Source organism: Esox lucius, chromosome 8 (assembly GCF_011004845.1).
Source record: "Esox lucius isolate fEsoLuc1 chromosome 8, fEsoLuc1.pri, whole genome shotgun sequence".
NCBI lineage: Eukaryota > Metazoa > Chordata > Actinopteri > Esociformes > Esocidae > Esox > Esox lucius.
Window position 1 is genome coordinate 21,705,606 of NC_047576.1, and position 126,428 is coordinate 21,832,033.

The window sequence follows — 126,428 nt, forward strand, 5'->3', positions numbered from 1 at the left end:
GACTCTGATACACATATGGGATGTCATTAGGTTTGTCTGAATGACATTCAGTAGCCGTGCTATGACCTTCTAGTCTAGTCAACATTGGGAAATGTGTAACTGTCATTTGCTATCAACTGATTTAGTCTTTTTCTTTGGAAGACAATGTCTACAAAATGTCTAATGTCAAGTGTCAAAATGTCTAAAAATTATACAGTATACAGTAATTAAAGGATTTTACATCTATTTTAAGACACATTTTCAAAGAGCTATCCATTTATTACCTGTCACATAATTTACATGTACCTTGTAAAGAATATATATACATATACACTGAACAAAATTATAAACATAACCCATTTATCATGAGCTGAACTCAAAGATCTAAGACTTTCTCTATGTACACAAAAGGCAACACATCTCCTTCGCAAAGAGTTGATCAAGAGTGGATCGGCGTATACGACAGCGTGTTCCAGAACCGGCCAATATCCAGCAACTTCGCACAGCCATTAATGAGGAGTGGACCAACATTCCAACAACTTGATCAACTCTTTGCGAAGGAGATGTGTTGCACTGCGTGAGGCAAATGGTGGTCACACCAGATACTGACTGGTTTTCGGACCCCCCCGGACCCCCCAATACAGTGAAACTGCACATTTTAGAGTGGCCTTTTATTGTGGCCAGCCTAATGCACACCTGTGCAATAATCATGCTGTCTAATCAGCATCTTGATATGCCACACCTGTGAGGTGGATGGATTATCTCGGCAAACGAGAAGTGCTCACTGACACATATTTAGACAGATTTGTGAACAATATTTGAGAGAAATAGGCCTTTTGTGTACATAGAGAAAGTCTTAGATCTTTGAGTTCAGCTCATGATAAATGGGGGCAAAAACAAAAGTGTTGCATTTATAATTTTGTTCAGTATATATATATATATATATATATATATATATATATATATATATATATATATATATATATAATCATTACTGATATTCTAGCCAAAATCTGGTTGCCTAAGACAGAAGGCAGAAACTTGCCACTTTCATCATTTGAAAATAGTAGGCTAATGGATGTGATGAATGACTGGTCTATGCTGCATGACATTTCATTAAAACACATCTGCACTGAATCAGATAGGCCAAGGTTTTTACACTTAGAATAATGTTGAACCAATTAGTTATTGCGACAAGTTGTTTTCTTGGTATACAACATGGTGAATATGGATTGATATACTTGCCCAGTCTTTCAGTGCATACTCACAGTAAATCTCACTAAATCTCAATGTTATTCTCTATTGAATGGCAAGAAACACCAATGATCGTATATGATAACCCAGACGTCATGGGCTAAACTGTATCCTTTGCCTGAATAAACAGAGCCTTTTTAAAAGGTTATTGCTCACTATTTGGGTTGGTCATGATGTTCTGAAAAACTGGGTAAATAGTCTGTGATGTCATCTGACTGGCACAGTAGCATACTAACGCATGTGTGTGTTGGAGCAGATTCAACTTTAAAAAGAGGTGTCAGGGGAAGTGCATTCTAGGGTTCCCACCCTCCAACATGTGTCTGAATCAGTGAATCATTCTGGATTCTAATTGTACCGGATTCTTAAAATTAACATCAGCCGCCCTCTTAGTCCTTATAAAAGGAGGTTCAGTAAGTTACGGGACTCCACAACATCTGGACGGACAGTAACTTCTTTCAGGTACAGTATGAACTTCCGTCATTGTATAGGTAAACATTTTTATGGAAATTAATTGAATTAGAACTTTATTTTATTAGACATTCTGTATGATACAGGTCATTTGGTTTGAATCAGAAGAAATCTGTGAAGATGACTCCATTAGTTTTTTCAGCTCTATTTCTGCTGGCTTCTGCTCTACAAATCAGTTTGGCTCAGAGTAAGTATTTTTACATCTCTGCATATATCTAATCCGTTGATTCCCTTGCTTGTTTCTGTTATGTTCTAAAACATTCTTACCTCAGACATCATAAGGATGTTTCACAATTTTCTATGTAAATGACCATGAGTGTACTGAACTGTTTTCCTTGAAGAGACTGACAAACTGTCAACTCATTCACAAATGATTTACTAGAAGGGGACCTTGTTTTTCCTAGTGTGATAATGTATGATTCAGCCCTTATCTTGTCGGAGTGACAAGTGACAAGTCCATGTGACAAATGTGACAAGGATTTAATGTTGAAGTTTTGTTGACTCTGTTGTCATAGCTGTTGACTTGTGACTGTTTATTTGTGGAAATACTTGAATCTCCATGGCAGTGTACTAGGCTTTTGACTGACGCTAAATATCTGTTATGCTGTTTTCCTTTCTCGGTAGCAAGCTGTACGGGCCGATGTGGTGGAGAGTATTACAGGGGTTACGAATGCCAGTGCGATTATGACTGTCTCACTCACAATGAGTGCTGCAAGGACTACGAATCCCAGTGCACCACCAGTAGGAGCTTTCCTAATTTGTCAATGCCATTTGAATTGCATTACATTAAACGAGATGTGCATTAGAGTGACCCACGGGTCCATTACAGGCATGGATGGGTAATAGAACAACCATGAGAGGACTTTGTCTGACTCTCTGCTTTCCAGGTGGCTCCTGTAAAGGACGCTGTGGGGAATCCTTTAAAAGAGGCAGGGAGTGTGACTGTGATCCAGAGTGCTCTCGCTACAACAAGTGCTGCCCAGACCACAGCAGCCAATGTGGCACGGACGGTTAGTCAAATGTCAGACACACCTCCTGGCATTGTCTTCTGAATCCCAATGCGCATTGAGTCTGCATGTCACTTATGTAAATATAACATTATGGTGTATGTATAGATCAAATTTATTCTGTGATATAATCTAGGAAATAGCCCTGTAAAATGATAATGAGATGCAGTAAAATAAAGAAGTGGTTGGACTTGCATGCATGCTTGAACTATGCATGTACAAATGCATGTGAATGTGAATCATGCAGTTATTTCTCTTGGATTTTTTCAATAATAACAACAGACACAAAGAAACAACAGAAACATAGTACAGCACAACAACACCAACTCATTCAGTAAGCTAAACAATGATAAACTAAGGTATAGTTAGGGTTTATGGAGAGGCATGCCATTTTGTATGCATGTTAAAATGCAGAAGGCCGTCAGTTCATCTTGACTATTTTCTGTTTTAGTCATGACCTCTACAACCACAAGACCAGCCAGTAAACCAAAACCGAAGACTAGTTCATGCAATAACGTAATCAATAACAACCCAAAAGGTATATTTCAAAAAGGAATAGTTATGATAAACAATAGATTTTAGGATTACAGTAGGGAAATGTAGTTTCTTTTGGATACTCTGACTCATTTAGTACTTGATTGACACCAGAACCACAGCCACCCAAGATCCAACCCACAGAAAAACCAGAGATGACTACTGATCCACCGGAAGAACTAAGTCAAGGTTAGTCCCTTTAGAACAGCTTTACTCAGAATATGGACAACAAACACTATATCCTAAAATGATAATGAACATGGAATATGAACCATTAATCACTCGTCTCTTTACAACATCAACATACAAAACATTCTCTCCAATTACAGTTAAATATTGTCTTAAGAAAAAAAGATGCAGATCTTTAAAGCTGTTCTTGACTGTACAAGCACATGGTAGAGAGTGTGACTCCCAGATTGCTAGTCACACTGCTGCAGCCTGCAACATGTGACTTGAGCCAGAGCCCGGAGACAGTCTCCACAGAGGGAGCCAGGATCTCTGTGTCCTTTACAGTCACATCAGCCAAGAGAAACATGAAGAAATATTGTCATTATGAGTGGGCTGTGTGGAGGAGGACACAGCTTCAATCAAAGAGAGTAGGGATGAAGGGATGAGGCCAGGATGAATGAGGTGATGGAGGATATTTTTTGGGTCACAATTCAAAGGTGGATTTAAGATAAAACAATGTTTTTTAGAATGTCCTTTAGACTCCAATAGGCTGACTTCTTCCAACCTAAACACAGAAGAAATCCTAGTTATTGAACTATTCCGTTCAGTTCCAGATTTGACTGATGAAATGCTCATTCCATCAATCAACCCAGAACTCCAGGATGTTGGTGAGATAATTTTTTCAAATGTTTGATATTTTCTCAAAAGAGTTGCTTGTGTATTTTACAAGAATATTGCTCCAATTTCATTCCACAGATGTTAGAAGTCAGATCTGGCCTGACCTCCTTGTTCCCTCTCCTGCGACTGGGTCTGAGGACCCTGAGGCCTCCTTTAATTCAGAGAGCACCAGTGGGTCAGAGCTCTCTCTAACCGAGTCAGTGCCGTCAGACCTTTCAGACCCCTCTCTGGACACCACCACACCACCCACAGAATTAGACAGAGACAACGCGGCCTTTCCTCAGAAATCAGACCAAGAGGCAACACCAGGCCCAGAGGGGACTCCATCAGCAGAGACCAAAGCTCAAACAGGTGGGCAATTCTACCAGTTTCAATTAAAAATGTACTGTCCAAACAAGAAAAATAGATAAGATAAGAATTTACAGCTTACAGTCGTGCTCCATTATACATTTTCTAGGCAGTGTGGGAAATGCTAGCCGATATGTCCTTCACATACCAAAGTCAATGAGATATTCACTGTTCCTGGCAACTGTATTTCATAAGATGTTTCACAATCTACTTTGTATACTTTGGGTTCAAATCAAATTTGACACGGACATCAAATCTCATGTTGTTTTTCCAACTCCCAGACTCCAGTAATCCCGAAGGAGAGCTTGATTCCAGCACCAGCCCATCTGCATCAAATGCAACTCTTTCTGGATCCTCCTCCGAGCCCACACCTACCTCCCCAGCTGTCCCCCAGCCCTCACCCCGGTATTCCCCAAGTTCAGAGGCCCAGTCTGGGACTCCTGGAGAAGACCTCCCTGAACTTCTACCTGAAGGACAGAGAGAATTGGACCCTGAAGGTCAGGAGGCAGCATCTGACAAAACACTGCCTGAGGGCAGCAAACCCACAGCCACAAACCCAGATAATGCCCAAGCCATTGATGCTGCCTCACCTTCAGCCCCCACTACAGCTTCCACTGGCCCCACACAGGTAACACCCTCAGTCCCAGAAGAGTCGGAGGTTACCGCTGCCTCTGAAGACAGTACCACCGTCTCTATCAAACCTGACCAGACACCCAGTGCCACTGGAGCAAGCCCAAGCTCAGACAGCCCCGAAGAGGATGCCCCAACAACCACCCTTTCTGTCCCGCGTGATCCCAGTGTTAGTTCATCAGTGCCTGAGAATGGTCCTATGCCTAGTGGAGGGGACACCAGACAGGACAACAGTGTCCCCCAGACAGGAGATCTGACGACACGTCCCACCACAGATCGTACACCTACGTACCCAGTGGAACAGGAAAAGGAAGGAGACAAGACCACAGCAGAGAATGCCACCACCAAACTCCTACCTAGCAAATCCACAGAAAAGCCCAAACCCACTAAGCCCAGCACTTTTCCTGACATCAACCAAGCTTTGGGCACAGTCAACCCCAGGGACTACCAATCAGGTAAACAGAACCATCTTGGAACATGCTGTACCCTACTTTAATAACCCCCCCCCCCTTCAAATTAATTGTTTGGTTATAGTCATACCAAGTAAGGCTGTTACTTTAATGTGTATCACTGGATAATATAGTGGCCTTTTATAATATATTTTACTGGATAACTTATTTTTGTTGCTGCACAATATTACCTGTTAAGTCCTGATGAAGTCTTCTTAATTACGTTTTTAACTTTGTCTAATATCTTTTATATAATTCTAAAATAAATATGTAATACCGTATTGATCTAAACTTGCTACGGCCTTTGAAATGCTCAGACGGATTGTACAAGTGTTAGGAAATCAATTAGAAGAGTTTTAAGGGCACAGGATGTTCTAGAGGCCACCTCTGTATAAAGCAGATGGAAGAAGTGTAACCATTCTCTAATTAATAGACAGTGTTATGGATGCAAGGGCTAACCACCTATGATATCAAAATGATAGTTAAAACTATACCCCATTTTGTTTTGAGTCTGATACACACTTGTTGGGTTCTGATCAGTACAATAGTTGAACTGAGCTTCAAGAAGTCTGTCTAGCATTTTCAGCGATTAGGGAAAAAAATACTCTGCTCCTTCAAGGCAAAACCAAAAAAGATGTGATATTAGGAGTGTGTCGATGAAAGGTGGCTGTAACCGTTCTTGGGGGGAAAACATTAGCTAAATAACAATGACACTTGAAATGGTTCTTTCTTTTGTAACATTCTCCATAGCTGTGTTTACAAAGAAAAAAAAAAATCTGACCCCCATCGCCCATAATTGGGTAAAAGATCCAAATTGGGCAGCCTGCACCGCTAATGCAATTCATCTCAGATGTGGCTTCTGTAAAACACTCCTTTTTTTTTAATTGTATCTAGATGAACATAATAACACCAACATCTGCAGCGGACATCCTGTCGGCGCGGTCACCACCCTGAAGAACGGGACTGTGGTGGCTTTCAGAGGTCAGTGCCAGACGTTAAGGTCTACATGATGACATGAGACTATGTGACGGTCCAGACACTCCAGATGTTGGGTTTGCCTTGCCAGACTAAACCCTGTCTGACTGTACAGTCCTCCAGCTCTTATTCACATTCTACAGACGTGACACTCGGTTTTGCGAGAGAGTAAAACACACCATGTAAAACAACACCCTGTATAATGTAGACGCTGTGTTTCCAGACGGGAGTTCGCAGCCAGAACTCCAAGCTTTTTCTTAGATTTATAATTAGTTCTAACAACGGATTAAACATTTATTATGAGGAATGTGTGGAATAAGTTTAGAGGGTGACTTTTATAAGACTTACTGTGATCACCTTAATATATCTAGGCGGGACAACCACACAACCCAGTATAAGTATATTTTTACAGAGTAAAATAGCTTTTATATAAGACAGTTTAAGAACAGTAAAATGTAAATTGCTAGACAAGCCTTTTTATCGTCTTAACCTTGGAGGACATAGGCTTGAGAGGCTTCCAGGGATATCAGTAGCCTTAGTGCCCCAATTATCCCATTTTCAACTCAGTGCTTATTGTATTCCCTCAAACTAACATGAGGCTGGTAAGGGGATGATGGCTCATGATAATGGCTTGAATGAAGTAAATGGAATGGAATTAGAGTCCATTATTTCCAGCCTCCTGTAAACTTTTCCCTCTGTCTATGGAAACATTTTAATTGTAGAAAAATGACTTGAACTGTAAAATGATCTCTCAGAGTTGGACCTATTGAATGTTCTTCCTCCGATCTTTGTTTGTCCACCCATGCACTTGAGTTTTGCTAGATGGGGCCCCTGATGAATTTGTTATCACAAAAGGAGTCCACAGCCACAGACATTCTGGGAACTGCAGATACTACTGTAGCGGTAACTAGATGCAAATGTAAATACTATCGTAGTAGTGCTAATTCCACCTTCCTCCTCATTAAGGGCACTATTTTTGGATGCTGGACAGTAACAGGGTGCCAGGACCTGCCCGTGGGATTACAGATGTGTGGGGCGTCCCCTCTCCAGTTGATACTGTCTTCACCCGCTGCAACTGCCAGGGCAAGACCTACTTTTTTAAGGTACAGTATACCACCTATGTAACCTATTAAACAAGCTATTTCAGAGCCATCTATTCAATAGAACTAAAATGCAACTATACTAAGCAAACTGCTGTAAACTTGCCCTCCAAAAGAATGTAAGCTGTTTCCCCCAAACATCCACCTCTCTGTCAAGCTATGTACCAATAGACTTGGTCCCAGTTGGTGGACCTGTTACGATATATTGCTTGATTGCTTTTTAGTTTTTTGTTACTTTTAAAGAGCTTTAAGATTTCTGGAAAAGCCCAAGAGAAGTTGAATAAAAGCCTGGAAATAGTTGAATACCGGTAAATCATTATTATTGCTTTATTGTGTGCTTCAGAGAGAATACAATTTGTCCTTGATCTTTTGCAGGGTGCTAAGTATTGGAGGTTTGAGAATGGTATGATAGACTCTGGATACCCCAAGCTGATCAGGGTGGGCTTTGATGGGCTTCAAGGACAGATCACAGCGGCCCTATCTGTGCCTGTGTATCGCAAAAGGAGAGAGTCGGTCTACTTTTTCAAGAGAGGTGATCAACCGCTGTAAACTACTATTCTATAATGTGACAATATTTAAGCTATTCTCTGATATATAATGAATTCATTAGATGGGACTTTGTTGCTAAAGCCAGTGTGCGTAACATAAATATTCCTACCCATCTGTACTAGCCGCGAGCTGCCCAGCAATACAAGCCCACGAGATAAACGAATTGCCTTTCTTTGCTTTGAGCTAAGTAACAGTATGACTATGTGCGTTTGCTCATGCCAATATCAGGATCGAACAGGTTAGCATTTTCAAGGCCGGGGACCCAGACTCAAAACATGCACGGACCACTTGGCTGGTGCTTTTACAGATTTTTCAACTTCCTTCGGTCCCATTCCGTAACAACGGGTTTCAAGCGGACCACCATCCCAGTGCCCAAAAACGCAACACGCCTGAATGATTATCATCCATAAGCACTTTAAATGCTATGAAAGGCTTGTCATATGGCTCACATTCTCCATTTGTGTATTCTAAGTTAATATCTGATGCAGTATAATTATGCTTGACTGTTTCAGGAGGCTTGGTGCAGAAGTATTCGTACCAGTCTGTAACCAGTCCTACATGTGGCAGGAAGATCCAATACTCTGTATATTCTGTACAAAACCGCGTTGCTAGGCAAGCAGGTAACGCCCCCATGTTTGGACCTTTCCGTCCTTTCACCATTTCATCAGTATTGGGAACCTAAAAAAACTACATACATTTAGATTTTGGAGATTTGAAAATGACAGAATGGATGAATATGAATTCAAGAATTGCTAGAACCAGACTCACGGTCTACTGGTGGTTCAAACACAAAAAGTACAGATTGTGAGTACAGTGGGTGATTTGATGTAAAAATTATAATATATAATCGCACACAGCAGCCAATGTTATTGTGATTAGAAAACGTCAAAGGACTGACAACCTTCACAGAATTCCATCAGCATGACACATTTAAAAATGTCCTAACCTTTGAAAATACCAGACCATCACAAACATTGTATGTCCACTTATAAGCTGAACCGTTTCCTGCAGTCTCTCTGCTGGGACCCGTGATCAACATGCGTCTGACCTGGAGAGGCTTTCCCTCAACTGTGACTTCCGCTGTGTCTATCCCCGCGCCCATGAAACCGGAGGGATACAACTACTACCTCTTCTCGCGCTGTGAGTTTTTAACCCCTTTTTTGTTGCTTACAAAGACAGAGCCATTTAATTCCATGTTTGTCAGCTACGTCAGTTTATATTCTTATAAAGATTGTTTCAGAAAGACCCTGTACCTGTCAAAACCTACACCGCCACCTGACATGTATAATCATTTCTGAGCGTCATGCGTCCAGACGTGGTGCATCATTGGAGAGGTTAAAGTAGAGTTAATGGGTCTGCTGGGAAAAGGCAGTTAGGTTGGGATCCGGTCCTAGGAGGTTGACAACAGCAGACCTTTCCTAGTCCATAAAGAGTGAGTAGTTTCGGTCTAGTCATTCTGTCACTGAAGAAACACCAACTTGAAACTCAGTGCCTGCTGTGGCCAATTAAGAGGACAGCCAAAGGACAAGTCACGGTTCATGGATGGTGATTTTCGGTGGATATGTTATTGACAACAACCAGAAAGTGCTTGGACAGATATGAAGTGACTCATTTTCCATTGCTAGTTATATTTTTCACGGTTCATTCAAAACAAGGAAACTCTTCAATGAATTCCAGTCAATAGAGCCCATATCTTCCTGACATTATCTCTGCCTCTTCATTCTTGTTTTTCAGCCAAATATTACAACGTCAACATGGTAGATGAGCAACCTGTTATAGCTACTCCCCCTCCAAGCACTGCTCCCCAGAACTCAGCCAAACACTTTTTCAACTGTCCAAAGGAAGTCTGAGGAAGTCCAGTATATTTAAAGACAGATTCAAATGCACACAAACGCTTCTCACAGATTGCAAACTTTATTACGGTTATCATTACAACACTTTAGCAAGGACACTGCTAACAAACTTCAGGCAAAAAAGAAACCACAAGATAATAAAACATCAGTGATCATCATGACAAGAGCTGATTCGCGATATATGATTAAGGTTTATGGTAGCCTTAAGTGTTCTCTGGAACCATGGTGACCGGTCTTGTAGCGCCTTAGACACAGGAATAATGTGGGAGCATGTCCTCTGATTGGCTGTTCATCTGGCAAATCTCCTCCCAGTCCCAGTTACACCACGGGATGGCAACGTGCCTGGTTCCAATCAAACGACACATACTGATATGAGACAAAGGTCTGTTTTACCAATGTTAACCATCACATCCTTCTGTACAATGCCTTTGGAACGGAAGGACAATTCTAATGGAACAAATAATTTTACATACAAGATTGTATCTTCTGTATTTTGAATATGTATGTATCAACAATGGACCTGGAATCGGTTTTCTGTGTGAAATAAAGAGCTTTGTACATTACAACACGTGTGTGTGTGTGTGTGTGTGTTCTGACCTCTCCTCATGCGGTTCTCTGTCCAGCGTTGGAGCTGTCGACTGGGTCCAGTTCTAGAGGGTTTGGGCTGAGTGCTACTAGTGTCTATGTGGAGAGACAAGAGGCTCTGTAAAACTAGGCTCATTCAAAACAGGTTGCTTCTACGTGTCAAAGCATGTTGGCCCACTAGTCCAAGACAATGGACCCAATAATTGAACAAGTTAAGGCCGTCAAAGCTCCTTTGAAAGCAGTAATAAGGCTATGAACAGCTCCCAAAGGCTGACAGACTCCAACCCTCAGTATGACTGGAGGGTATGGTTAAGAGAAGGGCTCCTTTGGGGCAATTTTTAGGGTCAGCTAGTGAATGAAGAGATCTTAATACTATGGAGAGTGGGGGTCAGTACCTGCAGAGCTGGAAGAGGGTTCCTGGCTGGTTGAAGGCAAACTTGCATCATCTGAAGGCTGGGCAGGGTCTTCCATCTCCCCTGCCTGAGATGCCAGAGACTCCAGGGACACCTCGGGACTACACGCACACACAGACAAACGCAGACACACGCATTACAGTCACTCCCTGTGGAGGATCACTCAGCCTGGTGTAGGGGTATGCAACTCCAGTAGTGAGTCTCACCAGTCTCCTTCGGGTTCCAGGAAGGCGTCGTCTCCCTCGTCCCCAGGGCTGGGCCCTCCTGCTGCCAGACCAGGGGTAGATGTGGTTACCATGGGAACAGACTGGGAGGCGTGGTCTGTGCCATCAGAGGGTACAACGTCCGTAAAGACCGACCCTGGAGGGAGAGAGACACGGCGTCAGAAAACTCATCTGGTCAGTTCTAAAATCAGCAGACTGAGCGTGCTCGGTACCTGGGGCAGCCATCTGCAGGGGTATGGTGGGAACACTGCGGCTCCCAGACTCATCATCATGGCCAGACAAAAACAGAGGACTCTCATACATCCCCAGACCTACAAAACACATACAGTTTAGATGGCAAGAAAAGAAGTCTTCAAATGAAATGAGGGAGTCTGGTTGAAACTGAGTCTGGTACCTCCTTGTGAGGCCAGCTGTCCCAGGTCAGAGTGGGAGGAGGTGGCCTGGGACATCAGGTCCTCGGGGGCACCAAACCTGAATCTAGGAACACCAGCCACCTGGGGAGAACTGGACCGGACCACTTTATTAGCGGGATGTTAATAACTATACAGAATTCAGGACAGGTTGTTTGTATATACTGAAAATACCATTCAGGCATTGATTATCACAGAGTGATTTGAAATAGTGGTATGTTTCAGTAGACTGCCGTGGTCAGCTGGTGGTGTGTGTGTGTCTTACTGAATGGCCTCTGCAAAGCCGTCAGAACGGTGTGGGGCCACCAGAGTAGGAGTACTGGGAACCATCCTGTCGTCATCGTCAAAGAAGTGCTGCTGTAGAAAGAACATCATCATACACACAGTTTAAACAGTTATGAGGACAAAAGAAAAAGTTTCCCTAACCCCAGAAAACTAATAAATGTTAACAAAACTCCTAAAACCTCATCTCAACCAAGGCTAAAATAGCTATTGTAAGGAAACTGTCCTGACTTCACCAGAGGCCCGGCCCAGTGCCCTCTGTTACCTTCAGTCCTCTCTAAGACAGTAAAACAAGAACACAGGTGAAGACCCACACTCACTCCACTGCTGGCCATCCCGGGGGTGAGTTGAGGCACTCGGCTAGAAGACTGACGACGCACGGGGCGCTGTGGGACAGATACACAGCCGGTTACAACAACCCAACAGGCTATCACACACGCTAACGACGACGCATAACAACTGGTAGGAACACAGAGAGCGCGGAGTTGCGTTTCCCAGTATGCACCTGGACATGAGCAGGGGGGCCCAGTTCCTGGGGGATGTTGAGGCGGGGCGGCAGGGGGTGCGGGGTTCTCCGTGGCGACGGAGGCATTCGGGAAGCAGAGCTGGTTGGTTCGGTGGAGAAGGCTTCCATACTGCTACTGCCAGCCTCGACTGACGAGAACAGGAGAAGACGGTGTCGTTTCAGATCCCCCCCACATTAACAACCCTTCAGAAGACTGACACCCTCCTCGCAAACACAATGTCCCACTGCCATCAGCCACCAACACGGTGAATCTACAGCCTTCGCTAGTCTGTTTAAAGACTGTTCCTGACTAAATAAAGAATCCAGGTCGACAGTTCAATCACAACTGATTCAAGGAGCCATATTATAATTACATAGGAGACAGAAATAAAGACCCTTTATAGATTATACTGTTACACTCCAGAAGTTGACATTTATTACACCCAAACACAATAACTTCTTAAACGTAGACTGTAATTAGGCTGTCATGAAAATCAAATGATATATGAAAATAACTTGAGAGTGTGGAGACACATTTTCAGCATTAAGTCAATCATGTTTGTATTATCTAGGTATAACAAGCATCCACAATGGGTCAACTGACACAGGCACAAATGGGATAGGTGTTTCTGGAGGAATTATCATTCAACCAAAGCCTACTGACCAGCAGACCAAACATCAGGCCGAGTTCAACTGTACACAGGTTATCTAAACACAGACAGATGAACACCGTCTCTCTCAGTCAGTCATGGTAAAGTGTCAGGGGTCTGTCTAGACCAGCGGTTCTCAGATAACTCATTTCAGTGCTGCCCTGAACTAGCTGAATCCAGGCAGTAAGGGCTCGATAACTAGAAAAGTTGATTCTGGTGTGCTAGCTTTGAAATACATCTAATAAATGGAAAAGCTGGTCCCCATAAGAGGTTTTTATCCCCCCCGGTCTAGACCACTGTGGGACACTTTCCATGGTCTTACAGCTGTGCGTCTGGGAATCAGCCGGGCGCTGGGTAGAGTCAGAAGCTCCAAGACTCTCCTCTGTCTCTGTGCCAGGGTCTGTCACATCAGCACCCTGAGAGGAACCGACAGGGACAGACAGAGAGGCAGGGTCACACAGAGGGAGACAGACAGGGACAGAGAGTGGGAGGGAGACAGAGAAGCGGTAGTTACAGATTTGGGCCCACACCCTGTCTACCGCCTGGCAGAGTAGTTTGGTGAGTGTTGACCATGATTCATTTCCCCTGTACAGTTCTGTTAGAGGTCTAGTCACTTTACAGCCAGCTAGACACGGAGGGTGTGTCCTGACCCCTCGCCCCAACCAACCCTCAAACTCTCCCCCCATTCCCCATCAAAAAACAGACATGTCATGACAACTCAGCTTTTACTGGCTCTACCATCCCAGGGAGAGTGGAACGAATGAGTGTGCAGACGTACAAAGCCCTGGAAATGCTGGCTGGGTTTCTAACGGCCAATGTTGATCTAACCTCCGTGTCGTCCCCTTCATATGCCTCGTTGCCGTCTCCGCTCCCTTCGTTGCTCTCCTCCCCTTCTTCCATCCCTCCGTCATCATCTTCCTCATCCTCCTCCTCTTCATCCTCGTCCTCCTCATCCTCCTCCTCTTCATCATAGTCCTACAGAGAGGCAGGTGTTAAAGGTGTCATAACCAAACATTCATATGTAATGGATAATCTTTGAGACTACATGGCCGCATATCAAGGATTTCATCCCATCTAAACCATTTACACAGAGGGCCAAAACAGCCCTACCTGCTCCTCCTCTTCGTCTTCCTCTTCCTCGTCCTCACTCTCAGAGTCCGTTTCTATGACGATGACGTCATGCTGGGGTTCTTCGGGGGCATCCTGCGTGACCTCTGTGGACTGGGACAGTAGGATCTCGCCAGGGACGGACTGAGAGGCTGTTTCTTCCTCTTCAGCATCCTCTAGCACTGGGTACTCCACCACCTGTTGATTAAGACACACAGTTCACGACTACCACCCACATTCACCACCCAGCCATCACACCCACACAGTTCTCAAGACCAGTGGTTCCCAAACAGACCCTGGGGGCCCACACAGAGGGAACGTAAGACTGACGGGAGGTACAGGAACCAGCAGTTTGGAAACCATTGATCTGGACATAATGTGGGTAAGCATCTAACCTGGCTGTTGTCTGGGGCCTCCTGGCTCTCTCCAGTCCCTAGTCCACCTGCCTCTATACTGCCATCAGCCAGCATCACCTCCTCCTCCTGCTGTTGCTGATCCAGGGTCTCCGGCTCCTCCGGGTCCACCCTCTGGATTATGCGGAGCTTCTTGGGGATGGGGGGCTCGGAGGTGTCCTCCTGGGGGGTGTCCGTGTCGGTCACCATAGAGCTGTCCTGCTCCTCCTCACGCGGTCTCTTGGACATGGAGGATGTTCCCGGGGTGGCTGAAACTGAAGGGGCATTCAAACCTTGGTCCACAGGCATATTTCATTCAATGTTAAAAACGCTTGAGCTCAGTTAGACAAAGCCAACCCAAACCAATTGAAACCCTCAGGCAGTGCTCCAGACTATGACCAATTAGACACATTTTGTGACCTCTTTTCATTGGCTACACCAGCGGAAACGTCAAGATCTGTTTTGTAATTACTTCCAAGTCTGTTGATTAGGTCAAAAAGTAACGTGAATCATTCTAGTCCTGATATCAAACTCTCCTGGTGTCCATTTCGGGAATTGGGTTTGTGGCTGCGGATGGGCCACTTTCTCCCTCCCACTCACCCCTCCATGCAACGACAGCCTGGAATATGCCATTTAAACTTAAGAATATAGCTAAACTCATCTCCCTCTCATCTCTCTCATAGCTAAACTCAACCCAAGTAAAATCGAACATCCTCTACAAGGTCTTTGCTGTAAATGAGAATGTGTTCTTGTAAAGCCACAGTGTGAGAGCGCCCTATTACGTGTAGGCATAATTGCATTCTCAACAGAATCATAGAGGCCGAAGTCCCATTGCCAGTACCGTAATCACACACCTAAGGGACTGCAGTCTAAACAACCAAGTCACACGCTGTTGCCACCAACTGAGCCAGACTGGCCCCCGGCGCCACCAGAGGAAGCCCGGAGCCCAGAACCCGAGGCCAGATTCAACCGCCTCTTACCGGTGCCGAACACAGACGTGGAGGTGGACGGCCTCTCCACTTGTGAACTCGGTGCCGCCTCCATTACAACGGGGGCCGGTGGCTGCTCCTGATTGGTGGGTTCCGTGTGGCTCTGCTGCTGAGTTGGCTGGACGAAAGCCGTGGCCTGGGTCTGGGTCTGCTGGAGCGCCAGCATGGGGCTGGCGTTCTGAACGTTGGGGTTGGTGTTCTGAACGTTGGGGCTGGTTGAGCGCACGGAACCACTGGCACTGCCGTACACGGTCACGTGTTCCAGCGGGGCCTCGGACGACTGCATGGCTGGGGGGTTCAGAGGGTCAATAGTTCAGAGATTGAAATACCGTGGCTGCGTTATGTTCTTCCCCTCGTCTGATTCCAGTCATCAGTTGCACTCCAGCTACTAAAACATTTCAGTTTAAATAAGAACAACACTCAAATAAGTTAAGCATCACAGGGTATGATATTAGGTCCTGAAGTCCCCACCTTCCTGGTTCTCCACCTGGGTGGTGGGCATGACGGTGGCAGTAGGGGTGGGGGTGGGCACCGTCGCGGGGGTGATCATGGGCCGAATGCTGGCCCGGGGGGTGGACTTGTTTCCAGGTGTGGCAGGGGGCTTGTTGGGGCCCTGGGCACCCAGAGGGGTGGGCTTGATGTTGGCAGTGGGGGGCTCAGAGATGCTGGCACTATGGAGAAAAGACATGTTAGAACGTCCCTGAACTAAGTGAAGTGTCCCCCGTGTACAGGAGAAAGTGTGCGCGCGCGCACTTACCTGCCACGGTCTCGGTCTGCAGCTGGGGTGGTCTTCAGTGGTCCTCTCTGTTCACTTGTCCTCTGCTGCTCCTGGGCCTACAGTTAAGAGAGACATGGTTATTAAGGAAGAATGTGGAGGTGCTCCATTGATACAGTGTCTTCATTAACAAGTAGCAAACATCGGAGCTGTGCATGAAATCCTGTATAGATGGATTTAAGGAGCTTAGTCAGTGACATGCGATCAGGACGGACAGGGTTATCCTGTTATAAGAACAAAGGCTTTAAACATCTTGAAACTGAATCAAAAGCTCTGTCAATTCAAACCATTGCTGGACTCGGTCGTTGCCAAGCTTTAAAGTTTGTAGCCAAGTATGTGTCCATATAAATCTTTTGGTGCCATCTACTGGTTATAACTGGATGACACATCGAGCGGTGCCATTTTAAGTCACATAAAATATCTATTTGGCCATCTGAGGCTATAGTCCGGTGTCTTTGCTACATTGACAAGGGATTTGACAAGGGGGGGGGGGGGGGGGGGGGGGGTCTGGCTTTTGGTGAACTTTGGCTTGGTCAAGGTTTGTTCAGTGCACCAGGCACCACTCCATCTCTCACCTTGCTGGGGCCCGGTTCAGGGGGCTCATCCCTCTGCTCGCTGTGTCTCTCCTGCTGTTCTCTCAGGTCTCTCAACTCCCTCTCCTGCCGGTTCAGACGGCCCTCGTACTGAGACTTAAGGGCACTGACCCTGACCTCCAGCTCCTCCCTCTGCTGCTTTAGCTCCTCATTCTCCTTCTGCAGCTGGTCCTTGGAAGCTAGATGAAGAGGATGTGGTCAAGGGTTAAAAGGGTGTGGTCTAGGGTGGCTAAGCGGTTGGCAAATCACATCTTTCAGAGAGCAGACTGGAGAAAAGACCAATTTTTCTAAATAATACAATGTGGACTGTCTCTGTAAATGTGGCAGCAGAGATCTGCATTCACGTCGAACTACGCAAACCTCCACCCGCTTCAAAGCAACACACCAGTTTGCGCCAGTCGAGGTGCCTGGACTGGCCTCTTACCCATGAGCTGATTGATCTTCTGCTTGGCCCCTACAAAGGCCTTCTTGGTCTTCTCCTCCTTATCAGTAATCTGCTGTCTGAGGTTGTCCTCCTGAGAGGCCTTATCCTGTAGCTCCTGCCGCAGCCTGGTCAGCTCTGTTTGCAGCCTGGAGGCCTGCTCCTGGGCCCCACGAGCCTCCGCCTCACGCTCTCCCACCACCTGAGATGGACACGCTGTGGTTTAGTTCAGGAATACAACCAGTTGAGTAATCACAAACGAACCTCTAAAACACTTCAGAATTCATCCACTTGAAATAGTCAGCCATTCACTGGTTGTAACTGAACAATTCCGTGAAAGTTGCCTGTAAAATTGTTTAGGGGAAACACTGCTCCTTCGGACCTTGTTGAGGTTTTCCAGCTGTCCCTCCAGATCTCTGGTCCGGGTTTCAGCCTGTCCCAACGAGTCTCGGAGACCCTGGAGTTCCTGGGCTGATGCTTGCTGGGCTTCAGTCTCCTGGGCTGGGGTGGATGCTGCCTCTGACACCATCTGGAGGGGAGTTCAGTTTATCAACACAGCATGGCAGAACACTCACATGCAGTGGTTCTCAAACTTTTTTGGGCCAGCGCCCCCCATCCATTATCCAGGTCCCTTACCCTCCTCAAATAAGATGTAGGCTAATTGCCCTGAAAACCCCTTATTTTTTTTGCTGTTACTAATGTTGAATGACAAACAACTGATTTATTAGATTCCCAGGGAAACAAACAGTAGCCAATCAAAAACATCTAGCAATTTAACATTCAACTCGTAAACAGCCAATCAGAAACGCCAAACAATAATCATTCTTATGAACTGTTCCAACGGAAAACAAGCTGGCACTTAATCAAGGGGTAAAAGCAGAAAGGTTAACTGAAGAAGGAAATAAGTTATAAAAACAAAAAATTCAAATTGAAAGATAGTGAGAGCCCTGCACCTGGTTGTATTGCTGTCATGTCAACAAAGCCACATGTATTCAATAGTGTTTTAATGTGCGTCAGGATGCGGGACGCTAAGGTGCCGCCCCCCTTGAGAAACACTACTAGAATGTCTACTTTCTCAAGGATATCATGTTACACTAAATTGTCCAACTTGGTCCTATCCAGACCAACACAATGATTTAGTGATAACATAAGTCGGTATATCAGTTGTTTCATGAGTAAAAGATAGAGAAATCTATGAGTAGATCCTAACCAGTCACCACAGCTTTAGCTAACTGACCTTTTCATGTTCCACCTTGAGCTCTTCATACTGGGTCTTGTAGCGGCGGCCAATCTTTTTGACCTGGGTGATGGTGCGAAACTTCTCCTGGATTTCCAGGGTCTTGGCCTCCACCTCCTTCCTCAGAGCATCCCTCTCAGAGCTCACCTTCCTCAGACCCTCACGCAGCATCTGGACCTGGCTCTGCAGGGAGGTCACTGAGCCGCCACTCCTGAAGGGAAACCATTAATTATCACAGAAATACAACCTACGCAGACTACACGTTTCTTTGTGTTGAACTGCATGTCCTTGTGTAGAGAAGTGCTTTTCAATGAGCAAACTATCTTGTTCATAACTGCGGTCCATAACTGTCATAGGTACCACATAAATGGATCTGGAAGATATTCAGTTTTGGGTTTCAGACTAAAATCCAGTTAGGATTAGCGATTAGGCAAACTCACCTAGCCACCTCAGCCTTGAGCTTGCCCACCTCCTCTGTGAGCTGCTGGATGCGTTTGAGGTGAGCCTCCTTCTCTGAGTGGAGACGCTTGTACTCCTCTGGGTCAGTGTCCTTTTGCTGGCTCACCAGGTGCTACGGGGACACAAAGGGGACGAACAAGACGTCACGTTTCAAATCCACAGACAAGAGAAAGGAAACGCAAAAATGACAAGTGTCAAGGGCTTTAATCTGAGGTTGTCATCATATGTTAAATGAAAGGACAGATTGTGTGAAGACAAAACACCAACCTGTGTTCTAGCCTTCCAGCGTTTGATATCTTCTTCCAAGATCTTCTTCTCTGCCTGCAGAAGGCCGCTTTTCTCACTCAGCTCGGCGTTGGACTCCTGCATTGGCAGGATGTCTGCCTCCAATTTACATACCTGAGACACACACAAGAATAAGATGGCTAACAGGTATTAAACAAGAAGAGGAACCTACCCTGGACCTGTAGGGATATTTTCATAAAATGTTATTTCACATTAACCTGATGAAGAGTAGATAGAACATCTCATGTGATCACCTGTATATTAAGTGAGTGTTAATTGATAAAACATTTAACCAGGGCTCATATTATTTTCCCAAACAGTTTAATTGTTAAGAGAGAGTGATGAACTATTGTTCCCATGGTCAGTGCAATGAGTGGTTGTTGTTCTCATATTGAGGACAGAAGGACCTGTAGCTTGTCCTTGACTGTCTTGGCAAAATCTTGGGAGGATGAGTGAGCCCATAGGTAAGGAAATCTTTCCATTTCAGAGAATATGCCGAGTCATGATGAGTAGTGGCTGGGGGAGCGAATCCCAGAGGGTTGTGAAAAACATTGATGGAAGATTCGAGAAGGATCCATCCAGAAATTAGCATACCGGGAGGACCTAATATCATTGTATAACCATACTGTATAAAAATGTGTGTTTAATGTTTGGAAGTCGGTTGTTCTGCAGACCAACATGGCTTGGTTGCTCTGCAGATCAGCACGGCTTTATGACGTCAATAAAGTCTACTTTTGGATTCGAAGGCTCCTGAGTCTTTGCATCTTTTTTGAAAAATTACTTAAAATGGGTTATGATATGACATGCGGTCTCACTTTAGCCTGCATCTGTTGAAGCTCCTGCTCCATCCTCTCCTTTTCCTCCCTCAGCATCTTGTTGGTCTCCATAAGGACACTCATGGTCTCAGTCTTCTTCATCAGCTCATCATGCTGAGCCAGGGTCTTAGCAGTCACCTTGGGTCAGGGGTTAAGTTACAAGCAAAACCAAAGTCATACACAATTCCTCTTGGCGCCATTACCGCTTAATTCATGACCAGATCTGGTTCTGTTCCGAAATGACGAGTAGTTTAGGACCATCAAATCAGCCCCATCAGAGGTCAGTCTCACCTGCAACCGCTCTCTCTCTGCACTAAGGCTGTCCTTCAGGTCTCTCAGCTCCCTTTCTAGGTGCTCAACTCTCAGCCTGTGCCGAAGACTCTCCCCCTGGGCCACCTCGAATCGAGACTCTGCAATCTCCTTCTCCTGACGTACAAACCTGCAGCACCACAGGGAAGGGACAGAGGATAATAAAGAAAAAAGTGTTGGAGAAATGTAGTGGCGTGAAATCACCTATAACAGCAGGCTTGTTTTTTGATGGGTTTTTTCGGTGGATGAAAGTCCATCACCTCAGTATCTCAAGGATCTGCTCCTGAGACTTGCCCTCCTCAGTGAATGAGATGTCCAGGGGGATTTCGTTGACCTGGCTCTGCAGGGTGGAGGCCATCTTGCTGCTCAAGGTCTGAAGCTGTTCATGTAGGAGGACGTTCTGCTTCTGCAGCTCCTCACAGCGAGACTCCACCTTAGACATCTCCTCCTGACAAAAGGTTAATGCACATAATAAGACTTGGGGGCGTATAACAACTATGCAAGCAGCAAGACCCTTGAAAATGTACAGTATCAAATGCACAGTCTCAACTCGTGCAATCCATCGCCAACTCAGAGAAAGGGGGTTGAATGGAAGGAGACCCTGTAGGACCCCACTGCTGAGAGAGAGAGCAGAACTGCAATTTTCCAAATGAGACCAGAAAATGCCACAATCTCCTGTGGACAAATGAGACCATATAAGATATATACCATCTCTATACTCAGAGAAATTAAAATGAGGTCCCCACAGTCAAACATGGAGCAGGCTGTGATGTTTTGGGGTGTCTTTTCTGCCTCTAGCACTGGATGCCCTGAACATGGGCATGGATTGCAGGAGAATAGCAAGGCATTTTGGAGCACAATGTCCCAAGTGTCAGAAACGAGATGTCCTATCAATGGTACAGCATGACAGTGAGCCCAAATACCACCCAGAAATGGTTCAAGACAAAATGTTGGCCTGTTCTGAAAGGGGCAGGAAATCCTATTTAAAACCTTTGGAGAGATCTGAAAGTAGCAATTGGGGAGCATCTTTCAAATATGGGAGAACTGTTTGAACAAAAGTGGCCAAACTACCAGTTCAGAGACGGGAAGCTCATGCATGGTTATAGGAAGCAGTTGACGGCAGTTATTTTGGCCAAAACCTTTGCTATATTGAATCTTCTGTATGGTGTCAATTAAATCAATGGCATTTATTTTGTATTTTCTGATTCAAAAGGATTAATTAGGTTCTGAAACAAAAAGTTTTTTTTAAATCAAATAATATACACAAGCAGTTCCCAGTCTATGTACTGTAGCATCCATGTTGTAAGATTTGGAGATTTTTTTTGTTTTGCTCTTATCACCATTGCTTTAAGTCTACTGTGCCCAAATAACTGGGCGTTAATAAACACTTCTGTTGCACAGTGACATAAACAAGAAGCATTGTGGAAGACAAAAAAAAAAAAAACCTTTCCATAAACACACAGTTCTTATAAGAACAAAAGAAACAAAGAAAATTGATTTCAAAGCTTTAGGAACAGCTCACTTGAGAAATAGTAGATAGATACCGAAGCAAATTCGATTGACATTGACTAGTGCTTTGGGAATATGCTCAGCAGAGTTGCTTGAGGCTACTTCAGTGGAGAAGTGAGACCTCCTGGAGAGAGGCTAATGAAACAGTCGGTCCTTTGGAAGTGCAATTGACACTAAAGGAAAAATTGCAGCAACAGACTAGTACAAGAATGTTAAGCCAGAGGAGCTAAATTAGAACGTGCTGAAAAACAAGACAGGGAGCATAACATTAAATTGAGACAAAACTGAGGACCTTTGAAAACACTAATCCTACATGTGAGCACAAAGATCTCCAACTCAAACAAGCTGCCGTCTTTGCAATTAAGTTTGTGTTGACAAACTATTTCACAAGAAGGATACCAAGTCCAAAATCATACACAAAAAACAATCCCAAGGTCATCTCCACCAACAAGGTCACAGACCTTTTCCCTAGTCCCCAAAGACAGGAATAGACTAAGAGGAGTTCCTTATATTAGCCCATTAGTCATTGCTGTCATGAGAAAGGCCACAAAGAACAGGAAATTGAGAAAAAGCAATTACTTTTTGTGGAATCACATTGATCCGACAGCACCCTACCGCTACACATACCTTGAGGATTTTCTCCTGCTCCTCCCAGGAGACCGTGGCCTCCAGCAGTTGAGCGGAGGCTCTCTGGGCCTTTTCCTCCAGCTGCTGCCTGAAGGAGGCTGCCTGCAGGGCCTGGGCCTTGGCTGTCTGGAGGGCCTCTACATCCGCAGCGTGGAGCATCATCTCCCGCTCGTACTTATCCTGAGCCTCTGATGCCAGCTTGGCCTGGGAGGAAAGGAGAGTTTAACTGACCTAGCTGGAAGGCAACATTTCACTAACAATAATCAATACTTTGGTCAGCACATATCAAGTTAGCTAAAGCACTGTTGCGTGTAAGTGGAAAAACATGGGGGCCCAGTTCGCCATACCATGTGAAAAATAGGCGAGCCGCTACAACAACAAATACGCCATTTCCTTTCACCTGCTCCTGGCTGTCCAGTATAGCCTGCTGTTCCTGGGCTGCTGCTAACGCCAACTTCTGTAGCGCCTCCTGGTGGTCCGCCTGCAGACTGCTAAGAGTCATCCTCAGCTCAGCCATCTGAGGGAACGGTAGGAACAACCCAGAGTGAAGCCAGAGGCTCCGGTGTCATGTGTAATACAGAACGTCAGCTTCCAGTCAAACAGTGCAGAGAAGTGCATTAGGCTTTGTACCTGCTCCTCCACCGAGGCCAGGGCTTTCCTGTTGTCCTCCTGCAAGGCCTGCTTTTCTTTCTCTGCTTCCAGGAGCTTCATCTCGAGCTGACGGTGCTGCTCCTGCGCCTCCTTCACACGGTCCTCAATTGAGGAGCGAGTCTGTTCCGTCACCTAGCAAGACAGAGTGTATGAGGAATGTGAGGCTGTACCATTTACGATAGTGGCTAATTAAGTGCATGAAAGAGTGACTGAAGTCGGGAGTTCAAGGTTTGTCATCATCCATCTTAAAAAGGTTAGGAAGGTTTCCCACTAAGGGGTCAAGCTAGTGCCCCACTAAGGTGGAGTCCTGACCTGCTTCTCCTGGTCCAGTGACTCCTCTAGGCTCTGGGCCATAGTTCTGTACTGCTCCATGCTAGAGGTGACAGTCCTCAGATGCTCTGCCAGCTCCTCTGCCTGTGTCTCAGCCTGCCTCAGGCGGCCACGCAGATCTTCAGAGTCCCCTTCTGAAACCTGGACACCTAGACCCGTGAGGAGCATGTAGAAGCCAGGTGAAGGATATTGAGATGGTCACTGTTGGCATGGACAATGAAGAGGAAACCCAGAGTATCCTCCATAACACAACCATGCATGAACCACACCCCCTCCAGGACTGGTAAAAGGGAACATTGGGCCTCATTCACTACACATCATATAAAATAAAGCGAAGAAACGGCATGGCTGAAGACGCTGGTCCTCTATGTACACATGGAAAAGGAGGACCAATGCGTTCTTACCTCGGAGGCCCACGGGAGTGGACGGGGCACTCATGGTGCCCAGGGACGGGCGGCCACCATCTCCACTGACCAGCTGCAGCCTGAGGGAGCTCAACTCCACCTGGGCAGCAGTCAACTGATCGTTGGTCTTTTGGAGCAGGACCGCCTGGGTCTCCAGCTGCCTCTTGGCATCCATCAGCTGCAGCTGAACCAAGAGAGAAGAGAAAGGGGCTCAGTAAACATTTTTAATAAAGCTAATAATGGGGAAAACAAAAGTGTTTTATTAGCAGTCACAGTGAGAAGAATAGAGGAAAATTAAATCAGAGTAGAGCTAAACAAAGTATTGGGCGGTGTCAGGGTCTTACGTCTTGGTTTCTGACCAGCAGGTGGCGTTGCTCCACCTCATGCTCCAGTCTCTTCTGCAGCTGGCTGATCTCTCTCTCCAGCTTCTCTACCTGGGCATTCAGGCGCTGCCTGGTGTCGGTCTCTGAGCGCTCCAAGGTTGCCTGAATGGGGGCACAGGCAGGGGAGCAGTTAGTTCAGATACATGAACGCAGAAGGACTGGTTAGTGTGATGGGTTTCTGGTGTCTTCTGGGGTGTCTACCTGGATGGTCTTGAGGTTCATGAGCAGAGAGCTCTGCCCTCGTTGCTGTGTCTGCATGGTCTCTTTCTCCTGGATCAGTCTGGACTCCACAAGCTTCAGCATATCCCTCTCCTTCCGGAGGCTCTCAACGAGACCCTGGGGAGGAGAGCATGGTCAAGTCAACTCACTGTTGACTAGGGTGATGCTTGTATAGATTGAGCAGAATGACTGGAGAGACTGATTACTGATTAACACAACACACCTCTGCCATGCTGAGTTTTTCCTGCGCAGCCCTCAGGTCCTGGGTCATGGTGTGAACGGTCTGCTCACTCTTCTGGGCTGCAGCAGCCATCTTCTGTCCCTTTTCCCTCAGAGAGGCAATCTCCTTCCTGTAGCCCTCCACGTTATCCTGCAACATCTCATACCTGACCAGCCCCAGAATGTTCCATTATCAACTAGACATCTTATTCCTGACCTCCTCCACATTATCCTGCAGCATCTAATTTTAATCTAAACCTTGGGAGGGGAACGTCCCCAAAACAGGCTCAGCCATTTATTTCAGTAAATGTTTTCAAATAACTAAGTAGGACAATTGCTGCTCAGAAGCCCTACATCCTAATGCTCCATGTCTGAGTAGTGTCCTGACAGAGCCGTGCAGAGCTCTTACCTCTTGGAGGCAAACTCCAGCTGGGTAGATATCTTGGCATTCTGGGATCTTAGGTCAGACACCTGCTCCTGTAGCTTCTCACTCTGCTCCGCCAGGGCCTTGTCACTCTCAGCCCGCTCCTTTTTATAGGAGGAAAACACCTCCTGCAACTAAACACACCAGACGCACCTTTAGACAAACACAGCAACTATAGTTTGAACATGATTATAGGGGAATTGTTTTTATTGTGCTCAAGTCAATCAACTGGTGTTTAGGTGACACAAAAAGGACAGGTGTCTCATATTGACAGCAGCACTTTACACATAGACATCAACGTTAAATGGTGCACAGCCACATTCCCTGTAGTTACTAGGTAGATGTGTACCCCTTCTACTGACTGTTTAAGGAAATGGGTGTCAAAGAGCAGTTGAGGGTGGGGGTTCACCTGGCGGAGAGCTGCCTTGGCCTCCACCACCTCGGTGGACTCAGTGGCCATGCTAATGATGCCAGAGGGGGTGCCTGCTGTGGGGGTAGTGGCCGGGGAGCGGCGGGGGGTGGAGGTCAGGGAGAAGTCCTCGGGTGCTGCGCCTACGGAACGACGTCAGCCATCATTACCAGGGTTACATAAACACCTGAGAGTTCTTCACCAGGCCCAGGCATCAAGAGTCATGAAAAACCAGGTCTGCACATAATATACAACAGGCCATGTTTCAACTACATAACACCAAAAGAACTCTGGCAATTCAGGTGGGAAAATTCATTTTGAGCACTTCTACAAAGGACAACATTTATAAAAGGTTTCTGTTCGTATCAGAAGGGGTACTAACAAAAAGCCCATTTGAGTGAATGGGAAGCACACCTTGCTGAGGGAAGCTGACTCCAGTGGCCTGAGCCAGCAGAACGCGGTACATGTCTCTCTGCCTGACGATGGACTCGGCCAGCTGCATCTGGTGGCCCCGCTGCTCCCTCAGAGCCTCCAGCTCAGCCTGGGCCTTCTCCAGACTCAGCTCCAACTCACTACGCCTGGGGGCAGAACACAGGGATAGAACATTTTCTCAACCCAGTAAAACTACAGGGACCGGTGTATGAGGGAAAAAACGACCACATCGCGTATACCCATTCATAAATGTCAGATCTGCAAAATAATCTAGGGCGTAGGTACTAGGGAGCAGTCATCTCACTTGGTGCCAACAGCCTCAGTCTCCTCCCGCTCCTGCGCCTCGCTGAGCTCTCGTAGAGCCAGCAGGATGCGCTGGTTCTGCTGCTGGAGCTCCCCCACGCCGCGGAACGTTACCAGGTGCTGCGTGATGACCTCGGACGTGCTGCTGATGTCGGCGGAGCTCACGCCCTCGTCGTGGGCCACGTGGTTACCGCGGGCCTCCTCCAGCTCAATGAGGAGCACACGGACCTGGTGGAAAAGTAACCTTGCCATAACTGCCCCACACCAACGTAAACCATGCCATCAACACCAGGGATCTGTCACCCAAATCCAGACAACAGCAAGGTTCAGGAGTTGGGACATACACCAACCCCCCCCCCCCCCCCCCCCCCCCCTCGCCCCCCGGAGCCTACCTGCTGGGCCATGTCTGCCAGCTGCACCTCAGACCTCTGGTTGTCTCTCTCCAGGACAGAGGAGCGCTTGTTGGCCTCATCAGCTTCCTTTTGAAGGCGGTGCACCTCCTGAAACACAAAAGAACTGTTATAATGTCAAAAATAACTATATACCTGAACCCCAAATGACTTGAAGAGGGTGAGTGAATTGAAGCCACCATGTAGCGAGCCTCAGATGTTTCAGCGAGGGCTTTAAAAGAACCTCATCGCAAACCCGAAATTTTAGGAAACAGAAAATAATGTGTTTATTGATTGAGATAGCCTACATCAGAGCTGTCCAAAATGAGGCCCACATTTGCTAATATATTATTTATTTTATTTTTTATCTAATAGGGCCAGCCTGAAAAAATACATTTAAAAAGGTATAATGATAATATAACGTTTATTTTGTTTTGTTTGAAGATACATATTTTCTGTTATCAACATAAGTAGGTCTAGCTCATTCTCAGGTTTATCTGTGCCACTTGTTCAGTAATCTAACAAAAGAACAATGAAAAACTAAACATGGAAAACTCACCTCAGTGCACCATGCAATCATTTTCTCTCACGCAGGGCACTTTCAACACTTCACTAGACTAGAGCAGTCAACCATTCATTTGCCTCATAACGCAACATTTTGTCGGGCAAAATAAAATGTGGCTCCTTCATGACCATCGGTAGAAACTTCAATTAATGTTCACTCCACCTCATAGTAAAATAGGTAGAATTGCTTAAAAACTTTAACAAAGGCTAGAGGTGCTTCTGCCGTATCAGCCTCCCAGACATGTTTCTCTTGCATACACATCTAACATATTCAAATCATTTCAAACATATTCAAGGCTCTGTGAATATATAAACTTGGTAACTGTTTTATTACAGAAAATACATTAATATATTCTGTTAAGCAGAACGTATACATGGATGTTTGGCCCAAATGTCTGACTAAAGTTTGGGCCACCCTGGCCTACAAGAATTCAAGTTACTTTGGAAGTTTATGTTGTGCACTAAAAACAAATATGTATCATTTTAAAGATGTGGGCTTATTATAAATGCTCATGTATACTAATACCAGTCACTGACATTACGAGGAAAATGAATAAAACATTGGGTAAAAGGTCCATTTCCCTAGAAAGAACCATTACATGAATTGTACACACAATTTATTTTTGAGAGCATCCAAACTGCAATGAGACCATTAGATCTTTCACTGATTAAATGCTATAATTATTGCCCTTCAGACGATTCCCTAGTAGTGGAGCAACAACACGGCTAACAAATCTGCTTGGCTATTTCCTCTGAAACCCTTAAAAACAACTCTACAGACAAACCAATATAATGAAAACAATTATCTGACAGACTCCAAGGTACACTGCGCTCCAAAAACAAAAACTGGGCACTCAAATACTCCATTTTAGAGTCCATTAGGGCAGTAAGAAACAGACGCACTGACCTTAATCGCCTGTTCCAGCTTGGCAGAGAGGCTGGCCACAGACTTTTGCATGCGCTCATGCTCGTCTCGCTGGCGCTTCAGCAGGGGACCCTTGGCCTCCACCTCCCGCACTATGTCATCTAGATACTTATTCACCCGCTTGTTCTCCACCCGCTCCAGTTGAAGTGACTCCTGGCTATCCACATATGCAGTGTACAACTGGGGAGAGAGAGCTCAAACTCACACACGTACACAATCACCACCAACATTCTGTCCTGTTCTTAAAATCAACCGTTGGCCGAGCAAAGTGAGACATGTGTTTTCTGTCACAGATTTGCTGAACGTGACCTTAGGCGTTCTGACAGCTGTGTAATCCGACAGTGTAACAGCAGTCACCTCCGTCAGCTTCATTCCTGGTTTAATCTTGGCCACGGCGGCTGCAGTGGGGGACATGGTAGTCATGGTTTCGTTTGACAACAGGGAGGCGGCACCGACAGGGCCTGGAAATGAACCACCATGCACAGGGTCAAAGTTAATCTTTCAAGAAGCCACAAAAACTGTTTGTAAACAAGCTAATTAGCATTCAAATAGTATGAGAGCCACAGGTAATGGTGCTAACAGTGCCCCGATGAAAGAATGACAAAGTCTTGTCAGCTGTCCGACAAAAACAGGCACAATCCTGTCTGAGGCCTGACCTCGGAGCTTGGCGTCAGACAGCAGCTCGTTAGCGTTCTCCAGTTCTTTCTCCAGGCTGGAGATCCTCTCCTTCCACTCGGCAACCTCCTTCTCTCTGCAGCCATCCATCTCCTGTAGCCGCACTTCCAGAGCCTTATTAGCTGTATATAGGGAAGGACAGGGGAGAATTCTGACTAAATAAAGATATGAATAAAGGTTACTTACGAGTAATGCATTAAAAAAATAATCTGTGATATTGTTTTGATACAAAACTACAGATTTGAAAATATTGGACTTGTATTTCCATGGCAACTGGCTGTGCCTGTAGCAAAATGAAACCACAGTAACAAATCACAATACTAATTTAATTGCGGGAATCACAGTGCTTATCGTCTATGAACGCATTGCGATAATATCTCAATCGAAGAACGCATGTTTCTCACCTTCCCCGGCGTCCTTCAGCAGCTTTTGAAGCTCCTCCACGGCACCATTCAGCTCCTCACTCTTGGCCTCTGCGTCTTCAACAGCTCCCTGGGGAGACCAGGTAAAGAGGTGGGGACAGGAACAACAGTTTAATACATTGTCCACCACTAAAATGCAAAACCCACCTGTTAACTAAAAATTAAATCCAAAAGAAATCCACCGGTCGTGTATGAAGCCATACCTTGTACAAGTTGGAGAGCTTTATGTTGGCATTCAGCTCGTTCCTGAACGTCTCCTCCATGCTGGCCTGCTGGTCCTTAGCCTCTTTAAGTTTGTTGATCAAGTCTTCAGCCTGCTTCTGAAGGCTTTCACCTGAAGTCTTCAAACTGGTCAGCTGGTCCTGGACTCTGTTCAACTTCAACGAACAACAGAAAACAAAGTTGTCGGCGGGTGGGGGGGGGCATATAAAATAGGAAAAATATAAAATACCATTTAACATTCACGGCATTACCTCATCCTCTTTATTTTCTAGGCTGCACTTGAGCTCCAGGATCTCGTTACCCTTCTGGCGCGACAGAGCCAGCAGCTCATCGCTCTTCGCCTTGAGCTCTGCGTTCAGCCAGGTGGTCTGGCCCTGCAGCAGCTCCTTCTCCTGCTCCATTCGTTTCTCACGGTACTGGAGAAAACAGGCACAACAGTACCGTTTACCTGGCATACTGTATATGCATCTGATCGCCCCCCCCCCCCCCCCCCCCCCCCCAACCTGGGTCCTATTAACAGGCTTACCTTGATGTTGACCTCTGAGGATTCAAGCTCGTCCAGCTTAAGCTGAAGTTCCATCTTCGAGGCACTGACCTCTGCCACTTTGTCATTGAGGCGCTGTACGTCCTCTGATGAGTAAATCAATTCCATAAACATTAGATGAAGTGTGTAAGTGGGGGGGGGGGGGTGCATTTCTTTCTACAGGGATTTATCCATACCACTCAGATATTCCACCTCCTGGGATCTCTTCTCCAGTGTACGCACAAGTTCCCGCTTCTCAGCCTCCAGTTCATCTTTGGCTTTGGAAAGCAGGGCCTAAAATAAAGATTCTTATGTCACTGATACGCCGAGAAAGGTTTCAACATGAACAGTTAGTGAGTCGACAAGATAATTTGAACTCTCACCTGTTCAGATGTAAACTTTTCTAGGTTGAGTTCATATTCTTTATTCTTCTTCTGTACACCCTTGAGCTCTTCATCTATAGAAATAAAATGGAGACATTATAAATGGTATGTTGTCACACCATTAGTCATGATCTCAGGCTGAATTCACTATGAACATAAAGCAACAAATCAGAATCTATGTTAACGTGTCCAAAGACATTGGAAAATGGTTGTCATCATTTCAAAAAGACAATCCACCTCAGACACTGAGGTTTACAAGTATCAAGCTGTCAAATACATAAATACCTTGAGGTGAATCAGTTAGGTAGTTCCACTTACCCAGTTTGGAAAACTCCTCTTTAAGGTTGTGGTGTTGCTCAGTCAGAGCCAAAAACTGTTCCTGACTCTGCTCAAGACATTGCACTTTCTCAAAGAACTGTTGTTCTGCAGAACAGACAAGAAATACACAAGAGTTTGTTACTTTAACAGAAAAACGGTTTAACAAGGATAAGGCTAGTTAGTTTATCAAAACCAAAATCAATAGACTGAAGCAGCTAGTCATTTATAGCACACTATTTAATGTCAGATAACCTACAGTATAAACCAATCTTGTCACTAACTCAGCCATTGATTAACTACAATACTACACAGCACAGTTAGTAACATACTCAACATAATTTTAACATGGTTAACAATGTTGGCCAACTGTTTTTTGATCCATAACAATCCATCATTGCTAGCGTCGACACTCGACATATCACAGTCAAGGCAGTCCACGTTTCTTAGCTAGCAAGTGCAGAATATAGTACCTACCGTATATCTTAACTAAGTACAGTTGCTTGAGATCAACTGTACATGTATCATGGCTAACAGTACTACTGTAGCTAGCAGGGGCTAACTGGATTGCACACAACATTAGTGACATATTTGCTCATATCTTACCGTTATCGACCCTACATTGTTCCTGGTGTGCCTTTAGGGAATCTATTTCATATTGCTGGTCAGAAAGGAATTTTTCAAGCTTATTTTGAACGGCTTTGGGAAGTTTCGTAACCTCAGCGCGCTCCAGCGCTTGTAACAACACTGCCGCCATTTCTCTCACCGTCACCAGACTCCACACAGGCGCAGTACAGTGGGTGACCAGTGACTGCCTTTTCTCAGTGCCCGGATGTGTACACAACGCAGTGTATGGTGGGTAAAGTTTAAAAACATCTGAAATACACTCACCAGCCACATCATTAGGTACACCTTTTCACCTGTTTGTGATCGCAAATATTTAGTAGGTCAATCACGTGACAGCAACTTCATGCATTTAGGAAGTTTTAGCTAATTTTGAAATGAACATTTTTGAAAAAAGTAAAGCTGTGTGTTGTAGTCCATCCTCCCCTGATTCAGAATAAGCACTTTATATAGTCATGGCACACCATTTGTAGGAGCTATTGTATTTGTATAGTTTTAACACATTTTGGAATGAAAAACTTTGAAAAGCTAAAGGCTGTGGATTATAGTCCTTCCTTCCCTGATGATGGCCCGAAAAATAAAAGGTGTGGATTGTAGTCGATCCGATCCCAATTCAAAATCTGTAATTTTCTTGGTCATGGAACGCTTGACTTCATAGCTATTGACAAAAGAATGAATTTCCGAATGTCCACTATAAAACTAACTTTACCTCACTAACTGAGGCTCCAGTTTTGCATTGGCCCACCAATGGATATAGAAGCAGTGGCGTTTTTATATGTAAAAAATTGGGGGGGCACAAAACATTTCAAAATATAGGATACATACCAGTAAAGCTACAAAACTGCCTCTGGCTACTGATGTGTTTATTTAACAAAAACACTTAATGACAGAGCGGCTTGCTTCAGGTGTTATTGTATACATACTGTAGAGAAAGAGAGAGAGACCTTGTGTAATTGCTCTCCTTCTCTCTCTCACACACACACATGTAATTACCACTGTCACATTTACAAACCTAAATTAGGAATGCAACCAAGCTCAGAACCAACGTGCCTAGGGCATTGAGCTCAACACCACTGAAGGCCACAAAGAAGCGGAAAGACAACTTTTTAGGGATATAGATCCATTCTACGACAACAACCTTAATAGATAAGCATGGACACACTGACACATGTCGCCATCTATATCAATCGATCCAGCACAAAAATATGACCAATGCACGGACCAGCACCACAAAGGCAGGATGATAAAATATGCTTTCCCTCACCAAGGCTGAGGGCTCACTTGAAGAGAATGGTGGCATGGCGGTTCTTCCTCTGGGCAAACTTTTCGATGATTTTGGGAATTAAGTCATGTAGCTGCTGAATCAGCTGGATTTCGATGGACAACATGGCCAAAGCTTTGAGTCGCGGCTGTCCCATGGTGTTGCGAGTGAAAGTTTTTACCCTCTTCAAGGTGGAAAAGTTCCTCTCTGACACAGGTTTCGTCATAGGTGTTGTTATTATAATTTACAGCAGAGTGACGGTCTCAGCAAAAGCTATTCAAAAACCACTCCAGCAGTTTGAGTGATAACAATATCCCATGGCTGATGGGCACCAAGTCGCTTTACTTCAAGTTTCTCCTCCAAATTAAGGGTTTGAAACCGGTGCTCGAGTATGAAATCCACTTTACTCTTTTTCTCAAGTTATCTGGCGTTATCTTGCTGACTAATGTTGGCGCCAGACAGACAGACAGCCAATCAGGTCTGAAATACAAAATGACGCTGTAGTGGGGCTACCATTTGTCAGCCCCAATTGGCATTCAATTTGTGTGATGTACATTGATCACACTAACATTCTGAGCATGCGCATTAATATTTTCACACATACAATGTACATTGCATTGTGAGAGAGGGGCTAGTCCCACATTCACGCTTAGCCTATGGCCTACTACTGCGAACTCGAATCGGCAGAACGCAGTCTGAAGCAGCAAGGCAGGGACCAATTAACATTAAATAAAATCCTAACACAAATGATATGTACTTTAGGAAGATGATTTATTCATAGATAATAAATTATAGGAAATAAACTTTGAGAAATAAAAATAATTTTGTTGCGGTTCATTCTGTTGACAACAGGTGGGGCTGTGCAGATGGTAGGGTCAGAATTTGGCATGAATCACATGAAGCATGGATCCATCCTGGCTGACGGTTCAGGCTGGTGGTGGTGGTGTAATGGTATGGTATTTTCTTGGCACACTTTGGGCCCCTTAGTACCAATTGAACACTGTTTAAACGCCACAGCCTACTTGAGTATTGTTGCTGCCCACGTCCATACTTTTATGACCACAGTGTATCCAATGGCTACTTCCAGTAGGATAATGGTAATTTTACAAAGCTCACCACATCTCAAACTGGTTTCTTCAACATGACAGTGATTTCACTGTACTCAAATGGCCTCCAGTGTCACCAGATCTCAAGCCAATAGAGCACCATTGGGATGTGGTGGAACAGGAGATTCACATCATGGATGTGGTGGAACGGGAAATTCATATCATGGATGTGGAGGAACGGGAGATTCATATCATGGATGTGCAGCTGACAAATCTGCAGCAACTGTATGATGCTATAATGTCAATATGGACCAAAATGAGGAATGTTTCCTACTCCTTGTTGAATCCATGTCACGAAGAATTAAGACAGTTCTAAAGGCAAAAGGGGGTCCATCCCGGCACTAGCAGGGTGTACTGAAGTCACCAGTGAGTGTACATCGAAATGTCCTTCTGTCTAAATATTTATCTTGGATTATATGATTACATACTTCTGGACTACATAGAATGTGACTGGAACCATTAAAAAACAATTCCTGAACTACATCATATATCATAACCAGGGTTGGGTAGGATACTTTTTAAATGTAATCCGTTACAGTTACAAGTTACCTGTCCACATTTGTAATCAGTAACATAACTTTTTGATTACTCAAACTCAGTAACGTAATTCGATTACTTTGAATTACTTTTAGATTACTTTAATATTAAGAGGCATTAAAAAACCAATAGGAATAGCCTATAACCAATTGAACACATTTTGGGGGATCAAACAATGTTAGGAGTTTACATAGCTGGCCAAAAACAGAATTTGCATAAACTTGGGTACACTAAATCTGCAGTAGTCTGATGTTTTGCTACACAACCACAAAAGTTGTCAAAACAAAAAAGGTCAATACAACTTTTGTTACATGTCCCTTAGTTTGAACTATATTAGCTAATTGTCTTGACATTAGATTAATATTATAGATAGTACCTTTTTAGAGTTCTGGTGAGCCTTAAAATAATGCTGTTTCCATTAAGCGAAGAGCATACATGTCCTTTATAGTGAAAATATACAGGCCAATACGATGTTGTATTTGATTTTTGTTTTCTCTGTGGGGTATTTGAATCAGTTGTAATTTGTTTTGAACAAAAAACTCAGAGCGACCTTTTATTGTGGCCAGCCTAAGGCACACCTGTGCAATAATCATGCTGTCTAATCAGCATCTTGATATGCCACACCTGTGATGTGGATGGATTATCTCGGCAAAGGAGAAGTGCTCACTAACACAGATTTAGACAGATTTGTGAACAATATTTGAGAGAAATAGGCCTTTTGTGTACATAGAGAAAGTCTTAGATCTTTGAGGTCAGCTCATGATGAATGGGGGCAAAAACAAGTGTTGCGTTTATAATTTTGTTCAGTGTATGTACCATTTGTAAAGAAAACATGAGTGAGCAGGCAAAACGTCTTTAATTTCTTATGGGATTCACATTCAACTGTAAGTCTTAACAGAATGGCACAGTCATAAAACATAACAGGGCAACAAAGAAAAAAATTAACTGACCCCTGTTCAAAAGTCTGCATATCGTTAGTTGTTAATACTGTGTGTTGCCCCTTTTAGCATCAATGACTGCGTGCAACCTTTTTGTAATAGTTGTCTATGAGGTCCAGAGTTTTTGCAGGTGGTATAGCTGCCCATTTGTCTTGGCAAAATGCCAAGTCTTTGGTTGTCTTGCATGAACTGCACATTTAAGATCTCCCCAGAGTGGCTTGATGATATTAAGGTCAGGAGACTTTGATGGCCACTCCAGAATCTTCACCATTTTCTGTTGTAACCACTGGAGGGTCAACTTGGCCTTGTGCTTAGGGTTATTGTCATTCTAGAAAGTCCAAGAGTGTCCCATGCGCAGCTTTCGTGCAGAAGAATACAAATTAACTGCCAGTATTTTCTGATAAGAGGCTGTGTTCATCTTGTCATCAATTTTCACAAGATTCCCCGTGCCTTTAGAGCACACACCTCCAAAAAATCAGTGAGCCACCACCATGCTTCACTGTGGGGATGGCAGTCTGTTCACTAAAGGTCTTGTCGACCCCTCTCCAAACATAATGCTTATGACAAAAAAAGCTCTATTTTGGTCTAATCACTCCAAATTACAGTGTGCCAGAAGCTGTGAGTCGTGTCAAGGTGTTGTCAGGCATACAGTGGATATAAAAAGTCTACACACCCCTGTTAAAATGCCAGGTTTCTGTGATGTAAAAGAATGAGACAAAGATAAATCATGTCAGAACGTTTTCCACTTTTAATGTGACCTATAATATGAACAATTCAATTGAAAAACAAACCTTTGTGGGGGATTATTTTTATTTTTTTTTTACAATAAACTGGTTGCATAAGTGTGCACACCCTCTTATAACTGGGGATGTGACTGTTCAGAATTAACCAGTCACATTCAAACTAATGTTAAATACAAGTCATTACACAACTGCCATCATTTAAAGTGACTCTGATTAATCACAAATAAAGTTCAGCCGTTCTTGTAGGATTTTCCTGACATTTTCTTTGTTGCATCTCAGAGCAAAGCATCAGACGGATTTCATTGTTGAAAGATATCAGTCAGGAGAAGGGTCCAAAATAATTTCCAAAGCAGTAGATATACCATGGAACACAGTGAAGACAGTCATCATCAAGTGGAGAACATATGGCACAACAGTGACATTACCAAGAACTGGACGTCCCTCCAAAATGTATGAAAAGACGAGAAGAAAACTGGTCAGGGAGGCTTCCAAGAGGCCTACAGCAACATTAAAGGAACTGCAGGAATTTCTGGCAAGTACTGTCTCCGTGCTACATGTGACATCAATCTCCCATATTCTTCATATGAATGGGCTATGGGGTAGGGTGGAAAGACGGAAGCCTTTTCTTACAAAGAAAAACATACAAGCCCGGCTGAACTTTGCAAAAACAAAAATCAAGTCTCCCAAAAGCACGTAGGAAAATGTGTTATGGTCTGATGAAACCAAGGTTAAACATTTTAGCCATAATTCCAAAAGCTATTTTTGGTGCAAAAACAACACTGCACATCACCCAAAGAACACCATACCCTCAGTGAAGCATGGTGGTGGCAGCATCATGTTTGGGGCTGTTTTTCATCAGCTGGAACCGGGGCCTTAGTCAAGGTGGAGGGAATTATGAACAGTTCCAAATATCAGGCAATTTTGGCACAAAGCCTTCAGGTGTCCGTTAGAAAGCTGAAGATGAAGTTTACCTTTCAGCACGACAACGACCCAAAGCACACATCCAAATCCACAAAAGCATAGCTTCACCAGAAGAAGATTAACGTTTTGGAATGGCCCAGCCAGAGCCAAGACCTGAATCCAATTGAACATCTGTGGGGTGATCTGAAGAGGGCTGTGCACAGGAGATGTTCTCACAATCTAACAGATTTGGAGCGCTTTTGCAAAGATGAGTGGGCAAATTTTGCCACGTCAAATTGTGCTATAATAATAGACTCCTACCCAAAAAGACTGAGTGCTGTAATAAAATCAAAAGGTGCTTCAACAAAGCATTGGTTTAAGGGTGTGCACATTAATGCAACCAGGTTATTGTGAGTTTCTTTTATTTCTCCCCTCAATATTTGTTTGTTTTTCAATTGAATTGTTCACATTATAGGTCACATTGAAAGTGGAAAAAGTTCTGACATTTCTCTTACTGCTCTTTTACATCACAATAATCTGGCATTTTAACAGGGGTGTGTAGACATTTTTATCCACTATATTGTAACTGGGCTTTTTTGTGGCATTGGTGCAGTAAATGCTTCTTTCTGGCAACTAGACCATGCAACACATTTTTGTTAAAGTATCTTCGTATTGGTCTCCTTGAAACAACCACACTGTCTTTTTCCAGCCTGTATTTCTCCTGAGGTTACTTGTGGTTTTTCTTTGTATCCAGAACAATTCTTCTGGAAGTTTTGGTTGAAAACTTTTTTGGTCTACCTGACCTTGGCTTGTTAACAAGAGATCACAGAATTTGCCACTTCTTAATAAGTGATTGAACAGTACTGACTCGCATTTGCAAGGCTTTGAATATCTTTTTATATCCTTTTCCATCTTTATAAAGTTCCTTTACCTTGTTATGGTCTTTTGACAGTTCTTTTCTGCTCCCATGGCTCAGTGCATCCACAAGAGCTAACGGTCATTGACTATTCAGACACTAATTGCAATTTAATAAGCCATAGGTGTGGGAAATTAACCTTTAATGTCCATTTTCAAATGTGTGCCATCTTAAGTCTGTAACAAGTCCAAACATTGAAGGGTATGTAAACTTTTGATCATGGCCATTTGGGTGATTTTTATCATTATGATTTAAAAAGGAGGCCAAAAACTGTGATAGTAAATGTCCTATTTTCTAAATCAATAATAAAATGTTGCAATTCCTTCCAGGGTATGAAAACTGAGCACAACTATAGTTGTGAGCTGTTCCTCCAGGTTAGTTTTTTTCCATTACACTTTACAACTTTTCCAGTTTTTGTTGCCCAGCTAAACGTATTTTAAACAAGTTGCTGGCATCAAAATCAAAGGGGGCTTTCTGTCATTTTTTGTCAAGAAACTCTGTCTTAGTTCCAACATTTGATATGTTGTCTTTGTACCATTTTCTATTGAATATGGAGTTTAAATGATTGGCACATCATTGTATTCCATTTTTCTTCATATTTAACACAGCATCCCAACCTTTTTGGGTTGTATGTGGCATAGAACAAAACAATGCAAGAATGAATCGACCATCTTTATTTACTGACGGAGGTCTATAATAGCAGGTTAGAATTCACACATCTGTAGCGCACTTGGCTGATCCACACACACACACACACATCTATATTTCTTTCAGAGCAATTATGCAGTAGTGCTGCAATAGAGAACCAGAGGGAAAATCTAAATGGAGGATCTTTAACCACCACAGGAAATACTGCAGTAGCGAGTTCACATTGTTAGCAGTATACTGGATCCTGTGGGCCCTGGAGTGGAGTGTGTAAACAGTGTGAGATCGGAGGTCATCCGACAACAGCCTCAGCTGGCTTCCTGTTCTTGCCTCCTTACTTCTAACAAATCAAGAGTTTTCAGGTTAGCGCAGACCAGTGAGGAAACAAGGAGAGGAAGCCACATTACACCACTGAGATGCAGCCCAACATCGGGGCAATTAACCTGCATAGGGGAAACATTCACCTAGAGCCACACAAGCCAGATGTCAGAGTGAAACACTAAATCATTGAAGTGTTCCATCCCCCTGCAAGTGATGTACTGAGTCCTTTGCAAAGTTGATTCTATATCAAAGACCTCAATACAGAACTAAATTGGGCTCCATTTTAACCATTTGTTGTGTAGGTACAATCACTAGATCATCGATCTGAGGCATGTCCCTATCTGCACCATCAGAAATAATACAATCCTCACCTTAACATATCTTATCATGAAAATAGTTTACTTTTACAGGCCTATATCATAGAGGTCTAAGCCTTACTTTAAAAAAAATATAATTACAGAAAACCCTAGAACTAAAGCAAAGTGATTGATGATGCAGTAACCCATTCAGAAATCCCCAGTATGGTAAGAGCTAGTTGACTTGGGTTCCATTCCTGCTTGAAGGGAAGTGATCATGTAGAACAACAAAGCAAGCTATGGGACACCACAAGCTCAAATCAACTCTTCTTATACCATATATTTGGAAATGCATATTTTCAAGCAGCAATACAAAAAAGTATTCATGAAGAACGCATAATCTCTGAAAAAAATACTGTATGAAAACATCCCTGCTACTTTTGTTTCTAAGTACAAAACCTCTACCAATAATTTGCTCCAGAAGTAGCAAGAAGTCCTTTTCTTTTTTCGTTGTTTTTTTTATTTCTGTTTTTTTCTCTTCTTTTATGTTTTTTTTTTTTAAAACAGTAAAATTCAGTCCTCAGATGTGAGCGTCATGGTCAATGACAGTCTTCGCCATCATTTCTTTTTGCTGAAGGATCCAGAAACATGCAAGCCTCGTAGAGGAGGGGCCTAGGGGTCTGCCTGGGGGGTCTGCTATGGGCTCCGTCGCTCCATCTTAGGCCAGGGCCGGGAAGGCCTCGGGGTCGTCCACATTGGGCACGATCACCCCGCCACTTGGCTGGATCAGAAAAAGGACATTCATCAAGACACAAACAGTAAAACCATCACCACCATTGTTGTACATCAAAATAAATCCCATATGCCTCAGCGGGCGTCTACCTTGTCAGTACGGCCTCCACGAGCCGGCCTGGTGGGGGCTCCACTGTCACGCTCACGGGGCTCTCTGGGCTCGCGCTCACGGAACTCTCCCCTGCCCTCTCCGCGCCCACGCCCCCCCCTGCCACCGCGGGGTCCACCACGACCACGGCTGGGGCGTCCAAGGTCCCCAAAGTTTATCTCCAGCTGGGCTGTGATGTCATTGGCTGGCTTCCGGAAGTGGTGATCGTCCTCTACCTGAGGACAAGTGGATAGAAATTGTCAGCTATTGCTAGTTGTCAAACCACAATTGACTCAATGGGTTTTATCCAACATGTCTCAGGTCCAACACACTGCCACAATCATACCTTAGATTTTGTCCTGACACGAGAAATAGATATTGTAGATCTAACAATTCCTTTCCAAAATCCTTGATTATCAGATCACTGTCTTATTACATTTACCATTAAAACAGACAATCCACTTGCTCCGCAAACAATGAGTTTCAAAAGCCGTACTGTAAATTCTCAAACTACAAATCGATTTCTTGATATTCTTACAAGTTCGCTCATCAACGACAGAGTAAATAAATCTGCAAACGATAAAATCGAGGATCTAAACTCAACACTGCTAAAAACTTGCTCCCTGGTACACAGACAATACTAGAGCACTCCAGGAAATTGGAGTGAAAGTGGTGCTCCACCAAGTTGGAAGTATTCAGACTAGCCTGGATAGACAGTACACTACAATACCGAAAAGCACACATGCTATGCTTATTTCTCCAACCTGATTGAGGTGAACAAAAACAACCCAAAATGTATCTTCGATACACTTGCAAAGTAAACAAAAAAGCAAAGCTCAACAAGTGAAGTGGATCTTCACTTTAGCTTTAATGAATACTAGGGGTGTAACGATCCATCTACTACATCGATGTATCGATTTATATTCCTATGATCCAACTACATCAATCTGTGCTCAGCAAGTTGGCCTTCCGGACGATATATATCGATCTAACATCTTTTTAAAATGTAATCAATCGATTGTATCGATACTAGGAAATAACCCATTGGATTTACGTCAGACTTTATAGGAATGTTTTTTCTTAGCACTTTTAATGATAAAGGCGATAAACGTTACTCGATTCAGTCTGCCTATCCGTGACGTCATCGCCCCAGGCCAGCAGCAGCGCAAAGACAACAAAACAGCATGGCAGATGGCAGAGGAGAAGCCGACGAGCGAGAAATTATCAAGCCACCATTGCGGTCCAGTGTGTGGAAAGTGTTGGTTGCACTTCATTTTTTATATTAATACTGTATTTGTATTATTTCTATGTTGAAAAACAACAGCAAAAGTAGCAGGTAAACCTACTGTTAATTCAACCTGAAGAGATGTTGGTTGCACTTTATTTTTGATAGTAATATAGTAGTATTTTTATGTTGAAAAACAAAAGCACAAGTAGCAGGTAAACCTACTGTTGAAATGTTGGTTGCACTTACTGTACTTTTATTGAAAATGAGAGCAGAACATTTTAACTTCCTGTTAATTCAACCTAAAGTGTTGGTTGCACTTTATTCAAATAAAATGTGAATGCATTTGCCATTAATTGTTGTTTACTTGTTTGTTTATATCCATTATTCATTGATACCTGATTCCCTTACAAGAAACAACAGGAATCTAGGAAACTTCACCTGCACTGTCCAGTATCCAGGTATTTATTTCAGTCGAACGGGTTGAATTTTTGTCTGAAAAGATACTGAATCGTTTCGGATCGTATCGTTCCAAATGAACCATTATCGGCCTTGAATCATATCGACAACCAAAAATCGTGATACAAATCGAATCGTGGTTAAAATGAATCGTTACACCCCTAATGAATACATTAACTACTTTGATGAAAAGATCATCACCATCAGAAAACAAATAACTGACTCCTCAAATAGTTATAGTGCCCAAAATCTCAGTTGTCCTGAGAATGTCCTGAACCTCCCCGACTAGGTGTCAATGGGGACACTTGAATTTTCTTTATCCCACATCACTCGACGCATTCACTAAATTTGTAATGAGTTCTAAACCCACAAATTGTCAGCTAGAGCCGATTCCAACAACATTACTTAAGGAGCTATTTCCTGTGCTAGGTCAGCCAATGTTGAACATAATAAATTGCTCCCTTTCTTCCAGATGTGCACCAAACTCACAAAAAATAGCAGCAATTAAGCCTCTTCCAAAAAATAAATAAAAGGGATTCTGGATCCCGACATATTAAACGATTATAGGCCAATATCGAACCGCCCGTTCGTCTCAAAAGTCTTAGAAAAATGTGTTTCCCAACGACTGAATGCCTTCCTGAAGACAAATAAAATGTATTATATGCTCCAGTCTGATTTCGTACCCCATCATAGTACTGAGACCGCACTCGTGTGTTACCCTTGATCCTGACTTCTCCTTTGATGAACATATAAAATATGTCTCAAGAGTTGCTTATTTTCATCTTCGAAACATAACAAAAAGCTGAAACTTTATCAAAAACGGATGCAGAAAAATGTATCCATGCTTTTGTTACTTCTAGATTAGATTACTGCAATGTTTTTCTTTTAGGTTACCCTGAAAAATCAATAAACTTCAATTAGTACTGCACATGGCTGCTAGAATCCTAACTAGAACAAGAAAATGTGAACACATTACTCCAGTAACCCTCTTTACACTGGCTGCCTGTTAGGGTTGATATTAAGGTTTTATTGTTAACCTATAAATCAATAATGGACTTGCTCCTATTTACCTTGCTGAAATGATCCAGCAATACATACCTACATGTAACCTTAGATACAGGCTTTTTAATTGTACCTAGAATTTCTAAACAAACAGCCGGAGGCAGGGCCTTCTCTCACAGAGCTCCACTACTGTGGAATGATTTGCCAATTAAGGTAAGAAATGCGAACTCACTGCAAACTTTCAAGTGTCTACCAAAGACTCATCTCTACAGCACGGTCTACAGTATGGTCTATAAATCCTTGTAGATATAAGGAATGCATTTTCTAAATGTTCCCCGTCTCCTGCCGTTTTAAACTTAGGAGGACATGAGGTCCTGGCCCACACCTGAGGAGTACCTGGCTTGAAAGACCCGTTGCTGTCCCTGTCACAAGTCCTCCTGGTTGTGTTGCAGATCAAGACGATACCTGACGATTTCAGCTGCCACTGTGCTGACACCTCCCCCTCCCGTGTGTTGTCCCTGTCCTTGTCCATCTGGTCATGCTTCTGACCTGGACTAAGTTTAAGTAGACTCTGGACTCAGCCCACATGCATTTATTAATTATCACAATTTGTACTCTTAACATGTTCACCCAGCACAGCCAGAAGAGGACTGGTCACCCCTCTGAGCATTGGTCCTCTCTAGGTTTCTTCCTAAATTAAGGAGTTTTTCCTAGCCACTGAAATTCAACACTACTGTTTTTTGCTCCTTGGGGTTTAAGGCCAGGTGTTTTGTAAAAGCACTTTGTGACAACTGCTGATGTAAAAAGGGCTTTATAAATAAATTTGATTGATAGCTGGCTACAGGTTTTTATGTATTCTAATGTAGGAGACAAGAGTGGTCCCAACACTGAACAACTGCTGTGTGATGACGTAAAACACCTTAAAGGAGAGACAGGCTTATAAGTATTTTGCTACTTGTCATGTTTTGTTTATTTTATCAAAACAAAACTAATCTCCTCTGTAATGGAACAACAGATGCAATTTGTCAGACACTGAGGCTGGGCGATATGGCCAAACAATTATATTAAAATATACTATTTTTTCAAATGATATGGATCCAAATATTTTGATAGTTAGGTTGTGAGGAAATTAAGTTCAAGCCTCTAAAATAATTGTTGTTCCTGGTGTGAATACTTAGCTGACAAAATAAAATTATTCTACAAGGCTGCTCTGAGTCCCATAAAATCACCTTGTAAGGAGCAGCACTGGAAAGTTATGGAACAGTTTCTATGGAACAGAGTCTGTGTGTAAAAGTTAAGCAAACTAACACAAAAACACTATTAGACACTTAAGATAAACATTGATTATAGATCCAGGTAGGAAACAACCACTGGGAAGTCCTGTCATTTTATTTCTGAGGATGAATTTAGTAACAGTAGTTACTAGTCACCTGTATTTCTATTGACAAAATATTTCAGTTTATGAATATGATGGGACAGATCACAAACTAAACGCACCCTCACCTACTTGCACAATGCTGGAACAGAACACTTCTAAACATGGCCATTAATGAAAACCGTCTGCCAAACAGCAGGTGGGGAACCAAACCTTCACACGCATCAATCACTTGGACATGAATCACATGTGACTGTAGAAGAGTTCCATAATCTTAGAACCACCACGTGGACAAGTATGTATAGTACAATCATATTCCATAATCCTGAGCCAAAGACTGTCCAGTATGTCGGACGTTCCCTTCTTTTTCCTCTGCCTCTAAATGCAGTGGAACACATGGGAACAAAACAAGCTGTTACTGAAATTGGTCTGATTCTTTATTGAAATGTTGGAAAAAAAAATAAACCCCACCAAGCATGCACATTTTCTTTAGCAAGACATCAAATGATGTGCAGGTGCCTCCAATTCAAGAAACTGGGTACCTTGAACCTACCGCCTGACAGAGAAACATCCCATATCCAAATCTATAGTCCTGAAACTACACATCCAAGAGTAAAATATTACCAGTTATTTTTAAACAGAATTTATTTGAATCTGTAATAGATTCTATTAAATACACAACTGACCCACTGTCCTTAAGTTTGACTATTAAACGTGTGTATTGTGTGCACATCCATCTGTCAGATGTGGTACTCACCTTCGGGGCCACAGCCTCTGCTTCCACGGCGGCTTCAATCAGACTGTCAGCCTTCTTCTCCTTCATTGGAGAGACAGTGGGAAGGGAACAACATTAGTTCAGATAAAATGAAGAACAGTCCAAATGAATATTTCTGTCAGGACGCTGGTTAATCCACTCACATCCTTGGACTTGTGCAGCACGTATCCCCTCTTCCACTGGCTGTCAGCTCCCTCGTTGGGCTTGCGGATGTTGAACTCCACCTTGGTTTTCTCCTTGTCCTGCTGGGCCTTCCATTCATCCAGGGTCATCTCCTTGGGTTCCACTTCCTTAGGTTCACCAACCTCATTCTCCCTACAACACAGAAGACTGGAGAGTCAGGACACACCACCCCCAGGACACGGGACAGTCAGAAGATTGTAGGAAATAGCTTATGAATTCCAGGAGGGGGTAGGGTGTAAGAGGGACAGCTGTAACTCACTTATTCTCAGAGTCGGCAGTAGGGTGCTCTTCTCCCTCAGGGGTCTCCTCGGTCACGTTTGATTGGTCGAGCTCGCTGTAAGAAAATAAAATGTTTTTTCTACAGTGATGACATCCACTTTAGCTCCACAGATTATGCTACCTGGACAGATCACTAACTAGGGGTCCATCTAATGACCTCCTTGTGGTCTGCAGACATCAGTCTATGTGGAAGCGCGTTGTGCCGGGTTGGCAGTGCTACTCACCCCATCTCATCCTTGACGGTGCCCCAGTTGTGAGATCCACTTCCTCCACGCTTCTCCTCACCTTTCTGGCTGCTGAAACAACACGGGCTTTAGCTCACCATTTCACTACAATGACCTCTCCATAAAAATTATTCTGAAATACTTTCTTAAAGACACTAACCAGGACAGGGAAAAGGTTATTTAGTAGTTCTTTCATTTCTAAGGCCAGTTTTCCAGACATAGATAAATCCTCATCCTGGACTACACTGCAAAATCAGATCAGTGGTGAATCTCTATAGAAAATGACTTTAACGTTAGGGATCAGTCATTAAAACATTTATAGAATTAGAATAGAATTATCTTAAATCTTAATTTCTGTACATGAAGGGTAAAATAATCACGATGAATTCTTATCAAACATGCACTGCAATTTCGATAAGTGTTGCTCTATGCATTTCCCACTTTTACATTTTGAAAGTGTTCTAGCTAGGACCAAAACAGAAACCAATTAACACAGACCAGTTCTGCACATTAATTCAAATGTTAGGCAAGAGTGGATTCAGTGATGTTGCTAACGTGCGGATTTTTTTTTTCTTCAGTTGGCCCGATTTTGATTGTTTGAAGAGTTATACATATTAATGAAAATGAAAATGAAAAAGTGCAAGCCCATGTCATTGGTTGAACTGTTTGAAGTGATAGTAACACTAAAGAATCTGCATTTTCCTAGTAATTGGCTGTTATTGGGATACATTCCCTGACAGGTGATTAAGCTGATACTCAACAATGTGAACATTACTAAGATATGTTGCTGAATGTCCAGGCACTTTAACCTTGTTTCTAAGCACAACAGACAATTACATTTAGAATACTATCCAGTAAAGGAAATTTGCCAATGCCACAATACATCAAAGTTGGATACACTTTCTAAAAAAAGACACAGAAGACGTACGATCGGTCGCTGCCACTGTGTCTGTCAAATTCACGCTTTCCTCTGGCATCGAAGCCATCGTTTCTGCCTGTGCCACGGCCCCTGCCGCCGCCACGGCCACCACCTCGGGCACCGCCACGTCCTCTCATCGGCCTATCACCAACGGGCCTGCAGAAATAGACAAAAATACCAACCAATCAACAGGATGCATCACAAGAAGGAAAGGCGCATGTTTATTCAGTGAAGTGAAACAATGTGAACGGTTCTTGATGGAATGTAACCAAGATCTGACAGAGACACCACACTGAAGTCTTTAAAAAAACCTGCATAACTTAAGATGTTAGATGGAAAAGCTACAAGGACACCAGATGTGTGATATATCACTAATACTGTGAATTAAACCTAACCCCGCGTTATCCCGCAGCCAACTGTCTACTGTTTTCCTTAGGCACAGATTTTGTATTTTTTATTCCACCAACTGTTTCCATAAGATAGTTGGAAACATTTTAATTGCATTCAAAGTGTTCACACGTGCCCAACACAGTGACGTGAGATTTGATGGAACCCATAATAAAGGGGCATGTAAGTTACCTCTGACAGCCCCAGAAGAAATAGACCTGTCAAATGGAGAAGGAGGTCGTTTCTGTTTACACAATAAAGGCCTGGATAGATGCCGTTTCAAACCACAGGGACAGTACTGTTTAACATTAGAGCAGAGTTGTGGGCTATTCTGAGAGATCAGATACTGAGGGGCTGGAACAAAAAGTGGTACCCTTTAATATTTATAGAACTATTAATTGTGTTAAAACCTTGTTTCTCCCCTTTTCAATAAATATTTTCTGGTCTGGTGCCAACTGAACAACCCTGTACTCACTTGTCCACAGAGAACTCGCCTCCCTCAATGGGCTTGTCCTCTCCGCCGGGGGGCCTTTCAAAACGGCGCGGTGGCCGCCTGTCAGTCCGGGGGGGTCTGTCTGTGGGGGGGCGGCCCTCACCTTGGCCCTCACGGGGAGGTCCACCGGCTTGACCCTGACCCTCAGGCCTGCGACCCATCCTTCGGGGACCAGGTCCTAGAGCACCAGGATAGGACAGAGTGTAGGAATTAGTCATATCATATAAGACAAATTGAGACTACCGGCCTTATAGCTTTTTTCATGACCATTCTTCATAAGAGAGTAAAGATTAAGTCTCGAGAGAACGGCAAAATTACATCTTAAAAGGTTTTTTTTTTTTTAATTAGCTGCTGAACTGAGGCTGAACATTGTATTATTCACTATGTCATTAGACATTAAAACATGCACTGAGACTTGTCTGACAAGTCCCTCCCACTGTTGACCAAAATAGACTCCCACCCCAGCAGCTGAATACACTTGGTGCATGCACCTGTCTCATCTTTTCTCAGGTTTCCTTATTTGACGTTGCTTCTTAGTGACTTCGTATGATAAAACATGCTAACACAATGCAGGCGCTTAAAAAATATATACAGACAGTAGTGATAGTCATTATTTCTCGTTTTGACGGCTATGTATAGATAGGCAAGTAGTGTTTATTTGGGTATATAAAAACGATTACGTCCGTAATTAGAATAGTAATAGTTTGGTCAATGGATGTCTATTTGTCGAATTAATTGGACAACATGCTGGAAGCAGTGCGCTCGTGAAACGTATCTGACAACAACATCTAACGCCTAAACGCACGTTCGCAATCGCGCTACGCAAAATGACATCATTCCCTTCCTGATCGAGAACATGTTGTGCGCCATTATTACCGAGTGACAGTTCAACGACTATCGCTGTACTTGCACACTTCAAAACCAGACCACGAGGTTAGTCACGACGCGGGTAGTGTATGAGAAGCAACCTATATTATTCCCTGTCTTGTGGTAGTGAATAACCCTCATAAAAAAATATAACCATTTAATTCCAACTTCTGGACGTTAGTTTCCACAGTATAAACGGACGACTTCAGCTAGATAGCTAGGCATTATACAGCCAGCTAGATAAACGATGCCAGTTGCACGAAACTGACCATTTGCAAAGCGTGCATTTAACAAGTACACTAATTCAAGGCTGATCGACGGGTAGCTTATAACCAGGTACTACATTTTTAGGTAATGATACTGGATAGTGTTCACATGCTAACGTTAGTTAGCGAATTAACTAGCGGCTAAACGAGGCCTTAAAACAACAGAGGTGTTTTATTGGCACCAAAACAATCCTGCTTGCAAGCTAATTAGCACCAGGGGCAGGGGGACAATGTTGTACCACATATAAGGGTGTGCTATACTCTCATGACACACAGTTCTGTAGCAACGAATACGATAACAAGCTTTTCAGCTGACAACTTAACTGACGCACAAAAGGAATCATGTCGACCTCATGGAGTCTTTGAAACCTTGGCTAAGTAGCTAATGCTGAACTATCCAGGTCAAACAACAATTTAGCAAAGTCGGACATGTACTGCAAAAACAGTCGTACCATCTTTCTTCAGAGGCACGGGTGCCGGTGGCTCATCTTTCTTCTCCGCAGGTACGACCTTTCTGTCTTTCTGTGATTCCTTTTTCTGGAGCCTGGCTGCTTGGGCTGCGGTCTTGGCGGCACCAGGAACAGGAGCCTCCTTCTTCTTGTTCTGCGCTTCCTTCAACAGCTCGAACGGGTCCGACTCGTCGTCAAATAGTTGGTCGAATCGGTTGGCTATGGCACAACCAAAACCTTCTTGCATATGTCCGGGCATGATGGCGCCCCTTCAGCAGGATTTTCCTCCGATTCTACGAGGCTTGGTGCGAACACTTCGCTAGATGATGCCACAAGATGGCTGGGAAAAGGACCTCCTTCTCTTCCGGCGTGATAGACATCCGGGACCTCAACTTTGGCGCCGGATGGGGCGTGTAGTTCTTGAATAAAGGAGAATAGGGCGAAACATCGGAAACAACCAACTAAAAAACGACATTACCCAGAACGCTGTAGTTAACGCTTTTGCTTTTCTCTAGTTGACAAGCATGAGAATGCTCATGCTGTCTTTTGTAGTTGCAATTTGCATTCAAGCATGTACTTTGTATAAGGCTTGTATGGGTGATCTTTCCTATCTTTTCTACACTAATCCAAACCAAATGTACACATACAAACCTAGTAGCCATTACCGCACACGCTACACATTTCTACTACATTGTTAGATCCATAGAGAGCATCCATAATTCGTTGCCATCTCACATATGCCTCCAAAACACCATTCTGAGACATATGTGCCTTATTTCATAGCAGGTACGTTTTGTGTGTAATTTAATATTATAGGCTCCACTTTAAAATGGAACGTATTGATTTCACTGAATGCTAATAAGCAACAGTGAAACAGAAAGTGAGGGCCTGGCAGCTGTAGTGTGCAAACCACTTTAGATGGATTCTAATAGCTACAAGAGAATCACAGGTCAACATCAGGCAGAGGAAAGGTCATTTCAGGGCAGCAGCTGCAGCAGCCATATAAAAGCCAAACTCCCCAACAAAACCACTCCCTAACAAATCCCTATTATATTAATCTGTGTTATAGTTTAAATGATTTTAACATATCCAACACTTTGTGTGAAGAAACCACTGAAGCTCAGAGATCAATGCCTGTTATTCACGTCTCAGAGTGCTAATATACTATCAGGTCATCTGGTCCACAATAATCAGTTTCATGTTAAAAGGCACCAAGATTCTTAAATCATCATTCCTACTAATCGCTTGATTCAGACAAACCCAGATCTAAATAACTGTATTTTTTCCTGCTATGAGTACAGTCCATAGGAGACTGACTACATGTACCCTTTCAGGATGTTGTGCTCACTAAAATAAATCTGGGAAAATTGCCAGACATTTCAATTTTGGAGATAGAATCGAATTTGCGATTCTATCTGACACAGCATGCCTATTAACGTAATAATAGCCCAGACTATTAGAGATTGAATCGCAAATTCGAACAACACAGAATGTCGATCATTGTATTAAACCCTTTATTGGGCATATCCTGTAAATAAAATGAATCGTGCCTTTTGAGCTCTTGTAGCCCATTGCTCATCATTATCCTCTGCGCTACGGGCGGGACAGTGTCTGCCATACAGCTGGTAGGACACCACATACGACTGCGCAGAGGGAACGCTTCAGGCAAGATTTAAGGCATTTACAATATTTCAATTTAATCTGTGGAGGCATTTCAATCCTTGTCTGTGTTTCTAGAGATTTCCACCTAATTGTTGTGGCGACTTATCGTCTTGCTAACCCCGTTGATGTTGATGTTTAGCCCGGGTACCCTGCTACCTGTTCTTGGATAAGATAGGTACGTGTTTTGGTGTACGTGTGTATCCACATTAGGCTAATTATCTGCTATCCAAGTCAACTACCTTTGTTGAAGGATTCACATGAACGATGACATCTGCGGTTACGAAGGCGATGATCGAATCTTACGCTCTCATGGTCTTCGTAATGGGGTCGTTTTTCGTTTATTTCTGCGGCATGGTTTGGGCATTTTGCAACCCGAAACTCAGTGGTGTGGAGGAAGAGACTCTGACAGAAGCTTCGGCAGAGGACGACAGCTGCAGGGTGTGCGCCCGCCACCCCCTGGAGCAGATACACTGCACAAGTGCGCACCCCGACGGGACACCACAGAGGACAGGAGACTGGATCACACAGACCACCTATGTCAGCGTTTTGGGGGACAGTACCACGGTTGACAGCCTTCTAACGATGGACCACACCAGATTTGAATTTGGAGACAGTCGTATTAGCCAGTCTTGCCATAACTTGGATTAGAGGGGACTATGACTCCACATTTATTCATCCAGTAACAGCACATTGTGTAAATATTTTTTTTCTTCCTTTATCTCAACCTCTGTGTCAAGTGAATTTATGCATTTAGTAGAGTAGGCACTAAAACCAGGCCTACCACTTTGAATGCAGAAAGTGATTGTATTATTACAGGTTTTGATATGCCTACATAAAAACAACACCCATAATTGTTTGTGGAATTCCTTGTGAAGACCAACAACAAATGCAATAAAAACACAAAACATTAGTAGCATAATCAATGAGTGACATGGGGGCAATCAAGTAAGCAATTGTTGTTTGTGAGGCTGACCAATATTGACAAAAAAGGCAGTATGAATCTGATGACTATCAGTTTAAATTTTCTTGTCCTGGTATTCTGAATAGTGGAGTGTCTCAGTCCATTAGATAGGGGTATTCCTTCATTCAGACTATTGTGGGCTAATTAATACCCTTCTCACCCTCCTTCAGTTTCTTGTATACTTTGTCTGCCAGGTCCAGTAGTTTTTCATCTCTGACATGTCCTCACCAATATCCATCTCAGAAGGGAACAAAGAGGGTAGTCAATAATGGAAATACAAGTCATGACACCATTCAAAAGGAATTTGACTTTGTCATTAGATAGATATAATATAAACCATAGTTTCCACTTGAAAATGATCTAAGAGCAGTATGTGATGTACAAGTTCAAGATAATAATAATGATATTTAAACAGTAATAGATTAAATTGACTTTTTCTGTGGTTCCTATATACATTGCAAAGTTGTGTGTAATTTTCCAGGACTGTGGACTGTGGTGTTATTTAGCCTGAGGATTCAGTGACTGAGGTTTTTGTTTAAATAGCCAGAACTGCACAAATGAAAAGAAGCATATATTAATTAAAGCATTCAAGTGCTATAATTAAGTCACAGCATTAAAATACAAACAGATCTAATGCATTTTTAAAAACCTGGCAACAATATATTATGCAGCTCCCAAACTAATCTCAGTTACTACAGTTCACCAGTGATGTCATGTTATCTGTGGTAAATTCCAGAGCCCCAGTCCCTGGTCTATTGTTTGTGTGTGTGAGTGCACATGCGTACCAGAGCCTCTGCTTCATTGTAAGGGGTCAGCTTGACCGTTTTGGTAATCATTCTTATCTGTCAAAGAGGGATCAGGCGTATCATCGTGTTTAAAGCAATATATATTGGACATTTAGAGCAATATATCTTGAAAACAATGACATACACATTGTTGTGAAACTACAGATTTTGGTGGCCATTTAATAAATACACACACACACACACACACACACCAGAAGAGAGCAGGTAAGGATGGCAGGAGACCATAGGTCAAGTTGGGGATCATAAAGCCTGGACAGATTCCTGACAAATACAGGCCCTGTAGGAAGTAACAGAAAACAGTACAGGAAGTTCCCAAAAATATAGCCAGCTTGGTGCTTACTGAAAATCAGTTTCTTCCATATATGTGTGTGTGTGTGTTGAAATGGGTTTTGAGAGCCAGACTCAGTATGTCTAAGGCATATTTGGACGAGCTGTAGGTCTTGTCACCTGTCACTAGTCTGGTCCAGATCACCTGGGAGGTGTGGTTGGCCTGGCACAGCCCTGGCTGTAACCCCCTCACCTGGCCACACAGGAAACAACAGATGATGTCACAGGCAATAGGGATAGACAGTTGCCCAGAGCCAAATGGGTCCGTTCTACTTCAGCCAACTGGTCGTTGCTATGATGTACAGGGTGAGAAGTAGCGAACAGAGAAGCATTCTGGTGCCCGACCTAGCAGACATCATTACAGTCAAATGGCCTCTCCAATACACTTGAGTCCTCGGAGCACTGAAGTAAGCAGAACCCTGATGTAACCAGAGTGGTAGAGGTGATTCCGGAATGAGCGGTCAGCTAAAACCCATCCTCCAGGGAATGAGAAGAACAAACCTATTGTCATAGAAACTGTGGTGTTCATTTCTAATGAAGGGCGTTGGTATGGGACAGGCAGCTGGTGAAGGTGAAATGGATTCAGTGTGGTATTGATGAGGGCAAACTAACTTCATCGGGTGGCCCTGCATTTCTTTATTCATTAATGATCTCAGGGGATGGACACAAAGTAAATATGATGACATGGTTCAACAGATCTTCATAATATAGATGTTATAATGATAAGAAGCATATTTAATTAATATAATTAATGCTATACAATGGATGAGCCATTAGGCGTAATTAGGCTTACCAGTCAGAAGTGAGGAGACTGGTTAGCGGGAAAAACGTCCTGCTGTCTGTCTGCCATTATGCTATCCTTCTGGGTCAGAATACCTGCCACTGTGGCAAATATGTCGATCACATTGCTGCAACAAACACAGGTTGAACACGATCATATCTGGTGTAGAGTCCTAAACACATTGTAAAATGTTTTCCTAGGAATTAGATATGCGGGAACTGCTTGGCGGATAAGCAAATTCACTGAAGTGTCTTTTTGAGCCTTGCTGGATCTTAGACCTGACAAAGCCCTATGGGACTGTGTGGCAGAGTACCTGGAGAAGAAGCCTTTACAGAAGGCCTGTACATCCTGCCAGGGGTTGGAGATGATACCAGCACTCAGTTACAGGCAGTCCAGTCAATTATACCTATAAGACACACATGCCGGAATATTGTGTTTGCCCACAGAACTAAAGTCTTAGATAGGATAATGTCTTAGATAGGATAATGCTCCCAAACGGCTTCTAGTAAAACAAAACAAGTCAGCCATTTATTGTGCTGCAGTAACAGTTCAAACTGCATTAATAGTTTGAAATACGTTCATCACACTTATCCCTCGTGACAGCCTAGTAGATGTTTTGGTCGTGGGGGTCGAGACAGACATAATACTTTCAGTTTGAAATAGTTGGTGGTGGAGAGGACCATGGAGATGCTGCTGGTGTGTAACTATAGCTCATACGGTGCCAGACCTACACCACTGCATGGAGGAGAGCATACACATACACAGATACATTTCACATCAGCTTCTACAGGTTCAGTGAAATACAGCGCTACCACTAGCCTAGTGGATAGAGAGGACACACACTTACACATTTGTTTCCTTCACTGATACATTTTCAGAAAAATAAGATGTGTACATTTACCTGTTCACTCTGGTAACTAACACAATCTTGGTCATTGTTCATTCTTAATATCAATACAGCAACAAGTTGTCAGGGTCAATATCTTAAACAAAAATAAATAAATTGACTACGACTGCTTCCACCCATATCATCCTAGCCTTAGCTAATATTTTATTCTACTGCTAGCATATTCCGAATACATGATTAAAATATACCACTGTGCATATGTAATATTTCCAATTCAGTTATTATTGTAAAGCAATACTATGAACAAAGCATTTTGGTGGTTTCTGTTTTATTTTGTCTGTAACAAATTATCATCATGACAAATCAGTCCAAATGTGATGCTTTCTCTGAATTCAACTATTTGTTCAGGGACAAACATTTGAGTTCAAATATCTAATACAATTAAACCATTATCGAATTTCCTTGCGCAGAAACACAGTTACAACCTCTATACAACTTCAGTAATATACATTAGTATGCTATCATTGTCTTTATAGCCGGCTTATCACAATAATACAATAATAAAGCATTAATACACAACAAAGCACTGAGATGCAGTGAAAGGGTCCGTTCTTGGACTTTAGGATATCAATGCATCATCCACACTACTGACAGCTATACCATCAAGCATGTTTATCTTTGGCCTACTATATATTTACAAATATACTTCCCACAGGGCAATATATGGTTAGCTCATGGTCAAGAAAGTGTCTGGAAAAAAATGAGAAAATGATACATGATACACAGAATGAAAAACATTATCAGAGGATTTGTTTTGGATCTCAGCCTATATCTGAACATAACCTAGAAAGATAATCATTCTAACTGACAATACAATGTGAGAAGTAAGGTACAGGGGCAAAGACTGCTGATAAGAGGATGGCCCCTGAGTGAAGTTGAATTTGTGTGTGACTGTAGCAAGCTTGCCATCAACACTAAGCCCTGGGCCATGAAGACTGGAGATGGTAGACAGGTAAATAACACATGCAAGGTTTCAGGGTTTACACCTAAGGCCTTCCAAGGTAATGGCGTTTCAGTTGCATAATCGCAACAGCTACTATAGCAACAGTCTTGTTGTACGGCAACTGTCCTTGTGTGCGGTAGATATCTTTCTGACCTGTTTTTCATCAACTCAGAAACCCTCCAACCAGCTCTCGCTCTCTTTCAACAGAGAAAAATCATAAACAGATGTTTAGTTTTTTGTACAGAACAGCTGTTAATTTCAACACTTTCAATACAACACAAAGATAGCTTAGAACAACTTGTAAAAAAAATTATAATCTTGAACCATTATTTCCTACATTTCACTTTCCAAAGACCCGTCTGAACTTACAGCTCACCCATAGTCATCCATCCATTCTGGTACCTGATTGGCCATAATCTGAACGTTATGGACCAAACACGGAGCAGCAGTAATGCAGCTTATCTCTGATCTGATTTGGACAGTGATTTAGTCAGAAATATTAATGACAGAGGATTACATGTGTCTCTAGGACAAACATTTGTAGTGTTATTGATTATATCCTCACACAAGGCTAACTGCCATTTTCTGAAATGACTACCGACTGAGACATTGAACACAATTCAAAACTACACAAATGAAGTTAAAAAATTGTATACAACTCTGTACAACTTTTCCCATGCAAAACAAAAAGCTGACCAATAACTCAATATATAAACTAGAAGCAGACCCAACTAACAAATATAAACAATACATAAACATTTCAATTGACAATATTAATATTAGAGACCTGTTGATGTACACACTGATGTCTCGGAGCGGTCTGACATACCTGGCATGCTCTGGAGTTGAGAGTACTGCCCTAGTTCTACAGTTGAAACAGGATTGAGTTATGGATGTTGTCTGGTTATGATTTATTTTCATCAATTGTACTCAAAGCCAAAAGATATGATTCTAAATATCCTTCTATATGGCACAACGTCAACAGATTCATAATAGCTGATAGTTAATGTAGACAAGATCATGTAAAAGTGAAACGTGTTGACCACCTAATAATTTCCCCTGGTGCCTGTAGTTAAAGTGTTGAGACTGAGATGAATAACCTTGCAAAAGACACAAACGTAAAATATAAAAATTCTAACAAATCCCCGAACTAAACACGGATGGTTGACCTAATGAAGACATCGATGAAACTGCATTCTTATTTACATTCAAGCAGTCTTCCCAAAGACAACTGAATTCATAGACATTACATGACGCCACATTTAATAAGGTGGGAACATCAAACTTTCTACTACAATTGGAAAATATTGAAAAGTGCCAAACTTGAATTGCTACATTTCACTTTGGCCTCTATCTGAATGGGATAGCCATTCATCATTTCTCCATCACTTGTTCTATGTACTGACGGATGCTTAATGCCACGTTGATGCAATTCATCCACCCATGTGTATATCTGTCAGTCTGTATGCTTGCAGGCCCTAAGCTTGGCTCTCCAGCAGCGCTCGGTAGATCTCCTGGAAGGATGGCCTCTCCTTGGTGTTCCTCCTCCAGCAGCTCAGCATGATCTTATAGACAGGGTCGGGACACAGCGCCGGCTGGGGCAGGTAAATCTACAACGTGGACCAGACCGTGAGCTATAATACAGGTGAAATGTCTACGGCTAATGACGGTGAATGTGAGCGAGCGGACTCACCTGTCGCTTCTGGTCCCTGAAGAACTCCCCAGTGTTCTCTATGACCTGCTCATCGGTCAGCTGGGAGTAAGGCTGCTCCTTGCAGAAGGTCAGGGTCTCCCACAGCGTCACCCCGAATGCCCACACGTCACTGGCTGTGGTGAATTTACCCTGGGAGGAGACAGAATAATGTTGGCTGCACCTTTTTGGCCTGGTAATGTACAGAAGAAATATGAAGCAAAAACGATCTTGAACAATAATAACAGTTCTGTGTTTCGACCACCGGGTGGGAGGACAGAGTCAAACCCCGCCCCTTCTGTCTAGCCGCCCTCCTGCCCTCCCGACCTCCCGCCCTCCCGCCCTCCCGCCCAGCCTCACCAGCAGTATGCTTTCCCAGGACATCCATCGTATTGGAAGGACAGCCCGGCCCTGGATGCGGTAGTAGTCCCCGCTGTACAGGTTCCTGCTCATTCCAAAGTCAGCGATCTTGATGGTGTAGTTCTTCCCCACCAGGCAGTTTCGTGTGGCCAGGTCCCTGTGGACGAAGTTCAGCGAGGATAGGTACCTCATCCCTGAAGCTATCTGAGTGGCCATGTAGCACAGATTACTGTAACTGGGGGGAGAGAGAGAGAGAGAGAAGGAGAGAGAGAAGGATGACTTATCATTGATAGCGGTTAAAACACATGGAGAAATGACAAAAAACACCCACACCTACACGCCAGCTCCCACCACGCTCCATCCCTCTTTCCTCACCTGACAGTGGGCGCGTTGCTGATGAGCGCTAGCTGGCCCTCAGGTTCGTGGCGACACAGGAACTGGTTGAGGTCTCCGTTCTCCATGTACTCTGTGATCATGCAGAGGGGGTCACTGCAGATGCACACGGCCAAAAGGCGGATAATGTTGGGGTCCTTCAGACGGGACATGATCTTAATCTCCTTCAGGAAGTCGTTCCTGATGATGCCACAGAGGGGGTCAGTGGTTAGCTGTCTGAGGGGTTACTGGGTGAAAGCGCCAGTTGATGGACAGGAATTTATCGTAAAACAGGCACATTTATCTTAAAACAGGCAAATGTGAACTGTTACTGAACAGTCATGCAGAACATGTCTGTGTGGGCGATACACTTCAGAAGAGCGTGTGCATTAATGACTCCACTCTCCATACCTGGCGTTTTTGTTAGCGTCTGCTCTGAGCATCTTGACAGCCACTAATTCTGGCTGGTTTTCAGTGATGTCAAAGGGGAAATCCTTGTTCATAAACTCCTGCATGCCCTCTGCCTCGCACAAATGAACCTGCAGGGTGATAAAACATGGAGACTGATCAACACTCTAGATCTAGTGGTCACCAGTGATGGTTCAGATGAACCACAAAGGACACAAAAGCTTTTTGTCCAGGCTAAATCACCAGATTCCTCTAATCAATGAACCTGATCAATGGGCATCAGGCATGAGTTTATTTCACGTGAATTAATAATTAATTGACTAATAAATCAAAACTTTCTGTCTGAAGTTCAGAGAGCACCGACCTCTCCAAACTGCCCCTCCCCTAGTTTCTCTTTGAAAGTGAGCAGTTTCCTGGGAAACTCTTCCACTGCCACGTCCTTCCCTGACAGGAGGTCCATGGTCAGAGCAGGGACCGCGTATGTGTTGCCACCGGTAACGCCCTGCAGGTTAACAATGTCTGCCTCTGCATAGTGAGGGACTCCGTCCTGGCCAACTGTTGCCGCGGGAGCTTTTGAAGCTGTTGCTGCCACTGCTGCGTTGGTCAAACCTGTAACCACAGAAAAGAGCTTAAAGGCAGATTTGGCGAAGCGGTGACCTTATCGGTTCACCTTATGCGGACAATCTTTCATTGTAACTCGACTCGCTCCTGTGTGATCTCAGCTTATGTGAAAACTCGGACCCGTGTGTCCGCTCTACTCACCGGCCTCCTCTGTGAACTCGGGCAGCTTGCGTATGAGTCGTGAAGGCTCTTGGTAGTCAGGCCCCAGGGGGAAGATACGCTCGTAGGTGGAGCTCGACTCCTGCTCGCTGGGCCCCGACGAGGAGGACGGGTTGTTGTGGGTGTAGGAGAACACCTCGCTCTGTGTTGACAGACTGGCCGTTAGTTCATCATCCAGCATCCGTCGCGAAGCCTAGAATCAAGGACGCTGGAGTGAGGAGATACACCTGACCGCGGAGTGACTCGGTCAAAACTGCAAGTGTGTGTGTGTGTGTGTGTGTGTGTGCAAGCGCGCGAATAGACGAGTTCACCCACCTTCTCCAGCATCTTCTGCCAGACCTGCCTCCACAGGATGATGACGATGATGGCGACGAGGATGAAGATGATAGCCACCAGGCATCCAATCAGAATTCTGGTGTTGCTGTCATCTACTTTGTGGGTGGGGTCATCCCCTGGCGGGGGGGATAAGGGAAGGCACCATGTCATTGACCCATTGAATCAAATCAGGAAGTGGGACCGTGCCGCAGCCATAGCTCACGGTTGACAAAAAAAGACAAACTATTTATTAAGAGAGGTAAAAAAAAACGTTTAGCAGCATGTTTTTGTGCACTGACCTGGTTGAGTGCTAGTGGGTGGGCCACCACCGGTTTTGGGAGGAGCCAGAGTCGTGTTATACATTGCTGTGTCTGGAAGAGCAGAGGCAGACAGAAATCAGACCGGATAAGACTCCACAGGTGTATATTCAAAGGGACTGAGCGGTGTTCTCTCTATAAACACAACATGAAAGTGACCAGGGCACGTGGTCACCTGACTGGAAGGTTATTTCGCTAAACATCATCCAGGTGTCGGCAAAGTAGAACTGGCACTTGATGGCGCTGGCCATGTGATTGGCCAGAGAGACCGTGACAAAGCGGGCGCTGGGATTGACGTCGTCCGGCGAGGGGCTGAAGGATAGGGGCTTGGCCTCCCAGTCAGCTTCAGAGCGGAAGTAACACATAACCTGGCGAAATGCCTTGACGTGCCTGGTGAACATGTTGTTACAGTGCACCTAAAGACACGCGAGAGAGAGACAAAGAAAAAGAGAAGTGAAAGAGAGCTAAGAAGGGGAAGTATGCTAGAACAGGTCATTAAAATCCTCCTGAGGAGAAAGCCTTCTGTTGAAATGTGTCAAAGGAGCTGGAAGACTTACTGCTGCACTGCCTCGCATTTGGAAGGAGCTGAACACCTGAAAAACCAGCTTCACTAACACACACTGTCAATTACGGCTCAGACAACGGCCCCTTACACGCGCACACGCACCTTCATTGTGGTGAAATTGCGCGCTCGGTCGAACTCAAACATGATCTCCACGTATCCACTGGAAAAGCTTTCATTGGTCCATCCCACGTAGTCGTAACCGGGCCACACGTTGTAGACGTGGCTTTGGGTGAAGTCATCCAGCCCACACATCCCGTCAGTCAGCTGGCCCAGGCCCTCGGTCATACTGGGAATGGACGGAGGACGGAGAGGTGAAGACACGAAGGCAGAGCTCGGCTCTTTACTCTTTAGCGTTGTCTTAGGGTGAACCAGAAATCTAGGGTGAACCAGGAGATCTGGCAACTTGTTAAAGGTTATCTGATTAACTTTGCCCGCCACACATGAATGAGTATTTTAATTTGATGTTTGATCGTTTTACAATGCACCACTCAAAGTCAATTGGGAAGGGTGAGGATAAGAAGGGCTACCCAACATCCACCACTAGGTGGTAGCGTCATCTCATCCACCCTCATTTACTTGGGAGTGCTAACACAACATGAGCCATTTTCTCTTCTCTGACTGTTTTAAACTTGTGAGCTGACAGGAATGCTAGATCCTCACATTTGTTACTAGCTTGTATAAACCAAAACATTTTAATTGCCTTAGAGAAGGTAATGTGATCTCAACAGCAATATCCGCAGTTTCGTGGTAACTACAACATACTGTAAGACACCATTTCATAGAAAGTTGTTGGAACTGGGGCATCAGTATATGACATACTACAGTATATATGACGTATATTGCAAATGTTTTTGGTTTTCTTTACAACTACTCATACAGTTACTTATAACAAGACATATCATGAAACTTGTATGTACAATTATTATTAAAGGATTCCAAAGGTAAAAAGCTGTATTCATTCAAATTCATAATTTACATCATTACTTATTTTATACTATCATTACTTATTTTATATACTATTATTAAAGAAAAAAAAAGATTTTTAGAAGACATTTGAGGCCATGCAGTGCCAATTTAGTAAGACTCACATAAAAATACATAAACTTGTATTCAACCGCTTCGAAGCTTCGTGTGTATGTAAGGGTTTTACTAGTCTATTTTTCATGGCTCTCTCCATTACTTTCTTTCATAAAGAAGAAGAACATTGCTCCAAGGCTGTCAGCTCAAGGGTAGACTAAAACCAATGAGCAGGCAAACTGGGAGGGAAAACTACCACAAGAATCTGTCCATATTAAGCAGTTAGTGAGGAGTTAAACCGGATTTGTTTCTTACACATTAAGTTGTTGACAGCATACTGAAATGTGTGACACAAGTAACATCCTGTCTTGGGGAACATCTTTAGGGAAATTTTTTTTATATTGGAGTTGTTGTGATGCTGTATAAACATTCATACTGGAGAAATAATACACAATACAACAGTATAGATGTACATCTGTGTGACTAAAATCAAAAACAGCAGAACTGACCACAGACATTTTTCATTTGGTCGGGCAAACGTCAATAAAAGCCACGTGGATTCTCAACGGCTTAATGAGCAACCAAAAAACACCTCGGGAAACAGTTGATTTCAGTTGCTTTTTAATAATGACTACTACAGGGACACGTTTTGGGCCAGTGTCATGGAGGATGTTATTCAGCACACAGTGACTCAAACACTAACACAAAACGGAAAGGAATTATACCCACATACGTGTTTACACGCTCAACTAGTGGAGTTTCAGTCCAAAGACACTGACTCAAACACTCCCACTCGTTCATGCTACTGAAGCCATATGTGGGTGTAATCGTTTGTCCGTGTTTGTGTGCGTGTTCCATAAACTCCCGCATATAACTGCACATAGAAGTTGTGTGTGCGTGTGTTTATATGTGTGTGTGTGTGTGGCAAAACCACAATGAGCCATGCTGTGTCTCCGTGCTGTTGTCTCTACGGCAACCGGGCAACCAAAAGGGCCAGCTCCGAACCACAGCTCAGAGTTTGGTGAAGAAGGACCAAAGAAGGAGGGGGACGTTGAATAAACAGAGAGGGAAGGAGATCAAGAGAAACGAGGAGAAGCGAGAGGCCTTGGGAGGACGAGGGGCGGCACCCACCTGAAGATGACGGCGCCGTCGTACACCGAGTCGTTGAGGTGAACAGACTCTCCCTCCAAACTCATCTGCTCTCCCACCGGGGCGTTGTAGGACACCAGACCGTCTGACGGAGAGAGACAGAGACCGCATTAGCCCGCCGAGCTAAAGCTCAGTCCACCTATGTTTCAGAGTGAAGCAATGCGCCTCTCGACCCTGTCCCGTCCCTGTCCCGTCCCTGTCCGTCCCTGTCCAGTCCCTGTCCCGTCCCTGTCCGTCCCTGTCCGTCCCTGTCCGTCCCTGTCCCGTCCCTGTCCGTCCCTGTCCCGTCCCTGTCCCGTCCCTGTCCCGTCCCTGTCTTACCGAGCCATTCACAGCCGTAGAGCTCCACCCTCATGCACACGTTCATAGAGTGGTCCGAGACGGGCATGAACCTGACGAAGCGGGCGATGATTGGAGGCTCCAGGTCCTTCAGCACAATGTCGTAGGCATTTCTGTTCCCCTCGATCACCTACAGCCATGTCACACACACACACAGATAATTCATCAAACCCTCTATCACCTACAGCCATGTCACACACACACACAGATAATTCATCAAACCCTCTATCACCTACAGCCATGTCTCACGCACACACAGATAATTCATCAAACCCTCTATCACCTACAGCCATGTCACACACACACACAGATAATTCATCAAACCCTCTATCACCTACAGCCATGTCACACACACACACAGATAATTCATCAAACCCTCTATCACCTACAGCCATGTCTCACGCACACACAGATAATTCATCAAACCCTCTATCACCTACAGCCATGTCACACACACACACACACACACACACACACAGATAATTCATCAAACCCTCTATCACCTACAGCCATGTCACACACACACACACACAGATAATTCATCAAACCTTTAAGCTTCCCTCTATCACCTGAAGCAATGTCCCAAATGCCTAATATCCCCATAATCAGTCAATTTCGCTCAGCACTTTCACATTCCTGTCCATCAATAGTCCACATTGCCCAGACTGGTTGGCTACCTGTTTGCCCTGCCTGTTCCTCCAGGAGATCCATCGGCTGCCGTCTCGGCTGTATTTGATCTTGTACATCTGGGCGAACTCGTTGCCGATGCCCCCAGCGTGTCGGCCCTGGGTACCCACCAGGGTGATGAAGTGGAGGGAGCGCAGGTCAATCTGGAGGAACTCCTTCAGACTATCTGGCTCCACTGTCTCGGGACACCACGCCCCGTCGCCCTCCTCAAAGTCCAGCCTGGGTGGGTACGGAGGCAAGAAAAGATCGATGAAAAAGGGGGAGAGAAAGAGAGGAAGGGAATGGAGAGGGGGGAGAGGGAGAGTAAGGGGTGGAGAATGAGAAAGAGAGAGAGAGAGAGAGGGGCAAGAGAAATCTGGGTGTGGTGTGTGGATCAGTTCATACAGTCTATTTAACAGAGACTGTTGTCCTAAATGAATGGAAAAGGGATCGTTAGGGGTTGAGCTGGCAAAGGCAATGAAAACACTGTTCTGTCCTGACATAGATTACACCACTGTCCTCTTTACACTCAGGCCACCCACCCTTCTCAACATGCAAGTGTACCCACAGACACCATCACTAGTTCTTTGTCTATTGTTTTTTCCAGGCTTAACTAGACATTTCCTTTAACACAGGAACTGATGTCCTGAAAACACACCAACACATGCACGCACACATACACACAAACAATGTGTGTGTGTACCTGTCTTGGATCCTCAGGATGGAGGAGTAGGTGTGTGTGTGTGTGTGTGTGTGTGTACAGTACCTTCCGTATCTAGCAGCTGTAGACTCAGACCATTGACTGGAGGCTGAGATGTCTTCATCTTGAATTTGCCCTCCTGACATCCCCAGAGGGTACCGACACACTCCTGCAACACAATACATCATTAACCACACACACACACACACACACGCACGCACGCACCAAATACAAATCTCACAAGCATTAGCTGGACAAGCCCTACGTGCTGTTAATGTAGTCCTCTAATGCTCTAAGGTGTTTGGCGGTACCCTCTACTGCTGGGGGTTTTGGGCTGTCAGGCAAACACAGGCTGGATTCACCTGGATTATCTGTTGAATCTCCATCGCCAGGGTCTTAAATGGGTTTGAATAGTTACCCTCTAAGCCTTTTCCAGCCTAGTCACACCAACCGCATTGTTGGCAGGTATGAACGATGGAGTTCAGACACACGAACAACCCCCTTACCTTCAATACAAACAACTTAATCTCCCTTTCTGTTAAAGCACCACAATTTGAAATCCTGCTGGGAACACAGGAGAAGGGAGGAGAGAGGGGAGGGAGGCGCAGAGGGAAGCGCAGAGAGAGGCGCAGAGGGAGGCAGTGAAATAGAACACAGGAGAGAGGGAGAGATAGGAAGAGGAAGGGAGGGGTGAGAGAGATAAGTACAGGAAGGCAGAGTGGTTGAGAGGGGTGAGAAAAAATTGAGAAAGGGAAGGGTGAGAGAGAGTAGAAGGGAGGGAGGGGTGAGACAGACTAGAGGAAGGGAAAGGTGAGAGAAAGTAAAGAAAGGGAGGGGTGAGAGAGTAGAAGGGAGGGGTGAGAGAGTAGAAGGGAAGGGTGAGAGAGTAGAAGGGAGGGGTGAGAGAGTAGAAGGGAGGGGTGAGAGTGTAGAAGGGAGGGGTGAGAGAGTAGAAGGGAAGGGTGAGAGAGTAGAAGGGAGGGGTGAGAGAGTAGAAGGGAGGGGTGAGAGTGTAGAAGGGAGGGGTGAGAGAGTAGAAGGGAGGGGTGAGAGAGTAGAAGGGAAGGGTGAGAGAGTAGAAGGGAGGGGTGAGAGAGTAGAAGGGAGTGGTGAGAGTGTAGAAGGGAGGAGTGAGAGAGTAGAAGGGAGGGAGGGGTGAGACAGACTAAAGGAAGGGAAAGGTGAGAGAAAGTAAAGAAAGGGAGGGGTGAGACAAAGCAGAGGAAGGGAAGGGTGAGAGAGTAGAAGGGAAGGGTGAGAGAGTAAAGGAGGGGAGGGATATGAGAGTAGGGGAGGGGTGAGAGAGACAGTGAGCAGTGCTGGAGGTCGTTCAGTCAGGGTGGGCACAAACACTCGCCCCCTCTCCCCAGCACTCAGAGTGTGGTGGCTTTATTGAAATAAAGAGCAGGGATCCGTTCAACCTCTCTTCCAGTGCAAACACAAGGGCTAGCGTGTAATCTGTGTGCGTGTCGGTCTTTTAGAGAATATCCCCTCCTCTCCTGTGTGGTCTTGGAGGCCTTTCCCCTGTAGCAGTGAGGTGCGATCAAAGTCAACAGTGGGCGTTTCAACATTTCATCGTGTCTCAGTGTTTCAGTGGGTTTCGGTGGGATAGTGGGTAACTACTGGTAACATTTAAGAGATGGTATAAATTTACTTATACAACCTTTTAGTGTTGTTTCTGGAAGTGAAAATAGAGGCAGGCCTGGTGTATGTACAATATTTATTGAGGTGTAAGGTTTATATAAAAACTGCTGGCTATATCGCCACTTCAACTTAAATTTTAGCAACTGCCTTCTCTGCGCAGTAGAAACGGACGCTAGCAATCAAAACCTGAAAAATCGAAACCAGTAGCTTAGCTTCTGAACATTTCACAAAAACCATCTTATAGTGGAGGTTAAGGGTCAGGTTTAGGGTCAGGGTTAGGTTTAGGGTCAGGTTTAGGGTCAGGGTCAGGGTTAGGGTCGGGGGAACAGGGGTCATTGATGTATGTATACTGTAATGTCAACAGTGGTATGTTGGCGTCAGGTTGGTCTGGGAGAGGAGGAGGAAGCGCAAGGACTCTCTTCAGCAAGGCCCCTTAGCTCAGGGCCGCCTGACACACAGGAAGACCTTTGTTATGCTGCCAGTAACAGCACACAGAACACTCAAGGCCCTTTCTGTCCTCCCTTCCTTCAGGATCCTTTCTTTCTTTCCCATTCCAAATGTTGGCTTAAAAGCCCAGATTAGAAAACCTTTCAGAGAGAGAGCCTTTCCAAAAACCGGCTGCTTTCTCTGCTCCTCCCTCTCTGCTCCTCCCTCTCTGCTCCTTTCCTCCCCCTTTGGTACTTCCGTTGTCATCATCTCCCCCAACACCTCTCACACTGCGACCGAAGGGAAAGAAATAATACGCATACAATACTTTCAGTCCATTAGTGGTCACTTTGGTAACAGAGTTGCAATCAAATGTGATGCATCTGCAATTTTTCCAATCATAATATCCGATTTGATTCATGAGTTGCATTTGGCAAATCTCATGGTTCTCTAGGCAGCTCGGTTACACCATTAGAGAGCAGTGAGCCAGACATCTAAAACATATTTATTAATAGCAGGACATTTGACTTGATCATTTCTCAGTTGATTAAAAGGTTGCATTTAATTTGAAATGTAAAATAATTGTAAAATAAACATATATATTTAATTAATGTCATATTTTGTTGTATTCTATTTATGGTCTATAGTGTTACCATGGTATTTCCCCACTGGTCTGTGTGTAAACAAGGAGGAACAATATTTACCATAGAGCTGGTTAGAAGGAGCAACATTTACCATAGAGGTGGTATGAAGGAACAATATTTACCATAGAGGTGGTAAGAAGGAACAATATTTACCATAGAGGTGGTAAGAAGGAACAACATTTACCATAGAGGTGGTAAGAAGGAACAACATTTACCATAGAGGTGGTAAGAAGGAACAACATTTATCATAGAGGTGGTAAGAAGGAACAACATTTACCATAGAGGTGGTAAGAAGGAACAACATTTACCATAGAGGTGGTATGAAGGAACAATATTTACCATAGAGGTGGTAAGAAGGAACAACATTTACCATAGAGGTGGTAAGAAGGAACAACATTTACCATAGAGGTGGTATGAAGGAGCAACATTTACCATAGAGGTGATTAGAAGATGCATGGACAGGGAGAAATAACAAGAGATAAGATAATGGGAGAGATAGAAAGAGTTGATGAGGGAGAGAGAGAATCAGAAAAAGAGATAAACAGAGAGTTACAGAGGTAGAGATAGAGAGTTGAAGAGGGACAGATAGAGTATGTATGACAGAAGGAGAGTATTTGAAAAATCACATCAATATTCACGTTCATTGAAATCATGGTAATTTTGCAGGACACAAATACAGAATGAAACTCTGAACAACATACTGTAATATGGGATTAAGTTAATGGTGAAAGAGAACTCCATCCATAATTATGTATTTTTCCATCTACAACACCCACACAGAACCAGCCGCTCAGACCATCGACAAAAAGAAGTTAGAGAAAAAGTTTATTTCCTGGGATAAATGGATGAAAGCCATTATCTGTGGCTGAGTGTGACCACATCCTAAGGCATGCAGAGGAGGAAAGGGCAGACTGAGAGACTGATAGAGAGTGAGAGAGTGATAAAGAGAGTGGTTAATTTAGTCTGCCCCTTCAGGGTGACCCATGGGTCAGACACACACATAGAATCTAATAATGTCACCTCAGAAAGAGTGGAGGAATTATAACCTGGTGTGGGGAGGGAGAAAGAAAACAATTAATGAGAGATGAGAGGTATAAAGAGCGAAAAAGAAACAGAGGCCAAGAGAGAAAGTTGGATGAACCCTCTACCAACAATACTGGCTCATGCACTCTACAGGTCACATTGATCCAGCTCCAAGTGGCTTCTTTCCCTCTCTCACCCGTTCTCTCTCTCTTCATGCCCCGGCCACTGAAAGGAAGGCTTGTTCCATAGTGTTTGCTGTCTAACCACAGGCTCCAAACACGCGCGCACACACACACACACACACGTACACACGTGCACAAGCACGCAGGAGTGTGCGTGTACCAAGGTAGGATCTTAATTAGTGCTAGCTTGCAATAGAGGTAAAATAATGATAATTATCAAGCAGCAACAGGAAACGTGAGTTAATATGTGGATAGTATTTCAGTGAAACCTTTGTAGGATTCCATCATTTCCCTTCTAAGAGAAATCAAATCAGAAATCAAAAAGGGAAATTACCAACTTCGGAAGCCTCTTAAAACATAATAGCTCTAAATGTTTTAAATGCTATTGCAACAGGGAGATCATATTAACATCCCGGACTCTTTTCCCTGTGGACAGTTGACATACGCATGCAGGAACATTCACAAAGACATACCTGTGCGCGCACGCAAACACTCACACATGCACACCAATCAGATCTGATGTTACTGTACATGTTGACCTGGCCATGTAGTTCTATGACTATTTTCCATTGTTTTTACTGTGACCTTTATCACTGTGGCTCACCACATCCTCACAACACGGGATGAGGTGACACACCTGTGCGTGCGTGTGTGTGTTTTGTGTGCGTGGATGTTTTTGTGTGCACCCAACTATCCCACTGGAGTCGACGGTTTTTCAAACATTCTCACAGCAGGAAAACGCATTGAAACAGGCTTGTATATTTAGAGCTGTTGTTGGCCGCTCGGAAGTGATGTAGTACAAGGTACCAATGCAACTGAACATGACCAAAGTTAAACGCGTGAAAGAAAATATTTGAAATCCCAAATATGCCACATTGTGGGGCATTTAAATCTAAAGCGAATGAGGGAGGAATCCTAATTATTTCCAGATTTAAGACCAGAGGAATCTGCTCAATAAGCTCCATGTTCGCGACTAGTCGCTCTACATTTTGCTATGAGTCTAGCTGACTCCATTAGAGGTCCCAGTTTATCACTCTGCTGCCTGGATGGAGAATACTAAAACTGAATGCAGGAAATATGCATTGCTGAATTTAGTAGCACTGAGATGCAGGGTGATGCCAACTTTCCCTTGTTTAAAATTCCAGAGCAGTGCAGTTCTACCATCTCTGTCTGTCTCACTTCCACTGTGAGTGGGCGACATGTTTCACTGCGGAGCGGGAGACATCAGGCTGAAGTGTAGATAGTAGATACATGGAGGAGTAAATGGGGACTGAAAGGCCAGAGTGAGGTAGAGAAACAGGTTGGAATAAAACTACTCCTGTATATACTAAATTACATTTTGTGCATTATTACCCTGAAGAGACTGGGGATTAGACTGGACTATGTATGGTATAAAAAGAGACTGGGGATTAGACTGGACTATGTATGGTGTAAAGAGAGAACTGGGATTAGACTGGACTATGTACGGTATAAAGAGAGACTTGGGATTAGACTGGACTATGTATGGTATAAAGAGAGAACTGGGATTAGACTGGACTATGTATGGTATAAAGAGAGATTTAGGATTAGACTGGACTATGTATGGTATAAAAAGAGACTGGGGATTAGACTGGACTCTGTATGGTGTAAAGAGAGAACTGGGATTAGACTGGACTATGTATGGTATAAAGAGAGACTTGGGATTAGACTGGACTATGTATGGTGTACAGAGAGACTGGGGATTAGACTGGACTATATATGGTGCATTATAGATAGATCTAAATGTATCATAGACTACATCTGCATGTTCTGTGTACATCTACTGAAGCAAAGATGTAAAGAAGCCTGAAAACAACCACAGCACCCACCACTTCCATGCTCTGTTCCTCGGGGGAGAACACCCTCTTCTTAAAACAACGTTCTCTGTCTCTGTGCCAGGATACAAACATGTAAGCATTGTGTGGTGTAGAATACTCAAATGAATGGAGAATGGTGTGTCCAGTGTGTTTGTTTGTGTGCTTGATTGGTTCACTCTACTGATAAAGACGTTAAAGGTTTGATGTACTGTATGTTCCTGAAAGTAAATGAAAATGGACGTTTAACTGCACCAAGCCACATAAACAAAAAAACTTTACAGCATATGCAAAATAGCCTGTGTTTACTCTGAAGAGCCCTGGACGAGTTAGTGAGAAAAGTTTGGTTGGGTTCGTAGCTTGGCTGGAATTAAAAAGCGCTGTTAATGTGAAGGACTGAATGTACAATTATGTCCGTCTCCCTGAGCAGGCTGCCACGCCACAGCTATAAAATACCTCCACATGCACACTCCTAAATATGTTGGTCCTGTGCCCAGCTCTTTTATTACATTACACAGTAAAACATATATTTAATAGGAGCAGCTCTATGAAATGGTTACATATGCAACAGTAAAAGTTATTGCGTTTGTTGGTCTGATTTGCTGGCTGCTGCCCTGGCGTCCAGTGATCCCAGTCTGTTCTCGGCTCGTCTCATTTACATCACACGTTGCCTGAGCGACCCATCTGTTTTTAAGCAGTAGTAACAGTGGAGGGATAGTATTTCACAACACTGATTTACCAGGATTATTTTGGGTGCATCCTAAAATACAACATTTCTATTTGGTCAAAAGGAGCTGCAAAAAAAATCTGCCGCCTCTTCTCCTCCACTGGTCTCAAACAAACAATGGCAGACAGGGAGAAGCAAAATCCCACAGTCATTTCCTGGTGTCTGCTATTCTACACAGTTCAATCCGTTTCTGCTCAAGTGGACCAGAAGTGAAAATGAGTATAGGTAGCAAATGAGCTATAAGGGGAGATTTGGTTTGAATGTTGTTGCTGAAATCCAGGTGACTTCTGAAAGGCAGAAGCCATTTATGAATATATGTGCCTTGTACAATTGCATAATTACAGATCTTTGACTTAGCTGAGTGATTAGAACCAGAAATCTTTTGGTTACTGGTCCCACCGTCTAACCTCTGCTGCCTGTTCCCATACGGAGAACAATGGAGTGAACCATTGACATCATACCAGTCACCCGTAAGTCAAAGAGACTTACCACACTAAAAATTCCAGAGTTGGTCCATGTGGAACCATAATGATTCAATGAACTCAATGAGCTATTTAATGGTTCTTTGTCGTTAACTAAAGGTTAAGCTCTTAGTACTCTCTTTTCGTGCAGCCAAGAGTTTCATTCCAGTTTAGAGAATGTTTTATGTTATGCCATTACATTTTATATATGATTAGGACCAGATATGGTGTCTTGTGAAAGAGTCACATATGGCCTTGTGTCAACTGAGAACAGGTGAAATGGTTCTCTATTATTTAAATCAGGGAACCTTGTTAATTAACAACAAAAACAGCTATGGAATTTTCTCCCAAAAATTATGGCAGACAATAATATAAGACAAATGTATCGTTCTCAAAACAATTTGATTAAAAAAAATGTCTTTATAAACTATAATGAATATACCCAAAATTATGTATCACATATTTTCCTAGTCAATGCATGGTCAATATCACAATTTAGCATACTGTTACATCATAGCTATCAAAATGCCTTGCCTGTGAAAAAGTTACATTGCCTCATCCAAATTACTTCCATACCAGACATTTAACTTCAACCCCACTTTATGCCAGTGATTCCCATTAACCTACAAGTGCTACAGGTAACTGACCCCTGACTCCACCTGTCACTTTGTTCAACCTTACACTAAAATGTGTCTTTATATTACCAAATACTGAATATAATATGATAAATATTATTTTCAAATGACTGGTTCATCACAGAGATGTTGTCTAAATGTTTATGGCTACAATCAATGCTGCTCTACTTCCTGAAAAAAATGGTTCAGTGGAGTGTGAGCCCTACAGAACGTTCATAACAATGTGATATTGACAGGTCCCTACAATTATCTAGACTTGTGTTTTGGAATATCAGTTCAAATTCTGCAACGCATTCCTGTCCTTCAAAATGCAGGCAGGAATTTCAGCTAGAATTAACTGTTAATACTTCCACTGATGACAGCAAATCCAGTAAGGTCCTCATCAAAATCAATATTAACACTCAAATTCTTTACCAGTTTTACTTGTTTCTATGGCTATGGTTAGCTACAGTAGTTCCCTTTGCTAATCAACGTTCCCGGTGTTGGCATGAAACGATGCTGGCATTAAATGATTCAGCTGAGTAACATAGTGGACTGTATCACAAGTGATACCAACAAACATTAATTTCCGAGACGCGAATCTTGGGAGTTGTAGGAATTGACGCAAACAGGTAATTAGGAAAATCACAATTTTTTTGGGGTGAATGTATCAACCACGCACCGGTGAAAATAAATCACCGGATAAAGCAGGTGATGTTTTACTTTGACGATTCTTTATCGACCCATAAGAATGTGTCACTGTGCATAATACAGATTCCATTGATATCCTAGCATGACTCAATCAAAAAAAAAATACAAAAAATATTTTTAAAAGGCTACAAAACTCACCTGGATTGACCTGAGAGGTGACATCTCTTAACAGGTAGAGTAGGATGAGCAGCGGGAAGTTTGTGTCCCACAGGCGCTTCATCCCAAACGCCACACACACTCTCACTCACGGAGAGGCTCTTCAAACCTGAGATCAATGAAGAAGCGAAAGGTGTCAGAATGGGTCACGTGAGTGGAGGTATTTGGACCGCGTTGGATCCCATGTTTAGACCATTGCACTTTTTCTCTGGGAAACCAAACATCTGAGGGGCTCTATGGGAAAGCAGTAGCTTCTCTTGGAGGAATGGTTTTAATATGCTCAATAAAGACTATAATTGCTGTCTGAAAGCGGAATTTCCATTCATTCGTGAACATGAAAAAAAGGGCGAAGGCCTTAATCAAAATCAGAAGGATCGTTTTTTACATTTTTCTTTACGTAAGTAGCCAGCTTGTAGGAATAACATTTACATAAAATGGTATGAATTAATCTAAACTGTTTGTGTTAGTGAGCGTTCTAGATTTGACAGAGAGATTGATCTTAAACAGAGTAGAGGGTGAGAGAGAAAGTGAGAGGGGCTGGAACACACACAACTTCTGATACTGAGCAATGGTGAGATGTTCAGCACAGGTGGTATCTTCAACAGCCCCTGGTCAAACCACTTCTAACTTTCCACAGAATCCTAAAAAGAGTTGAGAGTGATTTGCTCTGGTAACACGTGGTTGTCTGGCCTCCCACTCACCTAATGGGCCAATAAAAGGTGTGTGGAGGAGGGAATGGGTCCATATGGAAACTCTCTTCTATGGTTCTAACTGCATGTTGCATCATCCCAGTCAGTGTTAGCATGTAGCGGTTCCCCAGTGTTAACAGCTTCTTATGTAACAAACACCACGCCCCATTAAAAGTGTACAGGGAATAAAATGGTCATGTTCATTTATTACTGGGATGACGGGAGCTTATATAAAAGGAAACAGAAAGTGTAAACTTCCCCCGAATGTATTCAGTAATAGTTGGACATTCCAGAGTAACATGGAACAATTTCTAAAGGCAATACCCTGAACGTTTGTAAATACCATGCATTTGCACAGGGTTTTGGTAACTTTTGTGAAGACAAGATGGCAGTAAACATGGATAAAGTATTCACAGGATGGGGAGTACAGGTCAAAACTAGAGACAGATCACAAAGCCCACAGGTTCCCTGGTCTTCATCCTTGGCAAAAACGTGTATTTGTGCGTGTGATTTTTCTGTCTGTTCATCCCTGTCCATGAAACATTTTCATTGCTGTAGGAGTGGCTGATAGGTCAACATGACAATATCCAGCCATACAGTGCTCCTCACAAGCACAGACTTTAACAATGATTTTAACACACAGCTTCAACATACACCTTAACATAGATCTTTAACATAGACCCTTAACACAGACCTCAAGTTGGACCTTAAAAAGGACCTTAACACAGACCTTAACATAGTCCTTAACACAGACCATAGTGAGACATTTACATAGTTAAGAATGATTGTCAAATTTGAAGCTTTATATAATGGCTAAAGCAGGGTCTTCTATGTTTCTGGGTATTTTCTGGCTGTGGAAAACATTCCAATGTATTGATTTTGATTAGCTTCCCAACGCTCTCTGTGCTTCTGACAAGATGGCCCTCCGAAGACACCTGAATTCTCAGAGCTTCAAATCTTCAGTTCCTACAAAACCATAAATTTACAACATTTCAAGGTGAAGAACACAAGATACACAGCTTTCTAGAAGATTTCAATCAAGCAACTATTCAGGTTATGATTTGGAATTTGAATATTGTACATTCTCTCCCAAATGCAATAACCTCAATCTTATAACATGGATGTTACCAGCTAGTCACCAAATCCAACAACTGCAAAACTTCATTGCAGTCCTTTGCTAACATTCATCAACCTCTGAAAGCCTGACAATTTGCACTCTTCATTGTAATACATTAAGTTCTAGTTCTTGTAGTATCAGATTACAACCATATCAAACCGAGACACTGGTCTAATATATATATGCAAGGGCTATATAGGGGCTAACGCTGGGCTTAAACAGTTAATGAAACACAAACAGTTGGTGCCCCATGTTGTGTGTTTGGGAGGGAGAAATGTATTTACCATGTGGCGAGTGAGAGAAGCTCTCTTAAAAAGCCTGGCCGTAGAGTTAGAACGAAAACTAAATTATTTTCCATTTTCTAAGGTCCTGTTGTGTGGAAATACTCTTCAAATCTGTCCTTCTATTTTCCATTCCTTGAGGTGAACAGTGATGTTTATGTGATTGTGTAACAGAGGTTAAACACACACACACACCTTTCGATCCCCTTCTCTCCCAGTTCCAGCTGTATTTTCCACTGTTGCCGTGTGGCTGCACGAAAGAAAAATGTGACCATTCACACAATCATCCTAAAATCTCATTGGAAACAAGGTGGTGTTTTTTGTCTTACAGTAACCAAATACTATGCTATTACATTCGGTTCTGTAACGCAGAATGCTATCATTATGTGCTCTGACAGACAGTGATTTAGGTTTGATCTAACTTTGGTAAACAAGCACCATTTTAGCAGAGAAGCCAGTTCTCTCCTAGTAGCAGTCAGTAGATGAACCCAAAGTGAAGGTTGAGGATGTCAAGCCCCCAGGGCGAGGGATCCAGGAGGCGGATCCACAGCCTGACTCTCAGTCCAGGCAGGTATCTGAAAGGAGTGTGGGGTTGTTGTTCCATAACAGGGCTTTGCTATAGAAACATCAGAGCAGATTCTGAAACACACGCAGACAGGATACAGGCTTATAGACTCATAGTCTCGCATTCACAATCGTGGAAAACTTCTGCTCTTTCTCATTTCATAACAGCGCACATCCACTCTAATGTATTGGTGCAAAATTCTCCAGTGCCCTTTTCACTCCGAAAAAGGCGAGATTCAAATGGCTATTTCTTGGTGAATGTTTTCGCAATATCGATAAATGTTTTCTGGCATATTAGGGGCTGAGATTGCGCTTCCAGTTCCAGTATGATTATCGTTGGGTAACACATTGATTCTGATGCAGCGTTTCCTACAGAACATACAGCTGAAGTCCAATAACAGTACAGAGTTACTGGCCCAGTCTCACTGACAATGAGTCAGGACCGAAGAAAGATAGGGGAGGAGGGAGAAAAAGGGGGGGGGGGGGAGTATGAGGAAAAGAGCAAAGATAAGACAGCCAACTGCCCAAGACTATTCTGTCACAGATGATAAATACATCAGCCCCCAACTACTCAGCAGGACCAGGCCAGACAACAGTATTCATTACCCCAGCCTTCCAGTGTCCAACTAACATTCCTCCAGACATTCATTGGGTAATTAGGTCTGAGGTGATCTTAGTGTGTATATTACAAATATACCATGACTAAGATCACTTACACACAACTCAACAATAATGCCTGGACAGTACAGCCCTTAGGCGTGGTATTATGGCCATGTACCCCCCCCCCCCAGGTGCTTTATTGCTATTATAAACTGGTAAACATAATTAAAGTAGTTTTTTTTCACCACACCCGAAGTAAATACTCCGATATAGCACGGCTTTCAGCCATTCAACGCTTGACCTATAATTCATAATGCAGCTATACCAGGACATGTCAATAACGGCATCCTTTTATATAGGAGAGATCTGTTTGGTCTTCTGGTCTGAGGTACATGTAACTCTCTTCTGCTGTATAAGCGTGACTCCTTGGTAAACTTGTGTTTGTTTGACTTTCTCAGGAGGGCAGAAAGTAACGGTTCATCACCAAGCACCCACAAGCCAATGGTCCTCAGGAGGCCATCCAACACAAACAGAGGGCAAGCCAGGAAGGAGACTGCGGAGAGACTGGGGAGAGAGGAGCTGGGCGGAGTGGAGCCGGGGGTGTCGCAGGAGTAGAAGGAGACAGGGAGTGACATGAGGGAGATAGGATGGCGCAGGGGGAGTTCGGGGCCCTCACTGGCCTGTTATAGGAGGTTGTAACGGGGGCAGAACGGACAGAACAGGGCCTGTGTCCTGTCACACTGTCCCTCACATTCCCTTTCACACTTCTCTGACACGGCCTGTTGCTAGAGGTCTACTGTAGGGTGCCTGTGTGTGTGTGTGTGTGCTTGTGTGCGTACAATACATGCCCTATGGGAGAGATGGGGCCTACTTCAGGGCTAATTTGCCTCAGGAATGGGTTTCATCCACTCCCACGTCTCTTGCAGGAATCCACCCAGGCTTAAGAGTACCACCGGCTCCCGACGCCAACCTTACACATGGCTCTGCCGGACCCGTACGTAACTCTGGCTAATGTGCCTGTGCAGTCCAAGTGATTCTGCCAACATCTGATGAATCCAATGACATTGACAGTGCTCAGCAGAACTGGAGCACGCGGGGGAAAGGATGTCAGGGATTGTTATTGATCTAGGCGAGTGAATGGCCCCCCGCTTTAGTCCAGCGCCGCCTGTCGCTCATTAACGCTGTCAAACAAACTCACGTCAATGAGTGAGGCTCAACGTAAATGCTTGATCCAGTTACTCTGCTCAGGGGGAACCCAACCTCCGCTTCCACCATGTGTGCATTCAGACAAAGCCGGGAGCCACAGAGCACGTCTGCCGGATCGTTCCAAAGTCAAACAGTCAACAGAGAACATCAGATGGGAGTCGGCTCAGATGAACGTCACCTTAACGATAACAAACAAACTTCAGACAGGGAGCTCTCAATGCTTTCACAAGGGCTTCAAAGAAAAAGAATCAGCTTGAACTTGAGATAAATCAAACAAAGCACTACATTTGAATGTTTCTGATTGACAAAGATCCTGAGGTTTGGAGGTCAAATCACTAAGAGTTGTCAGAGAGACAAAGAGGGAGAGACAGAAAGAGAGACCACAATGTTTTTAGAAAAAGGCAAAGCATCTGCCAGGTCAAATCCAATCTAGATCCAAAGAATCAGAGCAGACATACTAGGGCATGTGTGTGTGTGTGTGTGTGTGTGTGATAAGTGGTACAGCTGTGGTAGAGAGAAAGGTGATACAATATAAATTGTACATTAATCTTAACTAGTCCTATTCAAACCCAGCTCTTGTGCTCTCAGACTAATATATTTGGAAACTGTCAAATGGAGAGACTCAAACTAAAACTTTTCAAATGTACTTTTCTAACACACAGAAAGGTCTACTCACCCTGTATAAAAAATGCACACAACCCTCATCAATGCACTCTTTGTTAAGGTGACACATCTGGTAATTAAAGAGTCAGACACGTGGGAGTGTTCACTGCTCCTGGAGACTAGGCTGATGGATAGTCTGCTGTAACTGAAGTCTGTCTTACTGAAAGACTGTCCCTCCCACCCTCGCAGACACACACACACACACACACTTAAACCACAAGTTTTGGTCACCAGGTTGTGGTCACTAACATTGCTCCTACAAGCCTATTCAGACTACATCAATTGCCGTGAAAACAATTTAAATTAAATAACATTAACATAAAATGTACACACTATTTTTGATTCACTTTCGCTGTTCCCAAAGGTGTAAACCACTGACCTGGATGGAGTGTAAACTCACTGACAATGTTGTTTACCTGAATACCGACACGACACGCTGTCCAACAAGGGCTGTGGCTGGTAATAAGATTTCATGTCCAGAGTGAGCTGTTTTTAGTTGCTTACCAAATATAGTTTATTTCTGATGCTGTTTATGGAGCTGGAAGGACTTTCAAAACTTCCTATGACAGCGCTCCCTCCACTCCACCAGACACTGAGAATCAGTAAAAAAAAAGAATATCCCACAATACCTCGGAAGGTGATTTTCATCGGTTTACACTGTAAAAAATGTCCAGTACAAATCAGCCATTTAGTCCCTTTCATCTAAATAAATTGGAGTGTGAAAACCTAATCCGTCTCCACCCTCCCTTCCAGTTTTCTCCCATGGTTGAGTGGTTTAAAGACTGTCCTGGATTGGTTCTTTAATAGCACCCCATTAGTTTCCTTGCAAGGCACTTTAGAAAAAAATATTGTAATTGAAATGTATTCAATCAGATGGAACACAATCATTCCACCAAAACACTGCTAGGAAATAAAACTCAGGAATGTTTGCACTTCTTGTGAATGTTGTAATTTGAAGATACAAACAGAAAAGCTCTCGCTATCATCATTCTCAGTGATTAGGGGTGGATTTCACAGATTAAGCCGAGGATAGGACTGAAAAGCCATATCTGGGTTCGCAAAACAGACACTATGTGTTGTAACTCCAAATGTGTGTAAAGCAATGTGAAGTTGTACATGGCCACACTGCAGATCAGTAGAAATGTCTTCAAGTCTTTCATTTTTCACTTCATTTATGACAGCATGGCAGTAAAGAAGCATAGAGGAACAGTTTTGATAGCCACCTGTTCCAGTTTATTTTATTAAGTTGTGGTCTGCTGTTAATAAATCAGAATTTTGTGCACGTGCAAGTGTGTTTGCTTGACAGTCACCTCATCTAGTTTATTGTATTAACTTACAGCTGTTCATGAAACGAAAGACTGGACCGTTGCCTCTACTGCTGGGGAAAAGTATTTCCTCAGAAACTATTGGTTTCCCCAGGCTCCGGACAGGAAGCGGCCAATGACAGATACTCCCGTCAGAAACCACAGACTACGCTTTCTGAGGCTTGAACTGGGATCTTTTTATTCAGCTCCAGATATCACTAACAGGCTCCACTGAACAGACAACTTTATGTTGGGCGGTGTGTATACAGATGTGAACCTGGACTGGGACGTTACACATTTGCTACACAGATAAAACCATGCAGAGACCAATGAGAACAAGGTCAGACTAAGGGCTTGGTCACATTACGCCAAATTTCCCGAAACATATTAAACAAGACTTGATTAAAAACCTGCAGGTATTGATAGCACGAGACGCCACCTCCAGAGGTAGCATGCGCCGCATTTTCGATTCCCCCGGAGAATTGCAAGGGTGAGGACAATTCTGCATCAAATTTCCATGCAGTGCGCACGCATGCCGTTTGATTTTCACACGATTAACAGCCACTATCCTTGTGGTACATCTCGAACGTGCTAGTGTAAATTCAATCACTACAGAAATGATTATGCAAGCTAAGTCTACGTACCATTTTATTCGCTCTCTCTTAACCTAAAAGAAGCCCTATGAAGGGAGAGACTATACAGTATGCCCATCTACCCAGGGAGACAGGCAGACATTTTTGTAATGACCCCTGATCCCGCAATCCTCCAAAACTCTCATGTTGCAACAGTAAACTGGATAGAATGTAGACAGCGAGGTTTTGTGTGTGTGTGGAAACAATCAGCTTTTCTTGGAAAGACTTCCTCTCCGTCCCCCAGTCCTGTTCTGCTCCCACAGAGGGTGGATGGCCCTTGCACCCTGGGAGAACGGTCAGAGTAAACACACCAAGGTTTAGCTGAGTTGGCTCCAATTCACCCCCGGCTCCTTAAACAGCCTTCCCTACCTGCTACGATACTGGCCAGCCTGTTCAGCCGTGGAGACCAGTGCTGGACAACAACAGACCCACCCCTGGTCCCCTGCCCTGCCTGGCTCTGCTGTCAACATCGCTTCAATGCAACACCATTAGAGAACGAGCGAGAACAGTGGAAAGAGGACGAGTTAAACAGAAGGGAATAGAAAGGAGAAGGAGAGAATTTAAAGGAAGAGATTTTGAGAGAAGAGGTGATTTTAAGAATCTGAGAGGAAAAGGGGAGAATGGAAGAGAGAGAGGACAGTGCAGAACTCTTTGTCTTACAAACCAAAGCTTACAGTAAGATGTAGGCTGCTATATAAGTCACATTTACTCCAGACATTTTTATGGAGTGATTATCTGTTCAATAGTGGTAAAGAACAATAGCAAAATGTCCCCGTCTCGTCTTTCCCCTCCCCCCCCCCCCCCTCTCTCTCCAAAGTCAAACACGTCAATGCAATTTCAAAGGAATTATTGCCTCAACGTTTTTTTTTTGTTGAGAGAATAATTGTTGATACAGTTCCAACCCGTTTTGCAATGAAGTGTTCTACTGTAGATTGGATTGTGAAAAAGCTAAGTGGGATACGACGACGAAGTGCATGGAAACCTTTTTGAGACATAAAGAATAAAGAACGCCAGTATTTCCCTTAATGGCCTAAAACCATTGAGATCAAGAGGTTTCATCTACCAAGGAGAAAATGGGGAGTGTGCTGGCAAGTGTGTGTTTGTGTCTGTGTGTATTGGTACCGAATGTGTTTGTAGTGTGTATGTGTATGTGTGTGTGCGCACATGCGCAACTACACTGTATGTGCGAGTGTGTCTTGTTTGTGTGTGTAAGTTCTTCCCTACCCTGACTGTTTCATGGGCCAAGCAGGGTATTTTGGTTTTATAGGGTTCATTATAGTGAGGTAAAGCTGTCCAGATCTATGACAGCGACATAGAACATCGCACAGCCTTAATCTAAAAAAGAACCTGCTATAATACACACAAACTTTAAATACATGTGACTTGGTACAAAACACAAATGCCGCCTCAATAGACACTCTGCTACAAAAACACAACGCACCACAATACACAACCTGCTACATAACATAACTTGCCATCATACACAACTTGCTCTGAAACACACAACCTTTTAATTTGCACAACCAGCTTTGAAACAGACAACCTGCTTTGAAACAGACAACCTGCTCTGACACAAGGCCGGGGTTTTCCTAGTTCCAGATCCAGGGCAAGACTGAATTACATGACAATGACATCAAACGATCTTTCCTTGCAGACCGCCTGTATCTTCCTCCATTCAGAATGCATGCACCAAATATTTTAATGTAGAGACCGGCGTAGCATGAACTGCTTAACCTATCCTGTGATGCTGAAGTGCCATGATGCTGCAAAATACAGCTAAGACCTTTTGAGAAGGAAACCACATTGAATTTAGTTCATAGGTAAAAGAAACCACTATATAAGAGGCCCTACCTGCACAATAATATTTTACCTATAGTTATTGTTAATTAATTATTCTCAAATAGAGCTTTTCAAGTCATCTGGTGAAGACATCCTGTATTTTTTCATTTTGCATTATATATTGCAGAAATACAAAATATCACAATGTCAGTTATTTCCAATATCGTGCAACCCTAATATGAAAGCTATAATTAACCTCCACCTTCGGGGGAAGAGTCACTGGCTTGTTGTTGACTCTCTATTGCGCACTTGTGCAGTTGGGCTGTACGCTGCTAGCAATACTCGGCCCTCATTCAGGGGGGTTGCGGTTGGTGGGTGTCCCTTTGGTTGATGCCTGGCAATGTGGTTGGATTGATTTCCTGCCTGTTGGGCCCTGTCCGGGGCCTCCCCCGGGTAGGGCCACAGTGTCACCGGACCCCCCCGTCTCAGTTTCAAAGGTGTTACGCTGCTATATTATTGTGCTGGGGGACATGAGGGATGTACTACTATCTTTTCTCAGTTTCCTCCAATTTTAAATTTTAGAAGGAGATGAGGTCCTGGTCCACACCTGCGGATTACCTGGTTTGGGGGGACTGTTGCTGTTCCTGTCCTTGTCCACCTGGTCATACTTCTGACCTAGTCTAAAATCAAATATACTCTGGATTTAGCCAAGAGAAATGTATTTATTATTCCAATTGGACTCTTAATATCTCACCCGGCACAGCCAGAAGAGGAATTGTCACCCCTCTGAGCCTGGGTCCTCTCTAGGTTTCTTCCTAAAATTCGACCTTCTTAGGGAGTTTTTCCTAGCCACTGAAATCCAACACTACTGTTGTTGGCTCCTTGGGGTTTAAGGCCGGGTGTCTCTGTAAAGCACTTTGTGACAACTGCTGTTGTAAAAAGCGCTTTATAAATACATTTTGATTGATTGATTGACTTTCAAACAGTGTTGAGATATGATAAAGATTAGGCAGAAAAGAACGGAAACACACAGTCACATAGCCATACATGTAAGCATGCGCGCACACAAACACACACACGCACACACACACACACACACTCCCCTTATACATACTATAAACCCCCCCAACTAAAGGTTTTCTATGAAACAACATTATATGGCTGCTTTGTCCCAACAACAAAAGCAACACACCCTGGGTAGACAAGCCGTAAAAACAGGGAGGGGTCAAATTAACAGAGCAAACCAACTGAGAGAGACTTTTATAGACCATGTGTAGTTCGTGTGTGTATATATGTGTGTGTGTGTGTGTGTGTGCGCGTAGCCACATGTTAGCCTAGCTACCATGACCAGCCACATGTGCTGCTGATCATAGTTTCCCTTCCAGGGCAAAAGATACCATCGCATAGCAAAGACAATATTGTGACAGGAATGCATGACATCGGAATCAAATGGCATTTCTTCCCAAAACCAGGCCCAGGTGGACACATGTAAACAATAGACTGTAAAGTCTGTGACACAAGCATGTAGGAAAGTCTGAAGAACACAATGTAGGAAAGCCTGAAGAACACAATGCCCCCTCAAGTGTCATTATGTGTTGTGGTAATGTGGGACATCTGGCATCAAGGTGGGGCAGGGAAAATGATAATGACCACAGCTGCTTCCTAGGGTGATAATGTAAGGATGCGGTTCAAACCAACAACACAATTGTAGGGTTCTGTGAGACCCTGATACTTGCGGACTGTCCATGACTGTGACTGGTGAGATTCATGTCATCTGGACTGTATTCACTGTTAATGATGCCCAACTGGGCTTAACTATACCAGAGAGGAAAAGTGGAGACAAAGCAAAAGTAAAAGGAAAAGGGAAAATGAGAGAGGGAGGGAGTGGAGAGAAAGACAGAGAGAGAATGGGAAAGGGAGGGATGTGGCAAAGACAATGGGAACGAGAAAGAGAGAGGAGAAAATAAAGTAAAATGAGAGGAAGACGAGACAGATTTTCGATATTTTAATGGAAGGCTCCAGGACACTGCAGTGCAGTTTTCAGGGTTAAACCTTTTTCTGTGGAAAGTCAATGGCCAGGTCCAAGCAATAATTTCCCCATCACAGCATCAGTCAGCCTACAGCACTGTGATAGGTAGAGCACAGCTGAGCACCCTCACCTTCTCTCTGCTTTATTCAGCTACCTGTCACAATAGCCTCACCTTCTCTCTGCTTTATTCAGCTCCCTGTCACAATAGCCTCACCTTCTCTCTGCTTTATTCAGCTCCCTGTCACAATAGCCTCACCTTCTCTGCTTTATTCAGCTCCCTGTCACAATAGCCTCACCTTCTCTCTGCTTTATTCAGCTCCCTGTCACAATAGCCTCACCTTCTCTCTGCTTTATTCAGCTCCCTGTCACAATAGCCTCACCTTCTCTGCTTTATTCAGCTCCCTGTCACAATAGCCTCACCTTCTCTCTGCTTTATTCAGCTCCCTGTCACAATAGCCTCACCTTCTCTCTGCTTTATTCAGCTCCCTGTCACAATAGCCTCACCTTCTCTGCTTTATTCGGCTACCTGTCACAATAGCCTCACCTTCTCTCTGCTTTATTCAGCTCCCTGTCACAATAGCCTCACCTTCTCTGCTTTATTCAACTCCCTGTCACAATAGCCTCACCTTCACTCTGCTTTATTCAGCTACCTGTCACAATAGCCTCCCCTTCTCTGCTTTATTCAGCTCCCTGTCACAATAGCCTGACCTTCACTCTGCTTTATTCAGCTCCCTGTCAGCATTTCCACTTCAACGCAAATCCTGCTCCATAAATACATTATCCAACTATTGCTCATTCAATGCATCACCAGCATAGTATTTCTTCAGTACATTCCCCAATCTCTTCTTTTTCAATATATTAACCAACTACTGCTCTTTCAATACATATCCTAACAACTACTATGTCAATATACTACCCAACTGCTGCTACTGTACTTCAATACCTTACCCAGTTACTGTTACTCCAATAAATTACCCAAGTATTGCTTGCAAGTGTAACACTATTAATACTACTGCTTGATCATATCAACACTTCTACTGCTCTGTAAATATCACCCAGATTACAGTCGTATTATTACACAGTTTCAAGCTGTCAATAAATACATATCTTCCAAAGCACGCCAGAATACTAGAAACAGTATGGATGGTTCTGTTTTCTTGGATACTTAATATGTATACCAAAAATACTGCTTATTCTGATACTTAAAAAAATATGTTTTTTAAGCATGAGCATGATGAGTGTAGAGACTGGGGGACAGAGAGATCTCAGAGAGATCATTGCTCGATGTCTCAGTGCAGTGAAGACGACATTGTCCTTCTGAGGGTAATGTCTTTCAGGTGGGAAATTAAATGGGTGTACTGAATCTCTGTTAATCACGGTTTCCTGGCTAAATGTATAATATCATCAAAGGGATTCGGAACACCCATTTAATTTCCCATCTGAAAGATTATAAGAGGGCTATCGTTTGGGGTGGGGGTGGAGTTTAAGCACCTGTGTGGGATGTAAACTGGGGATTTTCGCTGATGTTCTCTGGGACATTGCAATTTATACCAAACTACACAGTTGGTCTCAGCTGCCTCTCTCTCACAACATCTGGTTGGAGCGCTGATCTGAAAAACTGAGGTATGGACTAAACTGGTGTGGGGTGGTGGTGGTGGTGGGGGGGGGGGGTTGCGCAGCAAGAGGGCAGGCAGGCCTAAGCAAGCACTGGGTGCCTCTGCTCTGTTTTGAATTGAGAGGTAAAATTACACTCTGCTGGTTCAGTAGTGTGCCATTATATCCCCACCTCTGTATCTGGGGATGTCAGACAGACTGAGGCCCCAGTGGTAGAGAGGGAGCGGCTGCTAATTAATATGAAATGTCTGGGTAAAATGCGCCAAATCGCACTACTATGTTCATCAAAACTGATGTGTTAGTAAGGTTTGTTCCAATAAGGCTTGCTATTTTGCCTAAAAAAGGAAGCAGAATGCTGTTTGCCCAAGCGCTGCAGACCGTTTCCGGTAATGTAACATTGTCAATATTTTACATTTACATTTTAGTCAGCAGACACTCCAGATCGACTTACAGTTGTGCATCCATCTTGAAATAGCTAGATGGGACAACCAGACAACCCAGTAGAGGTCAGCACACCTTCATCAATGGAGTAGCGGTCAACTGTTGTGTACTGATGACCTATTTTGACCTATGTTGTGTACTGATCACCTCTAGTGCCCTCTTCTCTTTAAGACTTGTTACATGACTTTTGAACATCCGTTCTGTAACAAAAGCATTAAAGCCATACACGTTGATTTGTAAACTTGTCTCAAAGACAAACAATAGTATACAAATTGCTATAGTATATATATAAACAACAGTATACAAAAAACATCAGTTCCCACAATGGAATTGAAACAACTATAGTAGATGTAGCCATCTTAAAACGGGAATGGACGTACAGTTAATTAGACTTTCAGAAATGTTACCATGTGCCATTCAAATTTATTATTTGAGCAGCACTGTCGGTTTGAATTTAATATTCCACTGTGCATACAACAGGTCAGCTTTACTGTGTGTTAAGATTAGCTAAACCACAACAAGGCAAACCTAAGAGTATCTCAAGGCAAAGCACTGATTTAAAGGGTCATTTCACCCTGGGGGACCCTTAGTTGGTTTGTACCATGTTTAACAGATTTTTGGGTCCGTTTCACACATCATTTCCCAATAGGTGCACAGGAATGGGCCTTGTGCGTTAAGCCATACCCTCAATCATGTCAGAACATGTATTGAAGAACCAGAGACATTGCAAAAACTATTGTACTCATGTTTTCTCTCATTTATGCAAAGCCTCATGTTATACCGATCACACTATGAATCAATCCGTGTTTAGTCATGTTGTCCTTGATCAGCAGAGTCATTGGATGTCTTTCAGCGATGTTCAGCACATGTATTTGTACAAGGCGTTCATGTTGCTCTGGCGCAAGTCTCTCCTCCAGCCCAGGTATTTCAGAACATGTGACCGTTGCTGCTGTGTTTGTGATTGTAATTTAGTTACATCAAAGAAATAATCCTTTTTCCATGTGGTGTTTCTGTTACTTTGTCCACACCCTGTACAACAGCGTTCACAGTACAGTTGCCTGCATGTAATCCTCTAGTCCAACCATGAAAGATCATCAATTTGCTTGTTAAAAGGAAATTATAAATTGGAAAAAAAGGTATTGTATATTCGGGTAATTGGTTGTCGACATGGTATAGCGAGATAAATGCATCCGTAATATCCAGAAGGTGTTTTTGTCCCCATGAATTCGTTTAAGTTACATACAGCATTTGGGTTACATCCCCACTAAGCAAATGAAATGCAAACGAGCACTTTGCGCTTGCTTGTAATTAGAACAGCCCCAGGCAAAGAAAATCACATGGGGATGATCAACATTGGTGTTTCAAAAATAAATATTATTTTATATTTCTATAGTTCTAAATATGCATGGCATATCTACTGATTGGGATTTTATTACGGAGGTTGTCTCTGCATTTGCTATGAATGCTTGGAACTAGTGGTATTTTATGAACAGATAAAAAAAATTGAGGAAGCCGATAGTTACGACAGTTACTAAATTTGATTGTCCTAGATTGTGTTGAGATGTTGTATTTAACACAACTGTTGTTAACTTTAGCTATTAAGTAGGTAAAAATGGTAAATGGTAAAAATCCCCTTTAAAAGCACATGCTGAGAGATCAAAGAAAGGTCAGAGCTTGCTATTACCAGTTGTGAGGTAAAAAAACCTGGCCCAATTTAAACTCTCACTTACTCGCACAATCAATCAATCAAATGTATTTATAAAGCCCTTTTTACAACAGCAGTTGTCACAAAGTGCTTTACAGAGACACCCGGCCTTAAACCCCAAGGAGCAAACAACAGTAGTGTTGGATTTCAGTGGCTAGGAAAAACTCCCTAAGAAGGCTGAATTTTAGGAAGAAACCTAGAAAGGATCCAGGCTCAGAGGGGTGACCAGTCCTCTTCTGGCTGTGCCGGGTGAGATATTAAGAGTCCAATTGGAATAATTTATACATTTCTCTGGGCTCTAACATAAATCCAGAGCCTATTTGATTTTAGACTAAGTCAAAAGTATGACCTGGTGGACAAGGACAGGGACAGCAACAGGCCCCCCAAACCAGGTACTCCTCAGGTGTGGACCAGGACCTCATCTCCTCCTAAAATGTAAAACTGGAGGAGACTGAGAAAAGTTAGAAAGTGCATTCCTCATATCCCCCAGCACAATAATATAGCAGCGTAACACCTTGGAACTGAGACGGGGGGGTCCGGCGACTCTGTGGCCCTACCCGGGGGAGGCCCGGACAGGGCCCAACAGGCAGGAAATCAATCCACCCACATTACCAGGCATCAACCAAAGGGACACCCACCAACCGCAACCCCCCTGAATGAGGGCTGAGTATTGCCAGCAGCGTACAGCCCAATTGCACAAGTGCGCAACAGAGAGTCAACAACAAGCCAGTGACTCTTCCCCCGAAAGGCATTGGAGGGAGGGCATCCCAGTGGCGACGAGAGCCCACCTGGCAAGACAGCAAGGGTGGACAGTATCAAGCCTACTGGTCACCTTCACGCCCCCGGGCAAGGCTACACCTAATTATAAACCGTGCTGTAGAGATGAGTTTTAAGTAGACACTTGAAAGTTTGCACTGAGTTTGCATTTCTAACCTTAATTGGCAGATCATTCCACAGTAGTGGAGCTCTATGAGAAAAGACCCTGCCGCCAGCTGTTTGTTTAGAAATTCTAGGTACAATTAAAAGGCCTGCATCTTGCGATTGTAGGTTACATGTAGGTATGTATGGCTGGATCATTTCAGCAAGGTAAGTAGGAGCAAGTCCATGTATTGATTTATAGGTTAAGAGTAAAACCTTAAAATCAGCCCTATCCCTAACAGGCAGCCAGTGTAAGGACGCTAGGACAGGAGTAATGTGTTCAAATTTTTTTGTTCTACTTAGGATTCTAGCAGCCGTGTGCAGCACTAATTGAAGTTTATTTATTAATTTGTCTGGATAACCAGAGAGAAGAGCATTGCAGTAATCTAGTCTAGAAGTAACGAAAGCATGGATGAATTTTTCTGCATCAGTTTTTGATAGAAAGTTTCTAATTTTTGCAATGTTTCGAAGATGAAAATAAGCAACTCTTGAGACATATTTTATATGTTCTTCAGAGGAGAGGTCAGGGTCAAGGGTAACGCCAAGGGATACGACCATGCAGCCGTCGAGGTTCACAGTGAGATCTGCTAACAATGCTCTTTGTTTCTTGGGTCCTAAAACAAGCATTTCTGTTTTCCTTGAGTTTAAGAGCAAGAAATTCTCTGTCATCCACTTCCTAATATCTGAAACGCATGCTTCCAAAGTAGCTAATTTAGGGGCTTCTCCATGCTCCATTGAAATATATAACTGTGTGTCATCAGCGTAACAGTGAAAGTTTACATTGTGATTTCGGATTACATCGCCCAGAGGGAGCATATATATTGAGAACAATAATGGGCCCAGAACCGAGCCTTGAGGAACACCAAAGCATACCTTTGACTTGTCAGAGGATATGCCACCCACACTAACAAACTGATATCTTTCAGATAAATAAGATTTAAACCAGGCTAGAACATGTCTACGTAGCCCAATATGGGTTTCCAGTCTCTCTAAGACAGGGGTGTCAAACCGGTTCCACGGAGGGCCGAGTGTCTGCAGGTCTTTGGGTTTTCCTTTAAATTGGTTCCCAGGTCAGACCTGAACAACCAGGTGGGGGTAGAAATTAACCAATTAGTGAACTAATTAATCAATCAGGTACAAGGTGAGAGCGAAAACCTGCAGACACTCGGCCCTCCGTGGAACCGGTTTGACACCTGTGCTCTAAGAGAAGGGAGTGATCAATAGTGTCAAAAGCAGCACCTTAGGTCAAGAAGCAACAGGACAGATGCGGAACCTTTGTCTGAGGCCATTAGAAGGTCATTTGTTACCTTCACGAGAGCAGTCTCAGTACTATGATGGGATCTGAAGCCGGACTGGAGTATTTCATAAATGTTATTTCTCTTTAGGAAGGCATTCAGTTGTTGGGAAACACATTTTTCTAAGGTTTTTGAGAGGAACGGGAGGTTCGATATTGGCCTATAATTGTTTAATATGTCGGGATCCAGATTAGATTTTTTTAGAAGAGGCTTAATTTCTGCTATTTTTGGTACACAAGGCCAGGAACGGCTAAGGGGTCATGCCACCTTGGCCTCACTAGAACAACTGTCCTTTATGACTCTGAGGTAATTCAACCTACCTCAGCTGGTTAGTGCACAGCACTGGCAACCCTAGACCTGTGAACGTTAGTTCACAATGACTGTGTCTATGAACTATTTCTATCGGCATGGGAAGTGATCCCACATCAGCATGGCTGAATTTAGCCTCTGTGGGGATCTGTCACCCACATACCACAGGCCACCTGCATACCTCCTTCAAACCGCTGACATAACACTTCTATAACACCTATGTTATAACACCTATGTAACACCAACGTACTGCCAGCATGATGCAACATGACAAGAATAGGTACACAAAGATGGACGGTGTGCTCTTCTAGGGGTATGAGTCCGAAAATGCTTATCCTTGGTGATATCTAAACCCATAGTATTGTAACTATACATTACTTCTTTTGAGTGACAACACAATTCACATATGATTATGTTATGAGGAACGATAATACCAGGCAAAAATTTCACATTAGGGACAAAAACTCAACCGGTCTACAGTTGCTAATTTACCCCCAAACACAGTGAATTAATGCCCACACAAAAAACATATGATCTTTAGGGTTTGAAGTTGAAGCATGAAAGTGAAAAGGGATGTCATAGATAGATCAGAAATACTGTATGTGAGGCTGTACTCTCTACTGACTAATATGTTGTAAAAGACAATCGTGTTGGAACTAGCATGCAAATGTCTATTGTACTCTAATGTATGGCGTAATTTATATGTTGTTAAAGTTGTTTTCCATTTTTGTAATGCATTCATCATCTTTGGGGATACGTGTTCAAAACCGATACATCAAAATCCAAGCAAATGTATCTTTCAAAAGGAGTTTTAAAAACCTGAGTATCTTGATAGTACTTCTATTTAAAATAAATGTGTTACCGTATTGTACAGCATTAGTGCATTGCAACTGGATTGCAATTGTCCTTTTCACAGTGTAGTGTGGATCTGCTTCACATCTCTCTGCTATCCTCTATTCTAGTCTGCCATGCAAACAGTAGCTCTCTTGCTCTTTCTCTCTTTCTCTCTCTGCCTTTCTCTCTTGCTCTCCCACAAACAGCCAAATGGACATAATCTTTAAAAAAATGACAAAAAAAACACAGGCACTTAGTGCTAGGTACTAACAGTTCTACAGAATGAAAATGCATCTCTTTAGGTTTGAGTGAAACCCAAATGTTTCATTCTGTTAACACATTGATTTAAAAAAGGTAAGTAACTTTGAAGAAAAAGACAATTGAAACTTACTTTAAAAGAGTTACTCCTTGAAAACCATTTGTTCCTAGAAGTCTGAGGTGTATTCCAGTAAGCGTCCCTGTCCCCAGCTCAGTCTGTTAGAATCCAAGCTTTCACTCTCCTCTCTCTCACTTCGCTTGGGTCCCTCCACACTCACTTGACTGATGCAAGACACCCCTGCAAAAAAGCCTGAAAGAGGGAGCTTGGAGAGCAAGAAGAGAGAGAGAAAAAAACATTACATTCTGAGGATTCTTGGGGGAATGCCAAAGTCCCAGAATTCCTCATGCTACACATAAGGTTTCAATTAAGTCAGACTCCAGTACCCAATCAGAATATATTTTTTTCTTCTTGACAAGAACGTTTACTTCTGACATCCTTAGGGAGCGATGAAACCTTTATAATTTGAATCAGCAATAATTCAGAATAAACCAGATTGTCTGAATACAATGCAGTCTATTGTTATTGCATGGGGAGAAAACACAAAATGAAACATCAAATGAATTCAATACAGGAAAATATATTTATAAAATGACTTATTTGATCCAGTTCCAATAAAAACATTTTATAAATGCCATAGTAATGACATTGGCACAACACTTTATTTATACACTGTAAGCATACAGTTATTTACAACTTTTATATTGAAATCTGTCTAATTTAAATTATTTAGCATGAAGGACAGCCACACTATTAATGGCAGACCAGTGCTACACTTTTTGCAATAGGGCAGAGAGAAAATGTGCTGTTTTATAGATCACCAAATGTTTTTGTTACATTGTACCTATATTGCTACATTGAAAATATATGATGCACTTTTAAAGTGAATTTCTTGTAATTGTACTGTACACATTTTACATTTGTGTCAATTGTTTTCTATGAATGCCTAGGGGGCCCTGAACTCCAGGGGCAAAAATTAACTGAAAGGGAAATATAATGTATCACTGATTGGCCCTGAATGAATCACTGCTTAATTAAATTGCCTTCTATTTGCTATATTAATGCCGAATTATTTAACACTAATTTTCATTGTTCCACGTAGGCCATATAAACTGACGAGCCAGAACAATATGACCACCTCTTTCACACCAGGCACCGCATAAAATTACAGTACACAATCTAAACGCAAACATTGCAACCAATCTTCCGCAACTTCATAACATGAGGTGATCGCAAAGATGGATGAGAGCCTCAATTTGGTATTATCTAGCTAGGCGACGAGCAGGAGCTTTCTCGATTTAGGTTTCACTGTACTAGATTCAAACTTTGAAGTCACCCAGGCTATATATTAAACAAAATCCGCGAAAATGCTGCTCAAATATTTAACCAATAGTGTCTAGTAAATGTCCCCCTCAAATATTTAGCCTAAGTCTTAAACTTTGATCTTGTATGCTACTACAAATATTGAGCTGTGAAATATTTTCTTGCAATCCCATATAGACGTAGGTGAAAGCTAAATATTAGCTCTTATCGGTGGTACATCAACTTTCGTTTCTGATACCGTACGGAAAAGATCCGCACAAGTTGGAAAGTTCAATGTATGCGCCACAATTATACACTCTCAGTGGTATAATTAGTAGATTAGTCGCAGCGGCGGGGATTGCTTTCCATTGAAATTAATGGACTTCTGCCGGAACGCAAAAAGTTTGCGGTGCCACGTGTGAACAATCCACGAGGCTAGCTTATTAAACAGACCTGGATGAACACTACAGTCGAGCATTCACGACAATGTGGCGATTATCAACTTTATATGCTTCACCTGTGAGTGGTCATAATGTTTTGGCTCATCAGGACTGTAGAATGGTCTGGGACTTTTCTGATAAACAAAATAATTATTTAAATGTTATGTTTTGTGTATAATTTATATTTGTGTAATCAATTACTATCATACCTCAACCGTGAAATTACAAGTTTAAAAGCGGGTGGTTTTCAGGTCAGGGGCACAAATTGGCACATTATATAAATGACAGTGTACAATGTTCTGGGACCTTTTTTGCCTCACTTTTATAACCAGTAGCCACAAAATTGAGGAAACATGTTGGCTGTTATCAGGTCGATGAATCCTGCAATGTGCATGAAATGTGAAGAGAGGAATTCACCAGCAGACAATTTAGATGAGTTGAGTTGCAACTAGCCTACTCTGTAACAATGTATGAGCGGATAGAAACACCTCTTAGCATCCCAAAATCAACTGTTTTGCACTGGTTAGCTCAGCAATGGCTAATTACTTGTTAGACAAAGGAAGACTTCTACAGTAGACCAAATGCTCACCATAATGAAACACTCTCCAGGAAGTAGGTGTGGACATGTCAACCCCTAGTATTTTCAGAAGACTTCTCTAACCAAATGACCAAATCCACTTAAAGTTGAAAGTTCTTGACTCGCTAAGTAAATTACCTAACCTGCTGAAGGCAAGACTGAAAGACAAGACATGAACCAGTTCATGGTTTAAGGATGTAAATACCTGACCGTCTTCTCTCTAACTTCTTAGGCATTGTTTCATTTCACATCCTGTGTGACTTATAGTTATTGTTTTCACTGTACATTTGAGTTTATTTGTTTTATTGGTTCTAACACAATGCCAGAAGAGATTTGACGAGCATGAAATTGACATCTCTACTTCAGGAATGTATACCAGAACTGCTGCTAGAATGGTTATTGCCTCCAGTGTTGTTTTAGAGAATATGGCAACCCTAGACAAAGTGTTATTGGCAGAGACACGATGAAATAGTCATGAACCCCATTTTCATTCCATTCATCTACCGCCATCACCTCATGTTTTAACTTGATAATGCACAGCCCAGTGTAGAAAGCAGGGATGTGTAGACAACATAGGTGAGGTAAATGGAGATCACACCAGATAATGTCTAGTTTTCTGATCCACAACCCTACATTTCTTCAAGGAATCTGTGTATCCATAGGTTATGGCCAAATAACTTTATTTTAGTTGACCCACTCAACTGTAAATTAATCAATCCCTCAATTAATCCATTTATAAATCCATCAGAAAAAACAGGCAACAAGCTTTATTTTATGCATTCAAATGTGGGAAGGTTATATACATTTATTGCAAAGAGACAATGTAGGGTGGTGGATTATTTGTTTTTAACTAGTAATGTATATTTTTCACAAAAACAAAAAGCTTTTTGGCCATGCGCGTCACGGGTGGGTTTATCGTTGAAAGAAGAACACTTGTGCAGAAAAGACACCAAAAACAAAATGTGGAAAGTCCCAGAGTGGAATTCTTTTGAGAGCCACTGCATAAACATGGCCACAATTCAAGTCGACTTCAAGATCAGTTCAGGTTAGAATAGACTAACATTATTAGCCTATATCACTTTACATTGAGCAAATGTATATACAGTATAAACTTGAGCTACAAGGAGAGCATGTGAAAGAGAGGATATAGAGGGAGAACGACAAATGGAGAAAGTAAGAGAGGTTAATATTCCCTGAGTTGTTGAAGCGGAGATCAGAGCATGCTCTCTAGCCCATCCTAAACACAAACCATGTGCACCTGCTGGAAAATATGATTCAACACACCAGGACTTGTAATGATACACCAAAAACACACACTTAACCTAGCCTTAACGCCTAACCCTAAATTGTAATGCTTAAAAAGAACTATTTTACTTACTGTAATCTTAACCCCAATAACCTAACCTTTATGCCTAACATTAATCTAACTCCTAAACCCAAACCGTAACCTAGTTTGATAAATAAGTCTGATAAAGCTTCTAAAAGAAAAGACTGAAATTCCCTCACTTTTCATTGTCACATGGATAGCAAAACAGGACCACACACCATGGATTCAATCAAAGAAGACACTTAGCTCCCCTGTATTGGATACTTCTTTAATATAGAAAAACTGAAAACAATTCCAATGATCTATAGTTCAAGTGTCATTTAAACTACTCAGGCAGAATAAAAGTAGTACCCTATACTACCCATAAATAAAACCTTTGCCATACACCAACATTACATGTTCACAATTCTAATAAATCAATCATAAAAGGATAATTTGATTACAACTGTTGTACACTTCTCAATTTGTATCAGTGCGTACAAATTACAAGGTAAAATGCATAGGTGACCATTTACACCTACAACCCATCCATACATATAAAAATAAGTTTTCTAAACAAAATAAATAGCTTGATCTTCAAATCGCTTCATTCAGCCACACAATGCAAGGCTTCGGTCCTTTATCTCATACTGTGGCCATGTGCTCCTTGGAAAAATCTGATGTTTGGAAAAACCATTCCATCTGGGACTAGGACCTCGTGATACTGTTATAGCACGGGTTTCCCACTGATAATTCGGACTCATAAATTCACATGAACGGTTTATTGATGGAAACGTGTTGCGTTTCAGATTATTTCGAAGAGCACATGATCACAGAGTTATTGCACGGGAACGAACGACATCACAGTTTCCCCCAGTTAAGAGGGAAGAGGGAAAAGTGGAATAGATCTTTGGCTTGTCTCTCTCTGCTCACTCGCTCGCTTTCATTCGCTCTGCCTCTCCTGACGGCACTCACACGCCGTTCTTCACGAGCTCGTGTGCCCCGCTCTCGTCGAGGACCAGGGTGGGACGGAACTCTCGCCCCTTCACCAGGGCCCCCAAACCCTGAAACACAGCAGGAAGTGAAATCATCAATGCTAGTAAAATGGGATTTAATAAGTAACAGGAAACAAAAACTCTGTTTGAACAGGGTGCTCTTATGTCTCTAACCTCTCCGCCGTAGGACACCAGTGGGGAGATTTCACATTTGATTGGCAGGTCGGTTCCATCCTTCAGACTGTGGGATAAAGTGAAGGAAGAGGGGAGCAGAGATAAGTTGCTTCTCTTGTGAAAGGAGGACAAGAAAAAAGAAGAGAAAAAAGAACCAGCTGGATGTGCGATTCTCTGCTACAGCTGTTCTGAGATGATTAGAAGTTTGGAGCAAAGCATTAAAGCGACAACATCAGCAGTTACACCTCCCCAGCAAAAAAAGACTGCTAGAACAGTTTCCTGGAATGAGGTGAAGTCACAACATGGACTACAAACCACTGTAAATCTAGATGTCCTTTTAGCCCAGAAATAGGCTTCATCCAGTTTTAGGAATACAGTCAGCAAACTTTTGAAAGGCCTTTAAAAAAAACTAAATGAATAATAAAGAAAAAGCAACTACACCTCATTAAAATGTAATGATACCACCAATTTGCATTCATTAACATTTACGCATGTTATGCATGTTTAAAATGCTGTTAAATATATTGTATTGATTTAAATCTTCTACGTCAAGATATTTAAATAATCAGGAAGATTTAAATGCATTTGGTGTTGATCTCACAATCACAGACACCTGGCCTATCCCATCTAAAACAATAAGATAGATTAACACAGTGATATCTTTGATTGAAAAGCGTGCCCAGTACCCATAACCCAGCATGCTCCACATTCTGTGGGTTAGTATCTACTGTCCCCAGTTAACACTACGTCCTGTTGAAATAACTTATGCATCCTTCCTTCAGTTAATCGCTGATCTAGAAAGGATTGATAGGTGAAAGCAACAGGGTGTTAAACTGGCCTACATCGATCTAATCACATGCTCACCAGTGATTGGCTAAAGAGAGAGAACAAAGGAAAGGCAGCATCCGAAGACTATTGAAACAGGGATCAAGTCAATGGGTGAGTCAGTTACATCCAACCTCACCTGCACAGGACACATGACCTCACATTGACCTTTGACCTGGATCTAATCATAGGTAAAACCAGAGTTGGCTGTCAACACCAATCCTTTCCTCTTTTCCTTCCCTTCACCCACATTTGAAATAACTGACCAGGTAAAAGCAGAGGACAGGTGGTGAGGACACAGGAATTTCCAGACAGACCAGGTCTGCGTGTGTGTGTGTGTGTGTGTGAGAGAGAGACACTGAACCACTGTGTTAGTGGGACTGTGTGTGAAAGCCAAAGCCCCGTCACCATGCAGTAACAAAGTCAGTAGCACAGAGAATAGTTACTTCTGGTTGACAGCTGTGCCACTTCGGGTCGGTCCGTCTCTGAGGACATTGAAACATTACACAGGACACGTTTCATTAAGTGAGTGTGAGTGTGTGTGCGCGCGTGTGGGCGACGGCAGAAACAGCAGTGTGAAACAAAGCTGTGACAGGGTGAATAGAGTACGTACTGACGGGGTGTGTGTCTCACCTGGGTATAGCAGGCACACGCGTGCCGTTCTCATCTACAAAGTGCCCTCCGGCGTTGAGGACCCAGCGGTGATGCAGGGACATGAGGGCGTGTTTCGCCATGGTGGGTGTGTCTTTACCGTCCTGGCTATCAGCGTTCTTCAGGGGAGAGAACTCGTCTTCACGAAGGACCTCATACACCACAAAGGTCCTGACGGGCACACACACACGCAGACACGCACAGACGCACACACACACAAAAAACGAACACCGTTAAAACGTGTCTTTAATGCTATAATTTCCAGGGTAACAGATAAAACTGTAATTTTAATCCCCTTCCAGGTTTAAACAACCTGAGAATGGTAATAAAGGCTTGGAGAACAGAAACAGCCTTAATGAGAGGAACGTAAAGCTCCAGACCTAGCAGCATGACTCTAAGGTGATGTCAAGATTAAACAGCCAGAGTCGAGGGACGGAGAGAGGAGGGGAGAAAGAGAGGAGGCCTCAGCTTGGGGGAGCAGGCCTGGGCTGTTGTCTGTGGAGCTGGGACTCGGGCTTATGGTCTGGGTCAGGCCAAGGTTGGAAGCTGGGATTGGGTCCCCATAGACCTGGGTGTCAGGACCTGGGTCTTACTAATGGAAGCCTGGCTGCGGGTAGGGAGAACCCAGGTTTCTCCATCCTGCTGCTCTCTCTTCCCCATCTCCCTCTCCGCGGAGGAGCCTGCCAGCTCCACACATGTTAAAGCCGGCTGGAAAATCACTGCACTCACTTGGCAAACTGGAATATGTCGAAGACAAATTTTTCCATTTTAATCCCGTTGGGTTTGTCGGGTTTGATTAGCTGTCCCTGTGTGTCCACATAGGGGATTTTCTTCTGGGCCACGTGATGCTGCAGCTGGGGTTCAAATGTCCTGGAGGGACACAGACAGACAGAGAAAGAGAGTTAGTAATATTACCTTGGCCTGAGTAGAACTGACCATGAAGTCTCTGACAGATAATGCATCCAGAGCATATTTTGCAATTAGAAAGACACTGTATAAACATAACTCTCCAATTAGAATTTCGCTTAAATTAGAGTGACCCTTTAGAGCGATCTGCCCAGTAACACCAGTTACATTAAAGAAGAATTTAAAAGAGGAAGATATTAACAAGTGTACAGACTCAGTGACCATAGCCTGAAAGACTTGGTAAGCACTGTGGGTCAGGTGAAGTTGAAAATTAAAAACACTCCTTACTATACTGGTCTAAATATATGATTCAATAAGGGATATTTATTTCCCGAAATACAAAGAAAACATTTCCAGATTTGATGAAATATCTGCTGTGGAGAAAATGTGTGTTTCCTTAGGCAAAAACATAAGACAGTAAACTTAAGCTGAATATGCTGTATACAATTGTCCAAATTAGTTGTTTTACAGATTTTTTTAAATCACAATTGATGCCTTAACATTTTGACTTTGGAAATTATGGAAACCTCCATTCTTGACAATTAAACAACTATTTTATTGAATTGAATAAAGAAAAAGTAGACAGGGGAAGAGTTAGTGGGAAAAAGAGAGCCATATACTCTTGGTTTTAACTGTTAACAATGAAGAGAGAAAGAACACTGGCAAAGACATCATGTATTTAAAATACCAATGTCCAGACGTAGAAAACTATAACTGCAGCTTTTTCTTCTTTCATTTCCTTCACCTTAGATTGTGGGTATTCATTAACGTCACTGGGATATTTCCAGGCTTTGTATCCACTGACAGATGCTGCAAATGGGAAACCAGCTAGGCCAAAACAACTTCTACTGGCTCAGATGAATTCCCTCACACTAAGCAGGTAATGAAGTCCTTACATGCTTAATAAGGGGTTCACATTCAATTGTGCGTGTGTGTGTGTGTGTGTGTCAGAAAGTCTTACCGGACAATGTTGCAGAGGAAGGCCAGTGTGAAAAAGTGATTGGCCACGTTTCCTGCATTGAACATCAGTCGTCCATCCTTGCCGCGCTTCTCGGCAGTTGCCAAGGTGATCTCACTGTATTCCACCACCTGGTAACGGCCGTCCACCTTACAGACCACACCCACCGCCTCTGTCGGATTGGTCTTCTCCACCACCTTGTGATGTCACAGAAAGGGATTTTAATTTAACCTGGGGCTACAAACCAATTCTGCACTCCTTTAGATTTTTATCAAAACGTTGCAGTTATACATTTATATATGGATGTGTGTATTATGTGTTGGGGGGGCAAAAGGATTTGGTTCTTATAATGATGATTGGACTGTATATTTTAGTGACTAGTGTCTAATCTGAATCAGAGTAATGATGTCCACCAGCCAGTGAAAATGCGAGATCCAGCTCCCGGACCATCTGGCTGGTAGTTTAAATGACAGAGCTGAGCTTGATGAGGGGGTTAGTGGTAAAGGAGAGACTTGTCCTTGATGAGGGGGTTGGGCTGGTGGAGACCAGGTTTGGTGGGCTGGTGATAGGGTTTAGGGGAGAGTCTTGGGGGGAAGAAGCCACATCAATGGCAGCATTTGTCAGTTAACTATGGGAGGGTGGTTCCCTGCCTCTGATCTTGGCAGAGCCACATCTCTCAGACCAATACAAAGAACCAAAGGGTTTACAAATGTTCTCAAGTCAGTGAGATAGAGCATGGGTTATTAACTTTTACGTTGTTTTATAGTTCAACTTTATACAGTATAGTTGTTTATTAATTAATAAATTAACCCACTTTTCGCCCAATGTCATGTTTTCCAACTGTGCATATTTACAGCAACTCTACTGGCATAGAAGAATCCAAGATTGGCATATGCATTCTCCAAAATGCAAATGTTTTCCTTTATGTCTGAGGGTACACTTCTGTGAGAAGTACACATTAATACAGGGTAATAACCACTTCCAGTATAAATTGTGTTCAACTGGGACCAGCTGTCTGTGAGTGTGTGTGTTTGTTTCCAGCCAAGACAACGAACTGACATCAAATGGCTGCTTCAGAAGTGTGTGATGGATAAATGGATGACAGAACAGCTAGGCAATCTCTGCTCTGATGTTTTCTACTCAAGTGCTTGTCTCACTTCTACTTGCCTCAAATTTCTCATATACTATATTCACAAAGATGTGTGTGTGCACGTTCTCAGTGGTATGGGTACTGTTCTCGCCAAGGTTCAAGAAAAACAACAAGATAAATGGTTTAATAGTTAGAATACGTGCCTTGCACTGCTGCAGTAGTTAAACAAATGCTTTCCCATTTAACCACTACTCCCTGTAAAGTTATTTCCCTCTTAAAAATAGTACACTGTGTCCCAACTCATTGTCTTGAAGAAAAAAATCTGAAGCATGTATCGGGTTTATGATACGTGATACTATAGCTAAAGAGTGAGTGAAGCTTTTTGTGTGTGTTGTAAGGCTATGTATTTCTCTCACTGTTCATAATGAGGCTGTACAACAAGGCCAGTACAACTTCATGCAGGGTTCAGCAGTTCTTTGGATTCTGTTTCAACATGTCCAAAAATGTTTGTGGAGATTTTTCTGCAGTCTACATCCCCACCTACTGGTGAACTTCAATGGAATACACAGCTCTGGAAAAAATGAAGAGAGCACTGCACCTTTTTCTTTCCTTTCCAAAAAAGTTGAAAAGGAAGGTTTTGAGTGAGAAACAGAAGGTTTCAAATTAAGAGACCTCTGCAAATTGAACACTTCTGTTCCTCACTCAAAACTTTCCTATTCAACTTTTTTGGAAAGGAAAGAAAAAGGTGCAGTGCTCTCTTCATTTTTTCCGGAGCTTTATTTGCATTAAAAGGGATTTATATGTAGACCTCTTTCTAGTGTTTGCAAACATTGTCACACAAGGGCATTAAGCAGCAGTTGAACCCGGGGAGTTGTTGAAAAGTCAAAAGGCCACCATAAGAGCATTTTGCAATACCTTTGGATTATAATCAGATTAGTTGGTTTATATAGATGCCCTACTTAACATACTACTGTTTTATCTCAATTCAACAGCATTTTACTTCATTACAAGGTGGCTTTTACGTTAGCTTTAGCCACATCATATATTAGTAACTGTTAGCATTGTAGCTAACATTTGTTACATCCAAAATTGATGTTTTACTAAGATTACAAAAGCAACATTTCAAGCAATAAGAATACAAAAAAATATAAATTTAAATGTATATAATTTTACACATTTAAAGTCTTGGGACCCATGTTTCATAAGAAATAAGCATCCCGGACATATTCCACATGTACACAAAGCTTATTTCTTTGAAAGTACTGGGCACATTTCCTTAAAATGTTTACATCCCTTGGCAAAGACAACCAATCCATCTGACAGGTGTGACATATCAAGAAGCTAATCAAAAAGCATTATATTTACACAAGTGCACCTTGTGCGGGAGACAATAAAAGGATATTCTAAAATAGGGACCTTTTCTCCACACAACACAATGCCATAGATGTCTCATGCTTGGAGGAAGCTTGCAACGGGTCTGCTGTCCACCAGAGCTGTTGCCAGAGAACTGAATGTTAATTTCTCTACCATAAGCAGCTTTTAACATCGCTAGAGATGTGTCACTAATATTTATTTCTGTGTAAATTTAAATTTAGTTGCATATATATATCATTACATTTGTTTAAATATTTTTAGATATATAAATGTACAGTGTGGAGAACAAGTATTTGATACATTGCCGATTTTGCAGGTTTTCCCACTTACAAAGCATGTAAAAGTCTGTAATTTTTATAATAGGTACACAGAAATCCAGAAAAACTAATTAGCATTTTATTGCATGACATAAGTATTTGATCACCTACCAACCAGTAAGAATTCCGGCTCTCACAGACCTGTTGGTTTTTCTTTAAGAAGCCCTCCTGTTCTCCACTCATTACCTGTATTAACTGCTCCTGTTTGAACTTGTTACCTGTATAAAAGACACCTGTCCACACACTCAATCAAACATACTCCAACCTCTCCACAATGGCCAAGACCAGAGAGCTGTGTAAGGACATCAGGGATAAAATTGTAGACCTGCACAAGGCTGGGATGGGCTACAGGACAACAGGCAAGCAGCTTGGTGAGAAGGCAACAACTCTTGGCCCAAATATTAGAAAATGGGAAGTTCAAGATGACGGTCAATCTCACTTGGTCTGGGGCTCCATGCAAGATCTCACCTCAAGGGGCATCAATGATCATGAGAAAGGTGAGGGATCAGCCCAGAACTACACCAAAGGACCTGGTCAATGACCTGAAGAGAGCTGGGACCACAGTCTCAAAGAAAACCATTAGTAACACACTACGCCATAATGGATTAAAATCCTGAACAATGAAGAAGAAGGATGAGTACAACCCCAAGAACACCATCCCAACCGTGAAGCATGGAGGTGGAAACATCATTCTTTGGGGATGCTTTTCTGCAAAGGGGACAGGACGACTGCACCGTATTGAGGGGAGGATGGATGGGGCCATGTATCACGAGATCTTGGCCAAAAACCTCATTCTCTTAGTAAGAGCATTGAAGATGGGTCGTGGCTGGGTCTTCCAGCATGACAACGATGCGAAACACACAGCCAGGGCAACTAAGGAGTGGCTACGTAAGACGCATCTCAAGGTCCTGGAGTGGCCTAGCCAGTCTCCAGACCTGAATCCAATAGAAAATCTTTGGAGGGAGCTGAAAGCCAGTATTGCCCAGCGACAGCCCCAAAACCTGAAGGATCTGGAGAAGGTCTGTAAGGAGGAGTGGGCCAAAATCCCTGCTGCAGTGTGTGCAAACCTGGTCAAGAGCTACAGGAAACGTATTATCTCTGTAATTGCAAACAAAGGTTTATGTACCAAATATTAAGTTCTGCTTTTCTGAAGTATTAAATACTTATGTCATGCAATAAAATGCAAATTAATTACTTAAAAATCATACAATGTGATTTTCAGGATTTTTGTTTTAGATTGCGTCCCTCACAGTTGAAGAGTACCTATGATAAATACAGACTTCTACATGCTTTGTAAGTGGGAAAACCTGCAAAATTGGCAGTGTATCAAATACTTGTTCTCCGCACTGTATTTATTGAGACATTTATTTAAATATTTCTGATTTTGGCAGCTCTGGTCCTCTATAATGGTGGAGGCAATGTAATGGTGTAGGGGTGCAATGGTGGTGGTAAAGTGGGAGATTTGTTCAGAAAGAAGGCTTTCACTCCATTTTGCAATGCCATGCCATACCCTGTGGACGGCATTTGATTGGAGCCTACAACAAGACAATGACCCAAAGCCCAGCTCCAAACTATGCAAGAACTCTTTTAGGGAAGAAGCAGTCAGCTGGTATTCTGTTTATAATGGAGAGGCCAGCATAGTCACCAAAACTCAACCCTATTGAGCTGTTGTGGGAGCAGCTTGACCATATGGTACATAATTACCCATCAAGCCAATCCAACTTGTGAGAGGTGCTTTAGGAAGCATGGGGTGAAATCAATAAATTGACAATTAGAATGGCAATGGTCTGCAAGGCTGTAATTGCTGCAAATTAAGGATTTTTTCTCAAAAGCATAGTTTGAAAGACAATTGTTATTTCAATGAAAAATCCTTATTTATAACCTGGTCAGTGACAATATTTCTTATTCATTTTGCTATATTTCCTATTAAAACAAATTTCATGTATGTTTTCATGGAACACAAGGACATTTCTAAGTCACCTCAACCTTTTGAACGGTAGTGTAAGTTCAAGTTACCATGGCACGTACCATGGTAATGTATGGTGAGGATAGACACTGTAAGGAACTTCTTTAGCAGGCTACCTGAGACATGAAATAAATAGGTGGCTAGGGCTTAGAGGCTGTTGAGAAACAAAAAGGTGATCAGTTAATCGAACACTATCTGTTATCACACTCCTGATCAACGCAAGACTACAGTAGAGCCTAAAGAGAGAAAACACTGGGTGAGTTTCACGTCAGTGCTGCTTCTCACGCAAAGGATGACTACAGGAAAAACCAGCCAATCAAAGAGCCAGGGGCATTGGAGGGGAAACCCCTGGTAGGGAAAGGAAGTCATTTAAGAGTATTGGAACACCTCTGTTGACCTCATAGTCTTTTTTTTTTAAAAGAGAGACAGAGAGGAAATACTCTTGATTTTAACTAAAGAGACTAACTACTAACCTTGGCCCCACAGTCTGCTCCTTTCTGGACACAGAAACCAATGAAGGCAGGGTCTGCTACTTTAACCAGAATGTTGTCCACACAGTAGACATGGATAAACCCGATGCCCCTCTTCTCCATGTCCTCAATGATTCCCTGGGTACCCAGAGCCCTGTAGAGACCCCCGTTACCATCTGTAATACAGGAAAACATCAGTACAGACCCCCGTTACCATCTGGAATACAGGGAAACATCAGTACAGACCCCCGTTACCATCTGGAATACAGGGAAACATCAGTACAGACCCCCGTTACCATCTGGAATACAGGGAAACATCAGTACAGACCCCCGTTACCATCTGGAATACAGGGAAACATCAGTACAGACCCCCGTTACCATCTGGAATACAGGGAAACATCAGTACAGACCCCCGTTACCATCTGGAATACAGGGAAACATCAGTACAGACCCCTGTTACCATCTGGAATACAGGGAAACATCAGTACAGACCCCTGTTACCATCTGGAATACAGGGAAACATCAGTACAGACCCCTGTTACCATCTGGAATACAGGGAAACATCAGTACAGACCCCCGTTACCATCTGGAATACAGGAAACATCAGTACAGACCCCCATTAACATTTCAAATACACCACCCACAAACAAATGAAATTGCGTACCTGGAGCCATGGCCAACTTAGATTTGCTCTCCAGAATGATCTTGCCATTGTAGTCCATAGCTGGTAACATTCCCTGCTGGAAGAAGATCACGTTGTCTTTGCCCAACCCAAAGTAGTTGTGGTTTGAAAAGAACTCTTTGGTTGACTCCATGGTTCGGCCGCTTGTCATGATGTACCTAGTGGGAAATCAGGAAGCACACATTATTCAGGATTCTTTCATTCACTGGTCACTATGCACAGGAGGATTGGCCTGACTCATTTAGTATGATTTAGTTCATACCATAAGTCAAGACAATATTTTAGAAACCTGTTTTATTTTCACTGTGATTCACTGTGACTCATAATGAGTTTCAGTTTTATTTCTCATTTTAAGATGCCAGAAAGTTATTCAAGATCACAAACACATTCCTTCAGATGGATTTTAACAGCTGAATGCTTTGATCTGACTAAAGCCATAGTGATGCTGGCAATTTGGTTAACAACCCAACCCAACACAAGTCACAAAACAAAAAGTACTTCCTTATGACTAGATGTAATCTGGCATTGCATAGCAAGCTCTTAGTACTGACCCCTGGTCTTAATTACAGCCAGAGCCCTGCCCAGCCTTGGGGCGCCAGTGAGACATGTCTCCTTCCCATCAACCCACTCCTGAATTGTCTTAATGACTCCCTTCATCTACTCCACAGGGATTTATAATCTTGCTTCTTTCCAGATCAAATCATTTCCTTGGATTTTTGTAGGTGTGTGCCAACAACATTTAGTTCTAGTTAATTGCACTGGTGAAGCGTGACGAAGAAATGCGTTACAGAAATAATATTACGCTTTGCTTTAAATAGAGCTCGGAGATCTTTTACAATTTGGGAGATCATTTTACAACTACAGGTCAAAAAGTGTAAGATCTTCATTACATCGTTCATCATTAACATTACATTAATTGGTCCAAATAAACATTAAGAATGATGACTTAGAAAGATTTTCTTCATTGTCTGTTTCAGCGATAGTGAACCCTACTTCCCCCGTTCTAGATCTGAATTGTTTTCGTTCCATGAAGTCTATGTTTATGCTCTACACCGAGGGTAACTGAAAAATCACAGAAGGGGCGGAGCATAAATCCGGACAAACCCTTCGCTGGACTCTGAAACATCTGAAGGGCATGTGACCACCACTGCCCCCATTGCTTCTAGTAACGCTGGCCTTAGGTGAGGATGTGAGTTTTGGGTTGTCTAACTATTACTGTAAGTCATTCCTTTTCCCAGGGAGTTAATAGTAATGATATTTTGTTATTGCTGACAGAAGTAACAAGTAATAACTCATTACTTTGTAACAACCCTTTGCAACAATAACCAGAAATACACACTGGACAGGGGAAAACTGAAAATACTTTCTTTTATAACAATAACAAGGTTGCCTGACTTGCTTGTGATTTTGCAAACTGTGCAAAACACTAAAACGGGTCCCTCAGGAATGGATTGAGAAACGGAGGTCAGCAGGCAACATACAGCAGTGCTTCATTTTCTGTGCTGTAAGGCCATAGTGGATCAGTATGCCCTTAGCTGCCCGTCCAAATCTCACCAGGGGATGCAGCATTTGGCTCCGTGTCTCTGGTCTGCAAGCTGTTTCAGCTTCACTATTCTCTCAGCCTGGATCTGGAACAGGGTCTTGTGGGAGGGCAGGCCCACATCATACATGCCTTTAGGGTAGGACACGCCCAGCCGGGTGCCCTGTCCCCCTGCTAGCAGAAGAACAGCTACCTTGCTCTGGGAGACACGTTGTAGACCTGGGACAAGAGAGAGAGAGAACAGACAAAAGGTTCTTTATAACACAAAAGATTATATGGTTAAAAAAATATAAATATATAATATAGTTTATTCAAGCAACCAGAATTCTACAGACTTTTTATGGCTATAATGGCCAACAAAATTGTCTTCCATGTAAGGATGACTTAATACAAGATCCCACCACAATAAACCCAATTACTCCCTGTTGAATTACAGTCAATTTCACTGTCATACCAATTCTGCAACAGCCAAATTATCTTTGATCTTATCTAACTTTATGAAGCTGTTGCTATGCGTATCTGTGTGTAGCCTACCAATACATAAACACATAGACCTGAGGCTCAGACACTCGATTGGGAGGAGAATTCCTGACTCATATTTATCCATGGAGTTTCCATTGCTTTCTGCTGTAGATGTTGGCTGCAATGACACACAAACCAATGACCTCATGAGTGAGGGATTAGTACTCCATTTACGTCAGGCCCAAACCAGAACCAGATGCTCCCTCACCTTTCCCCTCCTCTCCTCCTTCATCCCTTGGGCTGGATCTCCACAGCTATAGCTCAGGCAGTCTAAAACGTTTCAGATTTACCATACTAGTTCAAGGGGGCAGCCTATTTTGCGAAGTCACGCCAGTTGACTCTCAATACAACTCCATAAAATTCCTCACTAATACCATGTTCTGCTTTAGATATTTTACAGTGTTAACAGTTAGATCACGGTAGAGATCCCCCCAATTTCATTAAATCCAATTCCTGATTAAGGCCCTGCTTCATCGCTGTAACTTTCAATGGACTCTGGACAGTCAATGTCGAGATATGAGTCTTTCGAAGGTTCATCCAATGCTGCTCTGGTTTTTATCACGCAGTTCGCCCAGCTGTAAATCTAGCCCGGAATCCTCACGTGTCAGAAGACATCCATTCTCCGACCTTCTACCTTGACTGACATTGGCACCCGACACTGCCACAATTACTAAGCCCCCCGAAAACCCAGACAGTGCTGGCCAGTTGCACTGCACTCCCCGGAACCCTGGGCTAATCCGCGAGGACTGCAGAGATTGAGTGTTTGTCAGTTGATGGCTAACTCACAGATCCTGATTTGTAAAATACAAACCAAGTCCCTACCACATTTCGAAATCACAAAAGTTTCCCCAGACGCCACGAAGTATGCCAGATTCAATACCACAATACATCATAGCCTGTCTGCTAACCCACAAGGGCTGCCAGTACCTAATTACCCAAAAATCTCTGATGTTCATGCAGTGGTTTGGTTTCAGTAAGCCAGACCATCTTCCCATGAATTGTTTTACATAAGGTTTGACCTCAGTTTATGCCATCTCACAGACCCATGCGCGCGTGCACACACACACACACACACCAATCTCGCGCGCACACACCAATCTTGCGCGCACACACCATCCCGCGCGCACACACTGACACAACGTGAAAATAACACTAGGCAAATTATGCCTCGTAACGTTATACTGCACACCATAAAACTTGATGAGATGTCCTGTTTCATTTCTTTGTAACCTTGGTTGTAGTAAATGTTATCCCATTACTGTATTAAATGGGTAACTAGAAACTGCTATAAGCTTATGGGGAATTTAAAAAAAATATCCAAGTTTTGGCTACCAGACAGTTTGCTCTGTCAAATCGTTTGATTATATAGATAGAGTTTCAAAATGAGACTTGCCTGGAAGCCTATGGGAGGAGTGGACGGATTTGAATGTGTTAATCCCTCAGTCCATCATCCTCATCTAGCTTAACACTTAGAACCCCGCCTACATTCTAGACTTCAAAGTGCAAGCAGGGCCAGTGATTTTAACACTGAAGTGAGTTCAGAAAACCTGAAAGTACTGATCTTACATTTTTCACGTATAAAAGTTATATGCCCTTAACCCTCAATAAATTGGTCTTTCTCAGAAAACCGTTGAAGTGTTACAATATTTAGTTTGATAGGCACGCTTTTTAGGTTGTTGACATTTTCAAAGGCTCGCTCTCACAGTTTTAAGCAGGCCCATTTCAAGTTTCACTGAAGCACTGTTTCACCAGAAGGAAGGAACTCCAAGTAATATGTAAGTTTACTTGAACCCTTGGCCTCAATTTGAAAACATCCTCACAGAAGTTGGAAAGACCTGCCCTACGAAACCTACTCACCCACTTCCTCCCAATCCTTGAGGCAGTCTCTATCCCTGGTCACACTACCTAACACCTCCCGCGGTACTGGCTCCATGCGGGCATCCATCTTCTTCTGGTTGCTGCTGTCCGACACCTTCATGGCACTACAGAAAAATCTGTTGATCTCCTGAAAGTCCATGGCTTCCAGGTCGGAAGCCATCATGGCCTGCTGCTCTGGGGTCAACTCATCCCAGAAATGCAGTAGATGAGACTGGTCGGCTTCAGCCAACTTCTGGGCCAGTCTGCTTCTGGTGCTCTCCATTTTGATATATCAGACTGCTGGGATAGCTCGGACCTATATCCTTGTGGGAAATGACCAACCACACAGACAAAATAAATGAAACAAGAAAAGATTAGGTAGTTTCAAAGATGAATGTTTAGGTCTAGTCAAGCTACAGTTATGATGAAAACACATTAATGGGCTAAAGACTGATCTCACATGATTGTGAGTGCCAGAATTACATAAAATAGGTTAGCGTGAATCAGACAGCACGAGTACACCATCGCTGGAATACCCTTGTTCTGAATATAAATGTTTTACAATCTGAACTTTTGTCATAAATATGGTCAAAACAATAATGACATGGGTTGTTTCTTCAAGCAAATAATTAGCAAGACTTCATCTGAAGTAATTACAGTACGGGATATGTTGTACTAGACTACTCGCCCATCTGACCATTTCCCCATTGTTTTACAAATCAGCAGCAGCTAATTCGCTCTCATTAAAGGGTTTGCTTTACATTGAAGTCAAGTCTAACGTCAATGCTTCACATGGACAAAAGCAACACCAACAAGTGTTAAGTCATTAAGTAAACAGAACCCATATCAGATAATCCAAGATATGATTTTAAGATATGATAACATGGATGTCCTCCGGTTGATGCAACAAAACTATGTACATGCAGGTATTTCTATGTTAACCACTACAACATTGTTGTACTAAAATTGAAATCCATAAAGATACGGTAATGTCAACCAAACCAGATAGTACCTACACAATATCTGTCATGATCTTACAGTACCGTTGGAGGTAGGCTACTGTAAGATCATGACAGCCGCGGGACGACAATTTATCAATGGGTCGCAGTTTAAACCTCGTATTGCGAGTTAAAAAATGAATTGGGCTGAATAGACTATTCTATGTAAATGTAGATAAGTTATTGTCAAGAGAATTATATATGCTTACCTTCTACGTTGTGTCTAGAAATCAATTCCGCAGAGCAGCTCCTGAACGTAGATTATTGTATTGCTGGCGACCGTGCCCCCGCCCGCGACAGTACACATCCCACATCGTCACTTTGACGTGGCACTCCAATCGATTGGGAACACGTTACAGAAATAAATTGTTACTGGAATATATTTATTGTGCAATTATACTGTAATAATACTGTAGTCTTACAGTTTTTTTTAAAATTACAAAACATAAAATAAAAAGTATTTCATCTTCTCAGATAATTCGTAAAGTATTTATGAGACTATTCAATACGTACTGATCCACTACCAGATTTATTTGTACCCTATTCATTTTGTCATTATTGAACCAAGATAAGACTGATTCTAGGTCTGTAGGGGAAAAGGCACGATTCATCCAATCAGGTACGGGAGGAAGTAGAAACGGAGATATGTGACGTTTGAAATGACTGGCAAATGCTGCTTCCTGGAAGATGGCCGGCTAAACAAAATAGTCATAGATATAATATAAGAAACTTTTCGCATTTGCAAACTACTTTGCTTAGCCAAATTGTTAGGTTTCAATACATGCAATTCGATCCTTTATACTTTGATCCTTTGTATGAAATGTTCTTTGAGTGACTGTTTGCCGCTGCTGTAGCTTTTCAAATACCCTTAGAAGCTAACCAACTTTTTCCCATTCAGCAGAAAAGCTAGCGTTAGCCAGCTAGCAAATGTCACTCTTAGCTACATGTCAACAGAAATAGACACTTGAGTGTAACTGCAGCTCATCTCTCGTGGACAGACTACTATATGTAAACATGAATCAGACATTACGCGAGGCTCTCGTTCTTGGTCAGTCTAGATTAAATGGTATTTGAAACCTGCCAGTGATATTAATATCCACGAAAAGAAATGGGGCACAGTGATTCGTTAGAGCAAGCTACTCTTTTTAAATTCGATCCATTCGGTCTTTTTCTCGGACTGTCTCGCTGGTTGATTATGTTCTCGCAGCTGCGTACTTCTGTCTTAAATGTATAGCTAGCTAGCTGTATTGATTTACTAATCATATTGCAATGGCTCACTGCAGTTCAGATCCAAGTGGGAAATTACACCGTTCAGATACCAGCTCGGTATTGATTTCAGGATCCCCCGGAAACGTTGATCAGGCCATGAAGCCGGTGTTGTTTGAAATATTTGGCGAGATTTGGAACGTCCAGGCCCGGCTCGGGCAAGGCGTCTCAGCCTCTGTATACCGGGTGAGCTCTGGGAGAGCCAGCACGGCCGCGGTTAAGGAGTTCCAGGCAGACTCTCAAGGCGGTGATTACGGGTATCACAAAGAAAGGTCTGTGCTGGAAGACATCCAAGGACACAAAAACATTGGTAAAAAAAACCTTTTATCTGTTGTCATACAATACGATTGTATGCTATACACTATCTTTGAAATTACGATGTCAATGTTCAGTTGTGTAATAACTGTATGAGGGACTACTGGTCGTCTCATTTAGGTCTGTGTTAGGCGGCTTGTTGATCTGTTATTACAACAAGTTCCAAGTCTTAGTCTTGCCTCACTTTGATATAGGTTCCTGGCAGTGCTGGTATTTCAACACTTGATCATATCATAAAACCCATCTCAGTCACATCCAACCAACTCTGTTAATGACCCTGACTAACATGTCCTAGTAACCCTACCTTGTCTGTCATGTTTGTGTAAAGTTCAATATTCTTATCTGCTCTAAAACAATTTAAATGAAGATAAGATCTTGAGGAGTTTACGTTGCCCCATATAAGGAAATTCCATATTTTCTCACTGTTTTGATCGTTACCTAGTCGCTCATTCAATGGCAGCAGTGTCAGGACGTCTCAGATTCTGTACTTTATAATGTGCAGTATTTCGTACTAAAACCTATGTGCAAGGACTTCTTTTAAAAAGTACACATCAATTGAAGGAACAGTTCAGATTCAACATTTTGTAACATAATGAGGTAAAACATTTCAGAAAGTGTAATTTTGTCACCAAACATCTGCACTGTTCATTAACAAAATTAGTTTACATTTATTTTACATTCATGAAATGCGAGTACAATGACTTCCATCTTTTCATATCACTTGCCCTTTTCGAAAACCTTTCGGCAACACGTCCGCATTCACTTATCGCTCTGGATAGGAGTGTCTGCTGAATGATTATGATATAAAGATAACAGGGTGATAACCTTGCTTTAAAGATCTGTAAAAGACACATTCAAAAAGAGATCTTTGTAACCCTGTCCACCTCCCACTCAAAACCCCTTCTTGTCTCTGTAGTAACGCTGTACGGGGTGTTCACCAACCACAGCCATGCTGGTGTGGCCACGCGCTGCCTGCTGCTGGAGTTGCTGGATGTCAGTGTGTCTGAGCTGCTGGTGAGGGTCAATGCCCAGAGCCAGGCAGCCGTTCCCCAGGGTGGTGGTTCCCTGCCCCAGGGCCACTCTATGTGGCTGGTCCAGCACTGTGCCAGGGACGTCCTGGAGGCCCTGGCCTTTCTTCACCGGGAGGGATATGTCCACGCTGATCTTAAGCCGCGCAACGTGCTCTGGAGTGCCGACGACGAGTGCTTCAAACTCATTGACTTTGGCCTCAGCTTCAAGGAGGGCAACCAGGTGAGGTGGCCTGGAGTGTTGGTGTTGGACTGGGTTACTAGCGTCTGAGAGAGAAACAGGAGTTGGACTGGGTTACAGGCATCCTAAAGAGAAACAGGAGTTGGACCGGGTTACAGGCATCATAAAGAGAAACAGGAGTTGGACTGGGTTACAGGCGTCTGAGAGAGAAACAAGAGTTGGACTCAATCAATGAATCACATTTATTTATAAAGCCCTTTTTACAACAGCAGTTGTCACAAAGTGCTTTTACAGAAACACCCGGCCTTAAACCCCAAGGCGCAAACAACAGTAGTGTGTAATTTCAGTGGCTAGGAAAAACTCCCTAAGAAGGCTGAATTTTAGGAAGAAACTTAGAGAGGACCCAGGCTCAGAGGGGTGACCAGTCCTCTTCTGGCTGTGCCAAGAGATGGCGATAGAAACAAGAGTTTGTCTGAGAGAGAAACAGGAGTTGGACTGGGTTACAGGTGTCTGAGAGAGAAACAGGAGTTGGACTGGGTTACAGGTGTCTGAGAGAGAAACAGGAGTTGGACTGGGTTACAGGTGTCTGAGAGAGAAACAGGAGTTGGACTGGGTTACAGGTGTTGTAGAGAGAGAAACAGGAGTTGGACTGGGTTACAGGTGTTGTAGAGAGAGAAACAGGAGTTGGACTGGGTTACAGGTGTTGTAGAGAGAGAAACAGGAGTTGGACTGGGTTACAGGTGTTGTAGAGAGAGAAACAGGAGTTGGACTGGGTTACAGGTGTTGTAGAGAGAGAAACAGGAGTTGGACTGGGTTACAGGTGTTGTAGAGAGAGAAACAGGAGTTGGACTGGGTTACAGGTGTTGTAGAGAGAGAAACAGGAGTTGGACTGGGTTACAGGTGTTGTAGAGAGAGAAACAGGAGTTGGACTGGGTTACAGGTGTTGTAGAGAGAGAAACAGGAGTTGGACTGGGTTACAGGTGTTGTAGAGAGAGAAACAGGAGTTGGACTGGGTTACAGGTGTTGTAGAGAGAGAAACAGGAGTTGGACTGGGTTACAGGTGTTGTAGAGAGAGAAACAGGAGTTGGACTGGGTTACAGGTGTTGTAGAGAGAGAAACAGGAGTTGGACTGGGTTACAGGTGTTGTAGAGAGAGAAACAGGAGTTGGACTGGGTTACAGGTGTTGTAGAGAGAGAAACAGGAGTTGGACTGGGTTACAATTGTTGTAGAGAGAGAAACAGGAGTTGGACTGGGTTACAGGTGTCTGAGAGAGACACAGGAGTTGGACTGGGTTACAGGTGTCTGAGAGAGACACAGGAGTTGGACTGGGTTACAGGTGTCTGAGAGAGACACAGGAGTTGGACTGGGTTACAGGTGTCTGAGAGAGACACAGGAGTTGGACTGGGTTACAGGTGTCTGAGAGAGAAACAGGAGTTGGACTGGGTTGCAGCTGTCTGGGAGAGAAACAGGAGTTGGACTGGGTTACAGGTGTCTGGGAGACAGCATTTCCAAGTGGGATTTAGCATCTGCCTGCAGTGTTGAGTTATGCAGCAAGTCAAGAGAATAATACCAGAAATGTTCAACTTTGTGTGTTCCTCAGCCCATTTGATTGTGTATTTTCTTGGCCTGGGTGTTCCTAGGATGTGAAGTACATCCAGACGGATGGGTACCGTGCCCCGGAGGCTGAGCGTCAGAACGCCCTTGCCCAGGCGGGTTTGGAGGTGGAGGGGGATTGCTCGGCAGCTGTGGACCTCTGGAGCCTGGGCATCATATTGCTGGAGATGTACTCTGGCATCAAGCTCAAAGACACCGTCAGGACACCCGAGTGGAAGGTACCTCTGGTCTAGGGCTCTCCAAATTCTCTTTGTTTGTTCTTTTACTGTGTGGAAGATTTTGTTACACTCCAGCACTAACACATCTGTTCCAGTTACCATTCTCTGCCATGTAGTCTGAGGGGCTGGATTTACGAAAGTCCTTTTGTAAATCACTCTGGGTGTCGACCAAATGACTTAAAGTGTAATTATTCCTTAGACAACCGGGGTGTGTTGTCCAAGCTGCCGTTCTTAGCCTGCTGTTCTTTGCTCCTGCAGTGCAACAGTGCAGTGATAGTCGACCATATCTTTGCCAGTAACAGTGTGATGTGTCCCGCCATCCCCGTTTACCACCTCAGAGACCTAATCAAGAGGTAACCACAGTGAACGGACACCTGCGTCTGCACTACCTCAAACACCACACGTGCTTTGTTTCAGTTTCTTTTGTCATTTTGAAGTTTCGAGTTAACTGTATGGTGTTCATCTTGAATGATGGGCCACTTTTAACACCCATGTGTAATATCTGTGTGCGACGGCAGCATGCTTCACAACGACCCCAAGCACAGAGGCACAGCCGAGGCGGCCCTGCTTAACCCGTTCTTCAGCATTCCCTTCGGTATGTCCGGAGCCCCATGCAAAGTCCACCGTCGATATGCGCTGGTTACGTCTTACACAGCATAACCTCTGAGCATCTCTCTTGCCCCCACTCTCCTGTTACTATCTCTGCCGGCGATCTTGTATCTTTTTATGATGCGTTTTGTATTATGGGCCTGTCATTTAAAACGAAACCCATTACAATCATTGTAGAGTGGTGTACAAATAACCCTCCACGTAGTCACTCAGGAAAGTGTGTGTCTGTGTGTTATAGCCCCTCACATAGAAGACCTGGTTCTCCTGCCCTCTCCTGTTTTGCGTCTGCTCAACCTGATCGATGACAGCCATCTGCACAATGAGGAGGAGTACGAAGGTCGGGCACAGTGTTTTCTAACCAGCCTTCTCCAGTGACCCCCAGTCAAGCTAAAGGAATATGCCCTTTCCCTATTTGTACGCTACATTTCATAAGATAGTCTGTGGCTCTGCTGTCATCCACAACTGGGTGAGAATGAGGCATTCGGTTCATGGCACCGAATTGTTTGGAAACTGAAATCAGTCTTAGACACACACACAAGACATGATGAAGTTGAAATGTTTGAGTTGCTGCCATGCCATAAGGAAGGTGCCATAGCCATTATAGGCCTCTCAGGTACTGTACATTCTCTAGCACGGTGATTTATACATTCACACCCAGCAGAGGGCCAGCACCATTCATCCAACCCCAAAGAGGTACAGAGAGGATTGAAGAAGTACACCGCATTTAAAGAGTCGCCACACAGTCACAACACACACTAACTTACATTCGCTCTAAAGCAAACAGTAGTCGCAAATGGGCAGGGTACGTTTCATTTTCACCCTTGACCTTGAGCCATGTTAACGGAGACCCTTGGCGTGTCGCTTGCCAGAGCTTAGGTTACCTGCGCTTTCTCTAATTTTAATGACATCTCTAACTGATGTAATCACACAGGGTCTGCTCGTGTGCACATACCGTAATGTGGAATTAAAGAGAGCAGGGAATAGTCAGGTCAGCTGTGCACCTTGCCTTCATTCCTTGTACAAGTGTCCAATTCTGTGGTGGGCTTCTTTTAATGAGCGTGTTCTACACTGATGCCCATGTTATGGTCACTAAGTAGCATGAGGCGGTTGTGTTGTCAGACATCTTGGAGGACATGAAGGAGGAGTGTCAGAAGTATGGCTCCGTGGTCTCCCTCCTCATCCCCAAGGAGAACCCAGGCAAAGGACAGGTAGGACACAGCCAGCCACCTAACCAGTTCCCTGTGGTCTTTCTGTATGATGGATTGGTAACCCCCCCCGTGGACCTCCATTCCTCTCCCGGCTAGCTTAACCTGTGTGAGTTTGTTCCCCCCAGGTTTTCGTGGAGTACGCCAACGCGGGCGACTCCAAGGAGGCCCAAAGACTGCTGACGGGACGGACCTTCGACGGGAAATTTGTCGTTGCCACCTTCTATCCCCTGAGTGCTTACAAGAGAGGTTACCTATACCAGACCGTGCAGTGAACGCACAGGCTCGCATGGATCAACACAGCCACACTGTCTGCTGCTAAGGCCTAGGTCCCAGTCACTGGGCTTGTCACTGTCATTATGCATATACTCCTATCAGATCAACACTGCTTTCTGCAGCCTCTAGGGCCAGAGTTAACCTGCCTACTGTGCCCTGTAGCTTCCTGGATGTAGCGCCAGTCTGGACTAGAACCATTTGCCCTTTCCGGTCTTTCATGTCCTCCTGTGGGGAGGTATACTGCTGCATGATGCTGTTCCATCCAGACGATGTTTATCACAGGGTTGTGGTTTAACTGTCACAGCAACGATAGATCCTGACTGGTCAAAGCTGCACACTGTCTCACTTTGAACGCTGTGCCGAGGTCAAACTCTGACCCACAGAATTACATTTTGGTCCCGTCACTTTGTAGAGCACAACTACAGTACCAAGTGCCCTAGGAGTTTCTCGTGAACCTAGAAAGCCATTGATATTACAGCGGCATACATTTCTTCATATGCAATTTCTTGAATGTCTTCTAGATGCTTTATCTTAATTTGGTAATCCTGTTGGCAGTGTGTAGTTTATTTATGGTTTAAAACGTAATCTGAATATTTGAAAATGTCGGCCTCTTGTAAAAGAAAATTTGACAAACCAATGAACATTTCATGAACTGTTGTTGCCGGACACTTCCTGTGGGGTGTCCAATTGAGATACAGCATTTGCATGTTGATTGAGGTCATTGAAACTCTTCCTAGTGTTTGATCAATGTCCTCGTCAACGGTTGAGCCGCAATTTCCACTTCTTTAAAATGACCTTCCTGTGACCTTTTTCCTACGAGACGTTTGTTTTAACACTTGAATTCCGAAGTTACCACTGCAATGGTTAGTAGAAACACGCTGAGTTCAATAACATTCTCAGTTAAAAACTCCAGCCACTAAACTGCAGCACGCTTTTGTGGTACATTATATAAATCACATATTTTCTGATGAAAGGGACGCGTCATTCACTGGAACTGTACTGAACATACCAACCAGCTTACTGTATGCTTGGAGCTCATTAATGTGGGTTTTCGCAGACTAATATTGAAGTTGGGTGGCGTTCAAGCTGTCAGCGCTGTAGTACAGCAGCCTACTATTCCAGTTCTAACTGAGGTCTGTGAGTTTGATAGTCTGCATACCATATCAGTGTGTGAGAGCCGTGTTGGTGGATTCTGGTGAGATGATGTAGTGTTCTGATACTGCCGGCTTCTGTAGCCCCGTGTTGTGTGCGTGAGATGTTAAAAACCAACAGCACTATATTGCATGCACTTAAATGATAGTTCACAGGTTGTGTTTCTACTGACAGTCAAAGGTTAGGGGCGGTGTTCATTCTGCCTGTCTCTTGACTCCTCTTGTTGCCTGTCTGCTGCTCATATTAATTCCAGTTACCCTGTGAGTCCTAGGCAGCGGAGCACATAAGCCTCTGAATGGGAAGGCATTTTCAGGCAGGGGTTAGCAGGCTAATGGTATCCTGGCCATCTTTATGAATACTGCTGCACCTCCCAGCCGTCAGACTGGACAAAGGGCTTGTTTTCCTTTCTGATAAAGAACCTAGCTGAACTTCCGTAGCTCTCTCCTGCCTGCTGAGCCCTCCCAGATGCCCTTTAAATTGTTTGAGAACGAGACCATTTATTAACATGAGCCAAAAATGACTTTAAAGCACATTGTTGTTGATAGACTAAGATTTACTCGTTTTGCTACAAAGATATACCGTTTATTAAATCCTCCCATAATGTGAAAGCAATGACTCTAAGACCTCTTGGCACCATCCACGGAGTCCCCATAAAACAGAAACGTCCGGTTTTCAGGGATGCAGCCATCCTCAACCTAGCTTCCATTTCTCTCTGAAAACAGAATGCTTGATCTTCCGCTCATGCGTTTAGTTTTACGCCTGCAATGTTGGGTTGAAACACGCATTCAACTGCCGTCTCTACCGCCACTTCTCCGTCATCATCTACAATCTAACACTAACAGTCTGCTCCTGTTTACTGTGTTCACGGATGTTTCAATAAACACCCTTTCCCAGAGTGGTGGTCAGTAGATCCCAATCAAAGCCTCTATGGATTCCTTCCTAATCTCCACAACCATGGAGCGTGAGGACAGCATTTCTTTATGCAAACATTTTCAGGGAGATGATTTTTGTTTTGTTTACGCTGTTTTGCCACCTCTCCGAATGCAGTTTTTTTTTTTTCTTTTTTCTTTTCTTACCTCTTTAAAATATATTAGTACTCAAGTGAGTGCGTCTGTGTGTCTGATAACACATTTCGATGGCTGAAATGGATTTGTGAGCAAGCTCTGCCGCCTGCTAGCTATGTGCAAAATTGTTTCTATAATATATGTATTAGATTGGCGGTGGTAGAGCAGACTGTTGTTGAAGGATGACTGTGCTCACAATGTTAAACAGGGAAAACAGGTCCAACTCGGTGGTTGCCTGCAGTGTAGGAGAGTGAAACAGAGCGAATACCAGAGAACCAGAACCAGTTGTGAGCAATGCTGCGAGTCATTCAAAGTATGCCGCAGTAGTTTGGGCCTGAGGCCGAGCTCATTCCTTGTCAGGTTAGATGTTTCATTTCCCAGGACCGCTGGTATAACTAAATCGCTTTCCAGGCAATTTGTAATAATCTACACTCTTGTATTGGAAACGAAATGACTGTGCAACTTTCTTTGGAATGTTTTCTTGCTAAGCAGTTGGAGTGTCTCTGATTAGCAGTCGGCCAAGCCAAGTCTCTTCAGAAACTGGTTGGCAGAGTGTGTCTGGGTGTCAGGTCTGACATCTGACATTTAACTCCCTGTACTGTCCAGGAGCATGCCGGGCCCTGTTAATATGCATAAAGCCCCTGTCTGGGACTCTGCCTGAGAGGGGCAGTGTGGTGAGGTCTAGACTGGTTTGGGGGTGTTACACATATGGGGAGGTGAATTGATGTTTCTCAATGGGAGGGATATTGATTTTGTGTGTGTGTGTGGGTGGGTGGGTACGTGGATACGTAAGTTACTACAAGTTGCTTTGGATATGTCTGTGAAGGTGAGGGACCGAGGTGTGCCAACTAAGGCTGTGGCAATTAGCGACGGCTCAAACAGTCTCATCAGAAATCTGCTTTGACCCAAAGAGTCCACAGTTCCACTTAGCTGGGTGTAAAGGTTATGGGGTTTGGTGTCAGTTTTCCAGGTCTGGTGCGTGTGTGCGTGCGTGAAGGGAAGGCCTCACATATCTGCCTAGATCCATGTTGGTTGGCATTGGTATGTTGTTTCATTTAGGTTTGTTAGCTACACATATGAGCTGTTACAGAACTGCTGTTTGCAGACATAATATGCACAAATGGGCAATTATTTTGTACTGAATTGAGATGAGCCCTGCTTCATGGCACTGATCAAACAATTTAATTATAAGCAATATATTAGACCATAAAAGATGACTATTACAGAATAAAATATTATGCTGGCAGTGTTTTATCAATCAAGCTCCTTCCCCATTTAGACAATCGTAATGATTATCACTTTTGACTCTGAGCAACACTTTGTAATCTTTGGGATTGGTGAAGACCTGCTGCACTTAAAGGCTGGCAGCCTCCAATACAAAGACCAACAGTTGTCTCCCACAGAACTAAAACTAACTTGAATGTAAGTGTCTCATTTTGAGTTCCTCGACTCACTCAAACTCAATTGAGATCAGCTTAAAAAAGGCAGATATGAGAATGTAACACATGTATAATGGAAGATGCGCAAATGGGTGCAAGTCCAAGCATTGTCACACAGAAACCTGTGATTAAATGGGAGTGATTATATATCTTGTATTATTGTTGCCTATCTCACAATAAAGAATGCTAAACGTTACTGTCTTTAATCAAATTTTTCTGTATTTACAGCCTGAAACCGCTAAATAATTAGACCGTGCATGTAAAATATGTAATAACATAGAACTGCCAGTAGGGGCCAGCACAGCCATATCTCAGAACACCCTGCCATTAATAATAGATATGTTTACTTCGTGTTGCTGTCTTTTTTCATTGATCCCCGCAGTTGTCTGGCTGCAGGGTAGAACAGACCTCACGTCCAGACACAATACATTACCAATCTAACAAGGCCTCATGATCTCTATCATACACTGATTGATTTCCCTGCCCTGATGTTCTCACCAAGCCAACAAATAATTGCTTTCCACAACTCTCTCAGGGGTGGAACGATCCAGGCTGATGCAATTAGAAAAGGAATATAAGGGTTCAGTTCAATCAAACCTGCATTGCAGTATTTACACGCTGGTACCTTTTCCAATGTTCTAAATGTACCGATCAGTTCTATATCAAAGCCTACAACTACAACCCCATTTCCAAAAAAGTTGGGATGCTGTGTAAAATGCAAATAAAACAGAATGCAATGATGTGGAAATCATTTAACTTAATATTTAATTGAAAATAGTAGAAAGACAACATATCAAATGAGATACTGTTTTTGGGAAAGTACTTGCCCATTTTGAATTTGATGCCAGCAACATGTTTCAAAAACATTGGGACAGGGGCATGTTTTCCACTGTGTTACATCACCTCTTTTTTTAACAATACTCTCTGAACTGGGAACTGAGGAAACCAATTGCTGTAGTTTTGAAAATTAAATGTATTCCCATATTTGTTTGATATAGGATTTCAGCTGCTCAACAGTTCGGGGTCTCCTTTGTCATATTTTTTGTTTAATAATGTGCCAAATGTTTTCAATAGGGGACAGGTCTGGACTGCTGTCAGGCCAGTTTAGCACCCAGACTCATTTACTATGGAGCCATGCTGTTGTAATATGTGCAGAACGTTGTTTGGCATTGTCTTGCTGAAATAAGCGAGGCCTTCCCTGAAAAAGACATCTGGATGACAGCATATGTTGCTCCAAAACCTATTTTGTTCAGCATTAATGGTGCCTTCACAGATGTGCAAGTCACCCATGCCATGTGCGCTAATGCACCCCCATACCATCACAGATTCTGGCTTTTGAACTGTGCGCTGATAAGAAGCCGGATGGTCTCCTCTTTAGCCCAGAGGACGTGCCATACATGATTCCCAAAATAATTAAAAGTTTTGATTCATCAGACCCCAGAATAGTTTTGCGCTTCACATCAGTCCATCTTAAATAAGCTTGGGCCCTGAGAAGGTGGCAGCGTTTCTGGATCTTGTTTATATGTGGTTCTTTGTATGGTGGAGTTTTAACTTGCATTTGTGGATGCAGCGAGATACTGAGTTCACAGACAATGGTTTTCGGAAGTGTTCCTGAGCCCATGCAGTGATCCTCTCTGGAATTATCTTTTAATACTCAATCATGTTAATGGCCTGTTGCCAATTGACCTAATTACTTGTTGAGATATTCCACCAGGTTTAGGTTTTTAGCATTACACAACTTTTCCAGTCTTTTGTTGCCCCTGTCTCAACTTTTTTGAAAAAAAAGTTAAAAGTGGGCATATATTTTTCAAGAAACAATAAAATGTCTCAGTTTCAACTTTTGATATCTTGTCTTTACTATTTTCTATTGAATTCTGCATTCTGTTTTTATTTACATTTTACGCAGCGTCCCAACCTTTTTTAGAAACAGGGTTGTATTTTTAGGCCAAATGTTCTGAATTAGAAGTGTGTGGGCACAGAAGCAATATTGTAAATAAATACATTTCTATGGTGGATTTAAAGAAATCAAACAGGACATTATTTTGGCATAGCATAGATGTCTGGCCAACTGGCAGAGTCCACCAGGCTTCTGTGCTATAGTAGTCACCAAAACCCTGGAGCAGATGTCCATCCATGAGTAAGGGAGTGTTTTGTCCTGTTTATTTCCCATTGTAAGTATTAAAAATACATAGTAAGCCTCCATTTGAACATGGCTCATTGTCAAACAACATCCCACTGAAGGCAGTTTGAGGAGTCAAGTTAATAGATTAGACCCCTGTAACTCTGCATTCCACAGCCCGCCAACACATTGTACTGCTGTTTCCTGTAACTGAACCGTGGGACTTCCAGGCCATTCATGGGCTGCCAGTTTACAGCCTGCCTATAAAGAGGACCTGTTCAGGGCTGTGCCCAGCTGCACTGCACCCCTGGACGACCGATCAACAGATGACTGATGGTAAAGACTACCTAAATGTATGAGTCTGAAGGGTCAATCTTTGATTCTAACAAAATCCCTCTGAAGTGATTTGTGGCTCTTAATCTTCTGGAGTTAGTCACTGGTAAGGATGAAAGGGGCAATTAGAACTGGTAAAGCCAGGCTAGATGTTTAATATGTTTTTATGTGCACAATCTATAAGCAAGATCACAGTCATATCTCAACCATGAAATTTCAAGTTTGAAAGTGAGTGGTTTTAAGGACATGTGGTTTTAAAGACATTTACACAATTTTCAGACATCCTTTCAGGCATGATAGTGCCACTTTTATAAAAAGTGCCAAAAAATCCCTGAATGCACATTTAAGGTGTCATGAATGTATTTATAAAAATGTCCTCACATGTAAACCAATCATACGTATTACGTATTTTTATATTCTATTGGTTGACTCTTGCAATGTCCCGCAAATTAGAAAAGACAGAGTATTTTTATATAGGTCATGACCTCTGAGACACCTCATGTGAAGTGTGTTTTCGGAGTAGTGCTTTCCTATCAATAGCATGTGAACATTGATGGGTATATAATTATTTAACATTTTAAGCTTAAAAAAGGTCCCCATTTTTGGCCAGCATCAATTAATCAATTTCTCACTATCCCTTGTAGACTAGCATATCCGTCCTGTCGAACATTAAGCTAATCTGAACCTTTTGTCTTTGAAAATGGAAGGAAAATGTGAAGACATTGGAAATCAAGGATAGAGATAAAATCAGCCTGCTGGGTTGGCTGAGCCTTAATGTTCAGGTCTAGAGTGCCTGTCTAACACACAGGCAAACCTCTTCAGACAGATTTAATCAGTTGTCTGTCGCAGGCATGTTCCCGGGAGAAAGAGAGAGATGGGCTTGAGAGAAAGGGACTGAGGGACCTTAGGGACATAAGTCAGGGATGATCTGATCAGCAGAGCGTCGTCATCTAGTCCGCTAGGATGGAGGATCGAGGGGGAGTATGAATGGAAACACACACACAAACACACACAACTTGATGTATAAGGCTGATAAAGGCCTGTACGCTGAACTGACTAATCCAATGACCATGTACTGTAGAATGTGTTGGAGGTCAGCCCATCCTTTCAGAGCGGCAGGGAGGGAGAGACCGATCAGGAGAAAGGAGACTCCCTAGACAGGAAGCATGTAGGCTAACCTTGTTACCTGTCTGTCTGCCTGAGCAGTGACTCATCTCCTTCTTTCACCTTGAGCCTGATGAGTCCACCTGGAAAGGCCTGCGTTGCTCTCGACTCCAGGCCCAGGAGAGAAGGCTCCTTTAGACTGCTGAATAGTGACCCAGCTTCTAACGAAATGAGATGCATTCACTCTCTGATTAAGAGTTCTGGCGGTTGACTCCCCGCTATCCCACTGGCTCTATTAGAACGTGTGTGTGTTTACTCTGTGCTTTGGCCCCTGGGCTTTTCTTTCTAAAGAGTGTCAGTCGAGGTCGAGCCAGGAAGGAGTGTGAACAGCGGTGTGTTCTGAATATTCATGATTGTGTTTTTGTTGCCATGCTGTGCGGTCCAAACTGCTTCCACACTCCAGCACTTGAAGATGCTGCTGAATAATGAATGGACTGATGGGGAGTTCCATCACAATACCAGTACAACTGCCGACAGGTCACATTAGGAATCATGTCCCTCCCTCTGCATCGCTTTCAGGAAAGTGCCATATTGTGTTGTGGCAGAGGTTCATGTGGTAATTATATTGTTTTTCCTCATCAGTGCGACATGTGGTTCTTCAGGGTCCTCCATGTTACTGTGCTAAGCAGGGCTTCAACAATTCACCTCTGGCTTTAATAAGAGGTTCGCTGAGATATTTATTATGAGGAATGAAATGCAGGTGTAGCCTGGCTGCTGTTTTCTCGAATAAAAAAGTAGATTATAGATCAATTATAGATACAAATACATTAAAACAAATACATAATACAATATGCAACCCAAAAAGATGGGATGCTGCGTAAATTGTAAATAAAAACAGAATGCAATTATGTGCAACTCATTTTAACCCTATATTTAGTGGGATATAGTACAAAGACAAGATCTCAAATGTTGAAACAGACATTTTGTTTGAATTAGATGCCAGCAACACTTGTGTAATTTTGTGTAATGCTAACGTTTCTGAATGTAAAATTGCAAATACTTTTGGGCACTCATCATCTACAGTACATAATATCATTCAAAGTTTCAGAGAATCCAGATCTCTGTATGCAAGGGACAAGGCCAAAAACCAATATTGGATGGCCGTGATCTTCGGGCCCTCAGGCAGCACTGCATTTAAAACAGACACGATTCTGTAGTGGTCATCACTGCATGGGCTCAGGAACTGAAAACCATTGTCTGTGAATACAATACGTTGCTGCAGCCACAAATCCTAGTTAAAACTCTACCATGCAAAGAAACCATGTATAAACAAGATCCAGAAACACTGCCAACCCTGGGCCCACGATTATTTAAGATGGACTGAGGCGAAGTGCAATACTGTCCTGTGATTGAAATTGCGTCCTCCAGACTAAAGAGGAGACACTCACGGAGTATTGTTAAAAGAAGAAGTGATGCAACACAGTGGTAAACATGTCCCAACTTTTTTGAAACGTGTTGCAGGCATTAACTTTAAAATGGGCATGTTTTTTTCCAAAAACAATATCATTTCTCAGTTTCAGTATTTTATATATTGTCTATTTTTTATTAAATATAGGGATACATTTGCACATCATTGCATTCTGGTTTCATTGGCATTTTACGCAGCGTCCCAACTCTTTTGGAAACGGGGTTGGAATATGAACATGTTCGGCTGGTGGAATGACTTCCCTCACAGCAGAGGATGTTACAACCAAAACGCAGCCAATACATACAATTCACTTTCATCCTTCAGAGGAAGTTATCTAAAAATTTGATTAGTTCTCTTCCTCTCTTGTTGATCTGGCAGACAAATAGTGTAGCTATGTAAACAGGTGTATATTCTCTGGTTCACTTTAATATTCCCTTTGAATGACGACAAGTGATTTGACGTCGCTCAGGAAAAGAGAATGAACACAGAAAGCCAAGGCGACGTTTAGAGACAGCTACAGACAGTTTATTACAAAGTCCTAGCTTGCCTGACTGATAAAAACCTTTTAATTAACTAGTGTTCCAGTGATTAATGCAGTCCATTTGGCCTGGTTTGATGTTGTCATTTATACATTTGATCTGTATAGGGACTGTGAATAATCACTTGGTGTACATTTTCATCAGTGTTCTGATGTGCCATTCCGAACAGGTACCCCAGAACCGGTATGCAGCATTTTAAGGCTAATAGCAAAAAAAATAAAGATGCACTGAAAATCAAGGGCATCTGATAAATTCCCACCAGAGGAAGGAGCTCTACAGTTTAGCCTTTTTCTTGCCATAGAAATTCCAGATAACAGCCTGAGGTATTAGGTTCAAGCTAGTCCTGACTAGAGCTGGTAGCCTAGCTATCTTAAAAGAATTACAGGCCAAACAGACAACATATAAAATGTTGAGGGGGAAAGATGTCAACGTTTGTAATGGTTGACAACCATGGTTGATGCAATGCAATGTTTCTTTGTAGCCCAATAATTCTCCAGCACGAAATGACCGTTCCTTTCCAAAACATCTTAACATTTAAACATTCAACAGAGAATTTGCCATTTCTGTCTCTGCCGTCATTCTGCTGGATGGAGGGAAACATTGTTCACACAGTATGTGATTACAAAGACAATCTTGTCATAATTGAGTGTCATCTCAAAGCTTTCTAGGATCTTACATTCAGCATAACAGGATGTCACAGTATTAGTGCCCATTGTGACTCAAGTTTCCGTGGTTCTGTGCGAGGGGAATAAATGAAATGAGGACATGGCCAAATTTAGACAAGAAAGAAAGAAAAGACCAACATACCTTCTGTCTGATACAGGCACAAGGAGTCAGAGTATAACTTTCATATTTTAACTTTATATTTTCCAGTAGGCAATTGTTAGTGACCCCCAATGTTAAAAAACAATAATATAACTATAAAA

The 126,428-nt window shown here is 43.1% G+C and overlaps 6 protein-coding genes across 16 annotated transcripts; 2 read left to right on the top strand and 4 right to left on the bottom strand.

Moving 5' to 3' along the window:
* The first annotated feature begins 1,511 nt into the window (after positions 1 to 1,511).
* prg4b (proteoglycan 4b) lies at positions 1,512 to 10,115 on the top strand. 2 transcript variants are annotated; one of them, XM_010872277.3, is made up of 15 exons: positions 1,512 to 1,692; positions 1,788 to 1,888; positions 2,326 to 2,442; positions 2,589 to 2,711; positions 3,160 to 3,246; positions 3,357 to 3,431; positions 4,019 to 4,078; positions 4,167 to 4,439; positions 4,718 to 5,521; positions 6,410 to 6,496; positions 7,457 to 7,593; positions 7,966 to 8,122; positions 8,652 to 8,759; positions 9,151 to 9,279; positions 9,874 to 10,115. In XM_010872277.3, exons 2-15 carry the CDS (start codon positions 1,822 to 1,824, stop codon positions 9,987 to 9,989), a joined length of 2,340 nt encoding a protein of 779 aa, XP_010870579.2. In that variant the 5' UTR covers positions 1,512 to 1,692; positions 1,788 to 1,821; the 3' UTR covers positions 9,990 to 10,115. The 2 variants fall into 2 exon arrangements, with proteins under 2 accessions (XP_010870579.2, XP_010870580.2); XM_010872278.3 differs by lacking the exon at positions 3,160 to 3,246 and having other exon boundaries at positions 1,516 to 1,692.
* tprb (translocated promoter region b, nuclear basket protein) lies at positions 10,038 to 31,615 on the bottom strand. Of its 4 annotated transcripts, none has more exons than XM_029121747.2 (49): positions 31,378 to 31,615; positions 30,775 to 30,879; positions 30,457 to 30,530; positions 30,271 to 30,367; positions 30,077 to 30,180; positions 29,802 to 29,966; positions 29,532 to 29,705; positions 29,311 to 29,398; positions 28,888 to 29,028; positions 28,589 to 28,692; positions 28,214 to 28,411; positions 26,746 to 26,853; positions 26,355 to 26,581; positions 26,033 to 26,196; positions 25,619 to 25,761; positions 25,195 to 25,343; positions 24,790 to 24,952; positions 24,549 to 24,683; positions 24,309 to 24,449; positions 23,965 to 24,148; positions 23,543 to 23,709; positions 23,210 to 23,362; positions 22,980 to 23,096; positions 22,580 to 22,783; positions 20,704 to 20,891; positions 20,426 to 20,573; positions 20,135 to 20,272; positions 19,302 to 19,433; positions 19,016 to 19,146; positions 18,576 to 18,786; positions 17,721 to 17,867; positions 17,342 to 17,540; positions 16,900 to 17,096; positions 16,307 to 16,383; positions 16,021 to 16,220; positions 15,541 to 15,837; positions 14,564 to 14,835; positions 14,172 to 14,366; positions 13,890 to 14,036; positions 13,384 to 13,477; positions 12,412 to 12,560; positions 12,227 to 12,292; positions 11,890 to 11,978; positions 11,609 to 11,718; positions 11,427 to 11,525; positions 11,197 to 11,350; positions 10,973 to 11,091; positions 10,590 to 10,673; positions 10,038 to 10,334 (listed from the first exon to the last, which is right to left on the bottom strand). In XM_029121747.2, exons 1-49 carry the CDS (start codon positions 31,526 to 31,528, stop codon positions 10,282 to 10,284), a joined length of 7,152 nt encoding a protein of 2,383 aa, XP_028977580.2. In that variant the 5' UTR covers positions 31,529 to 31,615; the 3' UTR covers positions 10,038 to 10,281. The 4 variants fall into 4 exon arrangements, with proteins under 4 accessions (XP_028977580.2, XP_012990396.3, XP_028977579.2 ...); XM_013134942.4 differs by having other exon boundaries at positions 11,890 to 11,981; XM_029121746.2 differs by having other exon boundaries at positions 12,221 to 12,292.
* A 6,834-nt stretch (positions 31,616 to 38,449) lies between these two features.
* serbp1a (SERPINE1 mRNA binding protein 1a) lies at positions 38,450 to 49,214 on the bottom strand. Of its 2 annotated transcripts, none has more exons than XM_010872279.5 (9): positions 48,845 to 49,214; positions 47,242 to 47,437; positions 46,389 to 46,535; positions 45,461 to 45,532; positions 45,217 to 45,291; positions 44,918 to 45,089; positions 44,757 to 44,816; positions 39,941 to 40,174; positions 38,450 to 39,839 (listed from the first exon to the last, which is right to left on the bottom strand). In XM_010872279.5, the coding sequence occupies exons 1-9, from the start codon at positions 49,098 to 49,100 to the stop codon at positions 39,777 to 39,779; spliced, it is 1,275 nt and encodes a 424-aa protein (XP_010870581.1). In that variant the 5' UTR covers positions 49,101 to 49,214; the 3' UTR covers positions 38,450 to 39,776. The 2 variants fall into 2 exon arrangements, with proteins under 2 accessions (XP_010870581.1, XP_010870582.1); XM_010872280.5 differs by having other exon boundaries at positions 45,461 to 45,529; positions 48,845 to 49,213.
* Positions 49,215 to 54,545: 5,331 nt separating this feature from the next.
* Positions 54,546 to 90,883, bottom strand: ddr2a (discoidin domain receptor tyrosine kinase 2a). 3 transcript variants are annotated; one of them, XM_020049091.2, is made up of 17 exons: positions 90,698 to 90,883; positions 72,309 to 72,435; positions 63,973 to 64,075; positions 63,218 to 63,446; positions 62,523 to 62,670; positions 62,184 to 62,286; positions 60,138 to 60,321; positions 59,646 to 59,886; positions 59,453 to 59,524; positions 59,154 to 59,290; positions 58,821 to 58,980; positions 58,423 to 58,667; positions 58,062 to 58,189; positions 57,654 to 57,851; positions 57,279 to 57,513; positions 56,922 to 57,071; positions 54,546 to 56,838 (listed from the first exon to the last, which is right to left on the bottom strand). In XM_020049091.2, the coding sequence occupies exons 2-17, from the start codon at positions 72,388 to 72,390 to the stop codon at positions 56,707 to 56,709; spliced, it is 2,547 nt and encodes an 848-aa protein (XP_019904650.1). In that variant the 5' UTR covers positions 72,391 to 72,435; positions 90,698 to 90,883; the 3' UTR covers positions 54,546 to 56,706. The 3 variants fall into 3 exon arrangements, with proteins under 3 accessions (XP_019904650.1, XP_010870585.1, XP_010870583.1); XM_010872283.3 differs by having other exon boundaries at positions 58,821 to 59,031; positions 59,154 to 59,266; positions 90,698 to 90,882; XM_010872281.3 differs by having other exon boundaries at positions 58,821 to 59,031; positions 90,698 to 90,882.
* Positions 90,884 to 94,515: 3,632 nt separating this feature from the next.
* On the bottom strand, positions 94,516 to 109,945 carry uap1 (UDP-N-acetylglucosamine pyrophosphorylase 1). 4 transcript variants are annotated; one of them, XM_010872285.5, is made up of 11 exons: positions 109,782 to 109,944; positions 108,575 to 108,890; positions 106,210 to 106,414; positions 104,638 to 104,813; positions 103,977 to 104,149; positions 98,760 to 98,953; positions 97,622 to 97,762; positions 96,875 to 97,063; positions 96,688 to 96,726; positions 95,417 to 95,483; positions 94,516 to 95,311 (listed from the first exon to the last, which is right to left on the bottom strand). In XM_010872285.5, exons 2-11 carry the CDS (start codon positions 108,855 to 108,857, stop codon positions 95,219 to 95,221), a joined length of 1,560 nt encoding a protein of 519 aa, XP_010870587.2. In that variant the 5' UTR covers positions 108,858 to 108,890; positions 109,782 to 109,944; the 3' UTR covers positions 94,516 to 95,218. The 4 variants fall into 4 exon arrangements, with proteins under 4 accessions (XP_010870587.2, XP_019904651.2, XP_010870586.2 ...); XM_020049092.3 differs by having other exon boundaries at positions 108,575 to 108,915; XM_010872284.4 differs by having other exon boundaries at positions 108,575 to 108,897; positions 109,782 to 109,943.
* A 176-nt stretch (positions 109,946 to 110,121) lies between these two features.
* On the top strand, positions 110,122 to 120,135 carry uhmk1 (U2AF homology motif (UHM) kinase 1). The gene is made up of 8 exons (XM_010872287.3): positions 110,122 to 111,148; positions 112,070 to 112,404; positions 114,003 to 114,194; positions 114,453 to 114,547; positions 114,713 to 114,789; positions 115,042 to 115,140; positions 115,923 to 116,011; positions 116,137 to 120,135. Exons 1-8 carry the CDS (start codon positions 110,842 to 110,844, stop codon positions 116,281 to 116,283), a joined length of 1,341 nt encoding a protein of 446 aa, XP_010870589.1. The 5' UTR covers positions 110,122 to 110,841; the 3' UTR covers positions 116,284 to 120,135.
* Positions 120,136 to 126,428: the final 6,293 nt, after the last annotated feature.

What these genes read in the sequence shown, in the direction of transcription:
- uhmk1 (XM_010872287.3), top strand. Translation starts at nt 110,842, where the DNA reads ATGGCTCACTGCAGTTCAGATCCAAGTGGGAAATTACACCGTTCAGAT. An exon ending in CCAAGGACACAAAAACATTG is followed by an intron (nt 111,149 to 112,069) that starts GTAAAAAAAACC and finishes TTGTCTCTGTAG; the next exon opens with TAACGCTGTACGGGGTGTTC. An exon ending in AGAACCCAGGCAAAGGACAG is followed by an intron (nt 116,012 to 116,136) that starts GTAGGACACAGC and finishes TGTTCCCCCCAG; the next exon opens with GTTTTCGTGGAGTACGCCAA.
- ddr2a (XM_010872281.3), bottom strand. Translation starts at nt 72,390, where the DNA reads ATGAAGCGCCTGTGGGACACAAACTTCCCGCTGCTCATCCTACTCTAC. An exon ending in CGAAATAACCTTCCAGTCAG is followed by an intron (nt 59,525 to 59,645) that starts GTGACCACGTGC and finishes CTGCTCTTCCAG; the next exon opens with ACACAGCAATGTATAACACG. An exon ending in CGAGTTCACAGAGGAGGCCG is followed by an intron (nt 58,668 to 58,820) that starts GTGAGTAGAGCG and finishes CTGTGGTTACAG; the next exon opens with GTTTGACCAACGCAGCAGTG.
- uap1 (XM_010872285.5), bottom strand. Translation starts at nt 108,857, where the DNA reads ATGGAGAGCACCAGAAGCAGACTGGCCCAGAAGTTGGCTGAAGCCGAC. An exon ending in GAGCAGACTGTGGGGCCAAG is followed by an intron (nt 98,954 to 103,976) that starts GTTAGTAGTTAG and finishes TGACATCACAAG; the next exon opens with GTGGTGGAGAAGACCAATCC. An exon ending in TGGTGTCCTACGGCGGAGAG is followed by an intron (nt 95,312 to 95,416) that starts GTTAGAGACATA and finishes GCTGTGTTTCAG; the next exon opens with GGTTTGGGGGCCCTGGTGAA.
- tprb (XM_029121745.2), bottom strand. Translation starts at nt 31,528, where the DNA reads ATGGCGGCAGTGTTGTTACAAGCGCTGGAGCGCGCTGAGGTTACGAAA. An exon ending in GCTGAAGGACGCCGGGGAAG is followed by an intron (nt 29,029 to 29,310) that starts GTGAGAAACATG and finishes CCCTATATACAG; the next exon opens with CTAATAAGGCTCTGGAAGTG. An exon ending in CAGATCCTTGAGATACTGAG is followed by an intron (nt 20,574 to 20,703) that starts GTGATGGACTTT and finishes GTGGTGCTGCAG; the next exon opens with GTTTGTACGTCAGGAGAAGG.
- serbp1a (XM_010872279.5), bottom strand. Translation starts at nt 49,100, where the DNA reads ATGCCCGGACATATGCAAGAAGGTTTTGGTTGTGCCATAGCCAACCGA. An exon ending in ACCGTCAAGGATGAGATGGG is followed by an intron (nt 45,292 to 45,460) that starts GTGAGTAGCACT and finishes ATTTTCTTACAG; the next exon opens with CGAGCTCGACCAATCAAACG. An exon ending in GTGGAGGCCGTACTGACAAG is followed by an intron (nt 39,840 to 39,940) that starts GTAGACGCCCGC and finishes TTTCTGATCCAG; the next exon opens with CCAAGTGGCGGGGTGATCGT.
- prg4b (XM_010872277.3), top strand. Translation starts at nt 1,822, where the DNA reads ATGACTCCATTAGTTTTTTCAGCTCTATTTCTGCTGGCTTCTGCTCTA. An exon ending in ACAAATCAGTTTGGCTCAGA is followed by an intron (nt 1,889 to 2,325) that starts GTAAGTATTTTT and finishes CTTTCTCGGTAG; the next exon opens with CAAGCTGTACGGGCCGATGT. An exon ending in GGTCTACTTTTTCAAGAGAG is followed by an intron (nt 8,123 to 8,651) that starts GTGATCAACCGC and finishes TGACTGTTTCAG; the next exon opens with GAGGCTTGGTGCAGAAGTAT.